The sequence below is a fragment of the Salvia hispanica genome, chromosome 3 (genome assembly GCF_023119035.1).
Source record: "Salvia hispanica cultivar TCC Black 2014 chromosome 3, UniMelb_Shisp_WGS_1.0, whole genome shotgun sequence".
Lineage (NCBI taxonomy): Eukaryota > Viridiplantae > Streptophyta > Magnoliopsida > Lamiales > Lamiaceae > Salvia > Salvia hispanica.
This window is the reverse complement of record NC_062967.1, coordinates 32,051,256-32,193,090: the sequence shown is the minus strand read 5'-3', so window position 1 is coordinate 32,193,090 and position 141,835 is coordinate 32,051,256. Positions and strand designations below refer to the sequence as shown.

The following is a 141,835-nucleotide window of genomic DNA, read 5'->3' as shown; positions in this document are numbered from 1 at the left end:
TTTCCCCCAATCCGCGCCGCTCTTCGACGGAATCGACGGCATCGTCCGCCGCGCGGAGGCTCTGCCGGAGCAAATCGACGACGCGGTGAGGAAATTCCCGATCCGCTTCCCGCTCCTCGATTGGGCGATCACGCTCCTCATCTCATGCATCACTTTCCTCCTCTCGATCCTCATCCGCCTCGGATCTAGATCCGCGAGGGAGAAGGAGATCCCCGTCGACCTCAACTGCAAATCGCACGACAAATCTAAGGAGCAGACGAAATCGGTGCAGTTCGAGAAGCCGTACTCCTATGCCGACGCGGCGAGGAACCACCACGCGCCGCCGCCGAAATCGGTGCAATTCGAGGAGGTAAACGGCGGCGAGGTGGTGCGTTTGTCGGTGAAGAGGCTGCATTCGTGGAAGAGCAGGATAAAGGCGCTGGAGGAGCCGCTGAACGCAGGGGATTCGCCGATGTACTCATCCTACCAGTCGGCGAACACTTCTCCGGTCTCCGATTGCTCGTCGCAAGACGAGAATCACCCGTTCAACCAGACGCTGGGATGCAGCAGCTACAAGGAGGTGCTCGAGAAGGAGAAGAAGGAAGACGAGACGCAAGACGAGCCGAGCACGTATAAAGAGGCGCTTGAGAAGGTGAAGAAGGAAGACGAGACGCAGGAGGAGCCGAGCACATATAAGGAAGCGCTCGAAAAGGAGAAGAAGGAAGACGAGACGGAAGAGGAGGACGAGGAAGAAGAACATGTACATTTGAAGGATATCGCAGAAGAAATCATCCGAACTGATTGAAGAAGTAAGCAATTGTTTGTGCCATACTGATTTTTTGCATGTAGATCATATATATATGTACTCATAACTTAGTTTTTTTTTTTCTTTCTTGTTTTAATATAATAGTATATGGCTGCCATTATTGGCCCATTTGTATCATTTTGTGTCAAATTAATTATGTGTTGGGATACTTTTATTAGGGCTACAATGAAATCTTGATTTACATGATTATTCTTTCTTTTGTGATTGATGATTGTGATACTGACTCCACCCTAAAGTGCATATTTGATAGTCAATCCAATGCATATTTTGAGTATTCAAATGCCAGACACGAAGTATCTTAACCGAACCGATGAATTGAGTCTCCGAATACTAACGGTGTACCTATGTGTGAATTGACTTTGTCCATATCTCACTAATAAGTTTATAACTAGTACTAAGAATACAGAATGGATTAAATTCTCCAAAGTTTATATTCTCCTTTTTTTTTCAAGTAGATTGTATTAAATTATTTTATGCTAATTATGTTGCAGTTAAAAGTCGTTTACAAGGATAATAAAATACGTTAGTGGAAAGTTTGGTCTGTAATTTAGTTAATACTCCCTCCATTCTGAGTAGTTGTCATATTTGGGTGATGGGTCCAAAGTTTAGGTGATGTCATTTTATATGTTAAATAGAAAGAAATAGGTTGAATGTATTAATGTAAAAATTAAATAGAGTAATAATGAAAAGAGTGAAAAAGATGATAAGTTTATTAGTAATTATCATGTTTAGCTTTTCCGTATAAGAATTGTAACTTCAATTATGAGAAAAACATGTATTAAATTCTTTTTATTATTTTATGCTAATTTTGTAACCATTGTATAACCATGTAATTCACATATCCAATTTAGAAGTATTAAGTAGCAATTTAAAGAATCAAATAATACAATAAACGAACATAAAAATAGAACAAAGAGAATTGATTCACTTGGATTTTTCATGGTTTGAGAGTTTTAATCATATATTGTGTACTTTCAGACTTGGTTATAAACTTATAACTACTTCTCTATTATATTGGTATTTTGACCATTTTGTGAAGAATGTGTAGGAAAATGTAACAAAATATGTGGATGTACAGCAGCTTTGGTTTGAGACAGTTTTTCTAGTGATTTTGAAGTCCAATCAGTCCATATTGCATACCACTCTCTTCGTCTTCGAAAGAGCTTCGCTTGGATATCCTAAACGTCTCAATCGGAGTTCGGTAGAAGAAGTTATGGTCGTTTTACAAAGACTGCACGGATCAGTGACATAGCTGGCGACCCGCCGGGTTCGCGTGCAAACGAATTTAGCGACCCGCCAGTAAAACACGAGAAAAACGCCGTAGGCAGCTGACGACTCGCCAGCTTCGACGCACAACGAACCTGACGACCCGCCAGGTTCGACCGACAGCTTATTCCGCGCCCAAAGTCTAACCTAGGTATATATATATACCTAGGAAACGGCTCCTACAACATTCTGCACGCCTCCTACCCCAAAAATATCAGTTTTTCACCTAGGAAGAAGAGAAGAATGAGCAGATGACGAATATTCATTGCAAGATTGAAGGCGAGGCCTCCAATCCGCCCAATCCAATTTTAGGAGTTCATATTTTAGTTTTCTTTTTGTTCAAACAATGTTTTTAAATATTTATTTGAATATTTCTTTGACTTTTGTGATGAACATAAGTAGCTAAATCCTTCGTAGAGTTCTACGGGGAGATACAATGATTCTTATGTTTAATTGATTTCTTTTTTCTGTGCCTTCTCATGTGGTTATTTTGACTTCTCTTGTGCTTATTCATTTATTTGACTGATCACCTTATAAATGCATGTGGATTTTACTACAATACTTGGGAGATGAGTAGTTTAATTTGAAAGAAGAGAAGTTGACATCTTTGCCAATATAATCGGGAGATTTGAGCCTTTGAATGAAGATAAATATCTTAGGAGCTTTTAGGAGTTGTTCCCTTAGTTTTAAAAAGGACACTTCGGTTCTAGGTAACAATCTACAAATTGTATGCTTCAGGAGAAGATATAGTTTTACTTTAGTGATAGCTTGATAACCCTTGAGACCCTTTGTTGGCATAGTTTGGAAATTAGTTGAGCATAGGATAGTTGTTGTCGATCCCGTAGGATTCTACCTTCCTCATTCTTGATCTACATCCGTTACCTTTTATTTGTCTAAGTTGTTTTTATTTGCTCTAGTTATTGTTTATGCTTTGTTTTCAAGTAGATTTAGAAAACCAAAATTTTCTGATTCATCTAGATAATAGTTGAGGTTGGTTCGTGGTACTTAGGTTGACACCCATTGTCTCCGTGAATACGATACTCTTGCTTACTGTTTGCTATTTTACACTTGCGGATATACTTGTGTAGTTGTGTTAAAAATAAGTTGAGTCAAGAATTCAGTTTCAAAGATAGTTGCGAGCATGAGTTTCCGAATTGGGGTTTTATTGAAGGGAGATGTTGTCATGCCGATTGAATTGTCAAGGAGTCTTGTGACTAATCAAGAGGCAGAGGCACAATGGATATGAAGAGAGAAGGAAGGAAAGAGATCTAATAGAGAGCAGAGAGTGGAGAAGATTTTGACGATGGAGAAAAAAAAACATCTTAAACAATGAGAGTAGAAAGTAGAGAAGATTTTGATGATGGAGAAAAAATAACATCTTAAACAATAAATTAGATATTGGTTGGGTTTATCTAACACCCAATCAATACTCGAGAAAAAAAATATAAATTTAATTTTTTTAGCAAGTATGTGATCAAATATTAACTAATTTATAGTAATAACTAATAACTAATACTCCTTCTGTCCCGCTTTAGGAGTCCAGATTGGGATAAACTAATAAAAAATGTTTTCAAAGTAAGTGAAAAAGTGTTAAAAATGGGTCCCAACTCCACTACAACATTTATTAATAACACACTAAAACACTTTCTTAAAACATGTGCCCGACTCAATCGGGACTCCTAAAGCAGGACGGAGGGAGTATCAATTTTGCATGTTAAAAATATCAACACAAAGACATAAATTTATCAATATTCTTATGTTGATAAACCTATATCTTTGTGTTGATATTTAAATTTACCTGTTGTATTGATATAATTATGTCTTTGTGTTGATAATTTTAATACACAAAATTGAAAGTTATCAGTTATTACTTTAAATTAGTTAGCACACTAACGCAACCCGTATTATCTATGTGTATATGTTATGTAGTAGAATTTCTAGATAATTTATAGTAGAATTATCTAGATATAGAATTATATTATAAAATATCTATTTTTATATAGAAAAATCTAAATACTATATAGGAAGATATAGGAAGAATGCCTATATATATACATGGGTGTGTTGTATGATTTGTATAGATACTTTTCATTGCTTTCTCCCTTTGTAAATAGCAGACACATTCTGTCGTTTTGCGACGTCCGCCTATGAAAAACATTTCCATTTTTAGTAATCTTGCAAAACAAATAACTAGCTGTTCGCGAATAAAAGATGCATTTTTCTATTTTGGTATTTAATCAATAAAAATTATGTATCACCACCAATAAAATTGGTCACGGTGGTCTCGAGACTTCGACCAATAAAGATTGCCCATGGTGGTCTGCTCACGGTGGTCTCGAGACATGAATAAAGACTCGGTGGTCTCTAGACATAATGGTCATGGTGGTCCTTGCGCTCTACCAACTGAGCTAGTCGAGCCAATTATTTAACATCATACAATGCTTTTATATAAAACTAGTTCAAAGCGCGAATGACGATCTTTGATATATATTCATTTTAGTAAGGTTATTATATAGTACACTCTTTATTTATAGTGTAAGAGCAGGTCCTATGAAGAGCATTGATTTGGTGGCATGAAATTGAAAATCAATAAAAGTGGATCTGAATATTCTTTAGAGAAAGAGGATGGATGTGGATATTATATTTTGACAAATGGAATATATAGATGCTGCATACTGCTATTAATATATGAGCAAATCTAAGCCTACTATTAAGAATAAAAAGAAATTAATTTATTCAAATCACATTAGTAAATACTTCAAATACTAACATGGAGTATAATTCAATGCATATATTAATTAGTAAATTAAAAATAATATTATAAAAAAATTAGTTTTACATAATTAATTAACAAAAATATTTAGTCATATTAATAGTCATTTATAATATTCTAAATAACTAATATCAAAACAATAAAAAACGTAAATGCAGAACCTATATAGATATATACACATGCTAAAAATTATTATAACTTAGTCAGTCAACAATAAATACACACCATCCACGAAGATGATTTTTTATTCTACAGGTTATAAAGATATGACAGTTTTTCTTCTACAGAATACTGATTTGAAGGCAATTGTGTAGATGATAATACTCTTCTCAGTGATGCCAAATAATTCCATATGTGAATAAACTAAAAATGAAGAATAATTGTATAATTAAATTGTTTTTTTTTTCTTAGCAAAAATTTTCTGCCCACTCTCTTGAGGGAATTACAATTAAATTGTTAGTATACGATATAATATCATTTTTCTATTGTAGATAGGATCCAAAAGAAAAAGTAACACGATAAGAAGCAAAAATAAATTAAATAATCAAACTAAAAACATAAAACAACAGGCAAGGAAACTAACATGTTAAGCTCATGAATTCATCTGCAATAAATGACAAAGAAAAAAACAGTAGATGAACAATAAACAGAAAGATAGTTTAGACTTTAGAGAGAAGAAAATTAAGCTAATCTTTCAACAATAAACAGATAAATGGTTTAAAAAGAAGAAAGTTGAGAAAATCTTTTGTGAACATATCAACAATAAACAGATAAATGATTAACAACAAACTATTCACACCTAAGATTTTCTTCAACACTTCCGTTTCTCTTCTTCTACCGTTAATTTATACTCGTACACCATCTATCCTAGTCCGGTGCGATGCTGAACCCGCCCGGTCGGGAGGAGAAGCAGAAGAAGAACTTCACAGCAGTAAACTCCCTTTTACAATTGGTACATGGAGACACTCTACTATGTATACATCTACAGTAAACAATCACCATATTCATAACCTATCACCACAAGATCTATAATTCCGGATCATGGTGTGCTTAAGCTTAACTGAGATGTATGAAAATGAAAGATGAATAATTTCTTTTATCCCCAGCCACAATTTGTAGGCATTTCGTATACCGGTGTTTGATGTAATTTGTGGTTTATTTCGTTTGCTTAAACTTTTATGTAAAACTAGTATCTTCATTGGTTATATATTGTTGAAGTTGAGATTTAAATACTGATTTACCATGGAACATGTTCCAAATGTCACAAATCTTATTTCCTGGCTGAGCTAGCGTAGCTTTCAAACCTGTAATATTCAAAAAGGAATTCTATATGTTGAATATGCACATTTAACAAGACTAACAGTAAATTTTATGTTTTGAGAAAATGATAAACCTTTGAGAGCTGAAAAAGCTCAAAATTTACACAGCTCGTGATGTTATTACATCATAATGAAATGAAAACTGAGGAAATATAGTTCAATCATTTATCAGGTTGATCACGAGAGTATGTTGTAGCTCCAATCAACAACTCTTGGAATTAATTATGAAAACAGGACGAGTTTCTAAATGTGAATGGGTTTGTCGAAAGTGGCCATGGCGGCCTCCTTCAATGCTTCGCTCATTGTTGGATGAGCATGGCATGTCCGGGCAATGTCTTCGCTTGATGCTCCATACGCCAAAGCCAAAGCAGCTTCATGAATTAGCTCCCCAGCATTCGGTGCCATTATGTGGACTCCCAAGATCTTGTCACTCTCCTTCTCAGCAATTATTTTCACCAGTCCCTCTGCGTCGTCAATTGCCTTGGCTCTGCTGTTTGCCAACAAAGGAAACTTCCCCACGCGATATTCAACTCCAAGGGTCTTCACCTGCTCCTCGGTTTTCCCCACTGATGCCACCTCAGGGTGCGTGTACACAACTCCTGGGACCAAGTCGTAGTCCACGTGACCCTCCTTACCAGCAATGTACTCTACACATGCAACACCATCTTCTTCAGCTTTGTGAGCCAACATAGGCCCGGGAATCACATCACCAATTGCATATACTCCTGGTACATTACTGGCAAACCGCTCATTCACCAAGATGCGACCCATCTTGTCAGTTTCAACCCCTATCTTCTCCAGCTGGAGTCCAGCAGTGAAAGGTGCTCTTCCAGCAGAAACCAGAACAACATCAGCCTCGAGTGTGGTCTGCTCGCCACCAGCTGCTGGTTCAAGGGTCAACTTCACACCACTTCCTGTGGTGTCAACAGAAACGACCTTGGTTTTGAGCATGAATTTCATTTTCTGCTTCTCAAGGGATCGTTGAAATTGTTTCCGCACTTCACCGTCCATGCTTGGAACAATGTCGCCTGCAAATTCAACTACAATTACCTCTGACCCAAGGCGGCCCCAAACAGATCCCATTTCAAGACCAATATAACCAGCCCCTATCACTATAAGTCTCTTGGGAACCTCCTTCAAGGATAAAGCTCCAGTTGATGATACAATCCTCTCTTCATCAATGGTTATCCCTGGGAGACTTTTCACATCAGAACCGGTTGCTACAATAATATGCTTTCCTTTCACAGTAGTGTTGCCACCATCAATAGTATCAACAGAAACTTCAGACGGGGATAGGAACTTCCCATACCCCTTCACGTAGTTCACTTTGTTCTTCTTAAAGAGACCCTCAATACCTTTAGTCAAGTTACCCACTGCTTTATCTTTTTGGGCCAGCATTGCTGGTACATCCACCTCAACTGAAGAAACCTTAATACCATGATGGGCAAATGAATTCTTTGCTTCATGATACATGTGGGAGGAATGAAGCAATGCCTGCATGACGACAAGGTAATTCATTAGGACCACATGCCATTTCTCAAATGTAAAATTCCAAGCTATTGATGCAATTATTTTAGACATGTAGTATTTCATTTCAGAAGACTAATCATGTGATGCCGCGCACTTGCATATTGTAATACCGCAATACCTAAATGTTAAGACATCAGTACATAACAAATTGGGCTGGCAATCAAGCAGTTAAACAATTATAGCATTTTGAAGTTCTTCCTATACTCTATTAAGTACTCCATTAACCAAAACAAACTTAAGGCTGTCTTTAGAAATGAGAAATTTGATTTAAAAGCAAATAATTCAATTTAAATCCATCAAAATCAATGATCTCCATCCTTGAAAGTTGAAATCTTTTACAACCAAACATAACCTAAAAATTAAATAATTAAATGAAAATCAGCTATTTTGCAGAAAATATGCATGCCTCACTTGATTAGCTCCAGACTATCCATCAACATAGCTATTCATTCATGAGTATTCATCAATCTTCAGTTCCCCACCACATTAACCACATATCATTAACCACAATTCAAACAAAATTGGACAAGGAACAAAATTATTCGCAAAATAAACATCTAAATTAAAGTGAAACGAAATTAGGGCACATAGCAGGAACAGACCTTAGAAGGGATGCAGCCGACGTTGAGGCAGGTACCTCCGAGGGTGCCTCGCTTCTCGATACATGTGGTCTTGAGGCCTAGCTGGGCCGCCTTGATAGCGGCGACGTAACCTCCAGGGCCGCCGCCAATAATGACCACGTCGTTTTCATCGGATCCGGTGGCGAATCCCTTGCTGAGAATCCACGATGCGCTGTAAAGCTGCTTTGACGATGGAGATAACAGCGCCGCCGCCCTTCGCCTCGCCAGAGTTACAGCCATCGCCATATCTCACTTCCTGTTTGCTTAGCTCTGATTGATTTGGGTTTGATTGATTCCTCTTTTCCTAATGCCGTTGGATGCAATGGATGCTGCGCCGTTCGATCATTATTACTTTTATCGATAATAAAAATCTAATTTTTTAAATCGTCTACAAATTTTATGCAATTTATTATTAACAAATGCCAGTAAAAAATTTTTACTAATTCTATACTACTTTTTCTTACTTATGTACTCCCTCCGTCCCAAATAGTTTATCTCACTTTGATCGGATACGAGTTTTAAGAAATATAATAAAAAATGAGTTAAAACTGATAGTAGAATGCGTGTCCTACTTTTATATACTCCATCTGTTCCCTCATAATTGAGGTGAAACTTTTGGACACGGAGTTTGAGAAATGAATGTTGAGTATATTAAATAAATAGATAAAAAAAGTAAGAAAGAGAAAAAGGTAGAGAGAATAAAGTAAAAAGTGAATAGAGTAGAGAGAATAAAGTAAGAGAGTAAAGTAAGAAAGAAAAAAAAGTTGCATACTATATGAAACTAGTGTTAACCCACGCGCTATGCGCGATTTAGAATATTTTTGTACTATTATTTTGATATTATATTATAAATAAATAATATAAAATAAAATAAGTGACATTACCATAACATAAGATTAGAAAAATATAAGAGTATATACCAAGAATATAAACAAAATATTAGGAGACTATAATATAGTTGTAAAAAGATAAAATGACGAAACAGAACAAATGAAACAATAATTTAAATATTAATAAAACTACACATTAGTAAATAGAATAATAATTCGTAAGTTATGAAAAAAATTAGTTCTTTTTATAAACAACCTTAAAATTACAATAATAAGAATAGCATAATAAAGAAAATAAAATAGTAAAACAAAAACCCAACAAAACACACATCATCTGAGCGTTGTAGTTCTCTCCTCTGTATACTTTTAACCGAAACTATCGTTGACTCTTTACCTCAGCCTTATTTTGCTCCTTAATCTCCAAATTGATTATTTATGTATGTACACAAAAAATCTGATATTTTATGTCTTCATCTTCTTTGCCCCCTTTCGTCATTTCGTTGATTTTGAGTTTTTTCTTTGCATGAAACATGTGGAAGTAATAAAGTTGGCGAAGAACGTGCAATTTAATCTTCAAAACATTATAGATAATCAGCTTCTGCGATTTCTTTATTTGAGGGAAAATAACTACTATTATTATAGCTAAGATGGAATATATTCAAACAAAACTAAAAAAAATAAAACAAACTAACATAAAGAAAATTTAAATATGAACTAAAAAGTACTCAAATAGAGAATGATCCTCAAAATAAGATTTAAAAGTGCTATTTTCTTTTCACCTTCTCTTACATGACCTTCTCACCACAGCTATACTGCCTCCGTCTCCATTAACCGTTGAAGAAGAGCTCTCATCGTTGACCGCTGGAGTTTAATCATTTGAGAAAGTATTTTTTAAATTTAACTAATGTTTGCACTGAAAAAGATAATTTCACAATGAAAGAGCATGTATTTATAGACAAAAACTAAAGGCTAATAATAATTTCTAAAATCTTTTAAATTCCACTACACATTATAGAAACAAAAATGCATTTTCTAGGTAAACAATGATAATTAAAATGAATATTCATTTATGATTTAAAAAGTCAAGAAATGCATATATTGAAAACTCCTCATAAATCGATAAATTGAGTGATTTAGCTATACTATAATCACACTATAATTAGCGGTTACATATATGTTACATTATACTATTATGAATGGTATTAACATTGATTTGACCATAGATTTGAAAAGTCATCAACTTTAATATTTTCCCTACCCCATTGGCAGTTACATATGTTTAAATTATTATTTTATTAATTGCATTTACTTTAGAGAGTCATTATTTATAAATATAAATTCATGAAAATGTTTTGTAACATTTTATAACTATCACCCAAAACTTCTAAATATTCTAAACTATGCCCAAAACTCGGCTTTTATATTAGTATAGATTGACTCAACTATAATGGAACTTCCCAAAATGAAAAAATGACTCAACTATGAAGGAACGGAGGGAGTATTAGTTTTATAGTAAGTAGGAATGAGTTAGACTATCTCCATCCATGACTCTCACCCAACCCAGTCTCAATCAACTTTTTAATAAGATATTTATTTCCCTATCCTCCACATACACAGCTCTCACTCAATTCAACCCCTATCAACTTTTTTACTTCCATCAGTAATCCCAACCCAACTCAATTAAATATTTTTTTTATATTTTATATTAATATTTTCAATTATAATAATTTAAATATATTAAATAAAAATTATTATAGAAAAGTGTACGATTCAAATTTAAAACAGAAAATATTAGATATTCAAATAATTAAAGCACAATATAATAATAAATTATACACATTAAAAAATACAATACGATAATAGAAATAACAAACCAAAATACAAATGAAGAGTGAAAAATAAGATAGCTTAAACAAGATAAAGATTAGTGCATAATTTAATTGTTGATAATTTTGGGAATTTTGATGGTTTGGAAAATAAGGACGATAGTCTGGATAATTTGGATCCATAAAACCAAATTTATCAAAACAAGAACGAAAAGAAAGTTAGTTTTTGTTTGTGAAGAGTTTTGCATGCTTAGGGGATATATATAGGGAAAATAAAGCACAGTAAAAAAATAGCAAATAATACAAAATAATAAAAAATAATAATTAATCATAAACAAAATGAACTAGTTCATGTGAGTTTTTCACAAGAGGGGCTCACATGAATGCTTGGAAGAATAATTCACATGGGTTTGAAATGATATATAAAGATAAATATAATAATAATTAAATAAATTAAATTAATAACTAAAAGTAATAAAAATATCATAAATTCACAATGTTCAAAATATTCAAAATGTGATTATCTAAAATATTCACACTTCATATTTATAGTATACAATTCTAAAACATGTACTCCCTCCGTCCTGCTACAAGTGAGGCACTCCAAATTGGACGTTGTTTTGCAAAAATAATACTAATAAATAGTTAGAGTAGCGATAAAGTAAAGCAAGTAATATAATAATATATATACGACCATCTTCTATATTATTCTCTCTCTTACTTTATTTTTCTCTCCACTTTTACTATTTATTATCATCTTTGCAAAACAACGACCAGAAAGAAACATCTCACTTGTAGTGGAACAGAGGGAGTTCATAAATAAAGTAGTGACTAATCAATAATTAATAGTAAATAAAAAAAAAGCAAAAATAATAATACATTGAGCCAACAGAAAATGGACATGTGTCCTTTGCCCTCCATTTTATGTTGGGCCAGCTGACAAGACCCCAAATTAGAGGTTGGGTTGGATTATTTAATTTTTGCTTTATTTGTATTTCTTTCTATTTTGTCTTATGTGTTTGCCTACTTTGAAATGGGGGGCAAACACATAAGACAAAATAGAAAGAAATAAAAATAAAACAAAAATTACATAACTCAATCCAACCTCTAATTTGGGTTATTTTCAGCCGGCTCAACATAAAGTGGAGGGCAAATGTCACATGTCCATTTTCTATTGGCATAACGTATTATTATTTTTGTTTCTTTTTATTTACTACTTCCCTCGTTCCATGTTAATAGAGTTAATTTACCATTTTGGGAAGTTCCAAGTTAATTGAGTCATTTCTATTTTTGGTAAAAAGTAATCATCTCTCTTACCTTATTCTCTCTTACTTTTTCACCATCCATTTAACACACTATTCTTAAACTCCGTGCCGAAAAGAAACGGCTCTATTAACAAGAAACGAAGGGAGTATTAATTATTGATTAATCACTACTTTATTTATATACATGTTTTAGAAGTATATTATAGATATGAAATGTAAATATTTTAGATAATCACAGTTCGAATATTTTGAACATTGTGAATTTATGACATTTTTATTACTTTTACTTATTAATTTAATTTATTTAATTATCATTATATTTATCTTTATATATCATTTCAAAACTCATGTGAATTATTACACTTCGAGAAGATTTGATTGAGCACATTTGGATTAAATTCGGCACAAACAATTAAATATGTACTAATGTTTATCTTGTTTAAGCTAGCTTTTTTTCACTCTTCATTTGTATTTTGGTTTGTTTATTTCTATTATCATATTGAATTTTTTAATGTGCAATTTATTATTATACTGTGCTTTAATTATTTGAATATCTAATATTTTCTGTTTTAAATTTGAGTCATATACTTTTTATTATAATTTTTAGACATTATTTAATATATTTAAATTAATTATAAATTAAAATATTAATATAAAATATATAAAAAAAATATTTAATTGGATTAGGTTGGGGTAACTGATGGAAGTTAAAAAGTTGATGGGGGTTGAATTGAGTGAAGGTTGTGTATGTGGAGGATAGAGAAATGAATATTTTATTATAAAGTTGATATAGGTTGGGGTTGGGTGAGGGTTCGGATGGAGATAGTCTCGTAGTGGAATAGAAGGTCCACTGCCAAAAATAATAAAAAGTGAAATGAGACAAACTATATGAAAGAGACCGAAATAGAAAAGTGGTACAAACTATTTGGAACGGAATGAGTAATTCATTTCCTCTCTCCGTTCATCTTAGTCCTATTCCTTTTGTATTGTCCTAGCTGAGTTATTTCTTAAAAAAAAAAAAACAATATATTTCTTCTTTTATATTTTAACCTCTCATACTTTATGCTATTAGTTTTATTACAAATTGATACTTTATGCTATTAGTTTTATTACAAATTGGAAGGAAAATAGGATTAACCGGTGAAGTACAAAATCGCAATGACCAGTTGAATGCTAGCAAATTTTGTTTTTTCATTCACTTTTTCTCGAATGCACAAAATTATACAAAGTGGCAACTAACTAAAATACGACTCCAGTAAACTAAAAACATACTAGCAACAGTTGCCTACAAAATTGGGTGATTTTTAAAATAGAAATTTGGAGCTCATTTCATGATATAAGGCTTATACCAAAAACGTTACTCAGCTCCATAGCTAAATCCCAGGATTTACAACAAACTATTCACACCTAAGATTTTCTTCAACACGTACTTGCTCTTCTTCTACCGTTAATTTATACTCGCACACCATCTATCCTAGTGCGGTGCGATGCTGCACCTGCCCGGTCGGGAGGAGAAGCTGAAGAACTTCACAGCAGTAAACTCCCTTCTAGCATTGGTACATGGAGACACTCTTGTTCTTCCACCAGAAACCCCAGATCTTACCGGCTTTTCTCCTCGAAACCGTCTTTGACAATGGCTTTGCATCTTCGGACTCGCCACTCTGAGACCCCGGCTCTGCAGGACCAGGCGGCGGATCTCGTTGCCTCTGCTCGCGGAAAAACATCAGAAGCTTCTGCGCTTTCTGTTTCCCTCTCACAGTTCCATTCACTGAAATGGACACCAGCGAAGGTATCACCCCTTCTTGAAGGACCATCTGACTGCACTTCTCGCTTGCATTGCACAATATCAAAAGACAAGCCGCGGCTTGTTCTTGTTCGATGGGCTCGCCAACGTCCAAGATGGTGGCAAGGGAACCGATCAGCCCGGGGGTCTTCACCATTTCATCTCTTGCGGTGTTGCTTGAGGCTAGATATATTAGCACAGCGATGCATTTCTCGGTCCAAGCTTGGTCACTCGGGTGTGTGATGAGAGTTTGGAGGGCGTCAATGATGCCAGCTGACAGGAGGTGAGGAATATTTGTGGCTTGACTTGAAATGTTATAGAGTGTGTGGAGAGCATCAAGTTTGCATTGCTCGTGATTTTCGTTCTTAAGAACCCAGATCAAGAAAGGGACAGCCTCTGTAGTTCCTATAACGGACTTGGCTTCCTCGAGGCACGAAAGATTCAGGTAAAGAGCTGTGGCTGCTCCAACAGAATCAGCATCGACAATCATGTTCTGTAGTATTGGAAGTACTCCTGATGCCATCATCAATTCTTTGTTTCTGAAAAGCACAGAAAAAAGTTGTTTCACATCAGCATTTCAGTAAATTAGATCATTCACAAGCCCGCAAAAGAAAGTGGTGGTGAATGAGGCATTCCAAAGCATTCTTTTGTAAGAGAGGCTAATAATAATATATACAGTATCAGTCTACTCTGAATAAGTAGAGAGACTTAGATATTTATGTTGGTCCTAAAATATGACAGATGAGCGGCGTGCAATACATGATAGATCTGGAAATGGTAGAATTCAATGTGTGCTACTAATATTAGATATGTTTAATAACCAAGCAAAAAACTTCTAGTCAACTTGTTCATCTAGTGCAGCTACTGAAAGATTCAGAAATTGTAACTTAGATCTTAGTAAACCTGTTATTGTTTACGGCAAGGTTGAATAGAGCCATTGCCCCAATTTCCTGAGCCATCACATTCTTGGCAGAGACAGCAGACTCCAAAAAGAGCAGCAATGCTTCGACAAAACCATTAGCCCCCACATAAATCCTGGCTTCTTCGTCATCTTTTAGCAAGTGTCTTATTTGCTCTACCACTGTGCATTTCTTCATCAAATTATCCTCCTCCTCCAAAATTCTCAGATAACCCTCGTATTTCTGAAAGATATTACCTTCACAGTCATCCTCCTGTGTAGAGATCTCTTCCTCTTCATTTCCTTCAGCTTCCACAATGGTCCCACTGTCATTTAAAGGTACCACCTTAACACCCTTGCACTTGCATGAACTGATGCTTTCTAATGACTTTGAATTTGTCGAGTCACTCTCTGATAACACTAGACGCCAATAATTAAGGTCAAGGGACTCTGGTGGGCCATCTGGAACAGGAATTCCATTCTGTTCACACCAACTAGCCACCAAACCTTTAACACAATAATTCGGAGTCAACGAAAGATGAGAGAGATGCTGCTGTGTTTTAGGGCAAGTATTGTGCCCATCACAGAACCATTTTTCAATGCAAACCCTTTCATATGTTTGCCCAGAAGCTATAATAACTGGATCGTACATAAGTTGCAATGATATCGGACACCTTAACTCTTCAGGAGGGACTGTCATCTGCTCTGATCTCCGGAAATTGGACTTAAAATTAAAAGAACTGAGTTTTGACAGTTGTCTGTCAAAGGCACAGCCATTGCGCCCCAGAACAATACCATCATCCAAAGACCCTTGAACAGTAGGTGAGCAAGGCGTTGAACCTTGTGAATCATTATCATCTGATAGCTCACTTCTGAACAACTTTGAATACTTCCTTATGAGATGAAGAAGATAAGCGATTATTGACTCTTTCCTTTTGTCTTCCTCAGCACGTGCTCTATCTATGAGCTTCTTTAAAGCCCTCCTCTCCCTAAGAGCAGCTCTCGAAGAGGTGATACCCAATTTAGAAGCAGCTTGGTGAAAGGATTCAAGCTCATTATTATCATTTGAACTGCTGTTGAAGTTTCTTCCTTGCTGTAGCAAAGCAATTATCTCATCACCAATCTGCTTCTCAACAGGATCAAGTGCGAACTCAATCCTTCTAAGCTCAGCTAAAACTTCAGCAATCTGGGAAAACGCCATTCAGATGAGAAACAAACAATTGAAGCATTTAAAGGTTCATAAATAATTCCAGAAAGCACAACTTGAAGAGTAATAATTCCAAATCAGAGAAATAAACATGGATGCATTATCAATTAGGTCTTTCAGTGCACAAGAAGTACATCTAGTCATTCAGTAACTAATAGGAGTAACATAAACTTCAATAACAAAAGAGTAAAATATTAAGTTGAATACGTTTTCACACCATTCATAATTCTTAGTATTATTATTGGAAAAGACGAGGGTGAGAAATGCCCCAATCAAAACACAAATGTAGGACTAAAAACAAAAAAACAAAAATTTAAATACAACTTGTACCTGAACACCAATAACTTGTGGAACAATATCTTCAACCCGATTTAAACTATCTTCTAGGGCAGATCTTGCCTTCTCGAATTTTAGAACAACAGAATCTCCAGTTATTGCCTGATGAATAGAAAAGTAATAAAGTCAGTCACAGTTGCAGGTATGCTTTTAAATATAATAGTGAACTTGCTTTCAAATGTATCTCTCAGGAAGCTAGTGAAGTAGTGAAAAGCAAGAAAGTTTATGGAAGACACATTAGCAGTATGAATTACTTAAAACAGTTGTGTTGAACTTTATTAGAAACCAATAAGCATGGTGGCCAAGTTACCAAAACTCTACTCTGGATATCTGAATGAGGATCCATTTTGTGCAGGCGATATAATAAGAAATATGAAACCAGAAGCTATCGTACCAAGTAAAGTTTACTGCACTCTGCACAGTGTTGAAGTATATTCTTCGTCTTCTCAAGTGCAATGTGCAGAGCACATAGTGCCTGAATGCCGGATGTGCTTCTTGGCCTAGCTGCTTCTAGGTCTGGAAAAATGGAAAGCACCTTCACATACACGATACAAAGGCTCTTGCACATCTCACCATGTAACTGCATCAACATCATATCTTGTTAATCAGTAAATGAGAACAACCATCCAATAAGTTCATGCGAAGCCAAAAGTAAAGATGCTAAATGCAAGAACGCATTGAACATATTGCCGAAATAAAATTAATGCTAGCCAAACACCAAATTAAGCTAGCAAAAAGATAAGTCTGGCTTTTGCATTCCATACCTTTGGCTCACCAATAGAGATTAAATTTTCTTCAATCTCAGAAGCATCCATGTTAACGGTGGAAATAACGGTTTAGTTTCAAAACGGAATTTGCAGAATCCTGCAGAAATAACGAAGAACATAAGGTTTACGAATCATTAATCATCAGAGCACAAATGAACAATTAATTAACCTCACAAAAAACAGAAATCTATCTTTTTCTTTAACCAGCTCATTTTTAGAAATAGCAACTTTTATGCCCAACTTGTTTTTACCTCGTCACATCAAGTTAGTCAAAAGGAAATCATTAATAACAAAACAATAATTAGTCATCAATGCAATCAATCAATAGGCATGATAGATTTAGTTACCCATACTTTCTCCTCACAAATCAATAACTAATCCAAATTGCAACAAAAAGTTAGAAATTCTTAGCTGGAAATCTACACTTCCAAAGAAGAAAAAAAACACAATCCAAAAACCAGGATTTCAAATGACGATCTCACATCACGACCACAAACTCAACTCTCCATCAGCTGATTCGTTTTTCATTTTTCAAAAATCCTTCCATCTTTTGCAAACAAACGATACATATCAACATAAATCAGCTGCAAATCAATCAATATTCAGTAAAACTCAATCACTATGTTACCAAAAATCCACGCAATGCAATACAATTACAACACATTCGATAAACAATTTGTATGAAATGCTACGAGATTGCAACCGGAGAAACATACCAGAATCGCCCGAAGAGGATCCACGGCGGCTTCATCAAACCAGCATAACTGACATGAAAAACGATAATGCCGAAAATTCACAAACTTCCAGGAAACGAGAGGCTTTCTAAATTCGGATCACCAGATTTTAGTGAGAGAAAGAAGAGAGATGGAGAAGGAAGGAGGGGCTGAGGGATATTTTACAGTGCGTGTGGCGTAAATGGTGTAGGAATATTAGAAGTAATATTCTATTGGGGGAAGGGAAAAAGATTAAATTTTAAAATTCAGGGTTTATTTTAATTTTTTCCCTCAATATCTAAATAGTGAGGTATTTATGCGAAAATGATGGCGGGGGTAAAAAGGGAATTTCGGGGGGCGAGATTGTCTACTCGGCTCACTGGCCGACATTTGCCGACCCCCTTATTTGTCGGTTAGCGGATCTGCCATTAATGTCATGAAATGTCACTATTGCCCCCTCGCTTTGGTGGTTCGGTTTTTAATATCTAGAATTAATTAAGTTGAAATTTCTATGAGATGATATCTTGACCATATTACTACCTTGTTTTTAATCATTCAATAGATTTCATTTGACAAACTTTTGTTTCCTATATGTATATACATGTAATTTAATGTTAACATATATCTTGACTATATTATAACTACCTTAATTTTAATTATTCTGATGTCTTGACTACCTTTTTTTTAATTATTCTATAGATTTCATTTGTCAAACCTTTTTTTTTTACTATACATGCACATGTGATTTAATACTCAAAATATTGACTTAATCTATGAGGACAACTAAAATTAGCATTATCAAAATTTGCACAAGTATGTTGAATCCAAATCTAATCTTGGTAATTTTGACAATGTATTAGTGATTTTTGTTATTACTGTAGTGTTTAAAATTCAAGTGCATCATGTTAAAGACAAAACACTCCCGTAAATTCAGAACACATAACTAAAGGCGGGTCATTATAAGAGAACACTCAATCATTTTTACTTTGTTTTCAGTTCATTATGAAAATTTTAGATATTAAAATGAGTTAAAACGATAAAAAATGACCTAGGTTATTTTTAAAATCCAAATTTCTTATGATCAATTGCTAACTTTCTTATTTTTAAAATTCAACTCTATATATATATATATAGGAGTATGATCAATTGCTAACTTTCTTAAGTTGCTAACTTGCCAATTCATCAATGCAATGTATTAAAAATGTTAACACAATGACATTAAAATGTCACATATGATTTTGTTGAACTTTAATATAATGTGTTAATATTATGTGTTGACATTTTAATGTCACCATGTTGACATTTTTAATACACTGCATTGATGAGTTAGCAGAGTTAGCAACTTAAATAGTTAGCATTATAACGCACCCCTCTATGGTGGCGTTCGGTTGTCATGACTAATTATCATGAGACTATACATCTAGGATTAAGTCGTGTGATTATTTTAGTTGGAGGGGGAGGTTATGACTAATAATCATGAGACTATCCATCTAGGATTAAGTTGTGGAGTCAATCTTATAAAACAAACATGATACATATTTAATCATGCGATTTAGTTTTGTCAATCGAACTCCCCATATATATATATATATATATATATATATATTGTCCTATAAGATTTGACTCGTGATACCATTCGTAATAAAAATTAAGAAATGGAACAAAAATTGCAAGAGTTGTGCTAGTGGTGAATGATTAGTGATATATTGTGACATCTAATTTCACAATTCAACTAGCTAGTAGATCTATTTTTTTAATTTCATTCAAATTTGATGAAATTCAATAATGTCAATCAATATATAGAGGTAATTGCTCTCAATGGTTTTCAACATGTTACAAACTAGTCAAATCATTTGTTCATATTGTTGGATTGTGCCGACCAACACAAACAAGTTTTGAAATATTAATCCATGTGCTTAGACATTTAGAATTTAAAAAGGAAAGGCAAAATAAATCTCAATTCATAGATGAGTACATGATTGATTGATATTTTAAGGATGAAATGACCAAGATTAAGAAAAGTCTCCAAATGAATTATGATTGTCAAAATTTTCCTAACATACTGTAATTAAGTCATATTTAGAAGGAAAAACTTGATAGCCCTTTTGAGTTTTGACCTATTTGATAAGAATTTTGCACTAAGTTCATATAAATGGGAAAATAAGTTATATTTTTAAGATGAAAAAAAATAACGGTCAATGTATTAATTCTTACTACAGATATAATAATATATCTTTGATAAATATACTCGAACACAAAAGATTTATTGTATAGCTGAGATAAGAGAAATCAATACGTATATGTATTAAATATTAATGTATAGTATAAACTAATACGAACATTTTATTTTGCCAAATATTATTAAATTGTTTAATTTTAATAGTTTATCATTATCTTAAAATCTAAAAGTCGTAATACTAGTAGGAGTATTAAATATCTCGTGTGTGTAAAATAAAATCCCAGGATTGCTGCAGAAATCTTTGCTCAATACTAGTCCACGTGGCCTCTAATATTGACCAGCCATTATTTTTATTTGCGGAAAAGCCCTGCCCAGATCCGTAATTCTCGGAGGCCCCTCACTATGAGTCTTCCCCCAAATCAAAATAAGGAATTGATGCTAAATTGCTAGTAATTCATACTAGTATTTCACAATCTGAAGAAGTGATAGTAGGAGTATCATTTTTATATATTAATTTTATGATAACATACGAATAAAATAAATTAACAGCTGTATAACCTATTTACATATACAGTATATAACAGTAAAATGAGAGTTCTATTGAAGAGAGTTTGGTTTTAGTTGTTCCACTGATTTGCTTTGAATGAGAAAAATTACTTTTGCTATTATAATCCATCATAAGATGGTGTCCGATGATAAGGTATAGATTATTGTGTAGGTGAGTTTGAATCTTAATATTTCAGTTTTGATTACTTAATTAAGTTAGTTTCACTAGTTTAGTTCAGTTTTTTATTTTGATATGGATTAAGAAAATGCATTTTTTCGATTTTGATGAAAGAAAATTTTGAAATAATTAAACTAGAAAAATAAATTGTAATTTGGGCCATGGAGTCGTATATAATGGAGGGAGTACTAACCAATACGAATTCCACAACTAACATTAAAATATTAGTTTTTTATCATTCAATTTGCATGAAAATCGAGTTAGACATATGATTTTTTGGGTATCTTGGCCTAACTTTACAATCCATGATCCATCCCTTCACATTTCCCAATGAATGAAACGATGAAGAAGAATGTCGACAAAAATCAGCAGATAAATTGCGAAGGATGTGACTTATTTTTATAAATATGCATTTTTATATCTTTATAATTTTTTATATTAATAATCAATAATAATCAGTGACGGATTTAGGGGTGGATGTTGCTTTACTGTGGTGTTAAAGGATGGTCTCTATCTAATTATGTCCATAGTTGACTTGTATATATAAAGTAAGGAAGATAAAATTTTCAATTTTAAACTTATGTAACTTGGAACACATTTCCAAATTGCAATTTGAATACAAGAGACAAACTAATACTCCTAATACTCGCATTTAAATCCTGAATTTTAGGAACTCTTATTCTTGGTTAATTACATCTTGAACGCATGAAAAACTATACAACCTTTGCGCCGAACACAAATTAAATTTTTCCTCCTACCTAACCCAATATTTTAAAAATAGTTCTAATTTTTCATTTTATTCTTTCCATCAAAATTAGAAAAAAATCTATTTATGATAATTTTTTATCTCGAAAGATAAGTCTTATTGTTCATTAAGAATATTAGTACAATTATTCTTACTTCTCAATTTTACTTTTAAATTTGTGTCGTCCACTGCATAGACTAAATTTGGTGAACGCAGGATGTGAAATTAATTTATACAATAAAATAATGAAATAGAATTTTCTTTTTCTTTTCTTTTTTGGTTTGAATTTTGTTTTCTTAATTTGGTCTTATATGTCGGCATACAAGTGCTGTTTCTTGATCACGTATTGCATGTCACATTCAACATGTCATTTTATATAAAAAAAATTGTTCAACATTCTCCTACATATTTAATTAACAATTAAGTATAGGAAGAAAGGTGGTTGAAATGTTGCAAAAGTACACAAGATGAGTTTGTACAGAAATGGTTGGCAAAAAACAAAATAGACTGTAATTAATTAAATTAATTATGCGTTTGTATTGGGCATATAAAATAAATAATACCTAATTAGAAATAAAAATGAATTAAGCTTGATTAGTCTAGGCTACCTTTATTATTTAAAATAAGAAAGAAGATGATATTTGTTAGAAAAGTTAAAAATCATCGCAAAGCAAGTGCACGTTTAGACATTAATTATTCAACATTAATATTAATAAATTGATTCACGTCCTTTATTGCTCTCAAAGCAAATCTGCGTAGATGAATCATGAGACAGTAGTCTAAATAAACTCATTCAAAATAATGAACATAGTTAGCAATGTCAAACGTTGTTAATTAGGAATTTAGGATAATTTCTTAGATTGATTAGGGAAATCAAAATATAGCAAATAATTGCTTCAAAAAACAAATGGAGCCAATTATTATTTAATAAAGGTTGGGGCCCAAAATATGACCGACCCGGTCGACCCAGAGGGAGCAAGAGTATTACTTTAATGAATGTATAACTTATAGTTAAATAATTATTTTAATATTCGTTAATTTATTTGGTGGTTAATTAATTATAGGGCAAAATGTTTTGATTGAGTTGTTTTATGGACAACTTGATGATGGCTCAAGTCTTTAAAGTCAAATTGAACAAGGCCTATTAAAAAACTCTCAACTTAATAAATCCGACTTCTTACATTCAAACTTGAACATGACTCATACACGACATGATCTTGGTCACACTTAGGATCCTATTCGGGTTCACAAAACATGATAACAAGATGAGTCGGACACAACAAACATGATAACGACAAACAATTTAGATGTGTTGTGAATGAGATATGACTTGACAACGGTATGATAGTGGACGTCGTGTTTGTGAAGACAAGAAATGTAATGGATCGAGACGACTATGAAAAGTGGAAAACCGATAATCTAATTTTAACTCTAAAATGTAATAGAAATAAAGAATTTAAATAGTTAAAACATTAATATTAATTATTAATGAGTTACCGAATCCGCTCTATATACCCTGATCTAAAATTACCATGTTCTTGTTCCATCGATCTAATAAAGATACAAAGTTGATATGATCTGATACTATTCCATTAATTTTATGAGTATATTCTTATTTTGTTGAAAATGATCCTCCTAATTAACAATAATGAATATTAAATGCCGCCAAATAGTCCAAATAATAGGACTCGTCAACTAGGTCAAATTAATAATTGAAGTCTAAGTATTGAAATGAATAATTTATTACAAAAAGTTGATCTAACCGTCGCGTGGGATCTTGTTTTTGAATTTATAGAGTATGTAAGGCCTGAGCTGGCTAATGTAGTTGTAGATAATTATTTGTAATCACACCTTGTCTCAAATTGATCAATTTACCGTGATTACCTTTTCAAATTATTCATCATTGTACATTTTTTCTTAATCATTTGGATAATGTGAAGTTTTTATGATATACTAATAACGCTTAGTTTGTTTATGTTGTTAGATAAAAACTACGACTAAATCGAGATTAAATAAGTGGAGTACAATTGTGTTTAGAAGATAAAAATAAAAGTTACTCCAAATTAATTTTGATTTTTTGTTATTGCTTGCTAGATAAGATTAAAAATAGGATGATTTAACTTATATATGTTTGGTGGAATAGATTAAAAATAAGATAACGGATCCGACTTTTGAATAACAAACGGAACATTGGGTAGAAAAGATTTGAATTTTAGTTTGCATATAATGACATGATGTTGCTAAAGTTGCATATTAATTAATTAGCGTCACAAATAATTGATTTGTGATAGGTACTTATTTTGTTCCCCACATGCAGAACATGCAATATTCACTCTACTGAAAAAGCATAATAGTAATTGATTCTTTGATTATTAGGTTTGGCAGGATTCCAATATAGTTTCGAACTGGTTCAAAAATTAATTTCAATTGTTAGTATTCATTCTATTAAGTGTATTAGGATATTAGCGACAATTTAAACGATTAAATGGTAGTAATTATATATTTTTTATTAAGATATATTGTGATTATAAGTTTTAGTAATTGAATTGTTATAGTAATGGAAGTATATGCATCTGACGGGTAACACAATAAATCCAGTACTTAATTTATAAGGAATTAAAAGGTGCAACTTTAATCCAAAAATTTATGTATTGCTCGGTTGCTGTTTATTGTGCATCATTCTTTCCAAGGATTATATTTTGTGTCTTGTAGTGAAAATAAATAAAAGAAAAACGTGGTAATATGTCACACCTATTACAATCATTACATTAAGAAATGATTATTACTTTCATTGAGTCAAAGAGTAGAGACATAAATTGAAAATAAACCACGCATTTCACATGATCACATTTATTACTACGACCAACTATATATATGAATATATGATCACCCACTGTCAAAATAATTGACCATTATGGCAAAAAGAGGTAAATTAATAAATATCAAAAGGCTATTGGCATTTATATCGTACTATCATAGCATTGAATATTTTGAAGCGAATATTTGAAGGTACATATACCAACATATCATACCAAGAATTGCAAGAAAAATAAAAGATATAACAGCCAAGGGTTTAGGGTTTAGCCCTAATAAGCTAATCACTTAACCCCTTCAAACAAAAAATACCACAATACATTGAGTTTTGACTTTTGACATTTTGATAAAACACTTTCAAACAAAAACACAATACATTTGCATTTCATAGTATCTGTGATACGTTCCTCGTCAGCTAAAATGGCAATGAGGAGTTAATCAGGGTGGGTGGACGCAGAAAAAAAATGTTGGCAAATGCTCTAATGTTAGTATTTGTTTTGTTTATACATTTGATTGATTCTAATATAACAATAGTTATAATTATAAACGACGCTATATCACAACTGAATGAAAATCAAAGCTCGATTTGATTATTTTCTCTATAAACTTTAAATAAATGAATAAGATAACAATTTGGACTTTGATTTTAATTAATTTGTAAATTTGACAATGTGAATAACAATTTTTTATGCATTGTATAAAACTAAACAAGTAATGATAAATGTGGATTAAACAAGAGTGGTGATCACAAAGCATCAAATACGCAACATAACACATACTAGGTTAACGTCAAAATTACTTTTTAACACTGCCAAATTCCTTTCTTATTGCTACTTATTTATGCAACTTAAGCCCTTTCTATTCCTCCAGTCTCAAGCAATTTTCTGTGTAAGGTCAACTTAGTAAGAGCCGAAGAATCGAAGATAACTCTTAAACAATTTTGACAAACTCACCAATACAGAAAGGAAAAAAACAAAGAGGTTGCAATACATGTTTATAGGTATTAAATTTGAGAATGAAAATGGTAGAACATGGAAAGAGATTTATAATTGGGACCAATTTGTAGCAGTTGGGGCCTAATCTTGATCTACAACCATTCAATTACTCATTTGATGCATGTGACAAAAGTTGGTTGGGTACATGCACCTTCTTCCTATGATTGTCTACCTTAAATCCGTTTCCTTTTTAATTTTGCCTTCCTCTATTATAAGATGATAAAGTTTCAATTTATAAATACTATTGCAAATGATACCTTATAATTTTGCTATAACTTTGGAATATTTTAATCTACTATTACATGGGTAAATTATAATTTTAGTGGATCAATATACCTATTGCTAGTAGCTATCTTCTTACTATGTGAAATGTAATAATTAAAATATTATGAAAAATGTAAACAATCAGCTGGTTTGCCCGAGAGGTTAAGGGGAAGACTTAAGATCTTCTGCACATAAGTGCGCATGGGTTCGAACCCCATAGCCAGCATTTTTTTTATTTTTTCACTTATTAAATACTTATATCTTTTTTAATTTTTTCATTTATTAAATACTTATTTCTTTCATGTTAAAAACTTTTCATTCCTTATATAAACACTTTAAATTGCTTATTCTTTTCATTTTATTTTTTCATCTATTAAATACTTATTTCTTTCATGTTAAAAACTTTTCAATCCTTATATAAACACTTTAAATTGCTTATTCTTTTCATTTTATTGTATATTTCGATTCTTACATATACATTTCTTAATAGCATATGTGATCTTATTTTTTATTATTCTTTTCTTTTAAATCCGGGGTTATAATGATTTTTTTATGTTTAAATAGTCACATATACAGTTATTGATTACTTTAATTGTTTCACAGTCTATACTTATTAATTATAAATTTATCCACCATATTTACCCTTCCCCCAATTTTTCTATAGCCTCTCATTTATAAAAAAATAACACTATAAGTAATTACGAATATACTTATAATATTACTTTTATTAATGTTTCCTCTCATTTATAAAAAAATAACACTATAAGTAATTACGAATATACTTATAATATTACTTTTATTAATGTTTTAAATTTGGGGTTATAATGAGAAATAGTCTGGTATGGCAAATCTAGCCTGAAAAAGCCAACTTATTGGCCCAAATCCAATATAGTAGTAGTAGTATATTATTATATTTTATTTTTCTTTAAATTCAGGGTTATAAAATGGGAAATTGGTGGCTACATATAATAGTATATGTAATATCATTTTTTATTATTAGTTTAAATCCGGGGTTATAGTTTATTATTTCCAATATAATATTGTAAAAGAGAATAATCATATCTTATGCAACTTATTGTGTAGAGTACCCTTTAAATAGTTAAACAGGGAGTGAAAAGCAATGTACATGGTAAGATTTACAATGAGAAAGAGAATAATAATATCTTATGCAACTTATTGTGTCAAACTGTCAATCACTTAATTGAAGTAATTGATTTTATTCATAATCTTTTCCTTTTCTAATAAATGTAAGTATCATTTTTATCACTGTTTTAAATCCGGGGTTATAATGAGAAATTGGAGGCTATATATAGAATCACCCTTTTATTAATTAAGATATGGAGTAATTGTGTGATATGAAAAACCTAGCCTGAATCTTTACCAAAAAAAAAAACCCTAGCCTGAAAAATCCGTACATTTTAGCCCAAATCCAACCCATTTTTTGTGCGCTTTTCATCATTATTATTACTATGAAAATCCTCTCTTTAATTTTTTACAGATCTAATGTTTAATTAATCAATTAATACTCTTTTTGCCCTAATATATAATCTATCTATACATATATAAAAGGCGAGTTTTGGCCTCTATTTTGAATATTGATAAATTTTGGGCATGATTTTAAATATTTATGAGTTTTGAACTAAATTTGAATATTTATGAGTTTTATATTAGATTGTGAATATTTATAAATTTTGGATAGTTCTCAATAAATTAAAATATTTGGAGTAAGTAACTGCCATGAATAAATATTTATATGTAAAAAACAACATGGATCTTTAGATTTTAAACTCATTTTATTTATTATTTATATGTAAAAAACAACATGGATCTTTAGATTTTAAACTCATTTTATTTATTTTCAGTTGGCAACGAATTTTGATATATAAAATTTTTAATAAATCTTTACAATATAAAGGGCAAGCTTTGAGGATACATAAGGAGAATTTTAAGGATGTAATTTAGTAACAAGGGCCATTAATAAATTATAGGTAAAAAAATTATGAAGAGGACGTGTATTTTTTTTTCAAATAGTTTGATAATCTAAAAAACACATGATAAAGCAAAAAAAATATAAAGAAATCTATTTTTTAAAAACCAATTTCAGTTATTTACTCACAATTACAAAAAAAATTTAATTAGTGAATAGGTCTATACTATAGTCCGTCTCTACGTTTTATAAAACTGTCAAATTAATTTAAATTAATTAATAATCAATTAAGAGCATATAATTAATATGATTATACCATTAATTTCTCAAAACGTTTTTACTTAACTTATCAATTAATTATTATTGATTAGCTATATAAATGCATTTAATGTATAGTGACAATTGAAAGGTTTTAAAATGTATCGGTAACTCTAATATTTCTTTATAAATACTCCACATGTTTATTTCATCGTGGAAGTATCTATTTTCATACAACAGTAAATTTCATACCGCTTTTCTCAAAGTATTCAACACCCGGCCTGCAACATGGGTTCTCCCGCAACAATAATGGAGCCGGAGACGTAAGCGGTGAAGATATAATCCTATATGAAAGAGTAAAAGGCGAAGAGCTAAAGATGCGAGTCGGAGGTTGTGGGGAGAGAATCGTGTGAGAGATGGTGAAAGGAAAATAACAATTTTTAATCCTATTTTGAGCCTTCTCTATTTCGTTGGTGTTAGTTCATTTTAAGCTTTTTTAACATCAATTTGTTTTACTTTTGTTAGTTTTATTTAAATATTTTTTTTCTTAGCTTATAGAAATTCTTTTTTCGTAAGAAATCACATAAGCTAACTAACTATATACTCCATCCGTCCCATTGTCCCACTTTGATCGGGCACGGATTTTAAGAAATAATATCCGACAACCCCCCCCTCCGACTCTTTTCATACTTCAAGAAAAAGTCTTAATTAAATAAGTGTAAAAAATTATTACAATTTTTTCATGGTTTTATTTTCACTTTTAAAGCTCCTACAGTATTTTTTTTATAACGGTAGCTAGTATTGTACAAATACACTACAGTATTAACGTGACTAGTATCACACCCGTGCGATGCACGAACTATTCTATTTACTTCACATCTATTCATACTTCAAAATAATTTTATAAAATGATAAATAATAGTATTATCATAGATACCAAGAATAACCTCTTAGTAATCATTTGCCACATTTTATTTGAAGGCATTTATCAATCAATATCTCAAGAAAAAAAAAGTGGAAAAAGCAATTAATCTTTACAATTATATATTATAAATTTTATTTGCACAATAGCATGATCATATTTGTCACACATTTATTTAGATTTTAATAGCATTTACTTTTCGTTAATACTTTCGTCAATCATGGGGATCTTATCGCAACATTTACATTTTGAATTTAAGGTGTAATTTCCAACAACTAATTTCGAATTCCTTTTTTTTTCGTTCTCCTAATTTATTTATCAGTATTTTCCAATTTTGATTTCCTTCTCGTTATTTGATTTGCAACACTTAATTTGAAAATAATTAAAATTTATTTAGGTTAGTTAAAAGAATCTGCCGGCATCTTCTCTTCTGCTTGAATACGCCTCCTCGTCTTATCTCCTCTCCCAAATCGCTTCGATCTGTATTCAGTACCCTATATCTTCTCCGTTCATCGTCAATAAGGCAAGTTTAATTGCCTCCATCTATAATCTATAGGAAAGAAATTGAGACAAAAAAATGCTTCTACAAATGAAATAAATCAAATTATGGAGTACTAAAATTCGGCCAATATAGTGCCACAATGTGGCTGGGGAACGGAATCCAATCCGAATTCGGAGCTCTCGGATGCTGCAAATGACACTGTTTCATGCAATCAAAACAGTTGCAACCTGTAAGTAAACATCTCTAAGAATCATTCGGAAATCTCGGATGCTGCAAATTGTTATTAATCTGAACTTGGTTAGAAAGCAAGTCGACAAACTGAAAATCACTAAACGTTCATTCAGCTACAAACAGAAAATTACTAAAAGTTAAAACTATAAATAATAATTAACAATTGATGAGTAGAAAGGATGATGCATATATGGAATATAGTCTTTACCACTTTCAATAAGTTGTTATAAAGATGAGATTTGAGATAATTCGTTGGCGCCTCAATATATTTTTAAATGTTAATCGATAGATGTTGTTTTGCGAATGAGTAATTTTAGAGATTTGCTTTGTTTTATAGTGCTAAAAGTCTCTTCCATTGAACCCTATTAATTAGTATTGACTGTATAATAACGAAAATTAATTAATTTTGAAATAAAGGGAGACTAAGCGTTTTTGCGCATATTATAATAGACGCTAATTAGTTGCAATAAGTTACACTAATTATAATATTTGTAACTGGCTAACCGTCACAAAAATTAAGATTTGTAACTCCAATAAAAAATTGTATTAAAAATCTAAAATTTATTTTAAAAATTGATTGTATTAGAGGCTCAAAGATAACTTATATATAATCTTGAATGGAGAGCTATATTGTGCTAATTGATATGAAGATCAAGGAAACGTTCCTTACCACAAACACTCCAAAACACGTAAACATTCGTAACTGTTATTTACAGTCTAACTTCATTAGTTATACCGTTTATGGCCTATATTATATCATGGCATTTATTATACATAAATATCCATTAGTTATTATAAATATCCAAATTGGCCCAAAATTTATAATTATTAAAATTCAAGACCAAAACTTATAAATATTCATATTAAAGCCAAAACTCGGCTTTTATATAGTTATAGTTATACCGTTTATGGCCTATATTATATCATGGCATTTATTATACATAAATATTCATTAGTTATTATAAATATCCAAATTGGCCCAAAATTTGTAATTCTTAAAATTCAAGACCAAAACTTATAAATATTCATTAGTTATTATAAATATCCAAATTGGCCCAAAAATTTATAATTATTAAAATTCAAGACCAAAACTTATAAATATTCAAATTAAAGCCAAAACTCGGCTTTTATATATGTATAGTTATACCGTTTATGGCCTATATTATATCATGGCATTTATTATACATAAATATTCATTAGTTATTATAAATATCCAAATTGGCCCAAAATTTATAATTATTAAAATTCAAGACTAAAACTTATAAATATTCATATTAAAGCCAAAACTCGGCTTTTATATAGTTATAGTTATACCGTTTATGGCCTATATTATATCATGGCATTTATTATACATAAATATTCATTAGTTATTATAAATATCCAAATTGGCCCAAAATTTGTAATTATTAAAATTCAAGACCAAAACTTGTAAATATTCATTAGTTATTATAAATATCCAAATTGGCCCAAAAATTTATAATTATTAAAATTCAAGACCAAAACTTATAAATATTCAAATTAAAGCCAAAACTCGGCTTTTATATATGTATAGTTATACCGTTTATGGCCTATATTATATCATGGCATTTATTATACATAAATATTCATTAGTTATTATAAATATCCAAATTGGCCCAAAATTTATAATTATTAAAATTCAAGACCAAAACTTATAAATATTTAAATTAAAGCCAAAACTCGGCTTTTATATATGTATAGATAGATTTATCAACCCTAACATAGAATTTAATGTATACTTGTCATATACCATTCATGGGACGATATAATATGAGTTGAAACCTCGTCATCGAAATACTATAACCCTAAAATAAAAAATAGTCTTATTAATAAAGGTGTTAAAACTCAAAATGTGATCAATAATTCATCCCTTTTTAACAATTAATCCATTTATGGAAAATATATTTCTCCATATTCTATATGCAATCTCCAATAGAAATAGTCGAAGTAATTTAAAAGAAAACGAAAACAAATTAGCGTATTGGGCTTCCAAAATCGGCCCAATCAAAAACGAAAGGAGGCCAATATAAATATATTGTCAATTAGGGTTATGAAGAACTTCCCGCTGAATAAAATACAGTATTCCTTTGAGAGAAGCGGCGAAGAAGAGCAGTCAACCATGGCGTCTGATAGGCTTCTCTCCACGAGAGAGGCCGACATTCAGCTCATGCTGGGATCTGAGGTTCATCTCGGAACCAAAAATTGCGATTTCCAGATGGAGCGCTACGTCTTTAAGCGCCGCAAAGATGGTAAATTACCCCTACTTAGCCTGTTTTCCGTTGCAATTACTAATGTGATTGTTTGATAGTTTCAATTTGTTACTCTGCATATTTTTTGTTATCATGTATTTTTGTATGGAATTTGAGATTTGTTGGATGTTTGAAGCGCGCAATTAAGCAGAATTTTACTTTATTGTAATGTCTGTTTAGAGTAATTAGTGGAGATATACCAATTATATCTTATAGGATCATCATATAGCTGATATGTGTTTACTAAATGTATTGTTTCTAGTTAAGCTCATAATTTTGATAATTCGTAATTGTTTAAGCTGCCAGAGGTTACAAAATCAGTTTACGTATTATTTTTTTGTTTTACTTTTTGATCATGTATTTTTTGTATGCAATTTGAGATTTGTTAGGATGTTTGAAGCACGCAATTAGGCAGAATTTTACTTTAGTGTAATGTCTGTTTAGAGTAATTAGTGAAGATATACCAATTATAGGATAATCATATGGCTGATATGTGTTTACTAAATGTATTGTTTCTAGTTAAGTTAATAATTTTGATAATTGTTAATTGTTTAAGCTGACAAACGTTCAGTTTATCAGCTGCTTTTGGCTGTGATATCACTTGACTGATTTACTTATAATCAATTTATCAGGAATTTACATCATTAATATTGGGAGAACCTGGGAAAAGCTTATGATGGCTGCTCGGGTTATTGTTGCTATCGAGAACCCACAGGACATTATCGTGCAGTCTGCCAGGCCGTATGGACAGAGAGCTGTTTTGAAGTTTGCCCAGTACACTGGTGCTCAGGCAATTGCAGGGCGTCACACGCCAGGAACCTTCACTAATCAGCTTCAGACGTCGTTCAGTGAGCCGAGGCTGCTCATTCTTACTGATCCAAGGACCGATCATCAGGTCATTACCGTGGCACTGCTTAGTTTTATCCTTTGTTTAGGTTACCCGGTTTATGGTTAGGATAGTGTATGTCTTTATCTGATGCTGATATGGCATTCCATTCTTCTGCAGCCTATTAAGGAAGCTGCTCTGTACAATATCCCCACCATTGCCTTCTGTGATACGGATTCTCCAATGCGCTATGTTGATATTGGCATTCCAGCTAATAACAAAGGGAAGCACAGCATTGGCTGCCTGTTCTGGCTTTTGGCTAGGATGGTGCTGCAGATGCGTGGTGTGATTGCTCCCGGACACAAATGGGAAATCATGGTAAAAAAACTTTGAATGCTTGGTTCTTCTAATGTTTTTTTATGTGGATGTGCTTGTTAAACAAGTTGTGGTTCGACAAAAGTGAAGGTTAAGGTTGATGGATGAGATTTATGTAGTAGTAGTATTTGTTTTGACCGTAGTTGATTTAGCTTCACTGTTGTCACCATTTAACACTCAGGCAATTTTGGTAGGTCGATCTATTCTTTTATAGGGAGCCTGAAGAGGCTAAAGAAGAAGAGCAAGAGGAAGTTGCTGCTCTACCTGATTATGCCGATTATACCGCAGCTGCTGGTGCTGATTGGTCCAGCGCCCAAATTCCTGATGCCCAGTGGGCTCCTGATGTTTCTGGTGCCATTGCAGGTGTGTATTGTGTCTATATTAAGTGGCGTGTTATTCTACCTGAGTTATGTTAAATTATGTTCCTTTAATTGATTGACTAGACACTACTGTTAACCGTTTTCCTGCTATGGTGTATATTGCAGGTGCTGCAGTCGGCGGTGATGGATGGGATTCTGCAGCTGCTCCGGCAACAGAAGCAGTTCCCGTTGTTGATGTAGTCCCCATTGCTGCAGCTGGCTGGGAATAGGCGCTATGTTTTTCACTTTGGCAGAATCCCTTTTTCATTTATTTTAAAATTTTATACGATTGGTTTTTGTTGGTTCCAACGTCCAAGTATTTTTAGCAAATTAGGTGTAAAGACTTATGGGTTCCATGTCTTCATGGTGCTTCATATGAAATGAGTTTTTTCTTTTTGAGGATATATTTTTGAGGATATAAGTAATTGGTGTCGACATTTCTTTGTTGCGGTTATATCGGATTAATTATTCAATCAAGAAAATATTCTTTTTTGGTGATTGATTTAGCCTAATACTGGAATCAAATTTCACGAATTTTCTGGTTATTTATCCTGATAAAATTAATGTTCCTTAATACTAAATCGCAGAATATTTCTTGTTGAGTCCAAATTATAATAACAATTGTAGAAAATTTATTACTCCATCTTCCTTCACGATAAATAATTTTGTTTACTCCACTAAAATGAGTCATTTCAAATTTCAGTTAGTACTTCATCGTATTAAAATATGTGTCAATCACTATTAAATTTTACATCAAAATGTAGATATAAATTATTAAGACTAATTTTCGTGAAGCGAAATAATATAAACTTTTTTAAATTCTATTTTGTGTAATATTTTAGACTTGCAATTTAGCTCCAAAAACTGAGAGAAGAAACTGAAGAAGCCGCCTGCGTCCGTCATCATTCTCACTCTGTTGGAAAAAGAAAATAATAGAATTCCCAATTGTTGATACAGTCATCGCCGTCGTCGAGCTCCTCACAATGCCGCCTTTGTTCTCGCTTGCGGTTGTTGCTTCTGCAGTTTCTTATTAAACGTTTATCTCCTCACCGGTTTCCATTTTCTATATAAATATTGCTATTTCGGAATTGACTATCTTTGAATTTTGAATTTTGGATTCCAATTTCTGTGTTTGGTTTGGAGCTATAAATCGTTTTCTCTAGGTTCGATTTCATCATAAATACTAGTAGTAAATTATTTGATTTGACAAAACATTTCATAGCTATTATTCTCACATCTTAGTCAAGCTAGGTAGTAGGAATAGTTGATCAAACGGATTTCCAATCGATCGGAATCATTGGCCGGCCATGGCCGGGGTTTCGCGGCGAAACACTCGAGATAAAGCAACCTCCGCTGGCAAATCGCCGAACCTCCACAACACCAACACCAGAACCCGAAAGTCCGCCGCCGGAGGCCGCCGCGGTTTCACTCGGATCGTCACTTCCACCTTCGCGATTTTGTTGTCGATTGGAATTGTTCTCATCACTATCGGATTTTTTATGAAGAATTATTTCATAAACCCTGCTAAGGAGACTGTAAAACCCAGGGTCGTCACGCCGTTATCCGCTCCAAAGCTCATGGATCTTCCTATGGTGAATTGAAGACTCTTTTGGATTCTGAAAATATCATAATTTTATTTTAGTTGTAAAATCAGAGTTTTTATCATTTCCCCTGCAGTTTCAAGGGGAGCACAAGGAGAGTTTGTATTGGGGAACATACAGGCCTCATGTTTATTTTGGAATTCGTGCGCGGTGAGTTCATTTCGCTGATTTATCTAATGTTATTCTATCGATTGTTTGTATGGAAAAAATGTCATCTGTTTCTGCATTGATTTTATATTAATGTGTGTATAACAATTTCATCCTCAGCTTATGTATGCATACGGACTGACTGAGGATCTTGATATTTCATTCAGGATATCCCATTCTAGTTGTTCATGTCTTCTTCCAAGTGATAAGCATTTTTAGCCGCTCTCTTTACATAAGTTTGGCTAATGTGTATTTAAGCACTAGCATTTTGGTGTTGCTATGTTCTCTTCCTCTGTCTGCGTATCTCTGTTATTGCATCTGCTGTAGAGTGGTTGCTTGAGAAATTTTATGTGAGATGTTGTCATTGTCAGGACTCCTCAGTCTCTGCTGGCGGGTCTGATGTGGCTTGGTGTTAAGGATGGGAGATATGTGATGCGGCATGTGTGCCAGGACTCAGATGAGCTAGCGACATATGGTTGGACGCACCATAATGGACGGGATTATGGTCGTCAAGTATTGGTTGACCAAAAATTGGTGTTGACAACGAATTTCCTGAAATCAAGGGAGGAAGAGAGTGGTTATGGTGGGGACTGGGCAGTTCGAATTGAAGCACAAAGTGAAGTGTACATGCCTATACCTTTTATACTGCTTCATTTCAGTGTCTTGCATGGTTTATCATGAAATGATAAGATTTTTGCCTCTTTGCTAATCATCTGTAAAGTTGAATTAAGTGACGCACGTTACGTGCTGAAGTTTCAAGACTGAGAGGCATGAATTGCATTTTGAAGTTCAAGTAGAATAATGTAAGAGTCCATTATGTTTTGCAGTATAGAAGAATGGTTAGAAAGTTTGCTTCCCCTTACCAATGCATGAATAGATAAATGAACAGAGAACCAAGTAATGTTGCTACATCTGGAATCATATAAGGAGATGGCAAGGTTGCCAATATAAGGCAACAATGAGGCGAATCATTTACTCTTGTGTTTATCAATGAGTTCAGTATCTTTTCCTTCATACTATTCAGATGCTATTTCTTTTGGAACCAGGGCAATATTTTTACCTTTGCACGATTTCACTGCTTTAAATTTGTTGATACCCTGCCGACACTCCTTACGCGAAGAGTCATTTACTACGTTTTTGTCATCTGCTGTCATGACGTTTGGATTCTTCTATAGACTTAATGAGGAAATGGAAGAAATTGTGCACCTTTTCTTTTATGTGGCTGATGAAGAGGGAACTGCTCTAGGTCTGGGTAAGGGTGCCTCAGACGATCCTGATGACTTCCTTCTGGCATTTGGTTCAATGACTGATGTTGGTAACTGGGAACTTCATCTGGAATCAAAGGTACCATATCTTCAAACTTCGTTTTGTTTTCTTTTTATTTTATCTCCGTGATGATAATCAGTAGCTAGAGCCTGTCATACTCAGAAATATAAGGTTTATTCAGTACGTATTTCCGATATTATCTCCTATTAGATAGATAGCCTAATAATAGCTTACTGATTTCTTAAGGAGAACTTTGAGTTCCATTATGCTGGTTTCAAGACACATAACATTCACAATTTATCTGAGCTTGTCCAAACCAATCTTGCAATCCAGGTATGTACAAATTAGTTATGTTATTTCAAAGTTCAAACTAGTATACTGTTTTTATTCACATTTTTGGTTTCACTATGGAGCCCCTGCGTTTTGGCTGTATCTTTGCAATACTTAAAACACAATTTATGTTCTTTTTTTAGGCTCGGACAATCGGCCGACTTCAACTCTCGGATACATCTGATCATGCTTCAAATATTCTAGTTTTCCAGGTTTGTCAATCATCAAATTTTTCATAAATCTTTCTTGCAATTTCAACATCCTAAAATTTAACTAAGATATTTGTTTAGATATATTTTTGTTCTCATCCATGTTGCTCATCATTTTCTATTAATAGTTCAGGTTTCTGCAATAATTCCTTTCAAAGTGGATATTGCTTTTGTGACAAAATTGAGTGGTTCTACTTCAAGATTAAAAGAACGTATCAGAAGTCTTATAGGTACTGTTAATCTGTTTTACACATTCAGGCAATTTAATTTGAGTTTTTAACAAATAAAAAACATTATATGTATCTTTTGCTGAGAAGTTCTCCAATTTAATCCACTGAATTTCATATTTGATACAACCTACGGATAAAATATGTTCATTAAAATTCTACTAATTTAAACTCCAGTTTCAAGATTTTTTCAAATTTTAGAAACTAGAAATTCCATTTCTCACACTTGCCAAGCACATGCTTTGACATATGCTGGTAAAATTTATCTCCTACTTCTCTGACTTTATTTGGAGTCAGGATGTTTCTTTATCTAATTCTCTGACTTAGAAGCTTATATATTTTTGTTATATCAAGCCACCCCTTAATCATATAATTTTCTGCCAACCTGCTTCTCTCTTTATCACTTTGAACGTTGAAATCATTCCAGGCGACTCTTTATCCAGTAATCTCAAGCATAAACAGGAGCAATTTGACAACAAATTCCAGAGCTGTTTTGACATGTCCAATGAGGTATCAATCATGAAAGATCCTTTTCTGCCTTAGCCATCATCATTTAATTGAGTTTTATTAAATTTTTATATTGGATGTTAGACTTTGAGGTTTTTAAATAAATAAAGGACTAAACCTCATATATTAACTTTTAGTGATGTGCCAATAGTTTATCTGAAGCCGAATAACGAAAACCTATAATACCTATGCTAGACGGCCATATATGAAAATACATAATAAAAAAAATTCAGAACAAAGTATGTCTCAACCCACCATTGTAGAGTGCTGACACAATACAGACCACGCAGTCTTCTCTTGAGATGCCATCTATACACTGGTTAAAGTGGTTGCAATTAGACATTTTCTAAACAGAGCATTGAAGATAATACATGCAGATAAACAAGTGAAAACGTTGACATAGAAGATAAAAAATTACGATCTGCTAACCATATATCAGTGGATTTTATATATAACAGGCTTGGTTACAAGATGTCATGATGACTTTTTCATATGATTGTCACGTTTAGGTAAATTTATGTCTGAATTATTTGCATAATCTTCAATCATCCCTGTTGGTTTACTTCCATTTCTGTATCATATCATTTTCACCTTTTTTCAGTATTACGTATACTTTGCCACATTGTTCTTGATAGTTTCACATGTTCAATGAGATGTATGTCTGTTTCAGATCAACCCTGAAGCCATAACAGTGGCCAAAGCAGCACTAGGGAATTTGCTGGGCGGGGTTGGCTACTTTTATGGCCAATCAAAAATTTCACTTCCACCTTCCTCTAAAGTAAGGCGGGTTCTGAGTAGTTTACATGCTAATTTTTCAGGCCCTAGAAAATATGAATGATTTAGTTTATATCTTGAACTTTAAGTGTTTTTCAGTTTGTAAGCTCAACTTTGACTTCTTTTTCATGTCATCGTATGTAATGAAATTTGAGAAATTTCATAGTTATGGTCCATTTAAAGTTTTCTGTCACTGGAAGTGTGACTTGGTGATAAGTAAACTGAGGTGGATTTTAATTTTCCAACTCAACAGGAAACAATGTTGTTTCCAACCCTCATCATTAAATAAGGGTTAATTGTAGTTTATTGCCTAAACTTTGAGTGATTTCCAGTTTGCAGCCTCACCCCAACTTATTATACACCCCTCTCCCAACTTAAAGTTGTTGCTCACTACTCAAGAGGAACTCAAGCAATCTAGAGCACACAAAATTGTTTCTTTGTTTATCGAAACTTCTCTCAAAATATTCTATCCTAGGAACTAGTTGTAGCTTCGTATGCCAGGTATATTTTGCTATTCATAATATTAGAACTAGTTCTTGTTAATGTTGGTGATAACACACGCTTGCTCAGCCTTTTGAGTGTTCTGCGCAAAGTTTCTGCCCTTAATTCAACAACATGGTGTCTGTATTGGCTTCAACAATTATGCCATTTCTCTTTCTAATAAAGTGACACAGTTGTTATCATCCCATGCAGCTTGTCCCCGGTGATAATTATATTTCCTATTGGCCAGCTGAGCTATACACAGCAGTTCCAAGTCGTCCCTTCTTTCCCAGGGGTTTTTTGTGGGATGAAGGTTTTCATCAGCTACTAATATGGTGAGTTGTCTGTAGAATTGAAGAACCTGTAGTTTTGCTATGTTCTGGAGAACGTCTCTTTTGGTACTACTAGTTACTGACTTACTGCTAATGCTATCTTTTCTAGTGACTAATAAATTTGTTTGTTACTTGGAAAGGCGATGGGATGCTAATATTTCTCTGGATATCATCGGACATTGGCTAGACCTGATGAATGCTGATGGATGGATTCCACGTGAGCAGATTTTAGGTGCTGAAGCTTTAAGGTACTCAGCTTCTTTATAATACAACCTGAAAAATCTTACTCCTATTTAATTACTGATGTTAAGCTATTGGCAGTAAGGTACCATCGGAGTTCGTGCTTCAGCATCCGACAAATGGAAACCCACCGACATTATTCTTGGTTCTACGAGGTTGAGTTTTTACTGCAGTGTCTGACTTTCATCAAATACTATGTTTACTGAGAACAGCAGTGGTATCATACAATTGCATTAATATTCTAATTTTTGTTTTCAGCCTATATGGTCTACAGTGAAATTATTGAAGAGTCCAAAACTGTATAAAATTTCATTATATCATTAAAAACACTCACATCAATACTAGGATATTTTTAAGACTAGGAACTTTGTTGGCTTTGCTAGCTTCTCACAAGTACTCTAACATCGCTAGCTTCTCACAAGTACTCTAACATCGCTAGAATCAAACTTTTGCCCATCTTATTGTCTCTGCTTTTCTTTCGTAGGAAACGTCATACATTTGACACTTAAAAACAAGGGAAACCGAATTTCTTAATACGCACCTTCTGGAAAAATTTCATATTCGCATGCTGGATGGGAAAATGTAATGTTGCTTTAGTAATATAATGATTATAAAAATTTGTTTCCGCAGAGTTTGTTTGTAGCATTAAGAAAGACAAGTTTAGTGCCTCACAAATCAACGACATCTCCACCTTCTTGCGGCGAGCATTTGTGCGTCTCGATGCATGGTATAAGTGGTTTAACACTACTCAATCAGGTGAGCACAATACAGTTTTGAGTTTTCTGTATGCTACATATTAACTGCATGCTGCTTAATCCTCATAATTATATATATCAGCCCCTATGAACATGTTAGCCTCATTGTTCAATAAACTATCAGATGTATAAGTTGCTGACTTGCATCCCAGGATGCCAATTGGAACTATTTTAATTGGAATTTTGGTATTATATTCACAGGAAAAGATGTTGGGACCTACTTTTGGCATGGGAGAGACAATGTGACCACACGGGAACTGAATCCAAAGGTTATTATCCATTTCATATATGGTCCTGTTGGCTATCTCTATTTTCTAGGTGATAGTATATTTTTATGCGGTTACTCCAATTAAAACTTTCAACATGTCATACATTTGGTTTCAGGGGCTGATCTTATGTATGATTGATTTACGTGTTGTAGTTTCAAGGACTAGTGTAGTAGTGATTGTTTAAGAAGTTGCCTCGCACTTCAAATAGAATCTCCCAAAATGAAATCATTTTAAGAAAAGATATGGCATCTAATGTAGAAATTGCCTCACACTTCAAATAGAAGATTTATTTTAGATAGTTTGTGAGCTCCATCAACTAATATCAACTTATAAGATGTTTGACGAGCTTATAAGTTTTCAAACTGTTAGGGTAATAAAGCATAGAATCTAGAGAGAGAATAATGATTTACGTAGAGAGAGAAAATTGAGGAGTGATGAAGATGGAAGTGTATATGTTGTGAACTGACTGTTACTTGAAAACCGTGAAAAGATAAGATGGGGTAGAGGAACTTAACTTTATTGGAGCTTATAAGTTGTTTGAGGCCTTATTTTACCAAACACTTAATTTCTTGGCAATAGAACTTTTCCAAACATGATGTGATATATAGTACAATAGAAGTTCCCTTCCTAAATAAAACAAAAACTCTTAATTCTAACTATCAAATTGGGAATAACTGAATTAGTTTGACAAGTGAGCATTTATGATACTCTATAATAGTATTTTGAAAGATACCATACATCCAGGGACATATAACATCCTTTACTTTTAAGAATTTGGATTTATATGATTAATATTTTGCCAAGCCAGTCACTGTCTTCTGGATTGGATGATTATCCACGCGCATCACACCCCAGCGAAGATGAAAGGCATGTGGACCTTAGATGTTGGATGCATCTTGCCGCTGATTGTATGAGTTCCATTTCAGAATTTCTCGAGGATAGTCACATCGGAAAGGTCCAACCGAAATATGTACCTACAAAGTCTTTGGTTTAATCAATTATTGAAGTTTATACAAAATGATGCAGGAGTATAGCTTAACGGCGAAGTTGCTCTCAGATTTTGACCTTTTAAATCAGGTAGTTTCTGTTCTTTTACCAGTCTTATCACTTCCACAATTTTGCATTATTCAATGTGAGGGAGAAATTCGATTGTTTTGTTATTCTCATATACTTTTCTCATTTTCAGATACATCTTGACAATACCAGTGGAGTTTATTCTGATTATGGAAATCATACAGAGAAGGTAACTCTTTATTTGTTATGTTACTGCTGCTGTATCACTTCCCAGCATCAAATACTACTCTCTTGAATCTCGATTACATGATTATATTTACCAGTGCCCTTATTTGCACTGACACTATGCATCTACCTTAGGTTCGTCTAAGTTGGCAGATGGTGGAATCAGCTGGTGGTTATCCCTCACGTGAACTTTTACGAGAAGTGCTGGAGAAACCCGTGCTAAGACTGGTCCCTCATATTGGCTATGTCAGCCTTTTCCCCTTTATGAGTAGACTTATACCAGCTGTGAGTTAATCTAAGTAATAATTTGTGTTCTTTTGGTTTCTCATCCGTTCGATTTTTCCAGAGGTCGTTTAAAACTCTATATTCTACTTCTTTCAGGATTCATGGATATTAGAGAAACAACTTGATCTAATCTCAGACACAAGTACTCTGTGGACTAAGTTCGGACTCAGATCACTGTCCAAAACAAGGTAAGAGACGATGTTTACAGTACGCCTCGTGATGAATAAATTTCTCCATTCCACAATCATTGCAGACATTTTGATAATCGTAAAGCTTCACACTACATTTGGTATCTGACTATCTGTGATGCAGCTCAATATACGTGCAACGGAATACTGAGCACGACCCACCATATTGGAGGGGGCCAATTTGGATGAATATGAACTATATGATTCTCTCAGCACTAAACTATTATTCTCAAGGTACGCGCGTGTTACTATTTTGGATTTAGACTTTGTTCAACCTGTGGTAACAATAATATTCTTGATTGTTGCAGTGGATGGACCGTATCAAGACCGGGCAAAGATCATATACACCGACTTGAGGAACAACTTGATACAGTATGAAACTCTCTTTCAAAGAATGCAACTCTCTTATCACGTTGATGTGTGGTAACTATTAACTTTTCGTATCGCAGAAATGTGGTGAAGAACTATAAGCAGACCGGCTTTTTGTGGGAGCAGTACGATCAAAAGAAAGGGAAGGGAAAAGGCGCTCGATTGTTTACAGGTTGGACATCACTTATAGTATTGATCATGGCTGAATCCTATAGCGAGAGCTAGGAAAGTCTTATTCAAAATGCAACTCATATACTTGTTTTCTTTTAACATATGGAGTAGTATTATAGAATATAGATATAGTTTTATCACTTAGATGAAACTCAACTAGTTAAGTTTGCCATCTTTATAGTTGCTAATGTTATGTTGCTGATGTATAATTTCTAGTTGGGGTATTTGTTTATAAATTTCTAAACTTTCATCAGATTCTGATTTTTCATACCAACTTTAAAATCTGCTAACTATTGATTGTTCTGATTTTGCAACCAATTAAAATTTTAGCACTAACATAGTTTAATATAAACCTGATTTTACATATGAAATCATTTAATTTAGTATAATAAGATGTTTTTGTTGCCTAAAGCATGACATCGTTGTGGTTGAGTCAATGACGTCCAATAATGCCCATGCAAGTAAGACATAAAGTTAATCCAGTGTAGAAATTTTGATTGGCTGCAAATTAAAACAAATCAATAGTTTGAATGTAAAATCTTTGTAAAATCGAATTTTGATGTTGGTATACAAAACCAAAATTCTACTAAAGTTTAAAAATATACAAGCAAATTACCACTTTGCCGGTAATAGAAGAACTTACATCTTTTGTTATTACTGATGTTTTTGACGAATGAATAATTTGTAAAAACATCTCTTTTGAATCACTTTTTAAAGATTGTGTTAGTACTTAGTAGTAGTACTACAATGTAATCGTGTTATCACCACCGCCAACGCCAGCGTCGCGGCCGCAGCAGCAGATAAAAGAGAGGGGATTGTGAGATCTCCAACGGCCGCCCGTCTACACCGTGGTTCCCGACGACGGGCTCTGCCACATCACCGCCGAAGTCTTCTCCAACATCGTCACCGCAGACGAAATTCAGGCGGCCAACAACATACCTAACCCCTACCTAATGAAGGTGGGCCAGAATCTGACCATTCTGCTGCGGGAGCTCCATTGAAATTTGAAGGGATTGCTCAGCAGTATAATGTGCCTTGTCGGAGTGAGAATTTGGAATCGACGGTTTTGTGTTTAGAATTTGGGTTTTGTTTTAAATTAAACTACTAATAAATTAGAAATATTTATTACTACTCCTCTTATAAGCAATATTTAATTGGTTATGATAGTCAAGTTTTGACATTCCGTGATAAAAAGATGATACTTAGGTATTTTTATTGCTACTCCTCTTCGTTGAACGTTTTGCAAAAATTTGAATTGATTTTAGGTATTTTTCTTACCCTTCATCAATATTGCTTTAACATGAAATCACTTTTCTATATGATGATTTTTTTTCATTTGTTTAACATGAAATCAGTTGAAGTTGTGCATACTTCGAATTGATTTTAGGTAATTTCCTTACTCTTCGTCAATATTGCTTTAACATGAAATCAGTTTTCTATATGATGATTTTTTTTTTCATTTGTGTATTAATAATGTTTGTTTTGCAACCCCAATCCACCATTTTTTCTATTTTTTGTGGTTGGAGAATTGTTTTTGTTTTTTTTTTCTCTTTTGTTTTATTAATATGATTGTTACTATTCTAAATTCACATGTCGCCTTTAATTTCCCATGACTTTATGCACTCTTCATTTTTTTTTTAATAATGTATTTGATGTTGCTGAGAATTTTGATCTTATATCTTTAAATTTACTAATTTTGAGGATTTTGATTGTTTTAATATTTTTTAAACCTACTAATTTTAGTAGGTTATATTTAATATAGACATATAGTCTATGAATTTCTCCTTTCTATTTTCCTTGACAATTGCAGAACTATTACTATGTTTTATCTTACAAGAATTCGAAAGTTTTTTATATATGTAAGTTTTAATGGTGGGTTACGGTGTAAAATATCATTGTATGTTCTGTAAATCTTTACTCTCTTCTATTCCAAGAAATGGTATACTAAAGAGTTGAAGAAGCGGAAAAAATCTAACCTACTGCGCGAGGCGAGGAAGAAAAGCAAGCGTGGATATAGGAAAACAAAAATATAGCATAAAACATTTAGTTTATTATTAGTTTATATTTCTTTATTTAAGTGTAGTGAGCTAAGGTTATATCTTTTTTTAGCTTTAACAATATGCTTAGATATAAAATATTGTTATATTCTTATTGATTTTTTTATAACTTAATTTGTGATTTATTTTGACTATTTTAGCATCCATCACTAATTTAAGTTTGGCATGTCAATTTCAACTTTAATTTCAGTGATTTTGTGTTCCTGAAGTTCGCTAGGAATTTTTTCTAATTAACTACTATTTTTTTTACTGATATAAGTATCTTACGAAATAAAGTAATTTTGAAGTAAATGACTAATTTTCTTGTCCAGTGTTTAATTGTGTTCATTTGTTTCATTACTATCATCTTTACATATTTTATGATATTTTTGGAACTCTCATGAGCCATCTAATTTGTTTTCTAATACAGGAATATTATAATAATATATAATTGAATATTTCAATATGTGTAAAATAGAACTTAGGAGCTCCTACAATAAAATTTAGGAGCTCAACAATTATATTTCTTATATTTTGATGTTGTGTTTTACTATTTATTGAACTAAATGTGTTAAGAGTGTATGGTAACTGTATGTTAACTTTGTTAACAAAATTTAATTATAATTATTAAAATAAAATATATATTTGTTTATATATGATAACTTTATTTATAAAAGAGATCTAACAATGTTCTAATTAACATGCGCGTTTATACTATTTTATTTCAAAACTTATTTTGTTCATTAAACAATTTAAAATTAAAGTGAATAAAATAAAATGCACGGGTGTGAAACTAGTTAAGTAAAAACTCCAGCTTGATTGGCGTGTTACAATTTCTTCTTGAATTAATTTAAATACAGTATTTATCGTAAACACGCCAATGTTGTTGGCGTGTTTAACAAAAAAGGCCTATTCCGTCAGCGTTTTTAAGCAAATTTTGGCTAAAATAAATCATATTTTTATAAAAAAAAATGCCTATTTAGAAACGCCATTGTATTTGGCGTGTTTTAATTAAAACGCCAACCAAGTTGGCGTCTTATCGTGGACACAGATATCAGTCCCGTCTTTCCCAAAAATGACGAACCCTAATGCTTTACTCATCCCAAATGCGAAAAACCTTCAAGCTGCGCGAAAACCTTGCCCGGGTTGACCCAATCGGCGATTTGAGCGAGAAGATTTCAATTTTGGCCTATCCTTCCACTCATTAGTCCTCCTATTCGGTTAGTATACATAATTTTTGACCAATATTTGATGGATTGTTATGATAGTATATATTGTAGTGTAATTAATTATAAAAATATTGATGATGTATAAAGTTTCTTCTACATAATGATGAATGTAAAAATAATAGTACATATTTATTTCTGTGCTACATTATTGCAGACAGTATGCCATGGTGTGTCAATTTATATTGGGGTGGAAAGATAATTCATATGATCCTCCTTTCTCATCAGGATTCATTATGTTGGACGAAAGATTTCCTACGATAAGCTTGTTGATACGATTTGTGAAAGGATGGGTATAAGCATATTTGAAAACAAAGTTCAAATAATATGGAAACGTATCATATGCGTTGGATCTGCAGTCACGTTTATAGGTACTCAACTGGAAGAGGTATGCATGCCACTAATGTTCAGTGAGAGTATGGCTAAAGGAGGTCAAATTGAATTAGCATTGTGGTCAAATTTGGTAGCAGATTGAATTTAGGTTCCCAATGGGGGAGTTTTTTTTTTTAATTTGCAAGATGAGGAACAAAACATTCATTGAATGGGCGCTCTAAAAAAACGCAATCGAGCAATGTTTAGATCACGCATTGCTTTGCTGGAACGCGTCAGCGTTTTCTTCCACATTCCAGCAGTCAAGCAGCAGCGAGCGGCCCGGACCCTCACAGGATTTGTTTTGTTGTTTCTTGATGAGATTAAAACTCACAAATTTCAATAAATAGTAGACAAAATATCAACAAAATGGTAATATCGTCATTATGTTATCATATGATAATTTTCATGTGTTTTTTTATATCAACATAGTGTATTACAAATATCAACAATATGACATGAGGATATCAACACAAATATAAGAAAATATCAATACAGTTTTATTGATATTTTACGTATACTATATTGAGATTTTATATACACTATATTGAGATTTCTTTTAGATGAAGAGAGTAATAAGATGTTTTTTAATTGCCAAAAAACGTGACATCGTAAGGGTTTACGTTTACTAATACCACATATGTAAGACATCAGGCTATAAGTAAAAGTCAACTGTTTGATTGTAAAATCCTAACAAATTAATAATTTAGTTGGTTTTAAAGATGATATACAAAACTAAAATTTTATGAAAGTTTCAGAATTTACAAGCAAATTACCCATTTGCGGTTGATAAAGAACTTGTTTTTGAGAGATTTATTAACTTGTAAAAACATAAACAAACTGTTTTAAGAGATGAAATAACTTGTAAAAACATAGTCTTTATACATCTCTTTTGAATCAAATTTTATAGATTATGTTGAGGCATACAGAACTAGCCCATGTAAGAATTTCATAACCACCTCGAACTCACTGGTCCATTTGATATATAAACCAACATGTATACACATTACCAAATGAAATGAAACAAAATAGGCAAAAAAAATGTTGATACAACTGAGGGACAGAGTGCTGCAGAATTCACTTTGAAGTTAATCTTGTTGGGTCATCACTGTATCTTCAGCCATTATGATTTCCATATCTCTCACATCCCGCTTCAGCACATTGCCAAGTCTCGAAATAGCCTCAGTCTGTCGTTGCAACACCTGTTTTATAACAACATTAACACATTCAATAATATGGTAACACAACTTATTTGGTATTTACAGAAAGCCGTTGGATGATATGATAAGCATGCTAGTAAAGTTAGTTTTCATTGAACCTCCTGCATGTCGGATAGACTTTGTTCATGAATTTTGGTTGATCCTGGCAGATACATTGAGCTACCAGTTAGGCTGTCTGCTTGAAGGCGAGATACCATGAGTAGATTCTGAACCCGTCTAGAAAGTTCTGCTCCGGATCCCTTCAACTGCAACTTCAAATACTTTTTTATTTATCCTCTTTTAACATTTCAATCGAGACAAAATAGGTGAAGAGTAACCTGTCTTGTTGTTGCAGCCAACTTCTCTGCTAATTCTACTTCTCCCTTCATCAGAGGTAATCGACAACCTTTACCCTCCAGCGCCTCTACTATTCTCATTACCTTATTAACATAAAACACACAATAATGAAAAACAGGAGGATGCCATTAAATACTATTGGTAAAATACTAAAATAGTTGTGCTATAGCAATTATAAGAGACCAAGCAACCAGTAGCCTGCATATGCCATGCTCAACCCATGTCTCGAATAATCCTGGTTTTTGAATATTCACATTTAAGAAAAACAAGACAAAATCCTACCCTCAAAAGACGCCTTTGAAGGATTTGCTCTTTCTGTTGCATTCTTTGGATCCAAGGAAGTGTGTCAGCTTGAAAATGCCTTTGGAGCTGCATCAAAGGAAAAATGGATACAGAAGGAGTATTAGAGAGAGAGAGAGAGAGAGAGAGAGAGAGAGAGACATGAGGGCATATGCATGTGAATTATACTTTTTAAGCTTATTCTGTGTTACCTGTCCCTCTAAATATATTTATACATACGATATATATATATATATATATAGAGAGAGAGAGAGAGAGAGAGATTACCATCTTCACATTGCTCTGGGTCATCTTCAGTCTTTCAGAATCTGACAGTATGACTTCATCTTGAAGCTAAAGAAGCGCATTTATGGATTATCATAAGAAACTTATTAGTAAAAATTAGAAGCAGGTTGTGATTATTGATTATTCAAAACAACTGAAAGTCAGAATAATGGCAATAATAACATACTGATGTTCATGTAAATACAAGATTGTTGAATGGACTAGACCAAATAAACCAAGCAATTAAAGTTTTACTATGAATCTTCTACAAAGCACGTGGACAAATATGGAATATAACATATGTACAGCGACACTGCAGGGAAGTAAATACGTCAATTCTCAAAAATGAAAATTTCAAGATACGATACGTAAAAAACATGTATTTTTGATTTAACACAACACATTTAACATTACAAATCCATAATTCATTCAGGAAAATAAAAAATTTAAGCAAATAGCAATTAAATTAAGAAATTTAAGAATAGCCCAAATCTTCCCAGCTCCTACCATTCTCATGCAACCCATACAAAAATAATAAGTTGATAATTCCTCTAGAATTCTTCATATTCCTAGAAAACTCTCTTGTTTCTAACAATCCAAATGGAGCAAAGGCCGTGCTAGAACATAACAATTACACCACATGATTTTAGAATTTTAGAATACTTTTTTAATATGCAGCCCAAGCAGGAATTTTTGCCTTTTTCAATATTTTTTTCCTCACCACACTCCTTTACACATTCACTATGCTTTCCCAAAAACAAAAGCTTCTCAAAATATATGCAAATAGAAGCTTGTTTTTATGGAATTATCAAGCACACTGATTTTAGCCTGGCTTTATGATGCCAAATCCAAGCATATCTCTTAAGCTGAATTTGTTATGGCATGTGCATATATTCATATCTATGCATGTACCAAACGTTATCATAATCAATATCCTCTTGTCACCTTTATGCATCCAATATTTTTGAGTAAATGGTGTGGACCATTAGAGATACAGTCATACTATTTCAAATGGTAATATGACACGATGAGAAAGAAGACTATCATAAGTACCAGTAAGAATATATGGTCAGAATAAGTGTTAAATGTATCAGATGAACGCCTAATGTGATAGATAATCTAGCAGTTTATGGAGGCTATATTGGAGCAAAACAAAGACATTACACAAGGTTTAGCGATATATTAAAAAGATTCTAACTCAAGTTTAGAAAGGAAAACTTTTCAAATGGTGTGAAGGATAGTGGAGATCCTCCCAAATCAATCCAGAGAAAAGTTCAATTAAAATATTCACGTACCGCAAGGCGCTGGGAAAGATCTTTGAAACCTTGCACAAGTTGAGGCCACAAACGTTCTCTTTTGGAACTTTCCATACCTTCTAGTTTTGCCATGGCTTCTGCCCACATAATCTGGCAGCTCAAACTATTTTACCAGACTTACAAAACTCCAAAAATACATTCATAATTAATACTATCGTGATGCAAATTTAAACTACACTCACATCTGATACACCACCAGGCTTTGACCTGTACCGAGGTTCAGTCACACTAAACAACAGGTGCTGCAAAACCAAATGATCTTGATAAGTATCCAAATAAGAAAGAGCTCGATTTCAGAGTTAAAGCTCAAAGCTTCTTGATTTGAGAGACATGAATTTCTAATAGTACTCTTCTAGTTTCAAATTTTCAACATCCATGCTGAAAATGATGCTCTTACACCTAAAGAGCGCACTACATCCCTTAGTAATTATTTCCTCATTCATTTCAATTCCACACAACAGAATTCAATGCAGTTTTACAACCGTGGACATGCTCAATTTCAGCACAACATCAGTCGATAAAAGAAGTCCTCTAAGGTAAAGGCCAACCTTGAAAATCTTCTTCACATTCTGTTCAGTCAGCAAAGGTAAGTACAACTATTCATTCACCCCCTCTACCCGATCACACATGCCCATTTGAAAACTAAACCACATCCACATTATCCAAACACAATAAGAACCCTCAATAACAAAGAGTCATGCTTGAATATAATGTTGTTGGGTATTGCATTGGCAATTTGGCATTTGTAACAGTTGCTACTCAGGGATTTATTCATAAATCAAATTCATATGCTTACAGTACTTAGAAAAGAGCAACGTTGGCAAAAAAAGAAACGGACCTTGAATTCATACTTCATGTTCCCAGGTTCCTCTTTGTATGCATCCACAATTGCCTGTAGAGACAAAATGAAGCGATCAACATCAACATAATTCAAAAGTTAATCAATTAGGATCATATATAAACAGGAATCACACTTGAATATCGCGATCGGCTAGAGAGAACGGGAGGGGAGCAACTGGTGCCATTTGAGTAGTCAATTGCTGATTCATGAAATTGGTTTGAGGAGCATTGCTAAAAGGAGTGGATTGCTGTTGCTGTGCGGTATTAAACGGCGTCGTTAAGCCGAAGGGGCTCTGTTGTTGCTGCGGCTGAGGCGTCTGAAACAGCGACGGAGTGTGCTGCTGAGGCGTCTGAAACAGCGACGGAGTTTGCAGTTGAGGCGTCTGAAACAGCGATGGAGTTTGCTGCATCTGCTGAGGCGTCTGAAACAGCGACGGCGTTTGCTGCGGTTGGGATTGTTGGGAAAATGGTGTGGAGAAGAGCGATGAACCGAACGCGGGAGTTGAAGGCGTGCCGAATGCGGGGGTGGAGGAAGGGGTGGCGAAGGCCGGGGTGGACGACTGAGCTCCAAACATTTTGTGGCGGAACCCTAGATTCAGAGATTGGGGATTTCTTAATTCGGCGGTTGCCGCCAATTTCGATACGACGCCGGCTTGGATGCTTTTGAAATCAAAATCAGATGTACGTATATATTTTCATCCAAATTAAGGGTATGCCTTGTTTTTGTTCAATTTTATAAAATTAAATTATTTTAACTTTGTAATTAAATAAGATTTTTATTCTAATATTGCTCAATATAAATTATATTTATAGACGAGATTTAATGTTTAACATGCAAAATTAGAATTTAACACAAATTTATAAATTTATTTTTTGAGTTACCAAATTATGGAAATTAAAAACTTCTTGATTCAATTAAAATGATTAAAAATGAAGTAATGAATTATTCCAAAAATAATTTACAACAATTTTCATCTATTCCACATTTATTCTTTCTTTAAAGCTTATTGCTTCCCCTGAAAAAGAATAAATTGCAATAATTCAAAACCAACCGAAGATGAGAAACCATATTTAATCAACTTTAAAGATAGTATTAGTAATGCCAACCTAATTGCGAGTCATCACATCCAAACCAGTGTGACAAATTACAGTCATTCACAAATGAAACAAAAGTTCCCTTCATTATGTTTCCATTAATCAAAACAGTAGACAAACTTCAATTTGCAGCAAAAAGTAAAATCAAATGAGATGAAAATGGAGGTTTCAATCCAGCATATAACTACTCATGCCTCAATCGTAACACTGCATAAGCACGACCCCACCGGCTTTATCTCGGAAGTCCGCCACTCGGAGCCTGGTGCAGCGTTCGGGTCATATAACAGTGTGTGGTACCCAGGATCCTCCTCTGCCGAGAACAGCAAGAGTTTCCCGTCCAAGCTCCCAAAACGAAACCCAATGCTTGAGCTTCCTGTCACTGGCACTGGTACCATCTTCCATGAATTGTCCGTGGGGTTGTAAATTGCCAACCTACGCTGATTTTTCCATTCCATGCAGCACAGCTTCTTCCCGAGCACAGCGTGAGCAGTGACCATAACACACCCATTTTTCATCTGGGACCACATGTGGCTATCGGGGCTGTACACGTCAATGAACCGTGAGTTTCCAATTGTGAAGGTGGACCTTCCACCCATGATGTAGAGCTTCCCCTCGAAGCCACAGGCGAAGCAGCCCCATCTGGGGCGTCGCAGACTTTCTATCATTGTCCACTTGTCAGCTTCAGGGTCGTATACCTCGACAGATGAGAGAGATTCTCCATCCATTCCACATCCTCCAACTGCGTAGGTCATCCCATTAACTTCGGCACAACCAAAGTCATAGCGTGCCACATTCATATTAGCTAGTTTCCTCCAGCTGCAAGTGGTGCAGATATTAGGAAAAAGTGAAAACATCATTGTCATTGAACTGTTAGATAAGAGCGAGTTAAGCATCCGTGACAAAAACTAGCGAAGTAATTCTGCATTTGCTAGGTAAAAGTATTAAACTATAAGTAAATCACACAAATGCAGAGTCTGGCTAGCTACACAATACCTATGTAGTGCATATCTAGTTTATTGGTATTTATTAGTTCCAAAAAACAATGTAACCGTTGAGTTCAAACGTTCCGATAAAGCTTGCCAGAGCTAGGAGAGTCGTAGAGAAGGTCAAGTCCAACTGGCACAGAGCATCAAGGGGTTCACACATGAAACAGTGATGCATATATCAACAAGGAGACATAATTTTGCCAGCAATTGCTGCCTTGTGACAAAATTAACGTATAATCGAAGTTCATAGAGATAGTCACAAAGTGAAAGCAATGACAGAGTGATCTATTCCATTGAACGCATATCAACAAACATCAACATAGAATTAACAAATCATCAAATTATAGAATGATCCAGCAATAAAATAACTTGGACAGAAACTCTTTTACTAGCCAACATCACCATGCATGAACCTAGTTCACATCTATAAGAATCATCTAGTAGCATCATACACAAGATGGACAACTAGAGCAATTGAATGCTTCAAAATTAACTGGCGGAAGTAACAGAAAACAAACCTGTTGAGGCAAGAATCGTATTGGTAAACATCTGATGAAACACAAGCATTGCCATCACTGATAGAGTACCCAGCAAGGACCATAAGCTTTCCATTCAGAACAACTACGCCGAAGCCTGTTTTAGCAGGCCCAGGCATTGGCACAAGTTCCTGCCGTTTATGTCCAAAACAATCAAGAACCTCCCAGTGGCTCTCTTTTCCTTCAGCATCTACAGTCAAGACATACAGCCACTCCTCAAGCATTCCAGCTAGTTTACGGACAGTGATGAACTCTTTGCTTTTGACAAAGGATCTCCATCGCTTGGAGACAGCACCCATGACAGGAACATCAGAACGGGGAACAAGAGCAAGGCAGTGCTTAGAAACATCATCGGGTAACCCAGGCAAGATGGGACTATGATAATCATCATCAACCTCAGAAATTAAGAACGATTTGGTTTTAGCAATAACAGCTTCGGGAACTAAGACAGAACCACCTTGTGCAGTTGGAGTATCTAGCTGGAAAGAGTCAGAGAACATATCTGATTCTTTGAATCTCTTCACAGAAATAGGACCCGGCATCTTTCCCAAGTCACAGGTTATAGGAATTTTGGTACCACAACTTTCGTGAATAAAAAATGTCTCAGGAAGACAAGTATCAATGCAACGAATAGAATCTGGGTTTCTAATTAAGAAAATTCATAAAATCCTTCACTAATGGGAATTCTACAAGACCAAGGCATGAAAGATGTTGTGAATCGGATCTTTTGAGCTGTAAAGGCCAACGGTTTTCTATGGTTATCAGATTCAATGTCCATACCACTTTCACCTACTGCACTATAACTCCGATTCGTCAACCCTATATGAAAGTTCAAGTTTCCTGAAGTGCTTTTCCCCACACTCATTGCCCAAACACCTACAATCATTGACGGACCCATCAAACAGAGAGCATATGAAGAGACGAGAAGACAACAAATAGTCGATCAATAAGCAGGGACGCTAATGGAACAAAAACAAACCTGACAAGCCCATAGCCTTATGAGTTTTAACCTCCGCGGACTTCCATTTCTTTACTGTATAATCGTCTGCATCAAATAAAAAAAGATGAGATAACTATACATCTCAAATCAGCTCTAGTTGGCTAAAACAATAGGTAAGCCTGGTAAGGTCAAAGCACAACCCAAATTTAGGATTCTGAAGAATACAACAAGGTGCAGATCTTATTATTCCAATTTTGAAGATTAATAAAACCCAATAAATCAATCCAACGCTGCAATCACGATTTATCAGCTTTACATAAGTGGCAATATGAACAGAGATCTAATATAATAAGACTGGTCATTGACCAAATCAAATAGTAATTCCCAATCATCCAAATCGATGGATTTGTTAATATAATGACAAGCTGGAACTAACTTGATATTGACGTAATTTCAACAATTTATAAAAGATAAAATCCCAACAAAAGCGGAGCATCGTAATATCAAGCTTCGAAGATGCAACCATTGAGCTGCGGGCTGAGCTACCTCCCCACCAACCAAACCCACCACAATCCAACTACTCCTTCCAATCAAGTTGAAAAACGAAAAAAGTGGAAATAAATGAATAAATAAATATCAATTATATGAACAGTAAGGCATTAAATGATTGAAGGTGGAATTTCTAAACCTACTTCCGCCTACACACAAAAATAGATATAAAGAGAAAATGACAAATTCAAATCTCAACGAAACAAATGCAACGGATACATGGAATTTACATAGTTGATTGAAATGCAACCAATCAACAGAATCAAAATTTGTACAAATATATAAGAGAAAACCGTTAGATCCAATACCATAGCGTTTTGATAGATATAAATCAGCTCCAAACCAAAAAAAATTCCAGAACCGTGGTAACTGCTCACAGATCTAATAAAACGAACTAAATTCAAATAAAAAAACATAAACGGGAAAGGAAAAATCAAATAAAAAAAGTTATACCTTGAAATGCGGAATTTGAGAAGAGAATGTACGATTGGGGAGTAAATATAGGGATGAGGAAATGGATAAGGAGAGAGAATGAATGGAGTGGGTAAGAATGAGTTATGGAGAGGAGGCGGTGAGTATCAGATGTTGAAACGAGGGAAAATGGGTATGGAATTGCCAACACCATAACCATAACTCTATTTATTGTGCAGAATGGGAGAGAGATGCCACGTCATATGATCAGATTTCACCAAGGATAAATATTACATTTATCATTTTATAAAATAATAGTACTATTGCTAAGATATTTTTTCTCTGGAATTTCGACTTGAAATAGACGAAGAATCATTATTAGTTGCATTTAGAAAAAATTAAAATAATTACTACTTCTTAACCTGATGGCATCCATAATTTAAGGCTTTTATTTATTTATTTATTAAAGTGGAATTATTTATAAATTATGAAAAATAGATTATTTTATTTGTGTTATGCATCTTTCAAGATTCAAATAATAGAATTAAGAAGATCAATTTTTTTTAGTAATTATCAAGGGGGCGGGCCCAGTAATTACCAAGGCAGAGATCGATTTCATGACCATTTTATTAAGAATAGACGAGTCACATGCCACTCGATCACACCCTTGAGTTGAAATTCAAAATTTTTAATTGGCCATTTAACCAAGTTTTATAGTTCTAGTTTTTTAACCTCAAAACGACATCATTAGTTATCCACGTTGTCACACTAGTAAATGTTTGTGCCACTGTTCATCCACACCACTAAAATTTTACATATATTCATCAACCCAAGATCACATTCTTTACAATTTTTAAAAATTTTGTGATACATCAGTCAATTTTTTTAAGTTTTGAAACATACCATAATATGACCAAGCTTGATGATTTTGTAGTCAATTTAACTATTTACTAGATTATGAGTACTACTTAATAATTTTTTATTAAATTAGCATTGATTAATTATGAAATTAATTACAACAGATAACCCATATAATCGGATGCAATAAAGTTTTTCTCACTGTTAGGGCTCGTTTGATAAGAAAGATGAGATATAACAAGATTTGTTAAATAAGATAAGAAATGCGGGCTTCGTGTCAAGATAAGCTCGGATGAAGGTTTTTTCGTTGTTGTTTGGTAGACAAGAAATTATCTAGATTTTGTATTAATAAATCATAATAAATGAGGTAGAAATGCTATCCGACCAAATTTGTAGTCGGATTGTTCAATATCTTACCTACCCACTAGCGCAATTTAGGTAGTTAGATTATGAGAGGTCAATGATATTTGAATTTGATAAGTGATTAGTTAGTTAATTTCATACACAACTTTGGTTTTTCTTTGTTTTTTATATCTCTATTGTCGGTGGGCCATAGAATACATTTGATTTATATTGTCTTGATTTAATTGTGAAAAGCTAAAATAAAATAATTTAAAATACAAAAAGTAGTAAAATCGTGAAGATTAAATCGTAAAATATGAATTGTATCCACAAACAAACAAGCAAATAAATACCGATGCAAATACTTTTGTGTTCTTTCGTGAATAAATGATTAATCTCTCATGATTATGTTAAGAATATTTTCGAAACTAAAAAAAATAGATATTGCCGCATGGGGTGTGATCATATCATAACTCATATTTATGTGATAACCTAATAACCCTATCATTTTATGGGTCAAAAGTATCATTTTTATTAAAAATGATATTTATACACGATAAAATGATATTTTTTCAGCATGCATACCATAAAATGATATTCTGTTCTATAAAATGATATTTTTCGTCCATAAAATAAGGGTTATTAGGTTATCACCATAAATATGGGTTATGATATGATCACATCCCTTACCGCATGAGTGCAAAGATTAACGAGTCTTTTCTGTCCTAAAAAAAAGAAATTATTTTTATTTTGGTCTATTTATGGTAATTTCTATATATATTTTTGATGAATTAATATCTTTAATAAAATGAGTTGTAGTATTTTTTTATAATATTTAATTATTCTTCGCATAGAATGGTAAATTTATGCCGAAATGGAATCTTTTCCACTGTATCATGAGGTGGCGGTCCAAACTCTTCACCAATAAAATAATTTTTCGAAAAGTGCTCATCACAAAATAGGATGAGAATATAATTTTTTTTCAGATCTGTGGTTCAAGATTTTTCAATTAAATAAACTATGATCATGATAGGTTTGTGCTAGGAGCTTCGGAGTAGTATCTAGATATGTACAGTGAGAAATACTATGAATTATCACATCTCAAATAAACATAAACTCATATGCCATTAATTATGAATACACAAGTTTACCTAATTAAGAGACAACTCATTGAAAGGATGTCATCATAAATAAATAATCAACTTAAATCTATTGTGATGAATTATGACAATTTCGTAGTTTTTCGTGTTTATAACTGGACTTGTTTTGGGACCATGAATTTTTATCTATTCAAATTGCCTGAAAAATCATCAAATCATGAAATTTTGATTGGTCCTGTAAAAAAATCAACATAATCATATTTTTAGAAAAACTAAATTTCGCAAGGGATCTAATTTTGTGAATTTGTATCTAATTTTATATAGTGTTTGAAATTTTTGTATGAGGATAATACCACACTACGTAAATTTTACTATTCCTATTTTTTCAACACATTTAGTTTGAAATACATATGGCTCAAATCAATTATATACTACAAATAGGAAATCAAAATATTTCGTCACGAGAAAACTTAGAAAATGTTAAAATTCATGATTATGTACAGAATAAGACCAAAATCACGTTTTCCAAATATTTACTGTACCAGTTTTTTGTCTACACAATTTAATCGCTATTAACAACAAGCACGCATCTAATTCTATATTTTCGTGTTACATTGATGGAGTATAGTTTTAACAAAAGGTCAACTATGAAAGAATGAGGTATAAAATATCACACTCAATCTTTATATTAGTTGATGATAACAGAGACTTATGACTATGAAATATCGTAGGCAATTAGCAATGGTCGAAAACTATTAGTGTGTCTCCGTCAATCCACATAAATTCGAGCTCTTCATTTTATTACCTATCAAAATAATACTCTCCTCGAAATATACAAGTTTTAAATTCTCAAACTTATGAAAAAAAAAGTTTAGGGCACATGTGGTTGGCTACAATTCCTGGAATCTGGGGTATTTGTTTGATGTTAAATTTGTCTCTTCATTTGGAATATATGATGCCTACAAATATACAATCATTTTCAAAGCATTTTAGTTTTTTAAGTACAAAAATTCATTAATGTAATATGCCATCAATGCAATTAAATCATGAAAATTTTATGTCCATACAGTTGGCTTGGGTATTATTCCAGATTAATTATTTCTGTGAACAATTAACCCTTGATTCAAACGATTGAAAATTTTAAATTTCTTTTTTATTTCTCATTGGATATATATCATGCTCATGTGTGATACAATCATACAACGAAGAGTTTTATTTTAGATAAGTCGTTCAGATATTTGGGTAATTAAGTTTTATTAAGATGTTAAGTTATCATTACAATTAAAGTTAAGATATTTGGGTAATAAAATAATGTTTCTGATTTTAGAAATATACCTTTATAAGTGACTGTCTTAAAACGAAAAATATTTCATTTTAATGAGATAAAAGGATATGCTACATACTATGTCTATGTATTAGCTATATGGAGTACAATAGACAATTGAGTAGGATGATATTATATGAAAATAGTTAAAAAAAAATTAATGGACGAGACGTGGTCAATGGATGAACATCAAATTTGTGTGAATATAGTTTTTAATGTCTATTTTCACTCACAATTTATTTGTGTGTACGTTTGTGTGGGGGTGTCAATTTCTTTGAATAGTATAATTATGTTTTTTTCGTATTTCATCTTTTTTATTGGTTCAAAAGATGCTAATGACTAATCATGTAATCGAATTTCCATATAATTGTCATAATAATGATTGTTGTTATTTTAAGCGTTGTTTTTACTCTTATCTTTTTGCAAGCCTGCTGTCATCTGAAATCGATATGTATATATATATTAATCTTTTTTTATTCCAAGTCAATAATATATACAAACAAAAAACCCCATAATTAAAGGCTGGGTAGGCATGAATTAAAAGTCAATAAGAGGACATGGTTTGCTACTTTGCTTTAAGAAGTTTATTCCACACACCCTCCAAAAATGACTTTTGGAGGGTATTAATTAAAGTTAGGGATAAAAATAAATAATTTATTTTCCTTATAACATTGAATCTATATAAATTAAATTGAGACAATTAATTTTTTCCTTATACAATAGAATATATAAAGTGATGGATAATATAGATAATATTATTCAAACACCAAATAATACTCATTCTGTCCCATAAAAAATATGTACATATGAAATAATACGTAGATTAATGCACGAAGAGAGGGTAGATAAAGTAAGGATTAACAAATAATGAGACTCACCTTGTTATTATTGCTTATTAAACTGTAATAGTGGATCATAGTGAGATAATTAAGTTATAAATAAATTGATTTATATATGTGTAATGAGTTTGTGACAACTTTCTACAAAATGAAAATGTCCGTATTTTATGAGATTGAATAAAAATAGAAAATACATGCGGAGTATATTTTTATGGAACCGATAGAGTATAATCTTTTGATTATTTTGATGTTTAATTTTCATATTTTAATAAATTATATATTCCACTATAGCTTCCATATTCCACTTTTGGGCCTATATATGACAACTTCTACCTAATTTTTATAGTACTACAAGTGTTTTAATAGACCCCATAAATCTACTTTTCCACTATATTTTCACATCTTACATTATATATATGGCCGATTTATTTTAATATAAAAACTCCAATAATTTTTCTAATAAAAACTGCTGACTCCTCCATAAATCTTTATCAATATTTATACATATAAAATCTATTTATATTATTTTTTACATTTAAATTTTTCTCTCAGTAAAATATTTACATGCATAAATTAATTTTTAAAAATAACATGTAATCAAAATTTATTTTAACTATATATGTAACAAGTTAAACCCAGCAACATTGAAACAGTTATTATAAATTTGAAATTGCTACAACACAACACTTTAATTTAAATAAATACACCTAATATGTTAGTAATTTAATCTCAAACCGAAACAAAAAAGTAAGATAAACTTGAAACTACATGTGAAAGTGGATTTTATCCATATGCTGATATGCAGAAGATAACTAGATAAGAATGCCACAGATTTTTGAAATTAAGAAATTGTACCCACCGTCCAATCTCATCTCATCATATAAAATGCACACCAAAGATATATATAATCCTAAACATGACTGCTTCAGTCTTCAATTTAAATTACTCCTAAAAATCATCTATGTAATGATGCTTCTAATTAAAGTAATTAATACTACTATTCAACAGACTTTACGAGGAAAGTTTCCATGCTAATTTATTCAATTCTTGTGCAACAATGGTAAGGAATAGATTGCCCCTTCCCTCAAGCGAAAGAATATGAATATGACTACTCTAAAAAAGAAAACTAATTTATTAGGAAAACAATCCATTCCACTACCGGTCCACGAGTATCGCCGAAATACTCTAAAAACCGGCCTCTAATTTTTGGGGCATCATAATCTTATATTAAGAACATGATTCTTATGAAAACAATAGTTTGATCCTCTAAGTTTAAGTTCTTAGACCACCTCCAACCATACACCAAATCCCATTTTTGGTGTAAAAATGTGCTCCAACCATACTCCACACTCATACCCATTTTTGGATTTTTTAATCAAACAACACCAAATTTGAAGTGAACACCAAAATTGAGTATCTACTACAAAAAAATTTTAAATATTGCATAATAGTCCTTATTATTATTTTGATAGTTGAATCAGCCGGCGGCCAATTTGTATAATGTCAATTTGTGTACTAGTACAGTAGTACTTGATAATTGATTCAAACTATCAGCCACATAATTTAGACATAATTTGTTCATGGAATTTACATATATTTTTCTAATCAAAATAATTAAATAGAAATTAGCAAGCTGACTATATTATAATAAATTATGTTTTTTTACAAATAATAACTAAATAGGAATGAATATTGCAGAAAAAATCTTGTTATTATTTCAAGAGTATATGACCTGATATGACACAATAAGAAATAAAAGTGCTTATCTGGAACTTCAAAATGCGCTAGTTGATCATTTGTGAGAACAATACACAAATTTCGAGTCTTGAATTTTAGCTATTTTTTATGTTTATCGTGATATGTTTTATGTAATTGCGATATATTTAAATGAGTTTCAATTTATATTTTGAATTTTATTATTGCAAGTTTAGTGTATTTAATTTTAAAAGTAGTGTAATTTTTTAATATAAAATATATTTAATACATAAATATATTAATAAAAAAATTTGTATAATTATTTAAGTTACATAAATTATTGATAAAATATTATGGGATTAATATGTAATTTAAGTAAATATGTAGGTATAATTGAAAAGGTATAAAAAGAATACAAATATGGAATATTCTTTTGGGTTTGAGTTTGAAGTAAATGATTGGAGTAAAACTACTTTTTGGTGTGACCCAAATTCAAAAATGAGTTTGAATTTGGTGTAAATGATTGGAAATGGCCTTAGCCATTCAATATCTTTGTATCTGAAAACCAACAAACTTAACGCTATATTGTCAGAAGAAGTGTATTACTATTGCTTAATAAAAAAGCCCATATAACACTACTGTTGGGCTTTAATGGGCTCTTTTACTTGGGCTTTTATGGGTTTTTAAATTTTACTGGCCCACTTATATATACCTGCAAATTTGTTTTCTTTTCTACTGAAAATAGTCGGGGTGTCTGGACAAATATTTTATTTGTAGGTATTTTTTGGCTCTATTTTTTTCTGCCCCAAGCAATTTTATTTATTTTCATCTCTTTCTCTTAGCATTTTTAAATAAAAAATAATCTTAGATCTCACTTAGAGATAGTTTTTAGTCTAAAAAATATTTCTATACTTGTTTCAAAGTTTATATGTATAGAAGATAGAAATATATATTGTTCAAATTGATAGAATAAAATTAAAGTTTCATATGAATACCATGTTTCTATTTATTTATTTTTAAAAAAGAAACGGCAAAATATCTAATGAATATTGTACTACATGTTTTGGCATTTTTTGACTGCCTAACAATAATCCAAATTAAGTTATTGACTATTGAGTTATTGTATTGCTGTTTTTGAAAAAACATATTATATCCACAGAAATAATTATTTCCTTACTTGCATAACTATTGACTTATTGCATTACTGTTTATGTAATAGTTCACTAGTTCAGATGAATTTTTAGTGCTGCACTTACATTATTACGTAACGTATTTATGTGAAATAAGCTACAATGCAAATACTATAAACTGCATTAGAAAAGCATACTAACCAAATAAAAGTTAATTTATTAATCTATAGAGATAATAAATATTGTGTCATAATATAACCGCATTTATTTTTCAGTGACATCATATATATACCACATGCATAGTGATGAAATTAAATGTACAAAGATACAAACAAATTAAATTTCAATTAATCAATCAAAAACAATGAATTGCATATGATAAAACTAAATGTACAAAGGTACAAACAAATTTTTCAAAGTTCAATTAATCAATCAAAAACAACAAAAAATTTTAGTCACCCGCCGCTCAGTCGCTCACTATGGTTTCGCCGCTCTTTTAATGCGTTGTATCCAAAGACGGCAGATTAAGTAGAAAATCTATAAGAGATTGTTGTTGACGATGAACAGAATAGGTTATCAGTTTGACCTAGTTGATAGAAAGATTGGGGCAGAGATGATGAAGGAGAATGTGATGTGTGTCGACAAGGGATGGAGTAGGGCGTAAGGTCGTAAAGGTTGCACCGGAGGATGAGAAGTTTGAGGTCGTGGAGAGAAAAGTTAATTTTTTAACTCTGAATAAACAATGAGTAGTAGTAGTATATATTGTTATTTCATTGCATATTGTTATTATCTATATTCTGATCAATATGAGTATTTGTATTAATTTACTTTATCATATGAAATTTCATTTAGTTCATGATTTAAATGAGTGCAAATAAAATAAACGATCATGCATCGTATATGGATAAAGCAATAGTTTTCTCTAATAATACGTCTTTGCTGTCAAAATTAAATTAAGTAACATAGAAACATGTTCCCGATACATAAGTTGACTAAGCATAAAATAAGATTAATTCAAGAAAGACAAATGATAAGATAATACAGATAAATAAGAGATGAGAAAAATGAAGTAAAAAAAAAATCAGTTTTGCTCGTGAAAAAATGTAAAAATAGAGAATTTGAGAACGATAAAAAATTTAATAGTTAATACAGTAAAAAAAAAGGATAAAATGAAAAAAATAATTAAAATATTACTGTGCTGAGTAATCGCAATTCCCAACTCAATAAAGAAACTTACCTAAAATAAAATAAACATAGATTCAGGCAAATAAAAACAGCAAAATAGGAGTAAGTTTTTTTGAATAAAATATTTTTTCTATAAATACTCAAATACTACTATTCATTTTCTTCTTTCCCAAATCCAATCATATAAATCACAGTTTGAAAATTTACCAAAATCTTGCTCATTCATTTCCTCTCCATTGCGAAAATCCCGATCCACACTTCTCATCTTCTTCCGATTGCCAAATTCTCTCAATCTCTCAAGCTAAATGCAAAAATCTCTTAGCAGAACTCTCCTCGGCTTATCAGTATGCGTTCCTCTACTCATCGGCGCACTGCTGCTCGGCGGAACCCTGGATTACAAATCGCAATTCCTCAATTTCATCCCTCAGCTCAGTAATAATGCCTCGCCGTGCGCCGCCGGATCGCCGCCGCTCCGAGTCTACATGTACGATCTGCCGCCGCGATTCAATGTCGGATTGATGGACCCTAACTTCTCCGACGCCGCTCCGGTCACCGCCCGGAATATCCCCCCCTGGAGGTGGAACGACGGACTCCGGCGGCAGCACAGTGTGGAGTACTGGATGATGGCGTCGCTTCTCTACGACGGGGATGGGGAATCGGAGTCGGCCACGGAGGCTGTTCGGGTTATGGACGCCGATTTGGCTGACGTGTTCTTCGTGCCGTTTTTCTCGTCTCTTAGCTTCAATGTTCATGTTCGGAATATGGCGGAGATCGATACTGTGGATGAGAAATTGCAGGTGCGTTTTCTGTTAGAATTGAATTATTTTTGTATTTATAATTATAATCATTTATTTACAGGTTAACGTGTATGGATAGACAAATGTTTTGTTTGTAGTGATTCAATTGAGATCGCCACCATTAGTTCTAGGAATTTCGATTGACATAATCAGATGGCAATGTGATAGAGCTTGTTTCGTAATCTATACAATATTCCAATCAAACATTCAGTTCTCTGGTGATAGATCAAACGGTGTCAACAAATGTTCCGTGATCATTTAATCGGCATTTAACTAATTAATTTGAAATATATCGGTTTGCTTATTGAATGGTGTGTAGAAGAGGTTATTTTCAATGTGAAGTTATAAATTATAGGGCCTGTCATTTGTGAGTTAGATGTTAAATGCATTTTTTGTTCACTGAAGACATTGTGTTGGCTATCTTCTTGAACAATATTACTTTATCGCTTGAAATTGCAATTCGATAAGTGGTTTGGTGATGATTTTGGTTGTTTAACCCGGTCCTCAGAGTTTCGACCTTAAACAAATATGGTTTTCCTTATCTGTTTGATCATCTTGTTGTTGCCCGATTTGCTAATCTTGCAGTGTTTTGCAATCAGGTTCTCTTTAGCCTAAAATTGACACAAATACAGATGCATTGTTTTCTCCTGTGTTTGGCATTGATAGGGCTTGATACTTGCACCTCCGAATAGCTGTTCTCTGAATAGTTAGAAAAATAACCGGTACTAATTATTTTGCCTAACAAATTGAATGGTAGAGTAACAAGAGCATACTTACTTTAAACATGTGAACTGCATCTACGGCTCAGTAGAGCCCAGCAGTAGACCATATTATAGCCTGGTTGTGCACTTGTGCTAAGTATTTTACGCTCTTGCTGTGCTGTCCTCCTAGAATCGCATTTATGCACCTGACAGAAGCCTTGGCTTATCTTCTGTAGCATTTTTGCACAATACGGTTTTCCTTCATATCCTCCTTTCTTTTGCAATGGATTAGTTAAACCTGATGGGTGGAGAGTGGAGAGTGGAGACTGGAGAGTTTGTGACTTTTAAGTGTTATAGTATTTGATAATTGATAACCAAGAGACTCGTGCATATTATTTTTATTTATGGGCATATGGCCACAAAATCAAATCTTCTCATTTAGTAAGGCTGATGACATTACTTGTAACTGTAGCTGGAGATGGTAAATATATTAAGAGAATCAGATTACTGGAAGAGGTCTGATGGACGAGATCATGTGATTCCCATGCATCATCCAAATGCTTTCAGGCATTATCGTGATCTGCTCAATGCCTCGATATTCATAGTTGCTGATTTTGGGCGCATAATGAACATTTCCACTCTGACTAAAGATGTTGTTGCGCCCTATCCACACATGGTAGAATCATATAGTAGTGAAGACCGTCAAGATCCATACAAGTCTCGTGAGACACTTCTTTTCTTCCGCGGGAGGACCCATAGAAAAGATGTATGCAATTCAAACAGGATTTTATCATATTTTCTAGGATTTTGTTAAATAAACACATGTTTCATACATGCTAATTTTGCAGGAAGGAATAATTCGTGCACAACTTTACAAGGCACTGAATGGAACAAAGGATGTCATTTATGAGGAGGCTCATGCATCAGAAGAAGGCTTCAAAGCGGTAAGTCTTATAGCTTTTACTTTTGTCCCACATGATAGTAATCGTATTACTTAAAGAAGATACAGAGGTGAAAATGCTATTCCGTAATGAGTCTAATGACACATTAATTGTGCACATGGTCTCTGTACTTCTCTTTGGTCAGGGCTAAAATGAACCATTTTCAGTCTACTACATGCTTTCAGATTTACTTCAAAATTTTACATGTGATCCTAGTTTTTGCTTTTCCTCAACTAGATTTTCCCTACGTGCGATGCACGGAGAACATTAAATGCCTACAAAATTATCGCGCGGAGAGCATTCAATGCCTACATAAATGTAATATTAGAGTTCAATTTTATATTAGATACAGATAGATTCATATATTTTACTTTCATTGTTTGCAGCTATCTCTTATTGCTCCTTAATTAGGAAACTGTCTGGATACTAAATTGCTTGAGATCTTGTGTCACGAGATGAAACTCAGGAACACTGATATGTTCTCTTGAGGGATCGTTTCTCTGTAGAGTTTTCTAGCTTTGCTCGTATGGCTGGAGCTACACAGTCATACTCAATAGATGTTTCAACTAACAAATTATATTTCTCTTGCATATACCAGTCTGCTGATCATATGCGTTCATCAAAGTTTTGTCTCCATCCTGCGGGCGACACTCCATCTTCATGTCGTCTATTTGATGCTATCGTCAGCCACTGCGTCCCCGTCATTGTGAGCGACAGAATTGAGCTACCTTACGAAAGTGAATTAGACTACAAGGAGTTCTCCATTTTCATCTCAGTAGATGAAGCGCTTAAACCCGGCTACTTGGTCAATGAGCTCAGGAGCGTTTCACAAGAGAAATGGACAAACATGTGGTTGCGACTCAAAGACATTTCACACCACTTTGAATTTCAGTATCCTCCCAAGAACGAAGACGCGGTCAATATGATTTGGAGACAGGTGAAGGCGAAAGTTCCCGCAGTTAAGCTTGCAGTGCATCGGAGTAGGAGGCTGAAAATACCCGATTGGTGGAGATAACACTGAGAAGCATGTTCTTATATCTTTGTACATTCATATTCATTCTTTTTGGCACAGAAGTGCAATAAGGTGTAATGGGTTTTCACGGCCATCACTGGAAACGCTAAACAGGAAACGCGCAGTCAATCATTTGCGGTGCGTACCCTGCTGGCGAATGAGTTGTATAGTTGCTGAGTTTCTACGTTGCAGTTTGCAGGATGTGTTCGTGTATCGAAGGTATGCAGTGTTGTATGCTAGTATTGAGAAAGTAGGCCTTGAATTTGGGCAGGGAGAAGAGATGATTTAACTGCAGATTGTAAAGATATTGATTTTCGTGTGACTAGTAATTCGTACTCCTCCATCCCATAATAGATTTCACACTTTCTTTGTTCTATAAAAGATGACATATACTTCCTCCGTCCCACAAAGATTGTCTCACTTTGACCGGACATAGATTTTAAGAAATTTAATGAAAAGTGAGTTGAAAAAGTTAGTGGAATGTGGATCCTACTTTTATATATAAGTTTTATACCAATAATAAATGTAAGTAGGAATGAGTTAGTGAAATATGGGATCCCCTACAAAAAAAAAGGATAAAAAGTGAAATGAGACAAATTTTGTGGGACGGATGAGAATAGAAAAATGGGACAATCTTTGTGGGACGGAGGGAGTATTTTTTAAGAAAAAAAATCTCTTTATATTAATATAAATATATTATATTTTCTTTTCATTTAACACGTAAAACAAAATTTCTTAAAAACTTTTGCCATTATTAATGTGTCATTGCAGCAAAAAGGCGATTCCGGTGGCCCTCACACTCCAGCCCGACATCATGTGAGGCCCAAGGTCTCACACTTGTGTTTTAGAGATGAAAGCAACTATACAACAATAGTGGGATTCAAACTCAGACTCATTGCAACATGATCTGCCTCTCTATCGGCAACTGCGCTGCGCCTCTGCTGCCATTATTAACGTGTCATCTATCAACAGATCGAGGGAGGAGCATTCCAACCACTAAGTCACTAAAACCGTTTTTCCATTTTCCTATTCACTATAATTGGCCAACATATGTAATTTTTTATTTACGAAACAACATATACAACTCATCATCTATTACCTTAATTACTCATGGCTCCTACCTTTTTACATCTTTTTTCAATTTTTTATGTTGTAATTTATCCCAATGTGATTAAATTACGTAATTCACTAAAATTCTAAAATTATATTTTATCGAAAGTTGAAAAATACATAGTTGAAATTAGGGATGTCAATCGGGCTAATCTGTTCGGGTTTGGGCCAACCCACTCGGGTTGGCAGGCTATTTGGGTGCGGGCTATTCGGATTATGGATTTTTCGGGTTATAAATTTTCAACCCTAACCCTAAACCGCCGGGTTTTGGGCTAACCCATCGGGCTATTCGGGCCTAAAAGCTTTCGAAAATAATTTCTTGTATCGAAATTTTCTTCTATAAAATGATTTTAAATTTTAGATACTTTTTTTTTTTAGTTAGAATCATATAAAATCTTCATATTTTCATAGTATTCTACAATAATACTTGAAAAGAAGCATTTCATCTCGATCAACTATAACATATATTAAAGCTTGTGTTCGTGTCATTGTTTTAGCATTGTTCGTAACTAATTCTTTGTGAAAATTAAAAATCATATCTTACATGAATCATTATTAAAATGATAAATATATTAAGATTTTGATGAGTTATTTCTTAATTTTGTCTTGATTGGCTTTGGTGGTGGTAAGACACTAGTTGCAGATGATGGGACGGTTGAATAATGAGTTGAGGTGGAACTTGAAAGCTAATATTGTGGGATCCAGTGGAAAAGTATAGAATGAAGATTGAATAAGACTAATGATTATGTAAAAAGATTGGGGATTCAAAAATATTATAAAAAAAAATCCTAAAACTTAATAATTTTTAATTAAAAGTTGCAACCCAGCGGGCCAGCCCGCAACCCGTTCGGGCTAATCCGTTTAATCCGCCAATCCATTCGGGCCAACCCGTTTAGCCCGTTTTATATTCGGGTAATAAAATTGCAACCCTAATCCACTTATTTTACTGGATTGTTCGGACCGGTCCTGGATTTCGGGTTGAATTGACATCCCTAGTTCAAATGCTAAAGTTATATTGAGAGTAAAAAATACATAAATACAGTCACTCGTTGTTCAGATTATATTATGCCCAATATATTTGACTAGATTGTGGTTGAGTACATCCGAATGGTTGTATCACGATTTAAAATAACTTTAATGATAGTCTTTTTTGGAATTATTTCAAAAAAAATTACATTTATCATGCCACTCACACTCCAAGATGTGTTCATGTATCGATGGTATGCAAAGTTGTACTCCCTCGGTCCCTCGCTAAGTAAGGCGCTTTATATTTTAACGTGTTTCATGAAAATGATAATAAATTAAAATAAAAAAAAATGGAATAAAATAGAAAAAAATAATATATAGAAGAATATGTTAATATCGTGAAAGTAGGCCTTGAATTTGGGCAAGGTGAGGAGATAGAATTTAGAGGGAACATCTTTTTAGGTCCCCGTACTTTGCCAAAGTATTCCCTCCGTTCCCTCATAGTTGAGCCATTTTTCCATTTCGGGAAGTTCTCTCATAGTTACGTCATTTCCATATATAGTTACTTTTTACTCTTTTTACTTTATTCACTTTCTACTTTATTCTTTATACTTTTTTATCTCTCTTACTTTTTTATTTATTTATTTAACACACTCAACATCCCTTTCTTAAACCCCGTGCCGAAAAGTTTCCCTCATAGTGCCCTAAAGGCCTTCAAAGGGCAATTTTGACAATTCCTTTGCCGCTGCATCTTTGTGTCAGAGACGTCACTTCCTAGCACCACCGGAAAAATGAGCACCCGTCATTCTTCCCTTTCTTCTCGCAAACAAAATAAGTATAACATTCCGTGTGAATGCCTCCTTGAATCTGCGACGATTTTAAGGGTTGCCCGTTCACGACACAAACAATTAACATATTTAAAGCGTAACCAGTGACATATGTTTCTAGAAGTGGTCGACATGTAGAAATTTTAGAAGATATTCCGAATTAGAGAGAAAGAGGGGAGGAGAATGAATGAGGGAAAATGTAAAAAAAGAAAGAGACATGGATGAATTATTTAGGTAAATAGAGGAAATACCTCTCTCTCTTCACTAAGTTTGTCAAACCACTTAAAAGGGTGATCTTATTGTAGCAGCGTCAGACCACCCATCAAACTAAATTGACAGAATTGTCCCTCAAGGCATTGAAGGCACTTTTGGCGAAATTTCTTGAAAATATTAAAAAAAAAATACCTAAAATGATAGTATTAACTTGTAGTTAGCGGACCTAAAATGATATTTTCAAAATTCACAGATCTAAAATGATATTTTGACAAAGTTTGTGGATCTAAAAATATATTCCCTCTAAAATTGAAGTGGTTTAGCTTGTATAACACGACATTAAAATCGTTTCTTCTCTATACTATTAGTGACTCTCATTATCCCACTTGACTTCAATTAAGTTTGATTAATTTTACTCTTTTTGTTGTAATTCTATTCCACTTAATTTTGTCTCTGTTCTTGAACTATAATAGTCAAAATATCACTTGTATACAGTTCACAATTTTTCTCAGTATTTTTATCACTTAGTTGTGAGGAGAGTTATTTAGTTGTTCTAATAATTTAGAATTTGATACAAAGTCATCTAATGGCATTTATTTATAATTACAAAGTAAATTGGAGAAATTTTAGTTATAATCATGCACTATATATTTAATTTGGAGAAATTTCCATTTTTCAATAAAACTTGAACTCCAATTTTCCTAGTGATTCTCTATGTTAATCGTTGAGGTATAATTCATTATATTTTAGTACACCTTTAGTCCTATGTGTCTATGGTATTCATCGTTCATTAATAATCAAGAGTTTTACAAACTACGCACCCCTTTGTAAGCTTCAACCATTAACTCATGATGATTCGGTCTTAATAAACATATATGAATTTTTCCATTGTTAAGGTCAATCTTAGATGAAGTCATGAATTGCAACATTCTCAAATATTCTACCACTATCATACTCCGTATGTATATACTCCATTTATTGTGGTGTGGAAATAACACGTGGCGAGTTGGAATTAGAAGCATCATTTTCAATGCATCAGCCGCATGACTTTTGCTACACTCTCAAACGTATTTTCAGTAAAAATATGCATTTTTAGTTGTAAACAAATTTTAATGCACGAATTTTAATGCACAATTAGTAATTGAAAAAATAAAAATAAATTATTTTTAGTGAGAAATGAGTCTTACTTTCGTATAGAGAAGAATTTCTAAAATTTGAAAATATATATTTTTTTTAAGATGAATTTAAAAGAAAAGATTGCATATTTTTATAGAACAGAGGAAAGACGAATTAAAAAAAAAAGATTGCATAATTTTATAGGACATAGGAATTTTTATAGTACATAGGGAGTAAGAGTTTATATTAATAATCAACCAAAGACTTCGTGATTATAATTTAAAACCCATGTTGCTTGGCCCATTCACGCATTCATTTTATACTAATTCCTAAAATATTATTGTGCACACTGAGTTGTCATTGTAAAATATGAACAATATTTTCCTTTTGCTTTTGATCACTCGTATATGTATAGGGACATATTCATTTAATAACTATAACTACTTCCTTCGTTCCATAATAGGAGTCACTTTTATTATGGACACAAATTTTAAGAAAGGTAAAAAATAGTGAGTTAGAAAAGTTAGTGAAATATGAAACACACTTTTTTATATTGATTATATAATAAAATGTGAGTGAATTAGTTAATAGAATATGAGACCTACTTGTCATTTATGGTAAAAATAAAGAGTGACTCTTATTGTGAGACAAATCAAAATGGTAAAGTGTGACTCTTATCGTGGAAGGAGGGAGTAATTTTTATTGCATAAATATAAACTATGAATATATGCTTATTGTGATGAAAATTGTATACATATTGATCATTACAAAAATCAGTCTATGAACGGATCATTCTTGTAATGAAAATTATATACATACTATTGTCCGTTGATTACAAGTGCATATATGCATATAATTTCATCTTGATTATAAAATCTCGCGATCCAACCGTCAAAATTAAACCCATTTTTACCAATTTTCTTTATGAAAAGGATAGTATTAACAATTTTACTTCAAATCCAGTATGGAAGATTCATTTGTTATATGGTTAATATCATTCCTCAAACATAAATCAATTTACTGAATTTTCCCTTCCAAGATCGAAGTCATGGATTTTTTGTCAAATGATTGCAGTAATCTATTCAGTTTACCTACCGTACATAAATTTTCATTTAAAAATTGAAAAGTACAAGACAGATTTTATATGCAATTAACCTTAAATTATGTACTATAATGAACTGGTCACTGTTGACTTGTGACATAGTAACATAGAATTATAAATAGTGACATAGCCAGGTCCTCAAACATAAGGGGGCAAAATATATAGAACAAATGACAGTATGACACAATTTTTGCAAAAACTCTCATAAATCAATCAATCTTGATTTAATTTCATCTTTCTCCGCGAAAGATAAATGATTTTGTTATTTGACACATAACCACATACATATAAATTATGGTTATTTATTTGCTTGAAATTTCTGAACTTTCGGCAAATTCTATGTTGCATACCATTGTTAAATTGTGTGTTCCTCAATGAGTCAGTATAAAAAGGAACGAATATTTTATTAATTGATAGGTGGAAAATCTACCGATCTCATATTTGTTAAATCAAAGACACAACAAAGCTTGGCTTTTCCTTGAAATTATCACTAGGGTTTTAACGTTTTTAATAGTCTAATATACACGACTTCACTCAATCTATATTTTAATTAATACTATATATTTTAAATAAAATCACGAGTAGGACCCTTCAATTTTGCCGTGCTATGGTTGTAAATTGTAATAGAAAAAGAGAACCACCACCAAACTAACACTCAACATATCTTACCAACCTAGAGATGCCCAAGGTTTTCTGTTCCGGCGGTTAACCGCGGAACCGTAACCGTGACTTTTTTCTTGAACCGGAACCGCCATATTTTGAACCGTGGGCCAGTTCCAGTTTCAAATTTTACGAACCGAAACCGTGAAAAACCGTCGGAAAACCGTGAAACCGAGCCGGAACCGCGAAAAACCGCCGGAAACCGGCGGTTCGAAACCGTGAAAACCGTAAAAAACCGCCAGAAAATCGGCGGTTCCAAACCGAAACCGGAACCGCCGGTTTACGAACCGTGGGCATGTCTATACCAACCTACCCCGACAACATTAAAAACAATTAAATATGAAAAAAATTATTATATTAATGGATTTAAGAACTCTATAAATAGCTTAAGTTGAAGCTAATAGAGATCCACAAAAGTAAATCTTGACCCCTTTCTCATTAATCTCCTTTTTCTTCCAAGATGAAGGAGAAATTCTCATGCACCATTCTTCAAAGCGAGGCCCTCACTAAGGTTTATTTCTCTCACTTTATTTTATTTAAAATTCTTAATTATATATTTTGATTTATTTTTACTAATTATTGATATATAATTTTAGTACCTACTAGAAACAAGTGCCTATCCAAGAGAGCACCAACAACTCAAGGAGCTTCGGCATGCCACCGTCGATAAATACAGTCACATGTACGTAAAGTTTAATTTTTTAGTCTAGAATTTCGGGTTCGAGTCCACTGTGACACGACCTTTAAAATTTATGTTAAGAAATATTAACATGACCCATGGTCATATTGATTTTGTTAAGTTTTTGAAAAATTAATCCAATTTTTTTATTTTTTATTTTTATTTTTTATCTTCTATCTTTCAGGAGTGTGATGAATGTGCCAGCAGATGAAGGGCAATTTCTTTCAATGTTGTTGAAAGTTATGAATGCAAAGAAAACAATTGAAGTTGGAGTTTTTACTGGTTATTCCCTTTTAGCTACGGCTCTTGCCCTCCCTGATGAAGCCAAAGTAAGTTATTACACAAATACTTATTCGACAAATTATATAGTAATAAAACAAATATTTTATCGAGTGAATTAATTTGTTTAGGCCGTGTTTCCAAAATTGGACTGGATCAGACTAGTCGGTTCAATCAATTGGCCATGAACCGGCGAGTTGCCTAGTCTAATCCAGGCATAATTGTTTTAAAGCAAATTGTTGAAAAAATCTTGAACTTTGATCGAATTATGGTTCATTCCGCAACTTTGAAAACCAACCAGAATTCACGAAGTTTTGATTCATGATGATTTTTTTTTTTGTAAAACTGTAGTATTTATATGAGAACCAAAAATATATATGGACGTCACTGCCGATAAACTAAATAATTTTATCTATTATAAAAAAATCAACATCATTTGGTTAAAATATAGTACTATGAACAATATATTAAGTAGTACTACATCACTACTAGAATTATTCACCGCGTGTTAATTTTAAAAAAATTCAAACTGTATAAGTTTTTATGATTAATTATGTACAGAACACACTAGAATTTGATAAAATCTTATGGCAGTTTACTTTAAAAAAAAAAATGAAGTTAATAGTACTAATAATGACTTTGATGACTTGAATCAAAGTTGGAAATTGTGAAAAAATGATTATTGAATTTAGTGTTTTGTTACAACCGTAAATTTTGATAGCTTTGCTGGTTTGCTTACTGATTCAATTTTTATAAAACATTGTATTTAGATAATTGCAATTGATCCGGATAGAGAAGCATACGAGGTTGGGTTGGCATTTATTGAGAAAGCTGGCGTGACTCATAAGATCGAATTCATTAATTCAGACGCAGTCACGGCTCTTAACCAATTACTTCACAATGTGAGTCCATTTTCTCTTTTAATTAAATAAATAATTTATAATAATTTGAAATTAAAGTATGAGGGAAACAAGTTGATTGCAAAGTGAAATTAATTAATTACAGGGAGAAGAAGGGACATTTGATTTCGCATTTGTGGATGCCGACAAAGAAAACTACATTAATTATCACGAACTGCTGCTGAAAGTAGTGAGGGTGGGAGGAGTGATCGCCTACGACAACACCCTGTGGGCCGGCACCGTGGCATTGGCTGACGAGGATCTAACCCAGAAATGGAAGGATCAGATTGGGGAGAATCGGATCTTTCTTAGGAATCTCAACACCTTTTTGGCTAAAGATTCTCGCATCGAACTTGCTCATCTTTCCATTGGTGATGGCCTCTCCCTTTGCCGCCGCCTTCATTGATTTTTATTCAAATATCGCTATACTTTTTTTTTTGCTTAATAAATCTGGGTGTGAAATTTGGGAAAATTCGAGGATTGATTTTGGGTGTAAATTTATTATTTATGTATTTTTGTAAAAAAAAATGTGGTTTATAAGTTAATTGGTTGAATTATCACGATATCTAATTTTAAATTGATTGATGATTCTTCTTCTCACCGGAGGCAACCGGAGGCAGAGTCGTTCCAGATGTAGCAATCGAAGTGGGTCAAGATTTTGAGACAACTCATTTAAAAAAAAGTCAATAGGACGCTCGACCCATGGTTTAATTTAATAACTTCAAAAATTAAAGAAAAATATTGTATTGCACCAAAATACGCACTTCATTCTCACTAAAATACACGCCTATGGCATATTTCACAATTGAGTAGTGTAGTTTGGTTTACCTGTGAGGAAAAAAAAGAGAAAAAACCTTCAATAGAAAAATTAGCATGCTTCAATCCAATATTATGTAACGTCGATGAATTTAATAGCAAATTCTGAAAGGTAAGTGAAATAAGACCTACGTTATGAAGTTTCTCGAATTGAGAAATTACAATGAAATTTTCTTTTGTTTAATGGGGGATGGCTCCTGTAGATGCTAGTATACTTCGTGCCTCTATGCCTAAGTGGACAAATATACTTTGTGTTTGTGCTTTCATGTTTGCAAGAGAGACACACGAGCTAAGAAGAGACTAATGTAGACTTGCCCAAGGTTTATCGAACCGGTGGTTAAAATCGAAACCGTAATCGTCAGTTACGGTTCCGAACCGAAACCGTCGATTTTTGAACCGTGGTTCGGTTCATGTTCAAAAAATTTTGAACCGAAACCGGGCCGGCACCGCAAAAAACCGGCAGCTTGGAACCGTGAAAAACTGTAAAAAACCGCCGGTTCGGAACTAGAACCGAAACTAGCGGTTTTGGAACCGGAAAAGTAATCGTGAAAAACACCCTCGGGGTTAGGTTCCGGTTCAACAATTTCCAAAACCGGAACCGGCTGTTCGTGAACCGTGGGCACCTCTAGACTAATGGAGAGAGACACAAATATGTGAGTTAAGTAATATGGTAGAGAGGTAGAATTGTATATTGACTAAAATAACCTTAAAGTCTAAGAATTAAAAAAAAGGCTATAAAAGTCTTAAGGATTGTATCATGGTAAACTTGAACCTTAACATTTGGCTTTGGATATCAACTACTCTATCACTGATTCACTATTGTCAATTCACGCACATAATTGTACAAGGCTTGTTGTTCATATAAGTTGTGTTTTTTCTTTAACAATTTCAAACTTTTGTGGAGTATATAATGCAAGAAAGGATGCATGTTATTTCAAACAATGACCACATATTTGGATTTCGCATTCAGAGTATGAAAAGAGAGTTTACTAACGGAGATAATATTCATAGTTAAATTACTATAGTAAAGATGATGAGTAGGACGACGACGAGACACCAAAATAGGAATACTACAATGATATTCTTCACTGCATCCGACCCAACGAGTTTATTTTTCTGGATCTGCCACTCTCTGAGTGAGTAAGGAAGTGGCATCAGAATCTGAGGCAGATTCTTGTGTAGAAAGCAAACTGCCATTATCAATATGAACTCCAACTTCATAACTGAAAGACGGCGTTCGGACAGCCCTCTGCACCCCAACGGATTCATCGCCAGAAAGCATGAAAATGACCCGAGACATGGTTGGCCTCGAAGAAGGCGTTGCCTGTACACAAAGCATAGCAATCTCCACCATTTTTTTCACTTCTTCCACTTGATATTCGTTCAAGTTCAATGCCACGTCAGCTAGGTTTTGGTGTGTGTCTTTCTCGTATAACTTCCATGCCTGCATTAGCATATATAATTAGGACCATGCCCTGAAAATGATTGATTGCACATTTATATTGCTTTGAGTATTTACCTCTTTAAGTAAATATTCATAGGTGGAATCTTGGGTGACATCAGTGGATCTTCTGCCGCTAATGATTTCAAGCATCACAATTCCGAAGCTGTAGATGTCGACCTTCTCAGACAAATGCCCGCCGATGGCGTACTCTGGTGCTGTATACCCCCTAATCATGTACAGGGGCACAGGGGCGGACGCACAAATAAATATCACTAAAGGATGAAATTTCTAAATTTTGTTTCAAAGTATATTTTAGGGTGTTTTAGATTATTTATAGGGACTTTTACTCAAGAATTTACATTAGACTTGGATAAATTTTAAAATTTTATATAAGAAAAAAGTTTAAAAATCAATTTTATTGAAGGCTTTAGGCCCTCCCTCAATGCACATAGGTCCGCCCTTTATCATGTATATGTATACATATATATTATATAGACAAATAGATGGATAGAGTGATGAGAATGAGACAACACTTACAATGTGCCTGCAAAATTAGTGCTGGCATGTGTCTGATTCTCAGGGAGAAGCCTCGCCAAACCAAAATCTGCAATCTTAGCTTGGAAGTGATTGTTGAGTAGGATATTGCCCGGTTTGATGTCTCGATGTATGATGGTTGTGTGGTAATCCTCGTGCAAAAACGCAATCCCCTTTGCCGTACCAAATATTATATCCACCCGTTGTTTCCAGCTTAACAATCCTCGATTTTGACCTATTCAAAGAAAAACAGAAAATATCTCAATTTAGTGTAAAGAGAGAGAATTGAAACAACATATAAGTTTCACATACAACTTCACTTATTGAGATCATGAAGTGACTCTCATGGGCTATTTCTCACTTATCACCAACCAATTGATTTTAAGATAAAAACTCACATAGTTTTACCAAACTCACCTAACATTTTATATGAGTGGGAACATACCGTATAAGAATCTATCGAGGCTTTTGTTCTCCATGAACTCATAAACAAGAAGCAGGTCAGATCCCTTGGTGCAGCATCCCAAGAGACGGACTAGGTTGCGATGATGAACATTACTAATAAGTCTCACTTCGCTCTCGAAATCTTCCTTTGCTTTACTATATTTCATATCCAACTTCTTCACTGCTACAATTGTGTCATTTCTCAGTATCGCCTACACAAGCGACATTCCAAATAGGGGTAAATTGGATATCTCACAATCACACACTACACGCAATACACACACTGCACACAATACGCATGCACAAACACAACATATGCACTTGTACAAATAACACGAATATATAGAAAAATAATAGTATAGAAGTACACCTATGCATATAAAAAAAATAAAATTTATATTCAATTCTCGTGTACTTTCAAACATATTAAAGCCAATACCTTGTATACGGCACCAAAACCACCTTGTCCTATTTTATTCTCCTCACTAAAATTGTTTGTTGCTTCTTTCAAATCAGTGTAGCTATATCTATTCGGAAGTTGCAACTGCGTAGCCCCCAATATATTAGCTGAAAATACAATCACAGATAACACACAAATTAAGATTATGAAGATAAAGCAAGACTAAATCTCATAATTAAATATGTATCATGTTTGGTTTATAAGATTGACCTTCTTAACTTAATCCTAGATGGATAGTCTCATGATAATTATTCATAGCCTCCCCCGTCCAACTAAAATAATCCCACAACTTAATTCTAGATGGATAGTCTCATGATTATTAGTCATGACAACCGAACGCCACCGAAGATATATGATGGCCTAATTATATATCCAGAAAAACTGAAACCAGATTAATAATGAGAGAACCTATTAGAGCGTTCTTGAGCTGCCTTGAAAACTTGAACCACATGAGAGCAGTTGCTACAATCACAAATAGTAGGGAACCTCCAACCGTTCCCCCTATCACTGCCTTTCCATCGATTCCTGCAGGTAAAGTAAGAGAGAGAATAAAGTTGTTGCTTTTTGATAAAAAAAAAGATATATGGAGTATTATTAATTACCTTTTCCCGGTAGTTTGATAGGTGTTGTCTGATCATCGGGAAAGAAAGATTGATTGGAATATCTCATAAAACAGGCAACATCGGTAACCCTTCCACCCGTTGCATCACCGCAGTTCTGCAAACTATTAGATGCCGCCTGTAAGCAACCTTGGCAGCCGAGTCGTGTGACTGTGAGAGTACACTGCGCGACCGCATAAACAATTGTATTTCGTTGACTTGCTGCAAAATACTCTTTCATCCTCGGAGTTGCCACTTCAAGGTCACTCAGCAATCTGGTTTTTTCTTCCAAGAAACCGGCTGCCGAGGACGAAACATCCTCGCATGTTAGCCAATGCTCACTTGTCCTTTGGTAGAAGTCGTAGCTCTCGTACCTGCCTCAAAATAATACTCCACTTTTGTATGTAGGTACTCATCATTCAGTTAGTCAGGTAGTCAGTCAGTTAGTTAGTAAGTTACCTAAGGAAACAGCCATCAAAGACGGCCCGGGCACCGAGGTTGGAGCAATTGGATTTGATGGTGTCTACAGCGGTGTCGAAGCAGGCCAAGCAGTCGGTTGGAGACAAGTAGTTTCTGCACTGCGCCATGGCGTAAACAGAGGAGTCTGGAGAGAATTTTGTGTCGGCGGTGGCAAACTTGTTGGGCTCCGAGAGATTAGCTCGGAGTTGAAGGAAGGTGGCATTGAGGTTGGTGCCAAAGTTTGGATCTTTGGGTACTTCACTGCTGCATCCATTCCCCAAACTCCATGTCTGTGGATCACAATTCACTACTTGCAATAACATCACCCCAACCCACCAAATTCTCATTTTTATAAATGTGTTTGTTTCAATTCTAATATATAAGTCCTCTCGTACATATGTACATATATACACAAAACCTTGCATATCTGTCGTTTTCCATTATTACTAAGAGCATCATCAATGATGTAATGAAGGATGACCTAAGAATTATACAAATCCTTTGTGCATAGTATATTTTAAAAGTATAGTATGTTGCTCTGATTTTTCAACTTGCACGATGCATGTTTTCTTTTTGGCCATCTCAAATTTAAACATGACTCGTGTACTTACAAGTAATTTGTCATTCTATAAATAGTTAGATTACTTTAAGAAATACTGCTAATTAATACTCCTTTCATTTGATAATTTTGATGCTAAACAATACTCCCCTCAAAATAGTGATGCAAATGAGAGGAAGAGATGAAGGTCGATTTTTTGACATGTGGAATTGCATTTTATTTAATTCTGAATAAGGGATTTATATAATATTTATATCTCCAAGTGTGACATGTATCAATAAGGGATTAATAGCCAATGTGAAGTTAGTATGAGAAAAATAAATTGAACCATAAATCACACTGAGTGTGAAATCGAATAACATAGCAGTATAAAAATTGATTTGAAATATCTCATTATTTATGATATATGTCATTTCAGGTTAGTCCCATTTAAGTCATATAAGAAAAAGGAAAAAGACTGTGGTCCGTCAACATTCAAATCTTCTACGCAACCGCGTAACGCGTTCATTCTCTAGGAAATAACACGCATTTGAATGAATGTTTATATATTCTTCCAACACACTTATACATCAACTGTTTACTGATTAAATGTTCCCAATGGAATTTGGACAGGCTATATATGTGGGGTCAACTGTTTACTGATTAAATCTTCCAAATGGAATTTGGACAGGCATATATACGTGGGGTTTAAGATTGTATCTGAGATTAAATTTGTATTGTGTTTGGTTCATGAGATTCAACCCCAAAATTCAATCCTGGATGAATAATCATAAAATAATTAGTTATAGCTAAATCTCTATGATTAAAATAATTTCACAATATAATTCTAAATTATATTTTGGTATTATTTTATCTTGAAAACTGAATACCACCATGGAATGTTAAATTATTGGAGAGGGACGTGATACACATGTTTGATAAGTTTGTAATACCAAGATAGAGAATTATATATGGACATTTCTAATTGTTTGATATCATAATTAAACTTAACTCAAAGCCCAATATAAGACCAAGGCCCTATCTAATCTTACCAAAATTATAACATTAACCTTGTTTATGTATCCCACCAATTTGTCAAGTTAAACCATGTTATTTAATATACAATACAAATTTAGATAATTTCTTTTCTATCAAACAACAACGGAAAAAAATCATATCTTTGCATATCTTGACATGAAGCCCGTATTTCTTATCTTGTTTTACATATCTTCTCATATTCCATCTTTTTTATCAAACGAGTCATTAATATATACAAAACATGACTTAAATAAAACATTTCTTTCAAGAAATAGGGATATTATTTAGTGGAGAGGGTCATGGAAGACTATGGTCCTTTGTTTCACAAAATATATATACCTAATTTTCATAGATAATTTCATTTTCTCTTCTTTTGAGTTTTGAGTGATGGTCGCCAGAATTTTAAGAACGACGATTGTTAGGCTTATAATTAATTTAATGTTGGGCCAAAGTTTATATTTGTTGAAAGAGTGGGCTGTGGTTTTGGGCTATAAGATTATACTTCATAGCTTAAATTTTACTTGATTAAGTTTTGTTTTAATTTTGGCCCAAAATACACAAAACTAGGCATGCCAACATAAAGTCAACGGATTGGGGGCTGAGACATATTTTTTTTCATTACTCCTCTTGTAAAATTAATAATATTGCAAACACAAGAACTGATATTGGAGCTAAAACTATTACATAAGCATAACATATAGTACTATATCATACTCCTATTATAAGTGATGGAGTTAGGATTTGGTTTGGCACTAGTTTCATCATCCTCATATATCAACACCACATTATTGTCGAGCAATGTTCGGAATTCAAGCAGAGAAGTCCGAGGCATTGAAGGATTTCGGATGAACTTATATCAACTCCACTTCCATTTAGATTGAGCTTGTATCGTGTTGTTATCGTTGTTCCATCTTTTTCATTTTGTTGGTTCGGTTTCGATATAGTTTAAAATGGAAGGACCTCTGATGAATCAAAGAGAGTCTAAATTGGTATATCTATTTAAATATCTTTATTTTTTGTTTACTTTTTAAAAGAGACAATAGCTATTTAAAGCACAAAATTTATCGTCGTCTCATACTGTCTGAAAACAAAACGTTAAATCAAGAAGTTATATTTTCCACGATTATCTTTATCAATGGTATCTTCATATATTTTCTTATGTTTTGTTTTACTTTTATTATTTTATTTTCATTTTGCGATTTTTCTAATATACTAGTATTGCTTACCTCTCTCTATTCCAAATCTGCTATTCCTAAACACAGATGCAACCAACCAAATTATGGCATTTACTCATGTGACGCTCTCCATCGCAACCAACAGTATGGCATTTACTCACGTGACACTCACACCCACCATTCCACCAAAAAAAAATCTCTGACTTCTTTGTATATCACAAATTATCACACATTCTCAATCTCGTTAAATGTACATTTTGAAATATACATCTCGATTGTCCTTCTAAAAGTAGTCACGGATCCAAAAACAAATTTCGTACGGCCGAACACAATAAAATTAGCAATTAATTAAATATTTATATAATTAATTTTGAAAAGTGAGATGAGTATTAATTACATATACTTCTTACAAAGTCCTGTCATCGTTTTACAAGAGAATTATGTACTAGATCAAATGATTATTCTACAGATATGTAGGCCCCTCATCATTAATACTCGTACTATCTACTATTCATAATAATAAAAAGAGTAAAGGCCAAAATTGATCCTGAAGATATGATTATTTTATGTTTTAGTTCTAAACATTATCTTCTGAATTTTTTGGTCCTGCACATATGGAAATTTGATCATTTTGGTCCTCCGTCAACATTTTGGTCCTCTTTCTCTCAAATTGCCCCACAGTTCCACGCTTTGGTCAAAATCGGGGTTGACCGTTAGTTTTTAACGGAAATGTTGACGGAGGACCAAAATGATCAAATTTTCATATGTGCAAGACCAAAAAATTCAAAAGATAATGTTTAGGATTAAAAACATAAAATGACCATATGTTCAGGACCAATTTTAGCCTTTACTCTAATAAAAATCACATTTGGTATGATCGAGTAACAAGAAATGTACAAAAATGGACTACGGGTCCTATTTATATATATTAGTTTTATATTTAATAAAAATTGTGAGTTAAATAAGTTGGTGGAATGTGAGACCTAGGTTACCATTTATGGTAAAAATTGAAATATGACTGTTATTATGGAACAGACTGAAATGATAAAATATAATTTATAGAAAGAGAGGTAGTATATTTCAATTCAATATAATATTAATTTTATAATGTAGCTAAAATTTTAGAAATTTTATATAACTCACACATGTAACACTAGCGCGCGCGCTCACACGCACATAACAATACTACACACATGTGAACTCTTCTTCACTCCTTGCCATAACTCACTTTTAATACACATGCATATTGAGCAATATTGCACACTTTGAGACATACACACACACACTCTCGTTTATCTGTATAAAAAATAGTATGATTCGAAATATTTGGCAAATATAATTTTGAATAAATAATTTTTTTTTTTTAGAATCAACATATTAATTATTTATATTTATTTATATTTTGAATAATAATTTCATTCTTTTATGTTACTTCCTTATCATATTTCATCCCCATATCAAAATAATAGAGTAAGAGCATCTCCAATGGAGATAGGCTAGCCACACTCTCTCTCTGCCACGTCATCAGAATTAAAATTCCACCTGCCACATCATCATTTTAAGCAAATAGGCTAGCCTAAGGCTAGCCGCAATAAAAATAATTCAAAAACAACTAAATTTACGGAATTAAATTTACGATAAATTACGAATTAAATTTACGAGACATACTAATTTCATTTTAAAAAAAAGTACATTCATTAAAAAAAATTACATAATAAAGAAAAAAATTACCGCCGTGCATTCTTCCGTGCCCACAACTCTTCAATTAAATCCTTTTGGAGTTGAATATGAGCATCCACTTGGCGCATGTCGGGATGTGCCTGGAGGCGGCCGGCTTCATCGTGAGGTACCCCACGTCGTACGTTAGGGGTGTCCATTCTGTGGCTTAGACTGGCTGCATCAGTATCGTCATTGGCCCAATTAGTCAGTTGTACGTCTTCGTCTTCGACGATCATGTTGTGCATGATAATACAGGCGTACATTATAGAAGCAATGCAGCTGACATCCCACAAACGCGTTGGACCCTAAATTTCCGCCCATCGAGACCGGAGCACACCAAATGTGCGCTCCACGTCCTTGCGCGCCGACTCCCGCCGTTCCGCAAAGTAGGCCTTCCCGTCATCATTTCCGTGTCTGATCGTATTCACAAAGACGGGCCACCTAGGGTATATCCCATCCGCCAAGTAGTAGCCCATATCATGCCGCTTGCCGTTGGCCACAAAACCGACGGCCGGACCGATGCCCCGACATTGCTCGTTGAAAAGGGGCGACGAGTTGAGGACGTTTAGGTCGTTGTTCGACCTGGCTACCCTAAAATATGCGTGCCAAATCCATAACCGATAATCAACTACGGCCTCGAGGATCATCGTGGGATTCTTTCCCTTGTAGCCGGTGGTGTAGGCCCCCTTCCAGGCATTCGGACAGTTCTTCCACTCCCAATGCATACAATCTATGCAGCCTAACATCCCGGGAACCCATGCCGCTCCCCGTGCATCTGCATCGATCCCGACAATCTTGGGGGGTAGGGCTTCGAAGGTACTGATCACAAAATATTTCAATCACGCCCTGACAGAAAAACATCAGACATTCCAGGGCTGTAGATTCACCGATGTGGAGGTACACATCCCACATGTCTGTCGCGCCTTCGTAGCCAACCGCCTGATTGCCGCCGTGCATTTTTGAATAGGGGTGTGGCCGGTCCGCTGCACAAAGATCGTGCCCGAAGCGGAAACACAGATATCGCCGCTCCAAAGCGTCAACGATACGCATAAACAGCTCCCTGCGCATTCTAAAACGCCGCCGAACAGGTTGGCCCAAAACCGCGGGTTTTCTCGAGAAGTAGTCGTCATATGGCCGCTGATGTGCAGCTACGTGATCCCGATCAATCACTGTTCGGCGGTGGACAACGGGTCGAGGGCGAGGTACCGCCGGCTGCAAGGCCCTTTGCATGTACCGCTCTATCTCGCGGTTCATGTAGGCCTCCAATGCCTCGTTCATTCGCCGTTCGTACTCCTCAAGATCCCCACCACTACCACCACTACTACCTCACGCGTTACTCATTTCGCGTTATTGCTCTTGTACAAAAATTTAGATAGAGAGAAAACTCGTTAAAACAAGTGGTGCAAATGAAAATGACGTGAAAATCACGAATATATAGTGTTTCAAAATTTTTAAAAAATAATAATAAAAAATTTCGCTCGCCGATCGCCAGCCTGCAATGGCGGCCAACGCATCGGTGAGCGCATCGGCCGCGTCTAGAAATAGCCGTGTGCTCGCCTAATTTCTCGCCGATTCGGCGCTGGCCGGTTGCAGTAGTTCGGCTAGCCGACCGGCTAGCACCGCGAATCGGCTAGCCGGTGGGCTAGTCGCTATTGGAGATGCTCTGAGATACCCGGAAGGCCCGAAACTACAAAACCTATCATGGTAGTTGTGTTATGTCATGTGTGAGTTATTTATTTCAAACTTTACAACGTAGTTGTGTCATGTGACATTTTTTTCATATTAATGGCTTTACAACGTAGTTGTGTAATGTGTCATTTATTGATGTGATGTGTGACATGCACTTCAAAATAAAGCTCTATAAATAGCCTCAATCATCATTCTTTCAAAGGAACATACCACCCTAAATATGAAAGGAGTAATGAAAGACACTAAGTTCGGCTCCATTCTCCAGAGCGAGGCCCTCACTCAGGTTTTCTCTCTACTCTCAACTTAATTATTATACAAATTATTTTAAAACTTGTTCCAATATTTTCATTATCAATGAAAAGTGGTATCCTATTTTCATTACAGTATATTCAGAAAACAAGTGCTTATCCCAGAGAACATGAACAACTCAAAGATCTCAGAAATGCTACCGTCGACAAATATAAATCTCGGTACGAATCATCTAATGTACATTTCTTCAACAATTTATATTCTTATATTTAAACTTTTGGCGTGCAACAAATTTCCCATGAAATAAAATTTCACCCAGATTGGGTCAAAATGTGACATGTCGTCGGAATGTACAGAACGATGGCGTCTTGGTATGAGGTGGCAAATCGGATGTTTAACAAAACCAAAACGACGTTCAAAATATACATTAAAAATTCAATTACATACTATAAAAATCCATCTAATTGGTATCAAAACCTCATTGATTTGATGCGTAGACTTGCCATTTTAACACTGATTTTCTCATATCATCTCTATATTATTTAAAATTGACAATGACAAGTAACATATATACTACTTAATTGTGAGGAATCGACTACACACTTGAAGTTCATGTATTTTTCACCACATTTAAAATAAGTAGTAAAATCAGAACTAGACTATAGTTGGTGAATTTTTTAGCTATTAACCCAATAATAATAATTGATTATAATTTGATCTTATGTATTTGATCAGGAGTCTCATGAATGTGCCGGCTGATGAAGGCCAGTTTATTTCTATGCTTCTAAAAATTATGAATGCGAAGACGACTATTGAACTTGGAGTTTTTACTGGTTACTCACTTCTCGCAACAGCTCTTGCTCTTGAAGACGATGGCCAGGTACGTAGATTTTGAGGACGAATTTTTTTTTTAGATTTATATGTACATATTATCTCTGATTAATAGTACACCAGCCCATGCAGTGTTTTTTTTTGTCTTGACTTACTTGTATAATCGTTGTTATACAGATAATCGCGATCGACCCGGATAGGGAAGCCTACGAAACTGGATTGCCGTTTATTGAAAAGGCAAACATGACTCACAAAATTGAGTTCATCCAGTCTGATGGTATGAGTGTCTTGAAGGACCTCCTCTCCAAGGTAATTAAATTACTCCTTACAAAGATAATATTAATATAAATGTGAATTTTATAATATGAAATTAAGTACTTCTATGCTACATGTTTTACTTCTCTTACTAGTTAAATTTATATCAACATTATTTATTTTATTTTAGTACGTACCAAATTATTATTAACGTACCAAATTATTTAAATTAGAGTCCAATTATTATCTAATTAATGCATTAATAGGGTTTGGAAGGGACATTTGATTTTGCTTTTGTAGATGCGGACAAACCGAACTACATCAACTACCACGAGCAATTAGTGAAGCTGGTTAAGGTGGGAGGAATTATAGCCTACGACAACACCCTGTGGTCCGGCATGGTCGCGGCGGAGGAAGACGAGATTCCTGTGTACATGAGGAGCGCGAGAGGGCATATCATGACTCTCAACTCATTTCTAGCCGTTGATTCCCGCATTGAATTGGCCCACCTTTCAATCGGAGATGGCCTCACTCTGTGCAGGCGTCTCACCTCATCATTTCCCTAATTCCCTTCCCTTTTTAATTAATAATTTAATAAATCATGTGTCATTATCGTTTCATTATGTTGCTTTATCGGTTGGTTTGGCATTGATGAGAACTGAATTCTGGTTTGATTTTCCAGCTGCTGTGTCTTTGTGATAACCAAATGTTTTGAAATGTGGAAAAAATCTCAAACGTGACAAATTGAATTCTAACTATTGCTCCTCTGTCCGCGACTAGGATTACCGTTTTTCAATTATAGAAGTCTTGGTTCATTATTACTATAAATGGTAAGAGACTTCACATTCCACTAACTCATTTCACTACACTTAAAACTAATAGTATATACAAGTGAGACTCGTATTTAGCTAACTTTCTCCATCCATTTCTCTTAAAACTCATGTTGGAAAAAAATGAGAATCCTAATAGTGAATGAAGGGAGTACAATCGAAGGAAATGAACAAACCAGGAAGAAGAATGAAAACCAAGTCAAGCCGAGAAAAGCTAGTGCTCTCAGCTTGGGAATTGTTCTCAAATATAAAACGACTTCTTACCAACGTATAAAAACACCTCTAACTCACTACACACTGATGAAGTTTCGAGAATCGAGCAAATAGCTAGACTTCTTAATTGTGCCCTAAATGATGAATGCAACAAAATTTAGAACAAAAATGGAGATGTAGTTTGTGTTTTTTTTTCCTCTCTCAAAGCTAAATGGTTTTTTATAGGCCAATGGAAACAAAAGGTATAGCCTTCAAGGTAGTAGTACTTTATAAAATTTGTTAGAAGAAGCACTACATGTGAAACCGTGAGAAAATGGAAACAAAAATATTTAGGAAAAAAATTGAGTATGCATCTATTAGTAAAATGGACATATATTCATTATTGTGAAAAAGCGAAGGTACGCAGTGGGACGAAGGCATGCGTCGTAGCTCTATATCCTTGGCCGGGACTTTATCGCGGACAAAGTACAATGTGCTTTGTCTTAGCATGTAGGACGGGGCTTGATGGCACGAGCAAGACTCCTATACTCTGCCTTCGTGCTAGATCTGATCTATCCAATCGAAATCAGAGAAGGCTATACACATTCATTTTAACCTTGACTGTGCTAATCAATATGGAGTATTAGATACTTTAGTATTCGTTTGAATGCTCTTTAGAAGATAAATAACTTTCTCCATATTATATTAACGGTTGATTTTTAACCTTACAAAAATAACTAAAATATGATCAATTACTCTCTGTACATGTAAAGAGTTTTGATACGAGCTACACGTTTTTTAATACAAAATGAATAAAATAATTAAAGATAAATATAGAGAAAAAAGTTACTCCATATTTAAATATTATTAGTAAAAATGAAATTCACTTTATTAGAAAATTCAATTTTTCATAAATAGATAGAGACTAATTTTAATAATTAGATTAAAATTTTAAAAAAATGTAACTATTTTTTTTTTATAAAAATAGTACTAATAATTTTAAGAAAATTTTAGGCCAGCTTGTCGTTGAAAAGCAAAGCTATCCGTCTCCGGTTAATTGTCATTCTTTTCCATTTTGGTTCGTCACTTAATAATTGTCACACTTAATTTTTATCATAAATGGTAAGTAGGTTTCATATTCGACTAACTTACTTCACTCACATTTTATTATAAAACCAATATAAAAAAGTGGATCTCACGTTCCACTAACTTTTTCAACCAACTTTTCTTTATATTTTTTTAAACTCGTGTCCGATCAAAAGAGTGAAGATTAATTGCAGACGGAGGAAATATATCTTACGACTTGTAACTTTAAAAAATTATAGTAATGTATAAAAGGATGTACATGTAATAGTTACGTATTTAAAAGATTCCAATGTTGTTGAGGACACCTAATCTACACAAACGGCAACCCATATTAAAAATGTGATTTTAGTTTTTGCTATAAAACCGCCTACCCAAAAAAGTTCATCATGATAAATTGATAGTGGAGCATACCTTACCTTTATCTTCTAAAAATTAATCGTTACATTGATAGTGGCATACCTTCATCACTGACTTATTGTACTTATTCGATAAACCTAGCTAGTACTATAAACGATGGTTAACATTAAATATTTCGAGCACTTGGACAATTACACCGTTTTAGCAGTTAATTGATACCTCTATTAAAAAAATATAGTTTTTTTATATTTAGTTTATAAATCAAAATTAGTATAATTTCTCTTTATAATAAATTATTTTCTTTATTAAAAAAAACAGCATTATTTACCAACCACGGTATATAAGGATTTATATATATACAAAATTGGGTTAATTGTGATGCCTACATTGAGTATTTGACTTGCCCACCCATTGGAATGCATGCTGCCAACTTAATACTCATAATTTTAATAATAATAGTAGTATTAAAATAAAAATATGAATATCATAACAACTCACCTTCATGTTGCTCGATTTCTATGGGTTCTCATTTTGAAGTTTATTCTTAATTTTTATTGCCCTTCACCAAACTCAATCATGATTTCTCATTTTTCTAAATGGATTTTACCAAACTTCGAATCCCACTTCTATTTCTTAATAGATCCTCACCAAACTCATGATTTGTTTGATGACCTGTCACTAATTGTATAAACATTTATTTTATTTGGAGGATGAAGATTTTCATATTTGTAGCCTACATTTGTGTTCATAGTAATTAATAATTTAGGGGACTGCCATCGAGTTGTCTCATTCATGTGTAACCAAGCAATTAATGTTATCAAATTCTTGCAAATAATTAATTATGTGATACTTAATGAGATGGTGGTTGTTGGCCGGGGGAATCTCCATGACTTAACAACCCACCCAAACTCAAATATAAAAAATTAAAAAGTAAACTATGAATATTGCTCCATAAAACTATAAACTTTGTCTAAAATTTGGTATTTCGTACGAACTTTGAAATTGGTTTATAATATCACAAACTTTGCATTTTATTTTGTATTTTTCATAGCATGTCTTTCACTATATTTGACTAACTTACGAGGCTTTTTTTATCATACTTGACACAATTAAATCATGTGATTTTTAACGTGACTTTCTATCCTACATGTTATGAACATAAAAGGTGGTTTAAAATATCATAAAACCTATCACGATTGTTCATGTAAAATAAGATTTTGTTGAAAATATTTTATTTGAGTCAGTTTGGGAAATATCAAACAAAGTGCAAAGTTTATGATATTATAGACCAATTTCAAAAATCATGGAAAATAGTACTCCCTTCGTTCCATAATAATAGAGTCATTTTGTCATTTTAATACGTTCCATAGTAATAAAGTCATTTATCTTTTTTAGTAAAAGTCAACACATTTTTTCAGACCAACCTTGCTCTCTCTTACTTTTTTTTCTCTTCATCTCTTTACTTTTTTTCATTTTTCACTTTATTCTCTCTTTACTTCACTCACCTAACACAATTTTTCTTAATCTCCGTGCCGAGAAGAAACGCCTCCACTACTATGGAACAAAGGAAGTACTAAATATAAGACAAAGTTTATGATTTTAGGGATTAATATCTCTTAAATAAAATACAGTGTATATATGAGAGTAGTTGCTGTAGTGTATTTGTGCGTGACATTTCTTCCAAATAGAGTCTTTAATCTTTATAAATAGCCTCATTCTTTCAAACAAATACACCATCCCTTCATTCATACCTAACTTATCATTCATCTTTATTAGCTTAATTTGAAAATGAAGGATAAGTTCTATGGCTCCATTCTTCAGAGCGAAGCCCTGGCTAAGGTTTTCTTTCTACTCCCTGCTTAAATTAATTTTGCATAATATTTTAAAACTAGCTTATTTCAATGTTTTTCTTTATTAAGTACATATTTCATATTAATTTTTTTCAGTATATTCTGGAAACAAGTGCCTATCCTAGAGAGCACGAACAACTCAAAGAGATAAGGAATGCTACCGTCGATAAATATAAATTTTGGTAATATATAAACCAAACATTTATAGTAGTTTTTAATTAATAAAATAATTGTAATAATCAATTGATGATTAATCAGGAGTCTTATGAATGTGCCGGCTGATGAGGGCCTGTTTATTTCTATGCTTTTGAAAATTATGAATGCGAAGAAGACTATCGAAGTCGGAGTTTTTACCGGTTATTCGCTTCTCTCCACAGCTCTAGCTCTTCCCGATGACGGCAAGGTATGTAAATTTGGAGGATGAAAAATAAAATAAAATAAAATAATTGAGTTGTATATGTATGTATACTCATTGAGGAATCAAAGTTCACGTAGTTTTTTTTTATCTTGACTTACCTCTCTGATCGTCGTTTTATAGATAACCGCGATCGACCCGGATCGGGAAGCCTACGAAATTGGATTGCCATTTATTGAAAAGGCAAACATGGCTCACAAAATTGAGTTCATCCAGTCGGATGCTTTGAGTGTCATGAAGGAACTCCTCTCCAAGGTAATTAATTACTTCTTACAAAGATAATATTAATATAATTGTGAATTTTATAATACTGAAATAAAGTAATTGGTTCTGATTAAGAGTCCACTACCTTACACCATTATTGGTTGGCCGGTCGCATATCTCTTTTCGTTGTAGCAATTAACTAATTGTTCATTTTCTATTCCAATAGTGCAAACGTAAACTTTGTTGGCATATGATAAATATTTTAATAGTTCATTTTCATTATGCTATATATTTTGTCTCCCATGAATGTTAGTAGTATTATTTACTATTTTATTTTATATATTTATTTTATTTTAAATAATTAAAAAATTATTATCAATATTATTAATTTAACAAATTACTTAAATGAAAGCATGATTGTTTAACTTCATTTAAATAAATAAAATAAAATAAATTTTAATTTATATGTAATTTATTAAATTAATAATGTAGATTATATTAAATTAAAATAAAAGCATAAACAAAACTAATATTCTTAGTACTCAAATAAGATGCAGCATAACATTTCTCATTAACTTCGAATTCATAAGTTCTACTCCCTCTATCTAACAGTATACTATGTCCCATTTTTTATATAGATATATCCACTATCACATGTTCCATTATTCTTTGATATAGTAATTAGTAATTGAGCCGAACATCTTTATTAACCTATTTTACTCCAAATTTATTGTGAAATCGAACTAATATGTAAAAGTTAGACTCACGTATCATTAACGTTTTACATTTACGTTTCTTTCATATTTCTTAATATATGTGTCGAATCAAAGTGATACACGTAATTGACGGGAAATTAATGAATTAATAGGGTGAGGAAGGGACATTTGATTATGCATTTGTTGATGCGGACAAAGAGAACTACATCAACTACCACGAACAACTGCTGAAGCTGGTTAAGGTAGGAGGAATTATAGCCTACGACAACACGTTGTGGTCCGGCACCGTCGTCGCGGCGGAGGAAGACGAGATGGATGACTTCTTGAGGGGTTGCAAAGATCATATCATTGCTCTCAACTCATTTCTAGCTGCGGATTCTCGCATTGAATTGGCCCAACTTTCAATCGGAGATGGCCTCACTTTGTGCAGGCGTCTCATCTGATTATTTCCCCTCCTTTTTATTTAAATATTTACATCATATGCAACTCTAATTTTATCTCGCCTTTTTTATATCTCTATCTCTATACAAAGGTTTCATTTCTTTGGAACTTTTACCAATGTAATTTGTTTTTTTAAAGAAACGTGACTCCTTCGATTATTTTGCTTGTTTTTTAATTTTATTTTCTTCGTTGGTGACTATTTTATATTTAAAATTTGGACTAGTTTGTTTGGAGGACATTTGATAAAACACACATTTTAGTGTTTAGAATTCATATCCAGCTTTGGCATTTAGCCTTTGGCATAAAAGCCTTCATATAATGATTGGACCTTATTGGGCTGGCCTAATAAAGAATCAAGTCCATTAAGGATGTACAAAATATGATTAATTAGGTTATATTTGAAATATTTTCGTTAAAAGAACAATAACAGTCCATACGAATATCCCTATTCTTTCTACTACCAATGGTCTTAGTAGTAGACAATACAAATTTTAATTAGTAAAATAAATATAAGAAAAAAGTAAAAGAACAAGAATTTTTAAAATGAAAGATTGATTAATTTTTTTGGACACACAAAAATGAAAAAAAAAACATGATTATTATTTATTAGGCATAAAACAAAATTATAAAAGGCTGCTAAACTTAGATTTACTTCCGTTCTTCATCTGAAATTCATTAATAGTGACAGCCTTCCGATGTCAACAACAACTAACTTTCTTTATTGTATCTGACTCCACGAATTCTAAATACGGAATCCCGAATAAGCATGTGTACTGAATGAGATCATTATTGAAGGACTATCATATAGTAGCATGTTAATTGCGTTTGCCAACTGTTGTGTAGTCACAATTGAGGAACACCCACCACGTCATTTAGAAATTATAATATGATCAGTTATTTGGTCTCTAGACTTGTGAAGCACTCATAAATATTTATTGCATACATGTGTGAGCACCTCTCAACAGACAAGGTGACTACGTGTGTATTCCATGTTTTTAAAAAAAAATATGATTGACTTTAATAAGAAAAAACCCAAGGTTTAACATCGTTCTCGTTTACCTGCGCCACCTAACAAAAACGTAGTGATAACGAAATGCTACCAAGCAATCTAACTCTAACACTAAATCTACATTAAATGAACTTTTAATAGAAACATGCAATGCACTAGTTTTGTCTCTAAAAACTCATCAATAGTCAAGGTAAAATGTCCTTTTTTGGACAAGGCATCACTAATCTTAATGTCGTCATTATGTCCAGAGAAATAGGGGGAATGTCTTTCTTTTTTTTCTTTAATCATACAAAATGCAGATAATAGACACTAGCAAAAGAGTTAGTGAGACATATTCTAGTGGTTTTTCATTCATAGTTTGACTAATATTGGTGAGTAATAGCAGTACCTCTCCAATAACATAACATTAGTAAATGTGACTTTACTAATTATCTGAGATAAAATGAGTAAGTTTCCAAGAAAAGTGGATTCTCATATGATAATCTAATACTACAAGATTCTCAAGCACAAATATAAGATGCCTTACCATTTCTTTTTCCCCTTTTTCCAGAGAGCTTTGCTTGAGAATCAAGTCCTGCTCAAAGCAAAAAAAGAGTGATGAGACCTCACAATCATTAGAAGCTCAATTGTGATGAGAGAATCAAACCATCATCTCATCTGTTGACACAAAACACACTAGAATTAACCTTGACAGTAAAGTCGGAAAACAAACCTCAAAGATCAAAAGCAACAAAGAATCCTTGAGCCTAAAGTTCCACTGTCACCCACCAGTGAAACCTTATCTTTCAAGCAAATATTCACTCCCAAAACCAAAGTCCCACCTCACTATGGTCCCTCCATCTCTCTACTTTTTAAAACTGCTCTTGTGGTACGAGACAACACTAGTCGCTTCTAGGAAACGACTGCTAAATCTCTAGTCTTTCATCATCTCATCACAACAGATTCTCTTGATGGGATCCTTAGAGAAATCAAATGGTGGGATGGGAAGTTTAGCATTGCTGGAGACGTCGTGTGGCTACTTGCTACAAGAATTACAGGCATGTCTTTATACGAATTTTTTAACCTATGGCAATGTGATCAGTCAGATTGCTCACCGGATTGTTGTAACACGGGCCTTTCGCTTGCAGATCATATGGGATGAAATCGGAGAAGACAAATTAGAGCGGGAAAAGTTTCTGCTGGATCTTGAACAGGAGTGCCTCGAGATTTATAGACGTAAAGTTGACAGAGCTAACATTTCACGAGCTCGACTACATCAGCAGCTTGCAGAATCCGAGGCTGAGTTTACGCATCTCCTCCTCTCCCTTGGAGAGAGATCACTGCCAGGAAGGGTAAGATATACACTACAAACCAGTTAAATCGAAACCTTTGTATAAGCAACTCATTCAGTACTGTATCATGGAAGAGCCAATATAGTTGTAGCTCTTGGTCATGATCACATAATTTAACAGAAACCTAATAATATGAAACATGAAAAATACTCTCAATGCTTTCTGCATGAAGATCAAGAGACAATCATAATGTTAAAAAAAATGAAAATATTGCAATTATGTAAAAAAACTAATTTAAAACATCTATTAATGTAACATTACAGGGGAAGGAAGCTTGACAATCTGATATTTTTGCATTACAGCAAACAATATTTATAGATCTTAGCAGGAGAAAAGCTTTAAAATATGTACTGTTATGTTTTGATTCAAGTACCTTTTTCATCCTCGACAGCCAGAGAAAATGGAAGGAACGCTGAAAGAGCAACTGAATTCTATAACCCCAGCACTAAGAGAGATGCAGTTAAGGAAAGAAGAGCGAGTAAAGCAATTCCGTGTTGTACAAGGGCAAATTCATAAAATTTCTGCAGAAATTGCAGGGTGGACAGAGTATAACGATTCAACATCACCTGTTTGTGTCAATGAGAATGATCTTTCACTTAAGAAACTTGAGGAGTTCCAAAATGAGCTTCAGAGACTTCAGAGTGAGAAGGTACTCTAGTGAAAATATGTTGTTAGGGGCTAAATAAAAAATTGAGAAACCAATCACTTTTATTTGTTTTCTTGCATGTTTGTATCCCTATCAAAAGAGCGACAGACTTCAGAGGATGGAAAACTGCATAAGCACAATTAGAAATTTGTCAGCCACTTTAGGAATGGATTCTTCATCGATCATAACAAAGGTGCACCCAAGCTTGAACGAATTATCAGGATTGTCAAAGAACATTAGTGATGGTATCCTGGAAAAGCTTGATAGAACAGTGAAGTCCCTTCAATCAGAAAAACAAACACGGTTTAACAAGGTAATTGATTTTTTTATATCTTGTGCAAATTTCAGATAGTAAGCTGGTTCAAATCAAAATATATGTATGATTTAGCATATTAACTATATTTAGTTGATTTATTTATTCAGCTGCAACAACTTGGTAAAGCATTGTCTAATTTGTGGAGTCTCATGGATACACCCTATAAAGATCGTCAAGAATTTCTGCGTGTTGCCAATCTATCATCGATGGCATCAGCGGAGATATCCACTCCCGGAAGCCTTACTCTTGACATGGTGCAGCAGGTATACCGTCAGATACTTCTCTAGAATTATATGCTAGAAATGATTTAATTTGATTATAAATCGTTTTCAAGGCTGGCACTGAAGTGAAGAGACTGGATCAGTTGAAAGCAAGCAAGATGAAAGAGTTTTTCTTCAAGAAACAAATAGAGCTCGAGGACATATGCAGAAAATCACACATGGAAATACCATCGAGATCGGAGATGGAAAAAATAATCAGCCAAATAGACTCTGGTAAGACTGAATTTTTAGAAAGAAAATTTTTAGTTGTAGCTCATACTCCTATATCACATTTGACCCATGGCCATACATATAAAAGGGGAGATTGATCATGCCGATCTCCTCACAAGTGTGGATGAGCAGATATCAAGAGCTGAAGAAGAAGCTAGTAGCAGGAAGGTGATCATGGAGAAGGTTGAAAAGTGGATATTGGCATGTGACGAGGAGCTCTGGTTAGAAGAGTACAGCATGGTCAGATTCTTCTCTTCTTCATTTAAATACAAATACATTAAGAACCCCTTCAGCAAGAAAATCTTAGCTGCTAATTTCCCAATTCAGGATGAAAATCGCTATTCGGTTAGCAGAGGTGCTCATAAGAACCTTAAAAGAGCTGAGCGAGCCAGATTGATGGTCAACAAGATACCAGGTTAAGAGTTATCTCCATGATTATTACTAATGCATTATTTTGTACTAGAATGAAAGACTAAACCAACTAGATGAGTTTAAAAGGGTTGATAACCATATTAAATTTGTCTGTTTCATCCTCCTGGCAGCTTTGGTGGACTTGCTGATATCCAAGACTAAGGACTGGGAAGATGAAAGAAAGAAAGTCTTCTTGTATGATGAGGTATACTGTTCGGAATAGCTACTTCAGTGAATCATTCTTGTAAGCATAATGAATACGTACCATCTTCCCATGTGATCGGGGAATATAACAAGTAAAAGTTATCTATATAGAAAGCTGTGGAACAGTGAAGACACATTCTTGGATATATGATAGACATGGTATTCATAGAAGTGATGAAATTGTAGTGTTAAACTGGTTAGGTAGATAACGTTCCAGCAGAGAGAACACTCTCAGGATAACTTATACACACTTGAGTTGGTTTTTCATTTCATGATCATGCACTTGTTCAGTTTTCTAGGAAACTAACTTTGATTTCATTCACAGAATGATCAGAATCCAAAGCCTTTTATGCCTCATTATTCAGCTTTGCAATGTTTCTGAATAAACCTTTGTACTAGAACTAAAATCCGGACTTCAGGTTCCTCTACTAGCAATGCTTGAAGAGTACCATATGTTGAGAAAGGAAAAGGAAGAGGAGAAACAAAGACAACGGGTAATATCTTCAGAACCTTTTTCATTCTCATTCACTAATCTCTCCATACTCCCTTATACTACTATAAACTGTGATTATGGCATTTTTAGAATATTTCAATACACAAGGGTGATCTTAAATGCAGGAACAGAAGAAGGTACAGAGTAAAGTAGTACCTGAGCCTGACAGCCCATTTGGAACAAGGCCAGGCACTAGCAGTCGGCGTCTTTCTGATAGAAGCATAAACGGAGGCTTTGGAAGTGCAAGCCCTCTAAATAGAAAATCTTCCCTGGGCTTACAGCCCATGGGACCAAGCAGCATCAACTCACCAAGTCGAGGCGTATCTCACATAACAAGAGGAAAGAAAACAAACAGAGAAAGGGCATACAGTCAGAAAGGCTTTTCTTACCATCTCAGAGAGGATACAGTGTCGGTTGTCTCGTCATTTTCTGGCCCCTTCTCACCATAGGATCTCGGGTGTCCACCAAGAAATCATTAATCTGTCATTAATCTGTATAATCAGTTTACATTCTCTTATAGCATAAAAAGAGTTGTACCCGTAAATAAATTAATGGATCATTTCACAAGATCTAAAGCCTGCATTTGCACATTTTCTGCAGCATTTAACAAACAAAACCATTTCATTTTGTAGAGAAAATCACAAGCCACAAATACTTCATAATTTAAAGCAATTTAAACATATTGAACTGATTTATCCAGAAACGCAACTTTATAAAGTCTAATATAATCACGATTGCACATGATTGTTGATCAGATTAAGCACCAAAATATCTAATATCCATAAACTTAAGTCAAATTAAGAATTGAAACAGGCTCACAACACCATCCCCTAGAACAAGAATTGATATGATTTCATCTATGAAAACCTAATACCAACAGAAATTTTAATCAGCCTTTGTATTTTTTTTGAAAGAAGGCATCAATTGAACGAGTGGCAGAAGGAACGGGCTTCTTAACTGGCCGCGATTTAGCACGATCTCCCGGGATATTCTGATCGTTGGGGCGAGGACTCATCGGGAGAGAATCGAGCAGAAAATCAGCAGTCGGACGGTGTCGTTTGACAGCAATTCGATTGTGCTCGACTGCTATAGCCTTCCTCTTCTTCTCGACTGATGCGTCTCGTTAATGTTGGCACGGTCTTCTTCTATATATATATATATATATATATATATATATATAGGATTGTGATCAATTGAGATTATTTAGGCTAATTGAGAAATGAGATGCAATATCAGCCATTCATTTTTATTAAATGAGTGGTCCAGATTTTGCCACACAAAAAATATTTTTAGATTAATTTATTATGAAATGGTAGATTGGTAATTTCATCAATTGAATTCAACGAGAGAAAGCACTACAACAGCTGCTCCAAATCCTTCTTCTCTAACATCTGCTTCTCCACGATCATATCCACCATTGACTGCCAGAAATTCCCCAGCGGATCCTCGGATTTCTTCACGATCGCGAAGCTCTCCTTCACCTTCCCCTCCACTGTGCACGGAATCAGCTTCTTCAGCATCGACAGGTTCCCCTCCGCCGCCGCTCGATTCGACGATCGAGATGATCTCCTGCTCCGGCGGCGGGAATTTCTAGGGTTTGCAACGTGCGATTTCTCTCCGATCGGATGTAGATCGGAGGAGGATCGCGAAGATGAGGAGGCGAATTCCCCTCCGCCGCCGTCGATGCTCCGAAGAAAGTCGTCGAGCTTGGCGACCAGATCTCAAACCTCACCCTCACCGACGCTCAAAAGCTCGTCGAGTACCTCAAGGACAAGCTCGGCGTCTCCGATGCCTCCTTCGTCTCCGCTCAAATCGCTGCTGGAGATCGTCTTCGGCGAGATCTGCAGTAAGACGAGCTCGTGCACGCTGAAGCTGCTGGTGCAGATGCTTTCATTTGCTTCGTTTCTGTTTCAGATCAACTCCAATATGTAAGTTTTGCTTTCATTTGCTTCGTTTCTGATCCAATTTGCTAGATTTGTTTGTGAAATCAGTGTCTTTGCTTCGTTTTGCTTGATTTCGAATCAAAATCATGTAATTTAATTCTTAACTAAACTTGATTTTGTCTACGGCTTAAGTGAAAATTTAGTTTTCAAGTTGATTTGTGTATTTTAATTCGATTGTGTTGCTGGAATTTTTTAGTTGTGTAGATAAGATGTTTGTGATATTGCCGACATAAATTATATAAGTAGTTGACATGAAAATGTTTATTTTTTTACATGAATTATATAGCTCGTTGTTGACATGAATTATATAGCTCGTTGTTGACATAAATTATATATGTAAAACATTGTTGTTGACATGAATTATATGTAAAACGTTGTTGTTGACTTAAATAATATACGTCGTTGACATGAAAATATTTATTGTTGACATTAATTATTTGTAAAATGTTATTGTTGACATCGTAGTTGATACATATTAATGACTGATGATTAAAGCTATCATAATCACTAGTACTGAACTAATTTGTAATTCCAATATTAGTTTATTGAATGTATTGAAATTTGAGATATGTTTGTTGGTATAATTTAGCAATGTGTAAATATATAAAATGGGGGTTGAGTCCAATCCGTGGTTTCGAAATTGTAGAAAAAGTTGAATCTGAGGCGGTGGAGTTGGTCGTTTCTGATGTGGCGGAAATTGAGATGCATACATCTCAATTTTTTAGCTCCGGTGAACAGGGGAAAGAGGGGGAAAGAAGAAATTGGTGAAGAGAGGGAGGAAGATTGGCGCTGCGGTGGTGACATTTTAATAAAGTTGTTGACATTTGATATTTTGGCTATTGATATGTGAATAATAAGTGTTATATTTTAGTTGTTCACATTTTAATGTGAGTTGTTGACGTTTGATATTCTGGCTATTGATATGTGAATTATAAAAGTTATTTTTTAGTTGTTGACATTTTAATACGAGTTGTTGACATTCGATAATCTGGCTATTGATATGTGAATTATAAGTGTTATTTTTTTTTGTGAGTATAAGTGTTATTTTTTAGTTGTTGACATTTTAATACGATTTTGTTGACATAAATAATATACGTCGTTGACATGAAAATATTTGTTGTTGACATTAATTATTTGTAAAATGTTATTGTTGACATAATAGTTGACATGAATAAAGTTTGTTGTTGACATAAATAAAGTTTGCTTTTGACATCGTAGTTGACATGAATAATGTTTGATGTTGACATCGTAGTTGACATGAATAATATTTGCTGTTGACATCGCAGTTGATATGTGAATTATAAGTGTTATTTGTTAGTTGTTGTCATTTTAATACGAGTTGTTGACATTCGATATTCTCAGTATTGATATGTGTAAGTGGTATTTTTTAGTTGTTGACATTTTAATACTAGTTGTTGACATTCGATATTCTCGGTATTGATATGTGAATTGTAAGTGTTATTTGTTAGTTGTTGACATTTTAATATGAGTTGTTGACATTCGATATTCTCGGTATGATATGTGAATTATAAGTGTTATTTGTTAGTTGTTGACATTTTAATACGAGTTGTTGACATTCGATATTCTCGATATTGATATGTGAATTATAAGTATTATTTGTTAGTGTGACATTCGATATTCTCGGTATTGATATGTGAATTGTAAATGTTATTTGTTAGTTGTTGACATTTTAATACGAGTTGTTGACATTCGATATTTTCGGTATTGATATGTGAATAGTAAGTGTTATTTGTTAGTTGTTGACATTTTCATACGAGTTGTTGACATTCGATATTCTCGGTATTGATATGTGAATAATAAGTGTTATTTGTTAGTTGTTGACATTTTCATACGAGTTGTTGACATTCGATATTCTCGGTATTGATATGTGAATTATAAGTGTTATTTTTTAGTTGTTGACATTTTAATAAGTGTTATTTTATTGAATGTTGAAAATTTGAAGATTTGAATGTTGAAGAGATTTGAAGATTTGAAGGTTCGAATATTTGAAGATTTGAATGTTGAAGATTTGAAGATTTGAAGATATGAATGTTGAAGATTTGAAGATTTGAAGATTTGAATGTTGTAGATTTGAAGACATTGCGGCTAGAGTTTTAGAGAGGATTTTAGAAAATGATTTCAAACACAATTTAATGAAAAGACAATTATACCCCCTTATTGACATAATGAGGTATTTGTTGACATTTTGTTAATCTTATGGATTAGTGGCCCATATTGCATCTCATTTCTCAATTTAGCTAAATAATCTCAACCTAACAAGACCCTATATATATATATATATATATATATATATATATATATATATATATTTCTTCTGTATTGGAGGTGGAATTTAGCGGGAAATAGTTTGGAAATACTAATTCTTTAAATTATTATTTATCTCCAAAATTTCCTTGAATTCACTATTTTGGTCATAATATTTGCTAGTGGTAATCGATCAAGCGAGTAGAAGTTTTACAATTGTCTCCTCGATCTTTTCTTTTATGAAATGTCAATCAATTTTCGTGATGTTAGTTGTTGTCTTCTTGTCGTAAAATAAACTGATTTTTTGTGTGAGGAAAATAATATCTTGTTAGCAATATTCTTAGTTACACATGTTAATTCATTCTTCACCTTCCATTAATCTTGGAGAATCGTCATGTATTATCTTCTCTCTTTAATTCTCCATACAGAAGGGCATTGATCACATTATACGAATGTGACAGTTAATCATTGTTAATTTGCAATCGAAAATCATTGTTTGCAATCGAAAGTAAAACTTTTCCGGTATTCATATTCATAACATGGAAAATATTTATCATAATCCAATCCATAAATCTAAGTACAATATATATTGCTACTAATCTTTATTTGGACCTCTCAGTATATCAATTTGGTCGTTGTTTGATAGTGAGCACCATCAACACTATTCTTCTAGGTTCTTCCCTCATGGTAGAGGGCATTTGTCACAAGTGCTATTTTTCACAATGACATTCATCTACTTCTTTATTGCATCTCTTCAACGCCTATGCCTTATTATCTATGTTGGGTACAAATTCATTCACGTTAGATAATTGATGGAAGTTAGAAGGTGTATATAATTCCTATTAAACCCTAATTAGTTTGAGGCTTTTTGAAAGTGATCCAAAAACAATTCTGTGCGGGCTTGACCGAAAGCGGACAATTTGAAACTAATGTTGCGGTCGACGATCCTAACAAGTGGTATCAGATGGCTTTGGGTTGTGCCTGGATGAGCCCCGATAAGGGTCGGACCTGAAAGACTCAGGTTAGAGTCGGGCCCTGGATGACCCAGGAGTCAGGGATGGAACGACCTATGTTCATGTGGTCTCGGTTTGAGGGGAGGTTTGTTGGGTACAAACACATCCCACATCGGATGAATGAAAGAAGTTGGAAGGTGTGTATAATTCATGTCCAACTCCAATTAGTTTGATATTTGAGACCTTTTGGGGGTGATCCAAAAATAAATACGTGCGGGCTTGACCCAAAACGGACAATATCAAACTAATGTCCCAAAAATAAATCCGTGCGGGCTTGACCCAAAACGGACAAACGAACAATATCAAACTAATGTTGCAGTCGACAATCCTAACAATCTCTTCGACTAAGTGGAGAATCTCCTATTCTTCATAAAAGATTGTCGAGAAAGCTCAAGCCAATTTTTGCGAGTTAACCTTTGGCACTATTCCTATTCTTCATATAAGATTGTCTAGAAATGATGTGAATCCGAGTATTCACTATCATACGATGCAGCAACATCGAGGGCCATGTGTTGATCGGGGTCCGAAAAGAAGGTGGAGATATGGCAAGGAGCCAAGCCAGATTCGGAGGTCTGATTCAAATCAGAATTTGCCTATCAAGATGGTATCCAAATACTCTTCTAAGACCACCATTGTCTTCATCGTCAAAAGAGCTTCGCGTGAGTACCTTATACGCTTCAATCGGAGCCCGAATGAAGAAGTTATGGTCGTTTTACAAAAGCCGCGCAGTCCAACAAGCAAAACCCCCGACCACAGAGAGTTTGCCCGGCCTGGAGAGGAAAAACGCCCGACCCGGGCGTTTTTGTGCGACTTGCGATTTTTGCTCCTTTTTTACTTTTTTGTTTTGCACTTTTAACCTCTAGTATAAATACCCATGTCTGGGGTTCTTGTCACCAGCTTTTAAATATTTGTAAGAGACAATTTTTCCATATTTGAGAGCTCACCTTCTTCATCTTTTGAAGACTTATTAAATTCCTTCGGGTTGCATTCGATCTTTTGCCGGACTAAGGTTGATTGTTGATAAGGCTAATTTCATGCATCGGTTACGTGATGAAAAGTCACCATTTACTAGGTCTAACACAAATTTTAAGCCAGGTGTGTGAAGGAATTCGCTAGGTCCAGGAAGTACTGAAGGCAGCGGACCAGCGAAGGAGAGAGACGAAAAGTGAGCAGAATTAAGGAAGAAAATGGCTAGACGAAGGAAGTCCAAAGCTGAGGGCAAAGAAGACTATTCACACAAAAGAGCCCCTGCTGGACCCATTTCCACGCCTATATAAAGAGGAGCATGCAACATACGAAATATACAATTTTTAGCTCTCAGCTCACACACACACTCACACACTTGGGAGAATGGGGATTCTGGGGTAGTTCAGTGGTTCATCTTCGGAAAATTCTGTGGCAACACCGTCCTCAAGGAGGGCGAATATACAATTATTACCTTTCAGTTTTTTGTTGCGTTTTGATTTCCGTCGAACTTCACCGTTTTGGAAGTCGACTGCTCGTTGCTACTTATCGTTATTCTATGAAGTTCATTTTATGTCATGATGGTGTTGATTGGTGTTGATTTACGTTGATTTTATGTTCTGAGGAGTTTTATTTCGAAGGTTGATGGTTATTCTCTGTTTTAGATGTTTGTGTACTTGATCTGTGGATATTGTTGTTGATCTGTGGTGAATCGGCGAATCTGTAGTTATGGAGATGGTTTTTATCGGACTTTGGTTCGGATGCTTGGATCCAGAATGGATTTAGCATCCGAAGTGTGGATCTGAACAGGGGAAACTGAGTTGTGCATGGATTTTGATTTTCTGCTTAGGTTTTCATGTTGCTTCGTCTAGTAGCGTAGATCTGCCTTAGTTTTAACTGTTCTTCGTTTTTATTGCCTTTAATTCAGTTTGCTTCGTTTCAATTTACGCTCTCTCTCTGTTTTTTTAACTGATTGTTTCATGTCAAAGATTGGAGAAGATGATGTCACTGTTAGTTAGTCCTTTAGTTAGTTATTTTGCAGCTTTTTAACCGTACTCTACCATTTTCAGAAAATGGTCCCCACCTTCAGTTGTTTTCCCAGGTCTAGGTAATTTAGGGAATAGTTTTCTTAGATCTAGTAATTGTCTCGCTTGTTCCAGTTTATATGCATGTTTCCTGTTTCTGTCTAGATCTAGTTGTTAGCATAGCAAATTTCAATCACCAAGTCTAGTATAAATTCCTCAACCCCAAGTTGCGTGGCAGCAACCATACCACCCAAAACCCCTTTAAATGCATACTTTCGCATATGTCCTCGTGGGATCGATCCCTACTTCTCTATACTAATTTTAGTATAGGTGGTCGAGGGTTTTGAAGAGATATTCTGTGTGTCCGACGACCGAGATCTTTCAGCGTTCCGTGAGTTCCTAGACCCTGTGATCTAGTGGATTCTCTGGACCCAGGAAGCTTGACATTCTTTATTGTGCACGCAGTTTTAAAAATATCCGAGTATCAATTGTAAAGGTATGTTTGCTAGTTCTTGTGTTGCTAGTTTGTGAAGTCATTAGGTGTTTGTATGTGAAAGTGCATTTGAGATTTCTTTCTTGTTCTTCACCTAAATTATAACACTAATCCATCCTCTATCCTTTTATCCATTTTCCTTGTTCCATTTCTTGATTTATCTTGTTTATTTATTGGGTTTATTTACAAAATAAGTTATTGGGAAGTTCACTAGTCTTTAATCTATAAGATTAACAATTAAGAAAGCTCAAGCAAACTTTGCGAGTTAACCTTTGGCACTAATATGCAGTGAATTTCTTAATAGTATGTCGCGTGTGAAAACAAGTTGCCTGATTTCAGAATACATGCAATCAAACAACCGATTAAAATTATTAATATAAACATATAATAACTTACCTAACAATTACCAAACGTATCTTTATGGTAATAATTTAATGGCGTACATATTTCATAACATTTGAACTATTTTTCCAAGATTCTCCTGACGATGTGCAACTCATTTAATTCAAACTCATCCTTATGGTAATAATTAAATGGAGTACTTTTGGAACATATACATCAAAATATTTGAACTATTTATTAAGATTCTCCCCACGATGCTTACTACTCATTTAAGGCACCACCAAATCTGTTGTGTGCTTTTTTTCATTTGGTGGATCATCTATATATTTTACCAAAAATCACATTTTCAATCTCTACTTTTTTCGACCTCTCAATTTACTAATAAGAAAGTATCTTTACCATCTACTTTGTGACGTGCGAGTAACCTAATGTGACAGAAACACATAAGTATCGATTAACCAAATAATAATATAACATCTCACCTCTTCGTTGTCCTACTTTTTCTCATCAAAGCTGTAATAATCTGTTCCTTAATGATTTCAATTTTCAATGAGTAAATAGGGTAAAATAATTATGAGTTAGTTCTGTATTTAAAAATGTACTCCATCGTTCGGAGAATGTTCAGTGATAGTAGATCAGAGCTAATTTTTAAGAAATTTATTTGACGTTCGTACAGTTGAAAAAAAATTAGTGAAAATATAGTTTTTATTTTTATATATTAATTCTATAATAAAATGTGAATTAAATGAGTTATGAAAATATATGTCACTATAATAAAAGAATCGTCAGGGATATTTTTAATGGAATTAAGGACGTTAATTTGTATTTCTAAATATACAACCAATACTTAAAAAAATGTCATTATTGTTGGTGTTTCACTCCCAACTAAAACTGAAGGATGCAAACGGAAACGTTCTAAAAGAGTAAAAGATTAAGTTAATTTGTCATAATTTATGAACGTTTCTCTTGTGTCCTAAATTATTGTTATTTTAAAAAAAATCAACAGAAGTAATTGTGTCTCGACTTTCGTGTCCTTCAAAAATACTCTCAACTCAAGTTTTTTTTAGTGTGTCCACTTATAAAAATAACTAAAATGAAATGTAATAGTAGTATAGTACTACTATTTAATACCAAATGAACGAAAAGGAAAATACACGACATGTAAAAGCGGAAGAAGGGAATAAAATACAATTTGACAAATATATTTTATAGAGTAGGGAGTATATAATAAGATTAACTTTGTATTTGCACGATGAAAAATCGTGAAGTTGACGAACAGATTTGAAAGGGAAAATTTGTTATTCGGAATTTGAAGTTGACTTAGAACATTTTTAATCATTCATATTAAACTCAATTTTATTTTATCGTAAATGTTATTCCAACAGTTTACATAGAACTCAAATTTAAAAGATTATTCTTTTTAATATTTTTTTCTCACGAAATAAATAAAAAAACGATCTGGGTTTATTTTAATATAAACTCAAAAATCTAAAATAAATTGATTTTTGAGTACCAGTGCCGATTGGAATTAAACCTCACACTAAGATTTATTTATCAATGATTAATTATGTGGCACTATTTAAAGACGAAATATTGATGTATTTGAGATATACTCCCTCCGTCCCACGTTATTTGAGTCACTTTTTTTTCACATTCGTTTTGTAAAAATAATAAAAATAGTTAAAGTGGAGATAAAGTAAAGTGACTCAAGTAACATGGAACGGAGGGAGTATTAAAGTGTCCATATTAATTAATCGACTATTGCATTGTCCATCTCTGCTTTAATTTGCAGAAAATGATGATTCAAAATCACACCGAGATTTGTCCGAACTCCGAACTACTTCCTCAGTCCATTAGGAGTTCTGGTCATTTTTGTGCACTCATTTTATAAAAATGATAATTAATAGTTAAACGTAGGAAAATAGTAAAGTAAGTGAGAGGATTAATGTTGAGAACATGAAAAAGTGACGGAGACTCTTAACAGTGGACGAAGGGAGTATATATATAATAACATAGTGTTGTGATAAATTTCGTTCAATTGGACTAATGTAATTCTAATTTTAAATTTTTAAAAAAACAGCATGGTAATGTTTATCAAGCCACTTTAATTGGAAAGTACTCCACTGAAATAGTATCTATCGACAAGGTAACGGTAAAGATTTTAATAAGAATATTACGTGTAAAAAAAAGGAAATGCATTTTGAAGGTGCTCCTATTCCTATATTATTGGCATTGCGTTAAATACTCCAAGTTTTGTAGTAAAAGAAAAACGTATTTTATAATTAATATCATGAAATTAATGTACTTACTCTCTAAATAACAATGTTAAACGACTATCCCTGATATTAAATTAATTAGGGATCAGAAATATTAGAACACAAATTGTCCAAAAACTTTTGTTAATAGTTCAATGAAATTAAAAATATGTCGAGATGTATCTTGAATGCAATTTCATGAAGTCAAGGGACCACAATAAAAAATCGATTTATACAAAAGGTCGTCCACGCGTACACGATTTAAGGGCGAGTACACATATCCAATATCGACCCGCGCGTGGTTGTGTACAAAATTCTGTAAATTCAAAGACAGTAATCGTAATTTAAGGGAAGATGGTATTAATAAGCTGCAAAGAGCAGTAATTTCATTTCAAACCATTTTCTTCACCCAAAGAAAAATGCAAAAAGAAAATAGAAAAGCCATTTCGATCTCTTTTCATTTCCCTCTAATATTTCCCATTTTCTAATCTTTGGAGGGAAAGAAGAGGTTTTAATTTCCTCTTGAAAAATTCTCCATTTTGAACTGAGCTTACAAAACTCTCTTTTCAGCTAATTGCTTTCAGCAGCTCACTTTCCTGATCTTGCAGATTTTGAATTCGAGGTACGAATCATTTGCTGCATTCCTCGGATTTCTGAATTTGTTCGGATTTTCGCGATTGAGTTAGTGAATACGCATGCTGACATACTCCAATTCTACTGTGTTCTTTTGTGGTTAGCTTTTTTGGGATTTAGGGTTTCTTTTGATTGGCTCAAGTTTGGGGGGAGCTGCATGTGGATTTGCTAAGTGGTTGAGTTCATTTTTTCTCGAAAAAAAAATACTACCTTTTTAAGTGTTATTTCTCTCTAATTGTGGAGAATTAGTTCTCTGATTTGGAATTTGGGTGCAATGGAATCAGTAGCTAGATATCCGCTGAGCTGTGTTTTGGGATTTTGTTTTATTTCCTGCGTTTTTGCTCAATGTGAATAGAAGCCTTTGTGGTTTTATGAGTATTTTTTTTATGTTATTTGGGGCTTGTGAATATTTAGCATTTAGTCAATTCAGTGAAGCTCTTGGTGTTGCAGTCAAGGTTTAATTGAATTGTTTAATTGTAATTTTACAGAGAAATGGATTTGTCAGTCGGTTTCTATGCTCCATTTCAGTATTGTTGAGTTGATTTTAACAGCAACAAGAAAATGTCTGGAACTTGTTTCTATCTTGTACAATTACTCCATCAAAATGTAGATTTTGGAATGCTGTTTCCGTTGCATAAGGGATTTATACGGATAGTGCATTGTTTCTTGACTAATTGAATTTAGAAGGTTTTGTGTGAGTGTGGGTGTGTATGTGGTGATGGGATTGCATAAAATTTTATTCTTTCAACCTAATGAAATCGAGTTTGAGTCTAATGAGAGTGGTTTACAGCTGGGACAGTCTTCCTTAAATGAGCAATGCAGACCAAGAAAAGAACAACCGGTAGAAATTCTCGAGAGGTTGCCAGCCCTAGGGTTCCAAGACAGCAGAGAAAATTGGCCGAGAATGTGCAGGTTCAGGGAAAGAAAGTTGCTGAGATAATTACATCATCTGCTAGAAAGAAAAAAGTTGGTTAGTAGCCTATTCAACCACCCGTTATCTGAAGTTTTTGCCTTGAGAATGCAATGCTAAATCCATAAATTGGGAGACTTAGTTCATCCATTACAAACTTACCTAGAGAATTCTATGTCTTCCCTAAATTGGGAGACTTAGTTCCTCCGTTAAATTAGGTGGCTGATTTTGCTACTAGCTGTAGCTTGTTTACATCTCTATCCTTATGTTTTGCTATCTCTGGTCGATTCTTTGGGCACATCTTTGTACGATAAGCTCCCAAGTCTTAGTTTTCTTAATCCTATTCATAGCCAGTCCCTCTTTAGTTTTTCTTAATTTTCTACCATTTTGGGGGTTTCTTGTTGAATTTTCAGTTAGCACAAAATCGAAGGTGGTTGAGGAATCTGATGGTGGAACAAATTTGGATACCAAGTTCAGATTGGTAGATGCAGATGACTCCAACGTATGTTTGGATCATCAAGCTGAACATGAATCTCATGATTCTTCTTTAAATAAGGTAATCAGCTGCTCTGGATATGATACTCTTTCTTCACAATTATGCTTTACATTGTTTGATTCTGTCTTTGCAAAAATACACGGGCCGTCTGATTTTTAAGTTCTGGGAATAAGAATGGTGGTAACAAGTTTTCGTATAACTTGTCAGAGTTTGTTTATTTTATTTGTCATATTATAGAGTCATGAGAATGGAGCTGCTAATTACAGTGCGGACACCATATTCTCTCCTTCCTTTCACCTTGCTAGAAGCGATGCCGATGATATTTCAAGTGAAGGTACATTATTATATGAATACTGATCACATCTTTTCTGCTTGCATTTTATTTTCCGATGTCTAATACATCATATATATTTCAGTACCTTAACTTATCTCTGATTTAATCATTCCAGCAGACTTCTATAATTACTTCCGGAATGGGAACCAGGACTGTGGGAAGGAGAACATCCAGATTGATTGCCCAGGTATTTGCAAGGCAAAACGTATTTATCTCCGTAAATTCCATAAATTCTTCCTTGATTAATTCACTAGATTATTCTCTCTGTGCAAATTTAGGTGGTGTCACTCTTTCACCTGAAGTTTCAGCTATTTATCTCTCCATGAAAAATTCAAACCTGGAATGCATTGATGAGAACAATCAGGACCACATGTCAGCTGATGTACGTCAGGAGGATGAAGATGCTGATGACTATGATGATTTTGACCCATACTTTTTCATAAAGAATTTACCCGACCTCTCTTCGGTGGTCCCAATGTTTCGCCCTCTGCTATTGCCTAAACAAACAAGAAGCTGCCCTTCAACATCACTTGTTCTGGACTTGGATGGTAAGCACAATTTACCGTTTGGCACTTCTTTTATGGTATTGTTATCGAGATCCTTTACCTATGTTGGATTGCCTAGTGGCACCAATAAAGCTGATTGGATAATTTACCTAATTGATTATTGAATTAAAATTTGAAATAAAGAAGCCTCGTTGAGGTGATTCACTGCTTATTGATTTTATTGTTTCAAGTACTAGTTTACTAAATTCGAAAGTCACTTATCAGTCATTAGACAGGGCTACCGAAAATGACCACCTACATGAAAAAGTTCCGGTGCATTTTCTTGCTTTTTTTACAATGTCGTGATCGTTAAATGAAGATGGTTGACTCGTTGGACCAACCTGTTTGTGCGATTGTTTATATTTGCATCTTTGTCGGTGAATTATGAAATTGCAGTCACAAAGTTATTGTGTATGGCAGAGACTTTGGTGCACTCCACGCTCGAAGCATGTGATGATGCAGATTTCACATTCTCTGTTAATTTCAACCTGAAGGAGCACACAGTATATGTGCGATGCCGTCCTCATCTTAGAGAATTCCTGGAGAGAGTATCTAGGATTTTCGAGATAATTATATTTACCGCCAGCCAAAGCATCTACGCTGAGCAGCTTTTAAATGTCTTGGACCCTAAGAGGAAAATCTTTCGCCATCGTGTTTATCGCGATTCCTGTCTTTTTGTGGACGGAAATTATCTAAAAGACCTGTCAGTTCTCGGCCGTGACTTGTCTCGTGTCATCATAATCGACAATTCTCCCCAGGTATGATTTTTATTCGTCACGCCACTTTTTTAGCTTGAGATATATAGGCTTATTATGTCTGTGATGGCTTTGCAGGCTTTTGGTTTCCAAGTTGACAACGGAATCCCCATCGAAAGCTGGTTTGACGATCGTTCTGATTCAGAATTGTTATTGCTGCTCCCGTTCTTGGAAAGCTTAGTCGGAGCTCAAGATGTACGGCCCCTGATCGCCCAGAAATTCAATCTCCGAGAGAAAGTAGCCGCGGCAGTCTCCCCTTTAGAGCACAATGGAGGAGACCCGTTCGAGAGATGAATGTTGCGTTTTTTTCTAGTTGCTTCTGCTTTGTCTCGTCGAAGCAGTAGAAGTGATAAAATAACTACACAGAGGTAAAAGCAGTGTGATCTCAAGGGGTTTCAGGACTGCAGAAGTGAACCGGAAATAATAATTTAAGTTTATACAAGTTACATTTTAAATGGATGATTTATTCACTTGAATTGGCCTTTCTTGGTCTCTTGATTTCATTTCTTATATGTTTGTGTTTTGTGGCATAGAGTTGATAACCGATTTTATTTTATTCGGTTCAGTTATCGAATATTGACTAACTAATAATTGAATACACCTTTACGTTTAATTAATCCCAACTTCTTAAAAGTTAACCTGAAATTAACCGGAACCAAAAATTATTATAGATTAACTAATAGTAACTGATTCATTCAATTCCGTTATCTATTAATTGATAATCGACTAAGCGAATAATTATGCTCAATGGTAAGAGACAAAGGATGATCCATCTTCCTAGCTTCAACTTCCATTAAGTATTGATTTGTAATTTCTTGAAAATATAATCAAATTAATGCTAATACAACATCCCTAGATAATGTTTCAATAGATCTCAAACTTTAGTTACACACTTGAAAAAGTATTTATTTTTGTTAAGTAAAATAAATGATTGACTATTTTAATTGCAAAAGAATTTTGAGTCATGTCAACATACCTAAGAGTATCCAGTGGCGGACGCAGAAATGCACGGAAGTAGGGGCTAAATTCTCAAATTTTACCTTAAAAATAAATTTGTAGGTAACTTAGATTATTAATAGGGACTTTTATATAATAATGTGTATAGAATGTGAATAAATTTTAGAACTTTATAGTAGAAAATAATTAAAAAAATGAATTCATTACCTCCCCCATTAAGTGTAGGTCCGCCAGTGAGAGCATCAACAATGTGAGGATCGGATTCGTTATGCCGGGAGATGCACATGGTCTTTAATAAGGGACTTAAGCTCCTACTAAATTGAAAATTTTCTTTCTCTATTTACATAATATCGTCGAATTCTCGATATTTTGTGTGAATCGTTGCGCAAAAGCTCATATTTAAAAAATCATGTGAAAATTATTATCTCAATATTTTTATATTCAAAATTTAAAATATATGGTCCTTATCAAAATAAAATTCTGCGTCAGCCTATACGTTGGGACGAGACGGGACGGCACGGGAAAGGGCTGCATTGCGCTCGCTGTGTCCTGTTTTCGATCACGTGCGCAGTAAGTACCCCAAGTGCAGAATATGCCCATCTATGCTGAAATTACAGATTTGCCCACTGTTCACGTTCCCCATGCAGCCAAACTTACCGCAGTTATAAGCCGTTTGAACTCTGGTTATTATGAACCTAACCACGGTTAATACCTGCAAAAATCTATACATATAAAACCCCTCCGAGTTTCCGAGTTTTCCAAGCTCCCGCCAGTTCACAGCTCCTTTCGAAACTCTCATTTCTCTCTGTTTATTCGAAGCAATGGTGAGATGAGAGATCTATCACAGAAAGAGCTTTGTTTCTCCAATTCCCTTAGTTTGATCACTAAGCTTCCAATCGTAGCTAAGATGTTTACTGTTTTTAACAATTTCAGGTGGTTGCACAGAAAGTGAAGGAATCTGAGATAACGGAGCAGGACTCGCTTCTCCTCGTAAATCTCTCGCTTATCCTTTTGATCTGTATTTTCTGTACGAATTACTTTGTTTTCGGCATGAACCAACGGCTATTAACTTGTGAACTGCGATCGCGTTGATACTGGTATAATTGTGATGATCGCGCTACATTAGACGGCTGAATTTCCATTTCTATATGTTTGATTTCCGATTGGATTTTGGTTCCTGATGCACTTGTCGTTGTGCCTGGAGATATTTGCATATTTATCTTATTTTAGCTTTTTAAACGGTCATGAATCATTTCCGTGAGATTTCTGAATTACTACTGTGCAACTCAATCGGAGTATTATCTTTGATTGGGAACCGGATTATCAACATTTGAAGTAACGGAGTATTAAGTTTTTTAAATAAGATGTTAGTCACTTGATTTGTGATGATTGGAACTTGTAATTCATTATATTATGTATATTGCCTGACTTGTAGGATGATTACTGCTTGTATTGCAGCTAGAAATGTCAGTTTAGCTAACCGATCTTATTCCTGATCTGAACCATTTGTTCTTATGTTGAGCATCACTTGCAGTATTTGCTGGTGTCCTTGCAAATTAATAGTATTCCTTTTTCTCATTTTCTGTGTTTTGGTTTATCATTCGTAACAAGCATCCTGAAAATTGCTTCTGAATTTGATCAGACGAGGAATCTGTTGCGAATAGCCATATTCAATATCAGTTACATCAGAGGCCTTTTCCCTGAGAAATATTTCAGTGACAAATCTGTTCCAGCTTTGGGTAAGTTGCCAGCCATAGTATTATATATCTCCTAAAGCAACTATGAAGTTAAATAGGTAATACTATTGACTATGTAACAGACATAAAAATTAAAAAGCTTATGCCTATGGATGCGGAATCACGGAGACTCATTGATTGGATGGAGAAAGGTATATCCGAGACCTAACTTCACTATCTCCCATTTCTCTCACTCAGGAGCTAATTCATTCTGGTATCACCCTTTCTGTATAGGTGTTTATGATGCTTTACAGAAAAAATATCTTAAAACACTGCTATTCTGTGTCTGTGAGGCGGTAGATGGTCCAATGATTGAGGAATATTCTTGTAAGTCTCCGAGAAGCTATTATTTCCAGAAAAATAGCTCATATATGATGGAAAGTCATCATTAATTATTGTCCTTAAGTTTTGTTTCCATATTTAACATTGTGTATAAGATGCTACTAACACGTTTTGACCAGTTCTAGATCTGGCAAGCCATTTAGTATCGCTTTTAATTTAGCATACACTGATGCAGAACCTTTCTTGCAGTCTCATTTAGTTACACTAGTAGTTCTGACAGTCAAGAGGTTTCAATGAACATCAACCGTAGTGGGACAAAGAAGGGTGGGACTTTCAAACATAATTCCACAACAGAAATAACTCCAAGTCAGATGAGGTGTTGATATCTACAACATTTCTATTATAAAATTTTAGCTTGCTGTTCTTGCACATGATAAATGAAAAAGCTTATTTAACAGGAGTTCTGCTTGCAAGATGGTTCGCACATTGGTACAACTAATGAGAACTCTGGATAAGATGCCAGAAGAGGTGTGGTTTCTAGATACTTGAGTTGTGACTGTCTATTGTTTTTACTTGATTCACTCGCATACTTGTTGATTGTGTACCATTCTTTCAGCGCACTGTTCTGATGAAGCTCCTGTACTATGATGATGTCACGGTAGGATTTTACATGAGTAGTATATATTTTCCCTCATCTATATTCTTCATTTGTTCGTAACTGCTTTTATGAATTGATTATGGAAAAATGAATTAACTGAAGTGTTGCTTGTTACTGTTCAATAGTAGTGGTTTTCATGGATGCAGGGAGTTTTTGGACTCTTCTGCTAGCTTAGTCATTTGCTCATTTTGATTTCTTACATAACCTTAATTTTGCAGCCAATGGATTATGAGCCCCCATTTTTCAGAGGCTGCACCGATGAGGAACCACACAATCTATGGACTAAAGATCCGTTGAAGATGGAAGTTGGCAGAGTCAATAGCAAGCATTTGGTACTAAATCTGAAGGTACGGGATTTCAACAGAATCTTTTACTGTATCTAGCTGCCCTTTTTAATCTCTTCTCCAACTATAAACTCAACAGGTTAAGAGCGTGCTTGATCCTTGTGAAGATGAAAATAACGATTATCAAGATGATGAAATCAGCCTGGGAGCTGAGTCTCTCCAAATAGATGAAGATAGTGAATCCAACAGTGAGGTATCATTTGGTTGGTTGCATTTGGTCCGCTGAGTTTCAGTACGATCATCTAATTTTGACGCATAGATATTTGTCTTTTTAACCTTTTAACTCAGATGAGTAATTCAGATGACGATGATCAATACATTGTAGCACCCGTAGGTAAAATATTATCAAACAACAGACCTTTCAGCCTTAGATAAGTCTGCATTGCAAATTTTATAGCTTGAATCACACTAATTTTCTGCATGTTTGGCAGAAAAAAATCAATTTCAAGAGGATAATGCAGCAGTGGATGAAGGTTCCATTTAATCACCTCAGTACCTTATGCCGGATTTCTACTTTCATATCGTTTAAAAGATGTTCTAATCCTTCACTGTTAATGCAGACAATACACAGGATCCAGCAGAAGATGAACACCAATTGGAGCGGGTGAAGGAATGGATAAGTTCTTATCACCTCGAAACAGTTGACCTCACTGATGTCCTCTCCAATTTCCCAGACATCTCAGTTGTAAAAATTCTATACATGAATACATGATATAAAGCACTAATTTACCTGGTATAAAGCACTCAAGTTATTCTGTTCAGTGTATCTGATCCATATCTAACCTATCTGTGCAGGTCCTGATTGAAGGTACAAATGAAAGATCTGAAGGACTCAAGCTAATAGAAACGAAGTCGTAGTTACTTTACTATTCACCTATTAGCCTTCATCTGATGCTAAATTGGCTATTTTCCAGATATTATGGACAAGCTCGTGAAGGAAAATGTTGTAACTAAAGCTACTGAAGATTGTTATGTCATTAACAAGAAAAAGGTTTCTTTTCTTTTTCTTCAGAACATTTTTCACAATGCTTCCATTTATAACCTGTATGTTGAGTTGTGTCTTCTCCTTGTGGTATGCAACTGAACTGCAGAATTTCGACTATGAGTTTGATGTTGTGAAAGAAGAAGCTGATGTGCATGCAGTAGGACACGACGGAAAAGCTGGAAGCATAGATCACATGTACATGAAGGTACATAAGCCCTCAATTCCTGTTCAATTATTGAGTTATTACAAGCTGTGTCATTCTTCACTTACACTAGTTCTTTCCTTTATCTCCAGGCTTTGTACCATACTCTTCCATTGAGGTATATAACAGTAGCAAAACTTCAGAACAAACTTGAAGGCAAAGCCAGCCAGGGCACAGTTCGGAAGCTTCTAGACAAAATGGCGAAAGATGGCTACGTTGAGGCCACCACTAGCAACCGCAGACTTGGTTAGTACACGTAACTAACTACTACATGCTTTTCCGACATAAACAAAGATACTGTAATTGACACACATGCTTTCTATTCTGCCAGGAAAGAGAGTGATCCAATCTGACCTCACTAACAAAAAGCTGCTTGAAGTGACAAAGATCTTAAACTTTGATGCAATGGTACAGTTAGTACTGTATTTCTTGCATAAGCCTCTTGGTCTTCGATACTTAGCATTATGTCCTTCTTAACAGGACGTGGATAATACGGGATCAGGAGACAAGTCCACCAACAATCTAGAAACTGAGACTGCTGCTGGTGCCTAATATTACCTTCTTTCTTAAACCAAAAGTTAAGTTAATTAGCGGCATGATTTACACAATCTATCATGATTTGGAATCAGGTAACAAGTACAAGGACTTATCCACGTGCGGCGGTCTCCACTCCATCGGGTCGGATATCACCAGGACAAGAGGCAGATCAGATGCAAACATGAATGACTCAACAGGACTTGCCAGGAAAATGGGCCGTTCCGGGAGTACCCCAACTAGCAGGGCTGAGGTCTGCTCATTCTCTAACTTCTTTTTCATACTCCTGCGTCCCGACTTAAGTGATACAATTCATTCCGCACAAGAAAAATGGTGTTTAATACTAAAGTAGAAGAGGGAATAAATCAAAAGATAGCTTGGGACGTCCAGATAAAGAATACGCACTATTTACCTTGGGATGGAGTAAGTGTAGAATATTAACTTGGTCTTATTGAAAACACACACAGCCAGCAGCATCGAGAGAGAGTTTCGTGCCTGGGGCTGACGAGGGCAGAGGTGGCGACAACATGGACTTGGTCATGGAGAGCAAGTCTACTCAGGACAAACGTTTCAGAAAAACAAGCACGGTAAACTTCTTGTACATGTGTTTCTAATCTTTTGACTCCTTAACAAATCTGATTGTCAGCATTTTAACCATTTTTTATGTGAATATAATTATTATAGGTCAAAGAGCCGATCCTTCAATACGCAAAGCGCCAGAAATCTATGGCTGTGTGAGATTTTTCGTGCTCAGTTAGTTTTATATCAGTTGATGATATAAAAACATCCTTTAGTATTTTTACCTTTTCAAGGTACTGCAGCATATGATTTTAAGTGCATAATATAGATTTGACGAGTGAGATTTCTCAATTGGGGATTAATCAGTTTAGTAAATTTTGAAATACTATTATGTTTGTAATTGTGCCCCCAACACGTTCGCTCCATAAAGTATCACAATCAATGCTTTTGTACTCCATTCGTTTCGTTCCATATAACATAATGAAGTATACGTATTTTTTAGATGAAATACAGTAAAATTTTAGAAGCTACTGTATTGATTAATGTATTTGAAAAAAAAATTTGGCTGAATGTATTAAACGGTTGATTTGATTGTAAAAATCGGTAAAGTTCTTTTATTGTTTCCAAAAGTATTACTACCACGTTTGGAAAATATTGAAAAAGAAAAACATGTAAATGTGAATAGACGGAGTATTAGTTTTTAATTAATAATGCTATGTTGACTAAGGTAAGTTTACTGTAAAAAGCTTATCAATATTACTTGTATTTGTTTAAAACATGTTTGAATACGATATGTTATTCTATAGTACTCCTTTGCAATTGAAATATGATACGCTTCTACAGCGACTATATTCAATGTAAAAAAAAAATATTGGAATGAATGATTAATTGGAATTGCGACAATAGTGAAGCGGTTGATTAATTCCGAGAATAGGAAGGAATGTGAAACGACACGTGGCATCCGATTCAGCGGCACTCCACAAAACTCCCAAAATACACCTCGCGACTCCATTTGTTTCTCCAAATGCAAGATCCGAAAAACTAAATAACTGCAATACTCAGCTTCTTCACTCCTCACGCCAACACCACACCATTTCTCTTCCACACTCCAAAATGGCTTCATCTCAGGTTACTCGCATCAATTCCTCTCCCACTCTCTTCCAGTTCTGCATTTTCTCTCACTAATCTCTGCTTTGTTATGGCGATAATAGGTTGAGATGGAGGGAACGGCCGTGAATGGCGGCATCCAATTGAAGCACCTAGGTTTTGTGAGGTCTCTCGTCATAAACGCCGTCCTTCTCGTCTCCAACATCTACGATCACGCCAAGCAGAATTCTGGCTCGTTCAGACCTACCGTCGACAGGGCGGAGGGCGCCGTTACGGCGGTTGTTACCCCGATTTACCACCGATTCAGAGACGTTCCTACTCATCTTCTCGTTTTCCTCGACAATAAGGTTTGATTTCATTTGTTTTTCCGTGATGCGATGCGGTTATTTATTGAGAAAATATGGTTTGATTTCGACATTTCGTGATGTGCTGAGATCTATTACTGCTGTTGATGGGTTATTAGTGTACTTCTCGATTGATTACGTTTCTGAATTTTGTTTGCTTTTTTTTTTGTTGATGATTTTTTTACGTGCTTGTTCGGTGATTGATGATCCACATGTGATCTGATACTCACCCGAAAAGTAGCTCAGAAATGCTGTTAAATTTATTAGTCCGGATATATTTATACGTGGTATGTCCAACCAATCACAATTGATTGGCTAGACGCATAACGTGGCAATGTGTCCGGAATACTAAACTTTTACTCAGTTATCCGACCCAACGAGCGACTCTAATTATATGGAGTAGTATTAAAACTGTAATTAGGAGACACTACAAATGAGATGAAATCCGTTTGATAAAAGATAAATATTGTATCAGGAGTAGAAGATAAAGATTGTAGATGTAAGACGTCACAACCGGATTGAAAACCTGTTTGATTAATCGAATAAAAGGATACGAGAAGTTATATCCAGAGAGGCTAGCGTTAAACTTGAAAAATATAATGATAAAGACTCCCAAATATTGCAAGTAGCAATGCCTTTATATAGGTAAAAGAAGCTATAATAAAATTAAATGCATAAAATGTAAACCTAATTCAAAGAGGAAATACAAATAAAGTCCTAAACAAACTAGGAGGAGTAGCTCACAGGAATTATATAGTAGTTTCAGTTATCTCTTTATGCTTTGGATATTTGTTACGTATATTTGTTTGTTTCATTTGCCAATAATATCCTCACTTGAACCCTTCAGGGTGATCTTCTTCATCTGCAGTTATTATTTCCCCATATTATCATTTAGTATTGAATTGTTTTGCTTTTGTTTGACGTGTGTCTTATGTTTTTGACCGAGGGAGTGCGTGCCCTCCTTCTGCCCTTTGCTCGTCTCTGGTGTGCTAGCAGTAGGTTTCATTTGTTGGTGCTTTTGTGGTTTATGGACATTGCTTTTTTTGCGTGTTGTCTTCTGAAACTGTTTGCTCTTTGCGTGTTCAGTTTGCAGCCTTTTGTTTATCGAATTTTTTTTTCTCGTTTGAAAACTATTTACATATGGTAGCATGGATCCATGTTAGTTGCAATGTTATCTAGTCAATCGTTTTCCAAATAATCTTTTGATTGTTTAATTGTTTGTGTTAGGTGGACGATGCATCTCACAAGTTCGATGAGCATGCTCCGCCCATGGCCAAGAACGTGGCTCTCAAGGTCCATGTCCTAATGAAGAAGGCGTCCGCCACAGTTGAAGAGTTGGTCGAGGAAGCCAAGGTTGGTGGTCCAATGGCTGCAGTATATCTATCCTCGTCCATGTCCAAGACCTTCGCCATCAACCAGCTAGCTGTGGTGTGGTACAAGATCAACCAGCACTCGACTCTGCAGGGAGTGGCGGAGGTTGCTGCTCCAACCGCCACACATTGGTCGGAGAAGTACAATAGCTTGGTCCAAGGCATGAGAGGGAAAGGCTATAGCTTGTTCTGCTACGCCCCGTTGATACCAGTCCAGGAAATGGCAAAGGCGTATAAGCGAGTGGAGGCATCTGCCGCGGAAAAGGAGGAGGAGGCGTCCAGCTCGAGTACGAGTGAATCGGACAAGGAATAGGTTCGGGTTTGGGGTGTTCGTGGTTGCAAATACTGATAGGTGCGCGTGCTTCTTTCTCATCCCTCTTTGAATTGTGCAAATGATGAGCGTGATCGATATATCCGGGGATTTTTCTGCGAGCATATGGTGTCTTCCGCACACAGAAGCAAGGAGGGGCTTAAGCTTCTACCGAGCTAAAAGTTTCTTTTTTTCTATTCCTATACTTATCATTGAATTTTTGATATTTTGTGTGAATCGTTGTGCAAAATCAACTATCGTCACAGCAGAACACGAGAAAAATTTTGTCTTCAAATTTCAAACTTTAAATTTAAAATATATAACCCTTTGATTAACAAATTTTTGCGTCTGGCCCTGTTTGGTGTTGAAATGATAAAGTCATATTGATTCATGAATTATCATGTGAATGTTTGACTATACATCTTTGCTCCTTTATTGTTGATTTTATTTTTCAATGTTGAATTTGGGGTTTTTGGTGTTCAAAATTTAATCTTTGTGACCTACAGTCAAATTTTCTTCGATGCCACCCTATTGTTTTGCAGTTTGAACTAGTTGATACTTCATTTTCACACTTAATTGTTAACTTTTAATTAATAATTGGCTGTTAGGATGGATTAAAGTTCAGTGTACAACCATGATATTTGTTTCCCAACTAAAAAAGTCGTCTTAGTTTACATAATATTAAAATAATGAATTTAAAATTTTCTATAAGTTATTAAAAAAAAATTCTGCTAACAATGTTTGTGTAGTTAGGTAATGGGCTCTTCCAATGATTAATAGTTACTCGATTACGCCCATTAAGTGTAGGCCTAAATCTTGAGGCTAACAATTAACTTTATTTACAGAATAAAACTCTTTAAGCCCAAAAAAGGTTAGGAGGCCCCACTTTAAAACCGCCAGGAGTGCCTAATTTTTACCCTAGGCTTGGCTTAAACTAAACCGTCTCTCCAATCTATGAGGGGCTGGTACGATGGAATGGAACGATGGAGTGGAATGTAATTCCTACTTTCATCATATTCATTTGCTTTGTGTGATAAAATGAATGAGTGAATGGATGAAAATGCAAAGAAAATCCAAGGAAATTGACATTTCATTCCTATCTTCATTCCATTCCACCCTCCATTCCATTTTTAAACAGAAGAGATCAAACGACTTCATTCTGAGATTATTTTTTATAAAATTTATATTGTGCAATTATAACTCTACCCTTCATTACTGTAATGAAAAACTCGTGTTCCTCCTATGTTCATTCAATTTAGGCTGCAAATTGTTTCCATTTCCACTAAATGAATTATCTCTAAAATTATATCCTGGATTTGTTACGTCACTCATTATATATGAAAACCCCGAAGGACCAGACTGGTTGTACTATGAGATGAAGAGGGATGCCCGCAGGTGCGGCGTAGTTGGCAACGGAGGGGCAGATCTTGCTATCCCATTATTGCCGTGTAGTTGCTTCCATCTCTCCGGCATAAGTGTGAGGCATTGAGAGATAGGCTTCTGACAGTCAGTGGGTTAAGGCCTCTCCTTTAACGGGCTACTGCGTACCTTGATTGAATCCCCTCACATGAAGTCGGGCGGAGTGTAGGGGCCACCAAGGTGACGAAATCGCCTTTTTTGCTCAATGAGATGAATAGGGATGCATTTACTAACGTGTGAGAAATTATAATAAAAGAAATAAATGCTAGTAATTAATATGCATTAGATATATGTTGACTCAATTAGGGTAATATGGAGAGAGACATGATTTGATAATTAAGTGATTAATTGTTGTGTATAGACATATAAGTAGACACAATTAGGGTAAGATGGAGTGAGACATGATTTGATAATTAATTGATTGATTGTTGTGTATATCAAGAGAGGAAGCAAAAATGAAGAGGTTGCGATATATACAAAGCTTAGCCATGTGATAGGCTACAACTATTTGTTACAAAAACGTGGCTTTAATGTCAAAATAGGCCTTGGGCTTGCACTGGTAGCAATAGAAGGACCACAAGATTGAAATAAACTTCAATTTTGATAATGTGTTTATTAATTATTACTAAGCCGGCTCTTTTAAGGTGTGATCTCTTCTCCACTCAGAACAATCAAATTACGTCTTCTCGTTTTAATCGATTTGTTACTATAAGTCTATAACACTATAAAGGTCGAATTATAGGTTCCGTGTGCCCTTGCTGGTTTAGAATTATTGATCTTTTATATTAATAGTATTTCTAGCTACCGCCGATCCTACAGTGCGACAATCTTCAACTCTTTAGCGTTGGGTTCATTTTCATTCTTCATCCAACGTCCATTACCTGTCGGTGACAACTGCCACACCACTTCCCCCTTCCGACGCAACACAGACATTCTCGATTGTATCTGACTATACTAGTTTCGTTTCCTAGATTCGCCATCTGACGGACGAGTAATAAACAACAAAGAGTGTTTATGGTGAGAGGTCAGTAGTGTTGCATTAATGTGTTTGCAACAAAGAGGGGGTTCTCTTATTTAAGGAATCAAATTATTTTGTACTGCTTTTTCCCAACCAAATGCTTCACTTGAGATAAACAGGTAATTGAAGTCATTTGTACAAAAACTCATCAATATTTTTTGCTTCAATGCTATGCCTGTCTATCCCAATTATATTTACTTTTTCTTGGGCAAACTAATTAATTACAAGCAATATTCATGAATTTTGGCTAAATTTTAGTTTGTCCTGTAACTTTATAAATCAATCGTAAATTAATTTTATTACTATTATTCTCATTCTTTCCATACGGTCTAATTGGAATGAAATTGTATCTTATATGTCATTTTTCTTAATACACTTAGCAAATAACTCAAACACGTTATCAATATAAACACGTATAAACCAAATCAACAATATATGACAAATAGGAAATCAAAATATTTCGCCATAGAAAAATTGAGAAAAATGTTAACATTCACAGCTTTTACGGGTAATTTTTATGGTTTTCCAGACTGCCTTTTTTTATTTTATTACCTTATTATTTTGTTCAGTAAAGTTTGAATCCGAGATTAAATGAGTAATTATTATTAATTTCCTTTTTCAAATTAATTTTCTTCAATCAGATTCCTATATACACGGGAATGTCTATTCTGTAAGTTGTCAATCACAGCTGGTGAATTTAATTCTTAATAATAATGACCTCTAATTCTAACAGATACCAAAAAAATAGATTTTCTTTGGCAGGAAAACGTGAAGCTGGAAATTACATATTGTGGAATATATGAGTTATGTCAAACTACTCATTATTTAGTTAAAGAAATTTGAGTAGTGGGTTCTGTTGGTTCATATTAATTGAGAATATATATGGTCCTTTGTTCCTCCAAATATATACACCTATTTCGGTTAATATTATACATGCCTAATTCTTATACATGTTGATATACTAATAATATTCTTATGTTTTTAGGCCGATGTCATGAAACTACATGCATACAAATAGGATTGGTTTAAATAAAATCTTGTCACTGTGAAAACATGAAAAACACTTATATTAATGTATAAAATAAATTTATTTGCATTCAAAATTATCCGCACCAGTAAAACTCAATAAATTGACAATTTATTAAGAAAATCTTCATGGTCGAACAATTGAAATCAGTTTTCCGTTCTTAATACAAGAAAGGTCCTTATTATACACATTTTTATTACATATCCTAAGAAAGAGAATTCGACCAACCAACAACTAGTTTCCAACTTGTTAACTCAACCAACATGCCTTTGAAAATTGAATGGAATTTTGAGTGTTTGTGGGTATTTTGGACCACAAAACTAATTCTTTTCTCTGCCTAAGTTTGAATTCAATTACTTTTATTTGGGTTGAGCTAGTGAACATTGACAATAAAATAAGTGTTATAATATAAGAATAAGTGCTATCCCATTCCCACCATTATACACTTGCTTTGCAATTTGCATGGACTCTTTCCCTCACACACCTGACACCACCATTCCCAATTAATTTATGGGTTAATTGCCTACAAAATCTAGAAGGTTTGATAATATTCTGATTTGTCCTGCATTTTTCAGAATGTGAATTACAAATTACAAAATTTTAAAAATATCCATTTATCTCATTTGATCAATTTTGTTTTGTTTTAATTTACCTTTTAAATTCTAACTTTTTAGACTCTAATATTGTCCTTTAGCCGTTCACATGTCACATTTGTTAATGTACGTTTACGTTATTATTCATTGACTTCACCAAAAAATTACGCTCCCATCCCATGTACACCAATTTCGCATCGGATCTGCCCCCAAAAATTATCATGCCGATTGAGATCTTTAAAAGTTCATAATTTGTTATTCAAATTTTAAAGTGCACGAGGTGTATCAGAATTTGACCAAACAGTGTTATTTTATTGACAATAGACCCTTTACTTATGTCTTCAAAAAATTGTAGCTCATGTGATGTTTAAGTGGTGATTTGGTCAACCTCTCACTACTTGAAATATTTTGCCTCATTTCTCTTATAAATTACTAGGATCCAAACACTTAATTCACCAAATTACTTTCCAGCTAACTCCTATATTCCAACTTGTTACAACCTAATATCACAGCTTGTTATTGTACTTTTTAAATATACCCATTCTTTAGTATATTCCCTAAGGCTATAATCACATTGTATTCTTAGCTTGAACGCTTGATTCTTAAATCTTGAATACTTTTATATGCAAAATTGGATGCCCCTTTAAAGATGCAAATCTTATCCTTTTTTCCTTTGAAGTCATGTAAGATTTCGTTTATACTATCAATTTTCAAAATTTCAACAGTATTGAAATCCAAATCTTAAAATATACAACACACATTATAAACAAAGCTTTATCTTTAGCATCAACATGAGTTAGGTACTTGATACCATTATTTTTACATAAAAAGTTTTTTAACTATAAACAATCTTCTACTTGAGTAATTTCACATATTTTTCTATGAAAAAAACACATGTTTAAGCTTGCAAGTAGAGACGAGCTACTCTCCAACAGCAAAAAAACCAACAAAACAACACCAAACCACTACCAATGTTAACATGCATAAAGATAGACACAACACGAGCCATATACCAACAAAAGAAAGAAAGAAAAGCTAGTAGAAAGTGCATAACAACGAAAGATTTGAACAAACAATACTCGAATCATGGATTGAATGCTCCCGAGATCAAGACTAGGCAAACTCCCAACAAATGTCACACACAAATATGTCATTTACCTAAGTTACTAGTTCCACTATCAATTTATAATTTGAGTTTGTACTATCAACCCCAACAAAAGAATCAATGCTTCACTTTCTTGTCAAGAAAATCATACCTCTATTGCCCATCACATGTCCCACTTTTCATGTGATATGCTCTCCCATTACTACCTAACCACATCAACTCCCCCCCATAATTTCGACCCATGTTTTGAGCATTAACACAAATTATTAATTCACATCACAAACCCCAATCATAAGCAATACTACTCTACATCAAATAATAACCATTTCTCCAATAAACTAACATTAGTACTATTTCACAGGGAGACGAGACGGAAAATGTCGCTCTAAAATAAACCCCCGCTTTTACATCTGTACAATTTTAAATAACCGTCAACTAATTTTATAATTAATTCAATTTTCCACCCCAACTAAAAAAATAATCATAGATTCCTCCCCCAAAAAAAGACTAATGTCACATTCAAAGTCCCTCGCCGTCAGCCCATCGCTCCACCGGTGCGCACTCCGCCTTGTGGCGGAGCTTCCAATCAAGCGCTTGACAAGCGCGTGAGCAATAATTCACCGCTCCGCACACCGAGCACCGACGAAACTCGTGCCTACGTGTCTCCGGCCTGCCGCACCCGGTGTGCGAGCAGAGGCGGAGACCCGGACCGGGTACGTTCCCGGTCCGGTCTGCGAACCAATCCGATAAAAACTGGTTCGCGGGGTGCGGCTCCGGCGACGGCACATTGCAGCCGAAATCGCTCAGCAGCGGGCATCCGGTGGCGTCGCCGGCAACGCGGTTGGGGCTCCACGCCAGCCACGACGGCGGCACCACCGCCGCCGGGCAGGAGACGAGCACGGCGGCGAGCTCGCGCGCGTTCGCCTGGATGAGGAAGCGGCGCCCCTCCGCGATGTTCTTCTTCACGCCGTAGCCGTCCTGGAGGCAGTGGCCGAGCTCGCGGAGCGCGTCGATCTGGCCGAGGAAGGCGGCGCGTGCGCACAACGCGACGCCGGCGCGGAGATCCTTGTCGCTCTTCGTGCCGCCGCTGCCGTTGAACTGCACGACGGCGAGCGAGTACAGCGCCGGCGCGTGAGAGGCGATCGCCGCTTTCGCCATCAGCGACGCGCCGCTGCCTCGGTTTTGCAGGCAGTAAAACCGAATCTGTTGCAATCGATAACGATAAAACGATTGTTTCCGAATTTAATCGCCAATTTATAGAAATTAGCAAACGAAAACACTCACCATGCCTAGCGTGAAGCAGGCTTCTGCATTTCCGGTATCGGCGACGCGCTTGAGAAACCGGTGGCTCGATTCCGACCAGCTCTTCGCCTTCACCGCCAGCATTCTCCGGCTAGCCTTCGACAGCACGATCGAGCTCATCCCCAATCCATTCAGCCTTTTGCAACTGTTGATTAAAATTCAACAGAAACAAAAAATAGATCAGATTCATCGAATCATAAACTCCAAAAATCACAAAATCGATCAGAAAGTGAAAATCAAATCGCAAAAACAATTACACATACGTCATCACAGCACTGAGGAAATCGGACGAGCATCCAGCGGTGGAGCTGAGTTTGCAGAGAAGAGAGAGAACGAGATCATCCGGCAGAGAATCAAAAAAATCACGCCGTCCGGCGAAATCTCCGTCCAATTCGACCTTCCGTTTCTTCAGCAACCTACAGCTCTCATCGTCATTCGTGGCCTTAGGATAACACAGACCTCTTCTCGTTCTCATTCTACGAATTCTAGAGCAACAGAGCTGGAATTTTCCAGTGTGTGAGATGAGATTCTTCTTCGTCTGTGAATAGGGAGATTGGGTTAGAGATGATAAAGAGGGAACGACGCATTTTACATATACTGGCAAAAATATTAAGGATTGTAATTACGGGTTTGCCCCTGGGTGTCATCTTTTGTCCATTGGAAAGCGGTCAAAGGGAGTTTGACCAGATCCGCCTGTACTGCTCTGCTCATAAAAGGAGACAAGTTTTTACCGTCACAATTTTACTGCCACAGAATTTAATGGCTTTGTCTGCTTTATGGGAATTTTTTCATTTTTCTTTTTAGGAATGTTGGAGGATTTCACTAATTATTTACTAAAGATTTTAAAATTCTAAATTTTGATTTTCATACACTAGTACACCCTAATCTCCAAACCTGGTTGATGGAAATAAAATCCTTTGCATTTAATAAATTGTGGGCTTATAATTATATACTCGTATGTAGAGAATCACATAGTTAACCCTTAACAGCGACTATTCGCACCGGAAGTAATGTTTATTAGCACACGGTGTCGAAGAAAAGATAAAAAGAGATTTTAGTGTCTTTGATCGGCATTCTTTTACTTAATTAGTGGACACTTCATCACTGGCGTGGATACTTGACCGACGAAGTAGACTTTTACTTGAGCCAATCAACATAATAGATTGAGAATTATTCGAAACATAAGAGGTATTCCATCCATCACATAATAAATGTCGCACTTTCCTTTTTAGTTTGTCCTTAAAAAAAATCATATTTTTATTTTTGGAAAAAATTCTATCTCATATGAATATAAAAATTATATTCTCTCTCTCCATTTATCACAAAACAAAATCTCCTAAAATCTCGTGTCGTCCCACAAACATGACATCTTTTATTGGACGAAGAGAGTATTAGTAAATTGTAAACAAGAGAAAAGGGATTGTTGTTGACTATTTAAGTCCAACGGAAATTTAAATTGAAATCGAAAAGAATTGTGATTGAGAATATTTGGATCCATGGACGAATGATAAAATATTTTGTAGAAGATAGTTTGCTTTTTATCTTGGCAAGTAGTAACAAAAAAAGCATGGATGGAGTAAGCCTTTTTAAAGATGATCAATATTAATTTTCTATTTATCCTTAAAATGATTCCAACCTTCATGAAGTTAAATAACTCGAAGTTTCTCCAAAATTATGTGGATTACACTAAAAGTAGCTAGTGGGTATTCTTGTAAAACGTCTCTCAAAACCTCACACAATCTTATTAAGGCTTTCTTTAAGTGTATGTTTGTTTTTGAAATAAATCAATTGGACTTTGATATATTAACTTTCACAAACTCAAAAGTTACTAGCTTTTTCGGCCTGAATTGCTTGTCATCAACTATATATTGTTGTTATATAGGAAATTATTTAGAAATTATAATACTCCAAGTTGAGTGCAAATTGGAAAAGTTGATGGTGTAGGAGTATTAATTTAGAATGATACTACCATTAAAAATGCTTTTAATTTTAGAAAGTTCTTCTTTTTTCCCATAATTTACTATACACGAAGATCAAAAAGTAACATGTTGATAGGCCAAATGGCGGTGCTGACTGTTGCAATTTATATGTTGGCACGCAAATAAACTGACACAACAAATAAAACGACTGTAAAATATTCACATCCAACCAAATAAACACGTGTCAAAATATAATAAAATCACATATTGCAGTTGATGTCACTGCACACAAATATACAACGAGAAATACTCCCTCCATCCCAGTTTTATAATCACGGTGATAAAAATTCGTCTCATATTTATAGTCACACTTAGAATTTTTCTTGGACATACAATTTTACCTATTATTCACTAAAATTACACCCAAATACCATTATCAACACAAAAATAAACCAAAACAAAAATAAAAAATCAAAAAGTCAAAATGAGACTCACTTTCAACCAACTCACTTCATTTATTACACATTCCATCATCTCACTTCATTTATTACACACTCCACCATCTCACTTCATTAATTATACACTCCACCAATTCCTTAAAACACGTATCATAACTAAATGTGACTATAAAACTATAAATTTGGGGCGGAGAGAGTAATGAAAAAGAATTATCTGTATTAAACAATTTAGTATATAACCTTCGTTAGGGCGCTGTTAATATTTGTCTTATTTACACTTTTACTATTTTTAACAGTAAATTTATATTATACTACCTCCGTTTTTTTAAAAATATCAATTAGTTTCATTTTACCTTGTTACTTAAAAAAGAAATTTTAGAATTTTTTTTATTTTAGAATATGGACTCCATAAATCACTAACTCTACTTTCACTATTTTTTCTCTTTCTCTCTCTTACTTTACTCATTTTTATTTTTTCCTCTCTTACTTTACCAATTTTTCTCACTTATTTTACCAATTGTGGATTAAAACTCATACCGTTTCTAAATATTTCTATTTTTTTTAATACGGAGGGAGTATTTTTAAAATTCGAAATGAATGAAAGGTGTGATAATTAATTGTTGATGAATAGAATATTATCTGTTCAATAATAAATAAAAATCCCCGTATAATAGTGGATTCATGGCCAAAATCTTTGATTTCAGCCATTAACAATTTTACCAATATTATAACATACTCGTCCCCATTTGTTAATTGTTGCTTCTACAAATTCTCAAGGAAACAATTTATGGTAACTAAAATTTTGGTGTAAAGCTACAACTAGATAGGCCCTTGACAAAATCAGTTATTTTGCTCATTTTCGAGAAATAAGTTCCAGAAAACATGGCCTGGGAAAAGTAAATTGAATACTCAAAATCTTGACAAAAAATTGAATTGAGTCGGCTTTATTTTTCCAATTTAGAATTGTCTTTTTTACTATTAGAGGTGTTACCTGACATTTTGGTTAATAAATTGTGTTATTTAAAATATTTTTTCTTACGTTTTATATACTCCGAAAGTGGATAGTATCCGTGTAAGGCTAGCAGAATCCAATCTAGGAATTATGCCACTTTTGTAGTATTCTTTACGATTTACTCCTATATAAGTTATTTTAAAAAGAGCATGATAAATTAACATAATTTACTTTGTAGTACTCATTTTTATCCCATCATTTAGTAATTGAATCGATTACATAATCTTTTAATTTTATTAATTTTATCACCGTCTTTTTAATTTATGTCAATTTTATCAATTAAGTTTTGATTAATTATTTCTTAAAAATAAAAATTAAAGTTAATATTGATATTCATATCTCTTAGATTCTTACCCATGTCATGACTTTTGTCACAGCTCAATCGTTTGATAAAATTGATGTTAGTTGCAAAGATTAGTATATGGAGTAATTGATATTTTAAAAGGTTGAGATAGAATTTGCTATTGTTAAAATTGGTATATATGGTCATATTGAATTTTTCAAAATTTAAGGTATAAAACATTAAAGCTTGAGATATAATTTCAATTTTTAGTTATTTTACATTCCAAGTCGTTTTATCATTTAATTAAAAACAAACTAATGTTTTTACATAATTAGCTTTATGCGATAATTTAATAAGGAATTAACATATTTCCAAACCAAATTGGATTTTCTACGTGAATCATATAGGAGTACAATATATCTTTCTCGCAAGTTGAATAATTTTTTCCATAATTTATTTCAACTAACTCCCCGAAATTAGCACAGTAGATTTGATTGGTTATTAAATAAAAAATTGCAAGCACTGAAAATGTCTACACTTAATTTTTTCCCCAAAAATATTGATATAATTTAATAAATGATAAAACATTCAATATATGCTCATCAAAATAAAAATCTTATAATCTTTTTAAAAAAATTTAAATTGCTATATGATTTTAAACGACAGATTCAAATTCAGAAAGTTATTTTCTTCCCTTTTTAACCCGGAAATGTGCCATCAATTAATCAAATCATATGCACTGCTTCTTATTCTTTCCTTTTTTAACAGATGAATTTTCCATAAATCAAGAATTTATTATATACCTCAATTTTTCTGCTCGTGAAATAGGGATGTAAAGATAATTACTTTAGAATCCATTTCTAAAACGATATACTAGCAATTTAAAGCATCAAAGTAAAGTAAAGGAAAAGGCAGAAATATTCCTATTTTAGAAATAGTGTGTTGTTTATTATGGTTGTAGTTATCCCAGAATATAAATCAAATCATATATCTTAAATAATATTCCCTCCGCATTGATAGTGCATTACTTATATTCTATTTAAATTTAATTTGCCAATAAAAAAAAAGTCAATGCACATAGGAGTATCACTATTATGTGGCACTTAAGTTCGGTAGCACTAAATCCACAACATTTGAAAATTTTAGTACAATATTGTATTGTATTATTGTTATAAATTATTCCTTATTGACTATGAATCCACAAGGCTATATTGTCAATTATCAAAGATAATAAATATGAGTTGATTAATAAGGCAATTGACAATGTTTTTCCAGAAAATTAAATTGAAAAATAAACGTTATAATAAGTGGGCTAAGGACAATCCCTGATATATAATGCTAAAAATATTAAAACGAGAAATGTTATAAATTCACAATCAAACAAAGTGACGATATAATCTAAAAGTAAAACTCGAATATACCGTAGAACGGTAAAAATAGAGAAATATATTCATGAAGTCATGTTCACCATGCTTTTGAATATATGTGAATACTCCAGTAAATTTTGATAATGTTTCACTAAAATTTCTTATTTCTTGAGATTATGCTCATTGGTTGTGAGTTGTGACAAAGATGAAATTCAAGATCATTATTTATATATTGTGAGTAGATTAGTTATGACGGTTAGGCATCCACATGAAGGTCAGACTCCTACATCAAGTTAATTAGAATCTTTTAGATATTATTCAACGTATAAACATCACACTAATACTTCAATAATTCAATTGTTATTATTAATTGAAAAATAAACCCTCATATCTCTATGTAATTTATGCTGTGTTTTAAGGAGTAGTACTATTTAGATTGGCACATTACATTTTGATTAATATTGGAGGAAGTTTTCCTTTGTTTTGGTTTTAATATTTTTTAAAAAAATTGTTTGTTACTACAATGACTAGTATTACTCCACTCTACTAGATGTTGAATTCTCCACTTTTTTACGTAATACTCCTATTTAAATTATGACGGTTAGACCCCTATATAGAGGGAGTAATAAATTGTGACTTATTGGAAACATTAGCGTGAGCCGCCTAACAAAAAATGATGTTAATAGTGATAACTAAATAGGTACATATATACTAGTACTAGTGTAGCATTAGCGTGTGACCACGATACAAATGCCGGCTTAATGTCACATCGCCGTAAACTAAATAATTTCAATCACATCACATATACTACAATTACGTCCCAGTTGTGTTACATTTCGTATTTGATCAATGAGTTTTTATAAATTGAGTAAAATAACTCAAAAGTCCCTAACTTTTCGGTTTGTCACGTAGCAGGTCTCTAAAAAAAAAATAGCACTAGAAGACCTTAATGTTAAATATAATTACGAATCATATTTTTTCGGCCCAAAATACCCTCACGAATCATATTTCTTATTGTTGACATGTGATTTCTTCCACATTTTTGTCAGCAACTTCTTATGTAATTTTCTAATAAATTATAGTACTTCATACGTAATTAAAATTTTGTTATTTACACTTTCTTATTTTTTTATAATATACTCCCTCCGTCCAACAAAAAGATGTCACACTTATGGGACGACACAGGATTTTAGGAAGTTCTGTTTTGTGTGTTAAATGCAGAGAGAAAATATAATCTTTATATTCATGTGAGAGATAACTTTTTTCAAAAAGGGAAATGTGACATCTTTTTTGGGACAAACTAAAAAGGAAAGTGTGACATATTTTGTGGGATGGGGGGAGTACATATTTATCATTATCTACATTAATTAATATGAAAATAATAAAATGAGACCCTTTCTTCCTTATAAAACTCATTTTCAAGTATTTTTCGATGTTTTCTATTTCCTCTAATTTTTATTTGTTTTTTACCTTGATTTATCGATCGATTTTATTTATTATGATAGTATCCCAATTTTGTAGTATTAATTTATAAATTTACATTGTCTTGATTTAAGATACTATTATTAATAAAAAAAATCTATAAGAATTATATAGCTAATGTCACATGCTTGAATATTTTCAAAAATATTACTCATATTTCAATTTTATCATGAATGACATGAAACTATGCAAATTTATAAAATTGAATATTCATATGATGTTAAAATTTTCAGTTTGAACTAAATTAAAATTCTTAATAATATATTAATAAAACTTTTTTTTACCACTAACTAGAAATAGAGGAATATAATAAAAAAAATTTTTTTTACAAATATTGACAAAACTTTAATCATGTATGGAGTCCAGAACTTATTAGGTTATCACATAAAAAGTTGTTGACATAAATGTGACAGAATTCATATGTCAACGAATTTAGGGATTGCCCAAAAAGCCCTTCAAGCCATTTAGGCATTTTCGTCCGAAAAAAAAACATAGTTCGTGATTATGTTTAACGTTAGGGTCATCTGGCGATATTTTCTTTTATTAGAGACCTGCAGTGTTACAAACTGAAAAATTAGGGACTTTTAAGGTAGTTCACTCTTATAAATTATGAGTGGCTTCACACAGTATATTTAATTAAATCAACCGAACAAAATAATTAAATTATGAGTGGCTTCACATAGTATATTTAATTAAATCAACCAAACAAAATAATTAATTTACTCCACTTTAAACTGACATAACTTCAAACGCGACCCTTCTTATATAAATGGTGAATATAAGTATAAAGTAGTAATAGTTCTCTACAAATGATTCCAATATCCAAACAAATGTGTGCGAACAAATAGACAAAAGCCGTGTAACGGATATCGTGTGGCGATATGTCGAATTTAGCATTTTGATTTTGTCTATACTTTGAATTCGTTGTTTTTTGTTATCATTGTTTATTTTATACTGTTTTTATACTGCTATTTTTATACTCGATAATTTTAAATTGGCAAAATCCTCATGGCTTGAACTATTTAGATTGTAATTTGAAAAAACGAGATTAATAAAGTATTTTGATTTTGTCTATATTTAGAATTCCTTGTTTTTTAGTTGTTTACATTTTAAACTGTTTTTTATTGCTACTTTACTCGATAATTTTAAATTTGCAAATTCAGATGGCTTGAATCTGTTTAGATGCCAAAATTATTTATGTTTGATTTTAAAATTGAAGAATTCCCCTTAATTTTTATGATTATATTATATAATGGATGATTGTGAAGGTTCTTGCCATTTACTCAATCAGTGTGGAAAATGTGTTTATGTCAATGAAGTGCCGTCCAATCTATGAATTTTGTTGATGACTAAGTAAATACTACTATGTTTTTGGAAGCCTAAATTCAATTACTATATTTTATCATTTTTTTTTGTCTAAACGCACCACTCATTATGTGACAAAAGGAGTTAGAAATCGAGAATTATAATGAGAGAGGTGAAGTCTAGAGATTATACTTATCAATTTTTGTATTTTGATGTCAAGGAACTGTTTTTGGGATAATAATAAGCGTAAGATAATCCATAGACATCAGAATACAAAAAAAAAAAAACCCTAGGCAACAAAATACGAAAAATAGAGAATTATAATCTCATTTTAAAGAAAATTGTAATGACTAAACAATGGTAGATCAATTAATAGAAAGATGAATGAGTTGATATAGTAAAGATAATATATTGAGCCAAATTGAGGGTAGTGTTTAAAAATGTAGAAAGAATAATTTTGTATAAGGAATAAGGATAGCCTCATATTATAAAGGTGGTGGGTGTAAGCTCACAATGTTTATTTAGTAATAATAAAATACTACATATATTTCGTGCACATCATATATATATATTGTGATTTTTTAAAGAGAAAAATATAGTGGAGGCCGCATGTCGATTAGTGTATATTTGAAAATGAGTTATATTGTTTGAATTCCTTTAAACCACTATGGTTTTATTTATTTCAATGATTACTATACATCTTAGATCCACTATATATTTTGTTTCTGTTTAAAACTCATTCCGTATACAAATTTTTCCATGTAAAGTTTGTCAACAAAACTATGATATAAAAAAATCCACTCACATATAGTATATGTAATTTGCACGTATTGAACATATAAAGATATACACATTTCTTTTGACTTATGGCATACACATAGTATTCCCTTTAATAAAAAATGCTTGACTAAGTGCACAAACCTATTAATATTATATTTTACTTTTTAGTACTAATAAGGAGTTGTATATTTTATGGAAAATGGTCGAATAAATCACGAAATATTGTCAAATTTTAATCCTTCCCACACTTTTTCACAAATTGATGTACAAATTATGAAGTTTGTAGTAGTAATTTTCTTAATCATACTATTCGTGTCATTTTTTACGAAATATACATTGATTTGATAGCTAATTTTAAACATGCCACATAAACTTATATCACCCTACGAAAGATAGTTGATATTAATAGTGGCTATATAATCGCATATTCAACTGCAAAATAAATAGATGAGATAATTGCAACAACATAATTTAAAAATTATACAGAGTAAATCATTTTATAAAAGTGTAGAATGAACCACTTTAACCATCTTTCATTATTTATTTGACAATTCTTTTTAGTTAGAGCATCTCCAGCCGCGGACGTCCGCCATAAGGCGCGGCGGGGACGGATGCGGACGTCCGTAGCAGACACGAGAGATCCGCGGCATTCCCGGGACGTCCGTCGCGACAGCGGGCGGACGTCCGATGCCATTTTTAAATTTTAATTTTTTTACAAACTCTATATATACTACTCGTTGCAAACTCTAAATATACGGCTCGTTGCAAACTCTATAAGTACGATTTGTTTAAAAACTCTAACGCATGTATTATCGTTGAAAATGAAGGCCTAAAACAAAAACATATCATACCGTCGGGAAGGTCTAAAACAAAAACATATACAGCGAGACCCCCGTTGCTAGCGGCAAACTATATAGATTCAACGCATATGTATGCTTTTTTTTAAAAAGTAAAATTGTTGCATTTTTCCTGTATTCGTGTCTAAATTTTAATTCCATAAATTGTTTAATTTGGTGAATTTGTGATTTTTTTTATCGCGAGAAGTCCGCGCGGGAAGAGCGAGGGATATTGGCGGAGCCAGAAATTTCATCATGGGGGGTCCAAAATTAAACTTTAAAAAAATTACATAAATTAAATTATAAGGTTCAAAATGTAAAATTAAATGCAATCACATCATACGTCTTCTATTCTTCATCTTCTGAAATTGCTGCATAATAGTTTTATTTATAACTTTAACAAACACATCCTTTTCCATATAAGGAACTAAGCAATCATTCAACTGACGTAGAATCAACGGAAGAAAGTTTCTTGAAATAACGATCCATATACCTACAAAAAATAGTCAACACTGATTAAGTTTGCAAAATATAAATCATACACAAAAAAGGATAAAGTTTATCTTATGCTTTACAACTAAAAGAATAAAGAGTAAACAAAATATACAATATACTCAAATCTAAAATGTTGCTGTCACAAATCAAATAGTGTAAAACTATTAATACATACAGATCAAATTAAAAATAGGGGTTAAAGAATTCCAACACAGAACCGCCGTAGCAATTGAATTACATAAGCTATCTTCTTTCTTCCCATTTGAATTTTATGTGTACCAATTTAGAGCTTGAATATGATTTAGGTCTCAATTTATATAACTGTTGCAGCCAAACAAAAAACAACACATGTAGAAAAATCAATTTAATTATATTTGAGTTTTAAAATATACCTAGTTATATATAACTAGATTTCAGATTACACTGAAAAAGGAGTAGAATGGCGGCAGAAGGAGAAAACTAATTAAGAGGAAACGATTTATAGAGTACTCCCTCAGTCCGCCATTAGGAGTCTTATTTATGGGCGGCACGGGTTTTAAGAAATGTTAAGAAAAGTGGGTGGAAAAAAGTTAGTGGAATAGGGGTCTCACTTGTATATATTAGTTTTAAATGAAATGTGAGTGGAATGAGTTAGTGGAAGGTGAGACCCTATTACCAGGTAAAAGTGAACCGGGACTCCTATTCGCGGATGGACTAAAATAAAAAAATGAGACTCCTATTCGTGGACGGATAGAGGATAATTTTGCTGAAATCTATCTTTAATATTATATATATTATAAATTATAATTAATGTAAATTACTAAAATACCCCTAGGTTTTTTAAAAAATTAGTGGGGGGACCATGGCCCCCCTGGCCCCACCCTCCTCCGCCCCTGTCCGCCACTGTGCAATTGGAAGTTGTTATGACGTGGCAATGTTGTGGGAGGTCCTTATGACGTGACAAGAAGTGTTTTTAGAAAGTCCGTCAGGAAGGCTACGTGACATCCAACCCATTGGAGATGCTTAAATACTCCTCAGAAAATACAAAATGAAAAATAAATAGTGCCCTAGTTTAGAGCAATTAGTGATGACGTGGATATTAATGTGATGATGTCAGTGGCGTATCCACCTTGGAGCAAGGGGGTACAACTGTACCCCCAAATTAGAATACTAATACCATGTATTGAGATGTTTTTATCAAAATGTTTCTTAGGCCAAGTGGTTGTGCTCTCTATTTTCAAAGATCAGGGTCCGAGTTCGAATCCTCTTACTTGCTGAAATCATTTTTATATGTTTTGATATCTGCGCCTTTTATCTTCATTATTTGATTTGTATACCTTTTTTTCTCAATTCTTTTATATTTTGATTTTATACCTTTTTTCTTCTCAATTCTTTATTCTAACAATTAAAGTTTCTATATCATTTTACTTATTTCAAAAAAAAATTCTGTTTTATTTTGTTAATACAATTTGTTTACTTTTTTCATGTTTTATTTTATTCAAACAATTAAAAGTTCTATAGCCTTTTACTTCTTTAAAATAATGGATTTACTTCTTTTTTTATTTAGTTTTTTTTTAAAGAATAGATGTACTTTTTTTTGCTAAAACAATAGAAATAATAAGTTTATATACTTCTTTATCAAATTCTCAACTAATAAAAAAATTACTTATACACTATTTTAATAATGGTGTAGCAATTATATTCATATATATATGAAACATTTATAACTAATAAAATATCTATAAAATAAAAAATATTGCTTAAATTATTTATTTTCACAAGGTTCACTTCTAAAAACTAGTACTATTATCTTATAAAAAGTGATTAAAACGTTACCCAATATATTTTATGTCCAAAAAATTTATTTCTAAATTATATAATTTCTTGTTTAGTCGTTATATTCACGTCTATACAAGACATTTGTATTTAAGACAATGAAAAAGATTACTCAGATATTTTTTCGTACCCCCGAATCCAAAATCCTGGATACGCCACTGGATGATGTCGATAACTCATGTCAACAACGTGGGACCCAGTTTTGCCCGTTGGATCACAGTCTGCTGCCGTATTTTATTTCAGCATTTTATGCATTTCTTAAATTTGTGAATGATTTTATTACGGTGGTTTATTATTTATATATTTTCCATTAGGGGAGTGATCAATTGCTCACTCATCATTTAATTGTTAACTACAACTAATTTAAGGCTATAGGATTTTAGAAAACGTGTGATCTACAATTTGCCACGTGTAATTTTTATTTTTATTAATAAAATAAAAAAAGATATAAAAAAAAAGTCCAAATTAGGGTTTTGGATAAAAATGTCAATATAGTGTTTAAAAAATATCAACAAAATGCTTTGAGAATGTCAACACAATGCTTTAAGAATGTTAACCCATTGCTTATATTGATATTTTACATGTATTATATCGACATATTTTATATAGTATGTTGACATTTCTGCTTGTATTTAAAAAATAAAAAAATTTGATTTTTTTTTCAAATTTTGACGTCGGAACATATGCATGTAGGATATCGTTGGAATCCTTATGAAATTATCTTTAATTTGATATATGTTATATGGATGTAAAGTTTTGGGATTTCTTTTAAAAGTTAGTTATAACTAAACATGTTGTTAATTGACATTAATACCCCTATTGATATTTTTTAGAATTAATCCTATGGCCTTATTGGCGTTTTTCGTTGATCGTATTGACATTTAGAAATTAATGATCTAAGCCCTTAATTTAAATATCTAATGACTATTATTTAGTTGTAATTAACAGTTAAGTTATGAGTTAGCAATATAACCCTCACCTTTACCATTAATAATTGGATGGCAAAAATTTTAATGATCAAAGTAAGTTTCATTATCAAGTACTGTACTACTAAATAAAATCGGTGGCTTGATTTTGAATTTATTAAATATCTTTTGTTTAAAATAATAATAGTACTACCATTTTACCATTTTGATAGTATAAAATTATACTCCATTCGCTAACAAAAATAGTTGCATTGTAAACGGCACGTGTTTTAATGAAAAATTGGTAAAATAAAATGAAAAGAAAAAAATAGGTAAAATAATAATGATAGTTTCATTTTAGCCTTGTTTTGGTCATGTATCTTTGTCTTTTCTTCGATGATTTATAATCGTGTCGCTGTTTAGAGTATTTCTTGAACTTTCAGACTTTGTTAATTTTGTGATGCTTTGTGTACTTTTTGGTCATAGCATTTTGTGATTTTAGCCTTTTCAATTTTATCATAAAAAGAATTTGGCACTTACATGATTAACATTTAAACTTTGTGACTAAAATATTACTACTAATCACAATATTTTTGTATTGAAAAAATCGATGTGCCAATTTTGAAATCCAATTGTTATTGCCGACCATCTCATCAAATATGAAGAATCATGATTTCGACGTGTAGTTTTGTAGTCCCAAGGGTTTGATATTTAAGGATATGCATTAATTTAGTGACGTTGACAATGTAATTAATTTTCATGATATGATAATCTCGTGATTTATATTTTTAGTAGTTGGTTGCTTTGCTTACAAGCAGGGGAACTCTACTTAATACTACTTGGCCTTAAGAGGTTGCAATCTCTCAATGTCAATGTAAGAATTAATGGATTTACAACTAACACCAACAATTATGTTTAAGATAAGTGACACATATTTTTCGTGTTAACAGTGCCCAAAAATAATTAATTAAAGTAACTTTAATTAATTAAAGTCGAGAAATTAAGCAAGATACTAACTAGGATGGAACCAATGTCTCAAAGCCGAACTGATAAGTGAAACGATAAAGCTATCACTCTATCAATTTATTAGATTGATATACAGTTTATAAATAAATTTAAATGGACAATAAACAAATTATGACTTGTAGGACGCATATATTTAATCTTTCTTACATAAGATGGCAAGAAGTCTACAAGTTTACAAATAAGTTTAAATCAAATAGTAATAAATATTTTAA

At 33.6% G+C, this 141,835-nt stretch overlaps 16 protein-coding genes, 1 long non-coding RNA gene and 1 other non-coding gene across 29 annotated transcripts in view; 11 read left to right on the top strand and 7 right to left on the bottom strand.

Annotated features, from left to right (window-relative positions):
* Positions 1 to 972, top strand: part of LOC125216033 — a 1,452-nt gene extending 480 nt beyond the window's left edge. Inside the window, exon 2 of the mRNA XM_048117635.1 lies at positions 1 to 972. This exon is cut by the window's left edge and continues 287 nt beyond it. Coding sequence (XP_047973592.1) covers positions 1 to 784 — 784 coding nt within the window. The 3' untranslated portion in view covers positions 785 to 972.
* Positions 973 to 6,201: 5,229 nt separating this feature from the next.
* Positions 6,202 to 8,624, bottom strand: LOC125214654 (dihydrolipoyl dehydrogenase 1, mitochondrial). The gene is made up of 2 exons (XM_048115771.1): positions 8,296 to 8,624; positions 6,202 to 7,657 (listed from the first exon to the last, which is right to left on the bottom strand). Exons 1-2 carry the CDS (start codon positions 8,557 to 8,559, stop codon positions 6,407 to 6,409), a joined length of 1,515 nt encoding a protein of 504 aa, XP_047971728.1. The 5' UTR covers positions 8,560 to 8,624; the 3' UTR covers positions 6,202 to 6,406.
* Positions 8,625 to 13,405: 4,781 nt separating this feature from the next.
* Positions 13,406 to 18,167, bottom strand: LOC125214362 (U-box domain-containing protein 45-like). Its single transcript, XM_048115359.1, has 6 exons — positions 17,942 to 18,167; positions 17,223 to 17,322; positions 16,853 to 17,038; positions 16,453 to 16,560; positions 14,921 to 16,101; positions 13,406 to 14,556 (listed from the first exon to the last, which is right to left on the bottom strand). Exons 2-6 carry the CDS (start codon positions 17,271 to 17,273, stop codon positions 13,782 to 13,784), a joined length of 2,301 nt encoding a protein of 766 aa, XP_047971316.1. The 5' UTR covers positions 17,274 to 17,322; positions 17,942 to 18,167; the 3' UTR covers positions 13,406 to 13,781.
* Positions 18,168 to 25,803: 7,636 nt separating this feature from the next.
* On the top strand, positions 25,804 to 25,885 carry TRNAL-UAA. Its single transcript has one exon. It is a non-coding gene; the product is annotated as a tRNA-Leu (tRNA).
* A 5,701-nt stretch (positions 25,886 to 31,586) lies between these two features.
* On the top strand, positions 31,587 to 33,730 carry LOC125208909 (40S ribosomal protein SA-like). Its single transcript, XM_048108436.1, has 5 exons — positions 31,587 to 31,766; positions 32,399 to 32,661; positions 32,773 to 32,970; positions 33,162 to 33,330; positions 33,453 to 33,730. The coding sequence occupies exons 1-5, from the start codon at positions 31,637 to 31,639 to the stop codon at positions 33,554 to 33,556; spliced, it is 864 nt and encodes a 287-aa protein (XP_047964393.1). The 5' UTR covers positions 31,587 to 31,636; the 3' UTR covers positions 33,557 to 33,730.
* Positions 33,731 to 34,192: 462 nt separating this feature from the next.
* On the top strand, positions 34,193 to 42,968 carry LOC125211840 (mannosyl-oligosaccharide glucosidase GCS1-like). 2 transcript variants are annotated; one of them, XM_048111776.1, is made up of 22 exons: positions 34,193 to 34,918; positions 35,004 to 35,077; positions 35,446 to 35,697; positions 36,121 to 36,418; positions 36,587 to 36,673; positions 36,814 to 36,882; positions 37,013 to 37,109; positions 37,534 to 37,616; positions 38,284 to 38,391; positions 39,081 to 39,202; positions 39,340 to 39,447; positions 39,521 to 39,594; positions 40,070 to 40,195; positions 40,396 to 40,463; positions 41,272 to 41,418; positions 41,490 to 41,540; positions 41,650 to 41,706; positions 41,838 to 41,987; positions 42,084 to 42,175; positions 42,300 to 42,409; positions 42,484 to 42,547; positions 42,625 to 42,968. In XM_048111776.1, exons 1-22 carry the CDS (start codon positions 34,634 to 34,636, stop codon positions 42,767 to 42,769), a joined length of 2,667 nt encoding a protein of 888 aa, XP_047967733.1. In that variant the 5' UTR covers positions 34,193 to 34,633; the 3' UTR covers positions 42,770 to 42,968. The 2 variants fall into 2 exon arrangements, with proteins under 2 accessions (XP_047967733.1, XP_047967734.1); XM_048111777.1 differs by having other exon boundaries at positions 34,194 to 34,918; positions 36,250 to 36,418.
* A 4,330-nt stretch (positions 42,969 to 47,298) lies between these two features.
* On the bottom strand, positions 47,299 to 51,301 carry LOC125211843 (nuclear pore complex protein NUP54-like). 2 transcript variants are annotated; one of them, XM_048111783.1, is made up of 9 exons: positions 50,757 to 51,301; positions 50,621 to 50,674; positions 49,965 to 50,024; positions 49,762 to 49,872; positions 48,470 to 48,535; positions 48,185 to 48,271; positions 47,884 to 47,985; positions 47,665 to 47,817; positions 47,299 to 47,548 (listed from the first exon to the last, which is right to left on the bottom strand). In XM_048111783.1, exons 1-9 carry the CDS (start codon positions 51,195 to 51,197, stop codon positions 47,435 to 47,437), a joined length of 1,188 nt encoding a protein of 395 aa, XP_047967740.1. In that variant the 5' UTR covers positions 51,198 to 51,301; the 3' UTR covers positions 47,299 to 47,434. The 2 variants fall into 2 exon arrangements, with proteins under 2 accessions (XP_047967740.1, XP_047967741.1); XM_048111784.1 differs by having other exon boundaries at positions 47,665 to 47,811; positions 50,757 to 51,299.
* Positions 51,302 to 51,784: 483 nt separating this feature from the next.
* LOC125211842 (F-box/kelch-repeat protein At1g67480) lies at positions 51,785 to 55,345 on the bottom strand. Of its 2 annotated transcripts, XM_048111782.1 has the most exons (5): positions 55,182 to 55,345; positions 54,219 to 54,284; positions 53,896 to 54,115; positions 53,222 to 53,797; positions 51,785 to 52,533 (listed from the first exon to the last, which is right to left on the bottom strand). In XM_048111782.1, exons 2-5 carry the CDS (start codon positions 54,229 to 54,231, stop codon positions 51,906 to 51,908), a joined length of 1,437 nt encoding a protein of 478 aa, XP_047967739.1. In that variant the 5' UTR covers positions 54,232 to 54,284; positions 55,182 to 55,345; the 3' UTR covers positions 51,785 to 51,905. The 2 variants fall into 2 exon arrangements, with proteins under 2 accessions (XP_047967739.1, XP_047967738.1); XM_048111781.1 differs by lacking the exon at positions 55,182 to 55,345 and adding an exon at positions 55,037 to 55,086 and having other exon boundaries at positions 53,222 to 54,115.
* An 8,455-nt stretch (positions 55,346 to 63,800) lies between these two features.
* On the top strand, positions 63,801 to 68,167 carry LOC125211841 (probable arabinosyltransferase ARAD1). 3 transcript variants are annotated; one of them, XR_007174573.1, is made up of 5 exons: positions 63,801 to 64,409; positions 65,583 to 65,876; positions 65,959 to 66,054; positions 66,650 to 67,282; positions 67,835 to 68,167. XR_007174573.1 is itself a non-coding variant. In XM_048111780.1 (5 exons), exons 1-4 carry the CDS (start codon positions 63,918 to 63,920, stop codon positions 67,064 to 67,066), a joined length of 1,299 nt encoding a protein of 432 aa, XP_047967737.1. In that variant the 5' UTR covers positions 63,801 to 63,917; the 3' UTR covers positions 67,067 to 67,075; positions 67,178 to 67,425. The 3 variants fall into 3 exon arrangements, 2 of the variants coding, with proteins under 2 accessions (XP_047967737.1, XP_047967735.1); XM_048111780.1 differs by lacking the exon at positions 67,835 to 68,167 and having other exon boundaries at positions 66,650 to 67,075; positions 67,178 to 67,425; XM_048111778.1 differs by lacking the exon at positions 67,835 to 68,167 and having other exon boundaries at positions 66,650 to 67,425.
* A 5,310-nt stretch (positions 68,168 to 73,477) lies between these two features.
* On the top strand, positions 73,478 to 75,447 carry LOC125211845 (flavonoid 3',5'-methyltransferase-like). The gene is made up of 5 exons (XM_048111785.1): positions 73,478 to 73,568; positions 73,654 to 73,739; positions 73,921 to 74,065; positions 74,786 to 74,917; positions 75,021 to 75,447. The coding sequence occupies exons 1-5, from the start codon at positions 73,518 to 73,520 to the stop codon at positions 75,318 to 75,320; spliced, it is 714 nt and encodes a 237-aa protein (XP_047967742.1). The 5' UTR covers positions 73,478 to 73,517; the 3' UTR covers positions 75,321 to 75,447.
* Positions 75,448 to 76,641: 1,194 nt separating this feature from the next.
* Positions 76,642 to 80,059, bottom strand: LOC125210475 (cysteine-rich receptor-like protein kinase 43). Its single transcript, XM_048110025.1, has 8 exons — positions 79,671 to 80,059; positions 79,215 to 79,585; positions 79,021 to 79,137; positions 78,592 to 78,719; positions 78,154 to 78,364; positions 77,712 to 77,943; positions 77,250 to 77,400; positions 76,642 to 77,174 (listed from the first exon to the last, which is right to left on the bottom strand). The coding sequence occupies exons 1-8, from the start codon at positions 80,015 to 80,017 to the stop codon at positions 76,839 to 76,841; spliced, it is 1,893 nt and encodes a 630-aa protein (XP_047965982.1). The 5' UTR covers positions 80,018 to 80,059; the 3' UTR covers positions 76,642 to 76,838.
* A 5,981-nt stretch (positions 80,060 to 86,040) lies between these two features.
* Positions 86,041 to 87,845, top strand: LOC125217009 (flavonoid 3',5'-methyltransferase-like). Its single transcript, XM_048118827.1, has 5 exons — positions 86,041 to 86,112; positions 86,214 to 86,299; positions 86,814 to 86,958; positions 87,087 to 87,218; positions 87,431 to 87,845. The coding sequence occupies exons 1-5, from the start codon at positions 86,050 to 86,052 to the stop codon at positions 87,728 to 87,730; spliced, it is 726 nt and encodes a 241-aa protein (XP_047974784.1). The 5' UTR covers positions 86,041 to 86,049; the 3' UTR covers positions 87,731 to 87,845.
* A 3,464-nt stretch (positions 87,846 to 91,309) lies between these two features.
* On the top strand, positions 91,310 to 93,413 carry LOC125211759 (flavonoid 3',5'-methyltransferase-like). The gene is made up of 5 exons (XM_048111679.1): positions 91,310 to 91,468; positions 91,576 to 91,661; positions 91,738 to 91,882; positions 92,018 to 92,149; positions 92,967 to 93,413. Exons 1-5 carry the CDS (start codon positions 91,418 to 91,420, stop codon positions 93,255 to 93,257), a joined length of 705 nt encoding a protein of 234 aa, XP_047967636.1. The 5' UTR covers positions 91,310 to 91,417; the 3' UTR covers positions 93,258 to 93,413.
* Positions 93,414 to 94,660: 1,247 nt separating this feature from the next.
* Positions 94,661 to 99,165, bottom strand: LOC125212305. Of its 6 annotated transcripts, none has more exons than XR_007174641.1 (5): positions 99,115 to 99,151; positions 98,546 to 98,636; positions 95,359 to 98,425; positions 94,977 to 95,286; positions 94,661 to 94,838 (listed from the first exon to the last, which is right to left on the bottom strand). It is a non-coding gene; the product is annotated as an uncharacterized LOC125212305 (long non-coding RNA). The 6 variants fall into 6 exon arrangements; XR_007174643.1 differs by lacking the exon at positions 99,115 to 99,151 and having other exon boundaries at positions 95,359 to 96,367; positions 98,313 to 98,425; positions 98,546 to 98,632; XR_007174640.1 differs by having other exon boundaries at positions 95,359 to 98,636; positions 99,115 to 99,165.
* Positions 99,166 to 108,845: 9,680 nt separating this feature from the next.
* LOC125213913 (CTD small phosphatase-like protein 2) lies at positions 108,846 to 112,658 on the top strand. Of its 2 annotated transcripts, none has more exons than XM_048114708.1 (8): positions 108,846 to 109,077; positions 109,879 to 110,058; positions 110,412 to 110,554; positions 110,732 to 110,828; positions 110,947 to 111,015; positions 111,107 to 111,376; positions 111,794 to 112,131; positions 112,207 to 112,658. In XM_048114708.1, exons 2-8 carry the CDS (start codon positions 109,905 to 109,907, stop codon positions 112,420 to 112,422), a joined length of 1,287 nt encoding a protein of 428 aa, XP_047970665.1. In that variant the 5' UTR covers positions 108,846 to 109,077; positions 109,879 to 109,904; the 3' UTR covers positions 112,423 to 112,658. The 2 variants fall into 2 exon arrangements, with proteins under 2 accessions (XP_047970665.1, XP_047970664.1); XM_048114707.1 differs by having other exon boundaries at positions 110,944 to 111,015.
* Positions 112,659 to 113,858: 1,200 nt separating this feature from the next.
* LOC125213912 (meiosis-specific protein ASY1-like) lies at positions 113,859 to 118,853 on the top strand. Its single transcript, XM_048114706.1, has 22 exons — positions 113,859 to 113,909; positions 114,019 to 114,075; positions 114,728 to 114,824; positions 114,905 to 114,973; positions 115,056 to 115,148; positions 115,353 to 115,479; positions 115,562 to 115,631; positions 115,720 to 115,761; positions 115,980 to 116,108; positions 116,185 to 116,298; positions 116,394 to 116,439; positions 116,537 to 116,578; positions 116,666 to 116,790; positions 116,901 to 116,913; positions 117,020 to 117,096; positions 117,197 to 117,295; positions 117,385 to 117,538; positions 117,624 to 117,700; positions 117,773 to 117,836; positions 117,922 to 118,079; positions 118,294 to 118,413; positions 118,511 to 118,853. Exons 1-22 carry the CDS (start codon positions 113,907 to 113,909, stop codon positions 118,562 to 118,564), a joined length of 1,830 nt encoding a protein of 609 aa, XP_047970663.1. The 5' UTR covers positions 113,859 to 113,906; the 3' UTR covers positions 118,565 to 118,853.
* A 468-nt stretch (positions 118,854 to 119,321) lies between these two features.
* On the top strand, positions 119,322 to 121,815 carry LOC125213915 (REF/SRPP-like protein At1g67360). The gene is made up of 3 exons (XM_048114709.1): positions 119,322 to 119,473; positions 119,557 to 119,799; positions 121,024 to 121,815. Exons 1-3 carry the CDS (start codon positions 119,459 to 119,461, stop codon positions 121,477 to 121,479), a joined length of 714 nt encoding a protein of 237 aa, XP_047970666.1. The 5' UTR covers positions 119,322 to 119,458; the 3' UTR covers positions 121,480 to 121,815.
* A 5,115-nt stretch (positions 121,816 to 126,930) lies between these two features.
* LOC125210773 (F-box protein At1g67340-like) lies at positions 126,931 to 128,512 on the bottom strand. Its single transcript, XM_048110359.1, has 3 exons — positions 128,204 to 128,512; positions 127,923 to 128,085; positions 126,931 to 127,841 (listed from the first exon to the last, which is right to left on the bottom strand). Exons 1-3 carry the CDS (start codon positions 128,413 to 128,415, stop codon positions 127,158 to 127,160), a joined length of 1,059 nt encoding a protein of 352 aa, XP_047966316.1. The 5' UTR covers positions 128,416 to 128,512; the 3' UTR covers positions 126,931 to 127,157.
* Between the last annotated feature and the right edge of the window lie 13,323 nt (positions 128,513 to 141,835).

Coding starts and splice junctions, on each gene's coding strand:
- LOC125214654 (XM_048115771.1), bottom strand. CDS start 8,559: ATGGCGATGGCTGTAACTCTGGCGAGGCGAAGGGCGGCGGCGCTGTTA. Junction 7,658..8,295: donor TCGGCTGCATCCCTTCTAAG/GTCTGTTCCTGC, acceptor GTCGTCATGCAG/GCATTGCTTCATTCCTCCCA.
- LOC125214362 (XM_048115359.1), bottom strand. CDS start 17,273: ATGGATGCTTCTGAGATTGAAGAAAATTTAATCTCTATTGGTGAGCCA. Junction 17,039..17,222: donor TCTCTATTGGTGAGCCAAAG/GTATGGAATGCA, acceptor ATGTTGATGCAG/TTACATGGTGAGATGTGCAA. Junction 14,557..14,920: donor CTTGCCGTAAACAATAACAG/GTTTACTAAGAT, acceptor TGTGCTTTTCAG/AAACAAAGAATTGATGATGG.
- LOC125208909 (XM_048108436.1), top strand. CDS start 31,637: ATGGCGTCTGATAGGCTTCTCTCCACGAGAGAGGCCGACATTCAGCTC. Junction 32,662..32,772: donor ATCCAAGGACCGATCATCAG/GTCATTACCGTG, acceptor ATTCTTCTGCAG/CCTATTAAGGAAGCTGCTCT. Junction 32,971..33,161: donor GACACAAATGGGAAATCATG/GTAAAAAAACTT, acceptor CAATTTTGGTAG/GTCGATCTATTCTTTTATAG.
- LOC125211840 (XM_048111776.1), top strand. CDS start 34,634: ATGGCCGGGGTTTCGCGGCGAAACACTCGAGATAAAGCAACCTCCGCT. Junction 40,464..41,271: donor CACGGGAACTGAATCCAAAG/GTTATTATCCAT, acceptor TTGCCAAGCCAG/TCACTGTCTTCTGGATTGGA. Junction 42,176..42,299: donor AGATCACTGTCCAAAACAAG/GTAAGAGACGAT, acceptor TCTGTGATGCAG/CTCAATATACGTGCAACGGA.
- LOC125211843 (XM_048111783.1), bottom strand. CDS start 51,197: ATGTTTGGAGCTCAGTCGTCCACCCCGGCCTTCGCCACCCCTTCCTCC. Junction 49,873..49,964: donor AGCCTGGTGGTGTATCAGAT/GTGAGTGTAGTT, acceptor TTGAGCTGCCAG/ATTATGTGGGCAGAAGCCAT. Junction 48,272..48,469: donor CCCAGAGCAATGTGAAGATG/GTAATCTCTCTC, acceptor CCTTTGATGCAG/CTCCAAAGGCATTTTCAAGC.
- LOC125211842 (XM_048111782.1), bottom strand. Junction 53,798..53,895: donor AGTGAAGGATTTTATGAATT/TTCTTAATTAGA, acceptor AATTCCTATAAC/CTGTGACTTGGGAAAGATGC. Junction 52,534..53,221: donor TACGATTCTTGCCTCAACAG/GTTTGTTTTCTG, acceptor CACCACTTGCAG/CTGGAGGAAACTAGCTAATA.
- LOC125211841 (XM_048111780.1), top strand. CDS start 63,918: ATGCAAAAATCTCTTAGCAGAACTCTCCTCGGCTTATCAGTATGCGTT. Junction 64,410..65,582: donor CTGTGGATGAGAAATTGCAG/GTGCGTTTTCTG, acceptor TTGTAACTGTAG/CTGGAGATGGTAAATATATT. Junction 66,055..66,649: donor CAGAAGAAGGCTTCAAAGCG/GTAAGTCTTATA, acceptor TGCATATACCAG/TCTGCTGATCATATGCGTTC.
- LOC125211845 (XM_048111785.1), top strand. CDS start 73,518: ATGAAGGAGAAATTCTCATGCACCATTCTTCAAAGCGAGGCCCTCACT. Junction 73,569..73,653: donor AAAGCGAGGCCCTCACTAAG/GTTTATTTCTCT, acceptor ATATAATTTTAG/TACCTACTAGAAACAAGTGC. Junction 74,066..74,785: donor CCCTCCCTGATGAAGCCAAA/GTAAGTTATTAC, acceptor CATTGTATTTAG/ATAATTGCAATTGATCCGGA.
- LOC125210475 (XM_048110025.1), bottom strand. CDS start 80,017: ATGAGAATTTGGTGGGTTGGGGTGATGTTATTGCAAGTAGTGAATTGT. Junction 77,944..78,153: donor CCTCGATAGATTCTTATACG/GTATGTTCCCAC, acceptor TTCTTTGAATAG/GTCAAAATCGAGGATTGTTA. Junction 77,175..77,249: donor ATGAATATTTACTTAAAGAG/GTAAATACTCAA, acceptor ATGCTAATGCAG/GCATGGAAGTTATACGAGAA.
- LOC125217009 (XM_048118827.1), top strand. CDS start 86,050: ATGAAAGGAGTAATGAAAGACACTAAGTTCGGCTCCATTCTCCAGAGC. Junction 86,959..87,086: donor CTCTTGAAGACGATGGCCAG/GTACGTAGATTT, acceptor GTTGTTATACAG/ATAATCGCGATCGACCCGGA. Junction 87,219..87,430: donor TGAAGGACCTCCTCTCCAAG/GTAATTAAATTA, acceptor ATGCATTAATAG/GGTTTGGAAGGGACATTTGA.
- LOC125211759 (XM_048111679.1), top strand. CDS start 91,418: ATGAAGGATAAGTTCTATGGCTCCATTCTTCAGAGCGAAGCCCTGGCT. Junction 91,469..91,575: donor AGAGCGAAGCCCTGGCTAAG/GTTTTCTTTCTA, acceptor AATTTTTTTCAG/TATATTCTGGAAACAAGTGC. Junction 92,150..92,966: donor TGAAGGAACTCCTCTCCAAG/GTAATTAATTAC, acceptor ATGAATTAATAG/GGTGAGGAAGGGACATTTGA.
- LOC125213913 (XM_048114707.1), top strand. CDS start 109,905: ATGCAGACCAAGAAAAGAACAACCGGTAGAAATTCTCGAGAGGTTGCC. Junction 110,059..110,411: donor TGCTAGAAAGAAAAAAGTTG/GTTAGTAGCCTA, acceptor TTGAATTTTCAG/TTAGCACAAAATCGAAGGTG. Junction 112,132..112,206: donor TAATCGACAATTCTCCCCAG/GTATGATTTTTA, acceptor ATGGCTTTGCAG/GCTTTTGGTTTCCAAGTTGA.
- LOC125213912 (XM_048114706.1), top strand. Junction 115,149..115,352: donor AATGATTGAGGAATATTCTT/GTAAGTCTCCGA, acceptor CCTTTCTTGCAG/TCTCATTTAGTTACACTAGT. Junction 116,440..116,536: donor ATACATTGTAGCACCCGTAG/GTAAAATATTAT, acceptor CATGTTTGGCAG/AAAAAAATCAATTTCAAGAG.
- LOC125213915 (XM_048114709.1), top strand. Junction 119,800..121,023: donor TCGTTTTCCTCGACAATAAG/GTTTGATTTCAT, acceptor TGTTTGTGTTAG/GTGGACGATGCATCTCACAA.
- LOC125210773 (XM_048110359.1), bottom strand. CDS start 128,415: ATGAGAACGAGAAGAGGTCTGTGTTATCCTAAGGCCACGAATGACGAT. Junction 128,086..128,203: donor TTCCTCAGTGCTGTGATGAC/GTATGTGTAATT, acceptor TTTAATCAACAG/TTGCAAAAGGCTGAATGGAT. Junction 127,842..127,922: donor CCTGCTTCACGCTAGGCATG/GTGAGTGTTTTC, acceptor CGATTGCAACAG/ATTCGGTTTTACTGCCTGCA.